Here is a 114,862-nt window from a genome sequence, read left to right as displayed (position 1 = left end):
TGGTAGAGCGCACTTCAGCCCAGAATGGGACGGGAGCAGCTTTCAGTCAGAGTCTCCAGGGAGGAAATAGTTCATCATGTGACAGGTGACGGATCATTTGCAACAGGTTAGTGTTTATCGCTGTACTCATGTATGCGCTCATTCTGTGTTTGACAAAAGTGCCGTTTGATTTTCAGTCCTACTGTTTCACAACTTGTGTTAAAAGCCTAATTTTATGGGGTGTTACAGAAAAGTGATGTAGCAGTTTCACTTTCAGTCTATTTTTGAACCACAATCAGTCACCTGTAGCCATGCAGAGTGTCTGATCTGTCATGTCTTCTTCTTCTTCTTCTTCTTCTTCTTCTTCTTCTTCTTCATGTCTTGATTGTCTTTTTTGGCTGTAAAAAATAAACAACGCTTTTGTGTGTGTTTGTGTGGATTTGCGGACATTAACCAGTTATCTTTTCAGAGGGAGATCCAGCATGGAGGTTTTGTCTCTAAGTTACTATCTCATGATCTCAAATACAGAGATAAAAACAGCAGATCCTGTCATTCAGCCGCTTATGTTGATGTTCAGGGCTAAACTTCCTTTATACTATGTAATCTTGAGTGTCCATACAGCACTTCCCGTCTTTATTCTGCTCTCTCGCTCTCGTATCTCAACGTTGTGAATGCCAGGTGACCACACCTGGATCCTGTCCTACATCGCTGCGGGTATATATAGCTACAAGAACAAACTCCCTCCAAGCCTCATTCTGTCATTTAAATCCTTATTCGTGTGATGAAGTCTTCCTTTGTGTGCACAGTCACTGATCGCAGGCAAGGAGATAAAGGTCCAGACTAATTAATGGCAGACTTTCTCAAATCCCCTGCTTACTCATTCTCCGACATCAAACACAGTGACATTTATTTGACATATTTTGAGAAAAGTAATTCAGTTTCTCGTATGCACTCGTCTTCATTCATAACCATCACCACGCTGAGACAGATATATGTTTTCATAAACAGGAGACTATCCACCAGTGTTTGTGTTAGATGCCCCTTCGAAAATGAAAAGCCCAGGAGGATTTTTTTTATGATTCATCTGTCACAAGGTTGATTGCTTTAAGTGTTGACATCATAGACAGTGGGCTACATGCACAAAGAGGTGGATTCACTTATCTTAAATTCAGTGTGCGATACTTGTGACAGGCCAGGATGAGTTTCCTCCATCTGGCCAAACACCCAGAGCCTTTTGGGTTTCTGATTCTAAGACCATCCTGTAGATTCCTATCACACTTCCCTTAAAGCTGTAGTAAGAGATGTCCATTTTATATGATGCTACAGCCAGCAGCCCGTTAGCTAAGCTTAGCATAAAGACTGGAAACAGCTAGCCCAAAGGCAATAAAGCCCCTTTAAAGCTCACTAAAAGTTAAACTATGTACTTTTTGTTCTTTCATGTGCTTCATGTTGCCTTCAGACAGGGCAAGGCTAGCTGCTTCCCACTGTTTCCAGTCTTTATGCTAAGCTAAGCTAACTGCCTGCTGACCATAACTGCATATTTAACAGACAGAAAAGAGAGCTGTATCAAACTTCTTGGCAAGAAAGTGAACAAGTGTGAACTGCATGGCTACCTGAGCTAACTAGCTTTGGGCAGCTAATGTTACATCCAGCAGCAGTTAGCGATTACTTTTAGCAACAATTAAAGCATCTATACATCAGGAAACTCAAACAGAGTTGAGGCAGAGCAGCTAGAGGACAGTAGAGGGAAATATTATGTCAATAAGTTTGAACGAGATCAGAATTGTGATCGGAGACGCTGTAAATCACCTCGATATGAATAACTACACAGACTGAGAGGGTGGATGGGCGTGTCTCTGTATGTAGATGGTGTGTTTTGCCTCGAGCAGACAATGAAACATTGTCAGATCATTGCGAAAGTTGGAAATGTTGCATTCAAAGCAGTCTGAAACCTGAGCTTTTTGCGCACCGTGATGACTTTTTCATAAATTTTCTTCATTATTTGAAACTTTGGCCATGTTTACTAACAACAGCCGACACTGTAACATTATTCATGTGAGCAAAAATAAGGAAAAGCAGAATAGGTCCTGTTTAAGTCACCCTAATGTGTGGCTGACTTCGCCCGGCTTCTCCACACCTGCTAAATTTCCAACTGATCCAGTTCATCAGCCATGAACCAAAATGTCAATTCTGCTTTGCTTGAGTCAACAAGCCTCCGTGTTCATGTCACAATGAATAGGCAACCTTTCTACTACATTCACTCCCTCCTTCCTTCCTCATCTCTCTGTCTCATGAGCACATGATTGCACATATTCATAGGGTTATACCTTTCCGCCATTATGGATAATTACTCTGGTTGCTCTAGGTGTGAACTCATTTAAGCACTCTGAGGAGCATTTAAGTCTGATTCGAACATGAAGCTGCAACGAGACACAAGCCACCTTTAAAAGGAGCTCAAGGGAAACACACGTTACACTCATTATATCCTCCTCCTCCATGAAACAGAGTCTCCGCTGACTTGTGCTCCTCATATCCGAGTGATGTCTGACTGACTCACTCCTGCTCTGAATTCTTGGGTGCTTGATGACTCCAGACAAAGATATCGGAGTAACGAGAGACAAACTGATGACTACAGTTTCTTTGGCTGGCTCCTGGGTTCTCGCTCATTTAGCTGTTGCTCAGTCATCGTCCCAGTTTGTTGATGCGGAGCGTTGACAATCAAACCCAGAGGAGGGGAGAATTTAATTTCCTTTCTCTGAACTCATCCAGGGTGGTTTTTCTGTGATGTGGCGAGATTGCACTGCGACAAATCTCCCCCTTGAATGAAAACAAATGAAAACATGTGTTATTCTGTAGCTTCTCTGCGTGTCATATTTATATTTATATAGATGAGATTTGGCCAATGTGAATCTGGTAGAAAGGAAAGGGGAAGAGGAGGTGTGATGAGCAGTGTGTCATATGATAAACCTTCACCCCCTTCAGCTCCTGTTCAAATGAAGCCATCTGGGAACAAACATGAGTCACAGCCTCTGTGGTGGATTAGACCTGCTGGACCTGATACCTTTATGCTGCACATTTAATATCAACAGTCTCCCAGCTTTTTCTATAGCTCAGACCGGATTACCCAACCATAATGCATGTTTTTTATCCACGTCTCCCTCTCTTTCCGCCAACCTGCTGCTGTTTCTTTGCAATGCCTGATGTTTCGTGTCACATTTGTATATCAAGGCAGTGATTTTTAGATGCCAGCAATGTCATAACACCTTTCTGACCTGTCTTCAACCTTACAGATTTACCTGAATGGAGGATTTGCCATTGTAAGATTGTACTGCCCTGACACGAGAGGAGCAACGTTACTGGTACATGTCCATGGGATCCGTCATTTCTATACTTTCTGTTCACGGCCATGCAATGCATTCTGGTCGTGTTGCATCATGTTTCGAGAGACGGGGCGTCGCTTACCCACTCTTCACTTGCATCAAGTTGGAGTCTAGCTACTCTAGCAAATCAGGGGCATCGAGCACAGCTGACTGCCCGTGTAAACTCCTGAAATACTATGAAAACCAACCATTGTCCAGATAAAATGAAGACAGATTAAGCAACTGCATGGCTCATTTCTCACCTAATATGTCTTTAGAAATGCATTTCAGTGAACTAATTTCTTAAAAAAATAGAAAATTACAACAAGTCCTCATGTTGGTCTGGTTTTAAAACATGGGGGAATACGGCCCATGACTGCCGTTCGTCCAATCAGGTGCGCCCCTGTGGTCATATACCATAAAGTGTTTACCCTGCTTCTGCATTAACTCATACTACCATTTTTCCAGCACCTTGTACCCTTAAGCAACATTAGGTAGAAATGGGCCTTTCTTTTGCAATTTGGCTACCTGAGTGGGACACCACTGTCGTAAATACATATCCCAGGTCTGTAACAAGTTATCAGACGTAATGCAGGTGCTAACTAGAAACAAAACTTATTACGTCATAACACTTTTATTGAAGCTACATAGTGTAGAAATAACTGATAGGGGGGCGGAGTGGCTGAGACAGAGACACCATTCACCTAAATAATTGAAGTAGATGAGTGCTTGTTTTAAAACGTTAAAAAACAATAGATAAAAACACATAAAATGGCTCCATACAGCTCATCCAGTGTAGTCCAAGTCTCCAGTAGCCCAAGATCCCAAACTGATATGTAAAGATGTTATTAACACCCTTTTAAAAGCTGAAATCTTTAGTTGCAAGCTAAAAGCCTTGGCATGTTCCCCATCTGAAATGGTTGAACAAGCTCAGCCACAGGTCAGGGGTACAAATAGTGCTTTTCAAATCGATTTGGGATCTCAGGGCTCTGGAGACCCGGATTACAGTGCATGAGCTGTATAGAGCCATTTTATGTTTAATCTTCAGTTGTTTTTCTACGTTTTAAAACAAGTGCCCATCTACTTCTGTTGTTTAGGAGAATACTGCAACACTGTTTTTCTGTGAAGCTCCAAAAATGTTTTGTGGACTACTAAACTTCCCCCAACTTTCCATAAGCATGGTGAGTAGATAATGACTGAATTTAAATTTTTTGGGGAACTGTTCCTTTAAGAATATCCTTACCAGTGCTAAAATGTCATCTGAGTCAAAAATAACAACTTTTTCCCTTCACAAGTATTGTGACGCATAGTAGCCTAACATGTCAGTCTAGAACCTGACATGATTGTTGATGATGGTCTCTAGCGGATGACTCTGCGTCCTGCCAGGCGGGTGGAGTACCCACCAGGGGTTTCCTCTAAACTTTCCTGACGCTGTCTCTTCAAAAATATCCCTTTGAAATCCATGAGGTTGACTCAAAATTTGTCTTCCACCACTGGGCCACTGGTTTGGCTCTGGCTTTCAATGTAACCACACCCTCTGCTGTTCGTTTGTAGAAAGGACCATCGTGCAGTGAGAGGAGCAAACACAGGCACAGCTGCCCTCTTCAAACAACACCAACTTTTGACCTACATCTGCACCCAATTAGAGGCTCAGCAGTCCATATTCACAATACCAAGAATCATTTTTTCCCTGTCCAACATGTCTTGCATTGCCCGTTTCAAGCGCAATGCACTGCCAATAAAAACAGAAGACTTGTTGAGTTAACTGCACTCAGAAACTGATTTCATCTGGTGACGTAGATGTTTGTACCCAGTCTCTAGCACCATATGAAATCAGTGTTTTGGGAAGTGGACTATCAGCATGTACAGACGTTGTACATGAATAAACTGTAATATGAGATGTTCCTTTAATGGCAAAAAGTAGGTCACATTTGTATAAATAACTGTACTCTGCTGCTTCATTCACTAACTGGTCACAGCTGCCGTCCTGCTTCTTGTTAGATCTGTTTTTTTCTGCCATTGACTCAAACATACATTCATCATGAATCCACTTTTAATCATACATTCTGTCTTTGTTGTTAAATGCTTTTTGTATATTTAAACTTAACTATGTAACTTCTCCCCAACAGTGACCATAACCGGCAATTAAGAGATAATGGTAAATGCAAAAATAGCAGAGGGTTCACAAAGCAGTGTTGCTAAAAGTATCCAAAGGTCATACTTGAGTAAAAGTGAAGATATTGTGTTACAATATGACTTTTGTTAAAGTGAAAGTCAAACATACAAACAGGCTACTTGTGTAAAAGTCTTAAAGGTAAGGTAAGAATTTTGGTTGCAAACATTCGAAATTATAATGAAATTAAAATTCAGCATTTTTCTGATTATTGGAATCAGTGTTATTTGTATCTAATTGCCGGAATAAATAAATAAATACATTTAAGAAAAAATGTAAGTAAAGCAACTAAAGTTATGAAATAAATGTAGTGGAGTAGAAGTATAAAGTGGCAGAAAATAGGGATACTCAAGTAAAGTGCAAGTACCTTAAAATTGTACTTAAGCCCAGAACTTAAGTAAATATACTTAGTGTCATTCCATCACTGTCACAAAATCACACTCAGTATTGTTACACAACAATATAAAGTTTGCTAACATTAGCCACTATAGGCTACTGGTCATACCAGACCAAGTTAAGCATTAGCATGGAACCCTGGTGTATTTTGTACACTGATTAAATTATGCTGTGTTTTGTATCGGCTTTGAAATAAACTTTTCATTCATAAGAGTAAGGACGCATCTTTCTTATTTTAAAAGCTACAAAGTCTCACTTTCAAAGCTCATTTTCAGGCAGAGGTCTGGTACCGACCTTCTGGATTTTTCAACTGATTATGAAATGTACTATTTAGATTTGATTTAAAAAGCTACTTCACACAGGCTTGTGGTAATCAAAGGTTGCTAAAAACGCTGACATTAACCTGTATTTTGTTGCAATAAAAGTCTAAAATTGTATGAAGACTTTTGTTGTGTTCTTATTAAATCTCACATTACCTGTCACACAGATAAAACAGCTTTCTCAATAAAGTGTTTCAGTGCAGCTGTCTTACAACCACAGCTACCTACTGCTTTATTCCTCAAGGTTCACTTCATTTCATCCATGTGCCTGATTTAACCTGAATCTGCTCTCGGAAATATTTTACATAAGAAAAGTATGAAAGTGTCATCACCAGCTTGATTTAATGGAGCAAATGAATAAAACTGAAAATTCATCAAAGTTGAGAGTGAACATCCTTCTCCACTGGAAACAGGAGTTGATCACACAGTCTCACCACAGACATAGATTACCCAGGCCAGTTGTCATGGTGCCATATATGTTGAAATCGTTTTTTTTCTATAGCCATACGTATGAAGGTAAAGTACACATCCTCGTGTCCATAATGACCAATTTCAAAATGGCCTCTCCACCCTGACTTTATGAAGACACCACAGCAGTGATGTCAGGCACCGTATTTCATGTGACTGACAGGCATGTTGATTAAAGTGGAAAGGACGGCCCCGTTGAGGTGATGATGTGCTCGTGGACTGAGTTATAGGGTCCACAGAGCTCATCTTGTTCAACATGATTGACTGATGGTCCCAGTAGAGGACGGTAAAACAGGCTCTAAAATCTAACCCTGATCCTTAAATGGAGGAAAAGAAAGGTTTATTTCATACGTCCTAGTAGTGAATCAATGACACCATAGCCTTCATACTGAAAATACTTCCTGAGTTGTATATGAAAAACCAATATGCAAGAGAGAAGTCACAGGCAGGCTCCTGATATAATATTATATTTGTATTTTAATAATATTTACATCCCTGACTCTGAACACAATCAAGTCTGTCTATTCAAATGAGACATTTCATTACTGGTATTTGTTTGTCTTTGAAATATCATACAAGTTTATGCCTTCTCTCACTTAAGTACTCCAGTTTAGATATAAAAATAAAGTAAGCAAATTATTAACACTTTTGCTTGGAAAATTAATGAATTGGGAGCACCGATAGTTCAGTTGTTTGAGTATACAGAGGCCGTGTCCTTGCTGCAGTGACCCAGCATTCAAATCTGACCTCTGGCCCTTTGTTGGTTTTCTCTCATGCCTTTTACTGTAACTCTCAAGGAGGCCTATCAAATAAAAGTTAATAAAACAAAAATGACTAAACCGATTATCAAATAGTTGGCAATTAATTTTCTTCAACTAGCTGTGTTGTAGCTCTGCATACTGCACACTACATGGCAGCTGAATTATCAGAATCACAATCTGAATCTAATTTACTGGGCAAGTGTGATGACACATTTGTTTGAATATGCAAAGCAGAGAACAAATGTGATACACAATTACACATACAGTAAAAAGAAGACAACAAAGCTAAACAAAGGTAATCAAACGTACTCAAGCAATTATGAAAATAGATACACATATGAACAACATTTAGAAAACAATCATATAGCAGCTATGAACAGGTCATATTGTCATGTTTCTACAGGATCATGGTCTGCTTGTTATTGTGCATTAGGCGTTCAAGTAGTGCAGGATGGCTGAGCATACCACTTGAATAAATATTGTATGAGCAACACAATAAACTAATCAATATAGAGAGGTCATATATGCATTTACTGATGGAGTCAATACATGTTCAGTGTATTGTGTTTCCACTCGTGTCCCTGAAACCATCAAGTGCTCCTCCTCAAGTAGTTTCAAGTAATAGCCCACGTAATGCTTTTGAACTCCTTGAACTCCTCATTGTCGAAAAACAATAACTAATAGTAAGGATTATATTAAAAGCAATATATTTTTGCAGTTTACATTCAAATGCTTCTCATCTGTAATTAACCACAAATATATTCTGCCATTATTTTTCATCATCAATTAATCTGCCTATTATTTAAGATAAATCAATTAATAACTTGGTCTGTAATAAAGCTGCATAGACTATAGCCTAGTGAATAATGCTCATCAAAGTTCAAAGTAATGACTCAGGTTGCATTTTATGTCCAACCAGCTGTTCAAAACCCTTACATCTTACATCAGTGCCTGTTAAATTATCATATCGTTTACTGATTATCAAAATCTGTTGAAATTTAAGCTTCAGTTAATCAACACATTCAATTATTTCAGCACTGCTGCATACTCTCTGTAAAATAAACACATTGTTTAGTGACCCTGGGGAGTTATTAATACCGAAATATCACAATATCAAAAAAGAAGTGATATTATCCCTTCTTTTGTGTGTGCTATCTAAATTATTAAGAGAATATGAGAGACCGATATTGGAGATATTTAATTAATTATATTCAATTGCATACAAAAAATCTAATAAAACCAAGTGTTCATCAATTCCATGAGATATGATTTATATATTTCTCTCCTGGTTTCAACACTGAATTATTAGTTTATGTGTAATGCAATCTACTATTATTCAATTCTTCGATAAACATAGACTGTATGGAGAAATTATAATATGTAAGGGGATCTTTAACTTCCCATTATTCCTCGCTGGTAGAAAACACGATCAGGCTACATTCAAGGTCCTTTTACAGAGGACTCCGTGGCCCCTCCCACCTCATGGTATCCTAGCAGCAGAGCTCTAAGGCCTCTCCTGATTGGTCCATTTCCAAGAATCCGCCATATTCAAACTTCCGCCGTGGAGTGTGTTCTGTTGTCATCGATCGTCTGCTTCTCTTTGTACACATCGGGCCAGTTTTCATACGTCTGGACTTTGTCGTTTGTTCGCTTAGCCACAACTACTCCACGGTATAACTGATCTTACAGCGAAGCCTCCCGCAAAATGGAAGAAAATGAAGAAATGAGCGGAGGGACGGTGGAGAACAAAAAGCATAAACTGCGCAGGATGTCATCGAGGACGTCCATTACAAGCGTCATCAGCGCTTCAGAGCCCTCTCCTCAGACACTACGGAGAAATAACTCCAAGAAGTGAGTAGATTAGGTCGAAAAATGTCATATCTTTATGTATAATTAATTCTGTAGAGGCCCTGTTTGAAATAATGTTACTTTTTAGCAAACTTGGGCGAGCTAGCTTTATCTCGTTAGCCAACTGTGACGGGCAGGGCTAGTATTGTAACTGGCAAACGATGCTTTCAAGTGCAACTCGGAAGCCATGCTTTCGGATGTTTTGTACACGATTTGCCATGCATTCAACTGCGTTTGGAGCAACTTCACGTACAACAGAAACTAGATGTAACTAAATAACTATGTGTAATATAATGCATGTAGGCCTATGTATTAAGCTGGCTGTTTTGTTTTTTCTACGATTAAGCAGCGAAAATCATGTAATCAGTTAATTTATTGATAGTGATAAAAACATGTCAAACCAGGAGTAAATATGACCCATGAATGCTAAAATTAAAGATGTGTTTTGATTTTTATTGATCATTCTATCAGTTGATCAATGAATAAAGTGGATTTCTTTAAGTTAATGTACTGTGAGAAAAATCATAAATTCTGAAAGCCCTCCCAAAAGTTCTCATATTGTATATTGTTTGACCAGTAGTCTAAAACAAAAAATACTCTGTATACAATGATGTAAAAATTATGTAAACCTTCACATTTTAGTAACTTGAATCAACAAATGTTTGTCATTTTTTGTTCACTTTCTATCAATTGACTAATAGTTTTATTTATTTATGTATTTACTATTTATACATTTCAGCACTAGATGGTAAGTGTAATGGTATTGTATGATAAATGCGTCAAGTAATATCGACATAATTTTCTGCAGATACTACAATTTTGTGTTTTCTCTGCCTTAATTTCACTTAAAGTAGCAGTCCCTTGAGAAGCAGTCTCTTGAATAACAGCACAACAAGATTTCATGGTTTTCTTTAAACTCACTTAGTTTTCATTACAAATGCACGTTTGCATAGTTGAACCCACACTGCACCTATATTTGTTCTCGCAGACTTGCAAAAATGCAAACTTCAGATAAGGCTGAGAAAACACTCAGTATTAGTGCTGGCTTCGGATATTTTGCTGCATTTACAGAATATGTTCATTTATGATTACAAAGTGCCAAACCTACATGTTTATTAGCATGTAATTATTCCTCTGTTTACACGTTGACATGTTTTTTTGCCTCCTCCAAATCACATCTCAATGACTTGGCTTGCAGATTCACCACTTTCTCACATCCTCCCGCTCATATTTCCGTTACTTCCAACGTGACTTGAACGCTTGATTTAAAGAAGTAGGTTGTGCAGCAGTGTGCTCAGCTGACCTTGGCCTCAGGGTGTCATTCACTAAAAGACGACATTGTAACTCTCTGTACCTACATTGTTTTGTCACCATAACTGACTTTTTTTCTGCAGCAGCGAGCAGTCCAGCTCCTTATATGGTTAATATTATTATTATATTAACATCCCTCAGTCATCAGATGAACTCGTCAGCATTTGACATATTTGAAACATAACAGGGACTTTTGATTACAGAAGGCATCCATCATATTAACAGAGCTGAAATGCATTCCCTACAGAAGCTGTGACTCTTTGTCTCTATCTATTGTCAAAGAATGCTATCTAGAATTAACCAAGCCGTTGTTGTAGAAATCAAGGTCAAGTTCTGTCGTGTTTTCATGCCCTGACTTGTTGTTTGTTGTGTGTTTCAGCAGCCAACACCTCACTAATGATTAGATTCTCTCCCTCTTTGTCAATAGAAGCCGAACAAACCTCCTCAGCAGAGATTTGTTACCACAAATACAGTAAAAATAGATGTTTTCATTTTGTTTGACCGTTGCTTCCTTGTCTGATTTCCTGCAGACCTCCACTGCAGAGAGGAAGCTCCTTCACATTTCTCACTCCTGGGACTCCATGGGACTTCAGTCTAGTGAGTCCATGTTTAAAACATAACACCATCATATTGCATTGCAGTGATCACATAGTTGCACGTCCTTTTTTTAGACTTGTGAAAGTAATCAGTGTATATTCTTCTGTTGCTGCAGAAGAGAAAGCGCAAAGAGAAGGAGGATGACACAGTCAGTCTGTCCAGCTTCGACCTCAAGGTGAGAGCCAGGACAGCTTCCTGTCCATCCGTCGGATGCTAGTCTAGTGTAGCACCCTTGAAAATGTCCTCACACCAAATTTAATCCTTCTGCATGACTCAGATACTCGCCACAGACAGACATGTTGTGTGATATGAGCTCAGGATAATCCCACTATCCCTCAGACTGGCACATGTGTGTGCCTGAGAAATGATACTGGGGAAAGAAAATCTGTGCCACATTGTCCCTCAGCATGATCACAGTCTCTTGGCTCTGTGAAAGTGGTTAAATACATTTTCTACACAACATCACATTTTCATTTTCTCAGTTATAATATATGATAGCGGAATAAAACAATGGAGTTTGTGGTTGTCACTAGGTTTTTGGAAGACTTAAGGGCTCCCTTCCAAGAAAATTTTACATTTTTCTATTAGAGATGCAAAATTTTAGCAAATTCTTTATTGATAGTCGATTGCCTTAACAACCGGTTATCGGTTAATCACTAATATATGAAATACTTTCGGACATTTTTTCTATTAGAAAACTGTTTTATCCACTGACAGTTACAAGAACAGATAAAGTGAACACCAAGTTACTTGAATGATAAACTAAACAACACAATCTGACGACCTCATTTTAATTGCGGAGCCTCCAGCTGTTGCTATTCAACATCTGGCCCAACAAAATCCAGCTCGTATTGAGTTTACTGTATAGCTAAAGATAATAGTATAAGTTTGTAAAGAACGTCTTTTTTGTAGTGGTGCTCAAAATGTTTTGGGTGTTGCACCCAAGCCTTATTATTGTAGGAAAACCCCTGGCAGTGTTTTATAATAAATCATATTATACTATCAGTAATAAAGGCAAAGATAAATGTTACAAAAATGGAAAATATCACATTTCTGCAACTGCAAAGCAGTATTTTTTTCAGGTGTTGAACAACATTAGTTAAAAGTTCACTCACTATAAGAGCCTTGTATAAACAATACTGTATTAGTTGAGGTATTGTTACAGCATTACTCTCCATCTCAGGAACCAATGATGTGAACTGAAGAAGGTTTATTTCTTTGACTCTCAGGAGCCCAGTAACAAACGTGTGCGACCACTGGCCAAAGTTTCATCCCTCGTTAACTTGATCTCGCCTTCGAAGAATGGAGCAGTGCGGCGCTTTGGCCAAACCATCCAGGTAAGTGCCATATTCATGTGACACCCTACATGTAGAATTTTAAAATGTGTAGAATTTGTGTTTGACTGTAAAATATTCATTTTCCCTCCTAGTCAATGTCGTTACGTGACACCAAGTCACCAGGGATGTCCCGGAAAGCCAGCAGCAAGACAGCAGGTCCCACTCCCACTAAACGCAGGAACAGCACGTTGTGGTCGGAGACACTGGATGTGCATCAGAAGAGCACATTCTCCACCAAAGAGATCAAGAGACAAGAGGTTCGACATGTCGGTCTTTTAAAAGTCATGTTAACAGCACACAGAGCAGAAAAAGTAACTTCCTCTTGTGTTTCTTCTCCAGGCGATTTATGAGCTTTACAGGGGAGAACAGGATCTCATCGAAGATCTCCAACTTGCACGAAAGGTTGAAACCTCTTTATATAAAATCATGCAAAGAAATCAAAACGCTTACGCTCCCTTTGTGCTCACACTCTTTATTTTTACAATCAGGCGTACCATGATCCGATGCTAAAGCTCTCCATCATTACGGAGGAGGAACTAGCTCACATATTTGGTGACCTGGATGCATACATCCCCTTACATGAGGGTAGGTCACCGATTTGGACTTAAAGTGTGTTAATTAAGGGCTCTACTTGCTAAAAAGTGTTTTTGACTGTGTATACTTTGTTAATTTGCAGATTTAATGATGAAACTGACGGAGGAAACTGGCCCCGATGGAACAGTAGCTCAGATCGGACAGATAGTTATAGACTGGGTGTGTATTGTAGCATATAAACACATTATAAGAGCATATATGTGTATGTATATATATATATATATATATATATATATATATATATATATATATATATATATATATATGTGTGTGTGTGTTGGTGCTTCAAATATTGCTATTTTCAGCATGTAAAAACTGTCACTGCGTCTTCTCAGCTGCCTGGTCTGAACGCCTACAAAGATTACTGCAGCAACCAGCTTGCAGCCAAAGCCCTGCTGGACCAGAAAAAGCAGGACAAGCGAGTGCAGGACTTCCTGCAGCGCTGCCTGGAGTCGCCCTTCAGCAGGAAGCTCGACCTCTGGAGCTTTTTGGACATCCCACGATCACGCCTGGTGAAATACCCACTGCTGCTGCGAGAGATCCTCAGACACACTCCTCCTGATCACCCAGACGTAGCCAGTCTGGAAAGAGCTGTATGTTATCCATGTTGCATACTGTCACAATCACAGAGTTGTTGCTTATATTTAGCTGTTGAATCTGATGATAATACAGCTTTTATTTTATTTTATTGATTAGTCTCGTGATGAGTCTTTCTATCCTTTGTTCTATCCAGATCACTATAATCCAGGAGATTCTGTCTGACATCAACATAAGAAAAGGGGAGTCTGAGTGTCAGTATTATATAGACAAACTGGAGTATCTGGATGATCGGCAGCGCGACCCTCTTATAGACAACTGTAAGATTCTACTTTGTCATGGAGAGCTGCGGAACAAGAGTGGCTCGGTGAGACTTATGATAACTCTCCTTAAATAAATGTATTATCTATACGTTGTCCTGTATTGAAATAAGTTTTTGTGTTTCTTCAGAGGCTGCATGTCTTCCTCTTCTCGGAGCTCTTGGTTCTGACCCGACCGGTGACCCGCAACGACAGAAGCTGCTTCCAGGTGTATCGACAGCCCATCCCAGTTCGGGATTTGGCTCTAGAGGACCTGCAGGATGGAGAGATCCGTATGGGAGGGTCCTTCAGAGGGGCTTTCACCACTGGAGAGAAAGGTGGGTTGAGTTGAGTTGTACTCCACCTGCTGGCAGAGCGTCCCCAGTGGCTCAGTTTTGCTGATTTTTCTCTTCAGATTTGTGTTACTCATTAACACTTTTACAGAATTCAGTTTCTCATACGTGAAGATTTGCTTTTCTCTCTTTTAGCTAATATAAACTTTGATATCTTTTGGGTCTGGGATTGTGTTTTGGGACCGAGCATTTTGAGTCTGATTTTTTTTTAAAGTAAATGATTAATAGAAACATTATTCAAGGATTCATCTTTAATGAAAACCATCATTAGTTGCTAGCTTAATGTGAAATGTAGTGTAGCATGAACATTTTGGCCCTCACACGGACTGTCAGTGTTTTGTAAAGTACTGCTTGACACCTCGTTACCTTCTGAACATGACGTGAACTGACTTGGATCTAATCTTAGCTGCAACGTTAGATTTGCTGTTGCACAGGCAGGTCTGAAGACAGACAGACAAAGGTGTGTTTTGACTTCCACTGCTTCCATTGAGAAATTATTTTTTGTATATTCGTACATTATAGAATATAACTTTTACTTCACTGCACTTACACACTTAATAATTGAGCAAGTAGTTTTCCATCTACAAGCTATTACTGACATTGTGTACTTACATTACACTTCAGATCACATTTTCAGTACAGTATATACATTATATCGTTGGCTCACGAAGAGCATCAGAAATTGTGTCTACTATGTTTACTTTAAAAACAATATGGTTTGAACTCTGCCCTCACAAACCCTTTCATGTGTGTTCAAAACATATAGCTGAATTTTTGACTCAGTTCAGACACCTCTAATCCAATCGCAGTCTCTCTACTACTCAATTTTTATCCATCACATCTTTATCACAGGGTTTTGAGTGAAATGTAAAAGTAACAAGCATCACAAGAGAAAATGTTTACTGTGAAAGGGCTGTTTTTTCCTCATAAAGACGAGACATAAACAAATGGTATAAAGAAAAGTGGGAAGTGATGATGTACTAACTGATTTTATGGCCCTCTGGAGGGCAGCAGCAACAGGCTGTCGACACAACACTGACATATGACCTTTTACAAGTTTGATAAGGCAAACTTGTTAGCAAGCAGTTGGTTATTTACACAAACAGCAGATACGGAGCAACGTTTTTATTCATTTAGACTTGTGTTTGTGGCCACCAGATGAATGTAAGAGCATTTATTCTCTCTCTTTTTCCCTCCTGAGGGAAATATTGGTCTCTTTAACAGCTGAATCTTCCACTATCTTCCACTTTCTCTAGCTAGTTTGGTGCTGGATAGAAGTGTTTATCTGAGTGTTTTTAGGGCTAAGGGGAACTACATGTTTGGATGATTAATCTCTGTTGGCTAATCACGAGAAGAGACCCCTTTCACATTGTCCATACTAATGTGATCCATTAATATGAAAATATTTATTAGATGGGATGGAGGAATTACAAAAAATACTATATCTGATTGACTGCAGTGACATACATACTGTATTGTGTGTGCATGCAGCCTCCCCCATCATATCACACCTTTACTCTGTGTACCAAGCATCTTTACATTTCATTACAAATGCAAAGTCTCTTATTCAGCATTGCATTATTTATGCTTTGGTGGGTTGGAAATCATTGACCACTCACAGACAACAGCACTTACAAATTATATTTTTAACTATAAAGCAAGACTGGATAAACTTCCAACTTACCTCTGTACAGTTCTGTCTTCGCTCTGTGGAGGGAACCTGCAGAGAGCCAAAACTAGACACATTTATATCCATCGATGAATTTAAGGGAATCATGAGGAATGTGGTGAAGGAGGCAATTGGTTGTTTTTTTGAGAGGCCACTCTCTGTTAATATCTGTTCTTCTGATTTATTTTGGATTTCTGTATATCATGTTGCATGTGTTGCATTGTTATATGTTGTGATTTTGTACAACCGCTACCTTTCCAGGTTTCTCTTGGAAAATACATTTTGAACTCAGTGGGACTTATAATAATGTAAAGAATTCAGGGTGTTTATAATCCTGATGACATGGGGGAAAGTGCCATCACACTTGATTTTTGTATCCTACACTGCCTAATAAGCCTGCTGACTGTATTTCTTTCATTCTGACTGTCTCTCTAGCTAAGAACGTTTTTCGTGTAAGCTCTCTGGATCCATCCCACGGCCAGTCCCACACCCTGCATGTCAACGATGTCTACCACAAGCAGCAGTGGCTCAACTGTCTGCGCACCGCAATGACCCAACAGCAGGGGGCTCCACCAAGAGCTCAGCAGGGAGGAGCTGTCAGAGCCAAGCGCCGCTCCTCCACCATCTCCACCACCTCCACCATCTCTGACGAGGAGACAGACGAGAACTGCCCGCCCACATCTGGCCCTAAACTCCGGCCTCAGACACTCTCCAAAACCAGACTGGACCAGAAGTTACAAGGCTCACTAAAGAGGAAGGAGACCGGAGTGTAGACATTTTACCCATCTCAAGGGTTCCTCTTAAGACAGACACATGTGTGCAACATATGTCCTGTTTGGTCACATGTGTCTTCTGTGAATTTTCATGCAACCACTATGTTTGTGCTTTTGTCTGTATAGCTGCACTGAAATGTCCTTTCCAATCATTTCCGTCCAAATTTATATCAAATTCCAGTCCTTTAAAAAGTGTAATTAGTTTACAAAGAAAAAAGTGACATGTGACAGTGTGACTGAAATGTATGTTTACACCAGCTAAATGTGTGTGGAATTAGGGTTTCATTTGTCTACCTAAAGCTTATGCCACTTGTAGCTTAATAGTCCAGTCCAGTCCAGTGTCGACACATTTAAACTTTCTGTTTTTTAAATATTATCAAAATGTCCGTGCGTGTATATAATAGGCATCATGTGAGCAGTTGACAGTTGTGTTATCTGTGTCAAGATAAGGGATCAAGAAACAAAGTCGAGTGTGAGTCGAGTCTAAAAATGTTTGAGGTTAGACATAAGATAATGACGAAGAGCACTGACCACACATCAGATAAGGCAAAAACATTTCTCAGAAGAAAGGAAAAAAAAGAATCATGATGTTTTCAGTGAAAAGTTGTTTATAGGAGAAAAATAAAACATTTAGTTTGTGCTCTCAAAAGACTCCTGAGTATGACTGACTGTGAGTGTGTTGCAACATACCAACGTCCTGTACTTTGACCCCTGCAGTCACTTCCTTTTACTGTTTACAGAGTTCTTCAGCAGTGTGTCGCAACATGTCAGGCAAACAAAAGCTGAGGAAAACTGATGTTTGCTCCTTTACACTTACTGTGCTGAAATTGGAGAAATCCTTATCGTAGTTTTTTTATTTTTTTCAGTTCAGAATGACACTTGAGCGAAGTTAGTATGCTCTTGATTGAGGTTTCCTTTTGATATACTGTCTTGAAACATTAAAACTGCAATGAAAAATCACTTCACTCAAATTATATTCAGTTCTGATACACATTTGGTTTCTACCATCTCACTGTAACTTGGTAAGACTTGTTGATGTGTGAGCCCTCCAACCAAGCTTGTTTTTGGCCTGGAAGACTTTGAATACTAAAGACGGGGCTGTGAAAGCATTTGCATTAACATCTCTGCTTTTACATAACTGCAAAGGTAAATTTACATGTAGGTAAAGAATAGCTATTATATTTGCTGTTATGCTTTGTGTTGTCTGGTGTTTGTACTCAATGCAAAGCTGATGATCATCAACGTTTGGTGAGTCCTGATAAGAAAAGAACAAAAATGTCAGCATTAATGTGTAAAAAAACTACAGACAACAAATGACTGCAGAGTTTCATTGGGAAATAAAAGAGGACTTGAGTATCCAAAAACGAAACTGCACCAAGAGGAAGTTCCTTTTATTATTTTTGTCCTGGAGTGAGACAGACTTCAGTCATGATGACAAGGACTTCCTCCTGCATGAACAACTCTTTCGAAAGAGATGGGCATCCTGTATAGTTTGACGCATCTGGTTCACCAGAATGTAACTTGTATTTTGGGTCCAGGTATCTGGGACAAGATCAAGGTCATAAGCTTCCAACTAACACGTCCACAGCAACCTGTGCCTTACAGAGTCCCACCACAACGGCAGCTGCATGGCAAATCACCTAACCCATTTGACTACAGGGGCCTCTCACACAATGTCAGCCGTTGAACCTGCAGTATTAATAGCTCATGGTGAGCAAACCAACACCAGCAGCTTCTCAACAACCTTGGTGAAAACAGCATTGTCAGATGTATTTTTCTGCTGAAGTTTACAACTGCCAATGTGTGGTGTCCTTGTAGTGTTCCTGGTGGAGTTACAAAGGTTTGCAATCCACAAATGCTTCTGATTATTCTTCTTTTTGTTAAACAGTAGCTCAGTGGTTCTCCAAGGAAAAAATCCTGTTATCCTGATGACTTCAAATGTAACAGTTTCTTTCCCCAGAGGCGGTCCAAGGGGACAGTTGTTAGGGCCGCTGCTGTTCTGGTAGGATCAAATGGCTCGGGGAAGAAAAAATGTTTTAACACTTTCAAAGAATGTTGCTATCTTCTTTTTCAACAATGAATCCCTCACTTTTAGCCATCTCTACCATCATTTAACTGAGGCTTAAACTATATCCATTTTATTTTCTATTGCCCCTTTGTTATGGTATTGTCTTTTACAATCTAAAGGGATACACCTATAAATTGAACAGGTATAAAAATAAGGTATTCTTGTAACTGTAAATGTGGATTTAGAATACAGTGACAAGAAATACGTTTTATGAACTTTGCACAAATACAATATCAGGAAAACTTCACCTCTCAGACCTAATTTAGCTTTTTTTGTGGCTTCCTTCCATAATTTCCTACTACACTCCTTTTAAATATTTGTATCTCTAGGCAGTGATGGAATGTAACAAAGTAAATTCACTCAAGTACTATACACATTTTGAGGTATTTGTGCAGTACTTGAGTATTACCTTTTTTTTTGCAACTTTATACTTACACTCCACTACAATTTGTAGTCAAATACTGTACTTTTTTCCTCTGCTACATTTATTTGATTACTTTAGCTACATATTACATGCCACATTTAAAGTCATTTATTTTATCAGCAAACAGACAGAAAGAAAGAAAGAAAGAAAGAAAGAAAGAAAAATGCAGAATATCATCCAGGCTGGTCGACCCATAATATACAGTATCTACATACATGTAAATATGTTTTATTTGCTGTAACTTGTACTTTTGATACTCAAGTACTCCCCATAGGGGTGAATTAAATGTATAACAAAGTAATGATATAACATGATATAACATGATATCTTCACTTTTACTAAAGTATGACTTCATACAACACTGTCTATAGGCTTGTTTACTGACTGGTTTGCTACTAGTATTTGGTTACATTTAGCTTGAAAATACTGTTCTTTCAGTCAACCATGGGAGGTGTCATGAGTCATTATCACGTTAACACCTGTGCTCTATAAATACAAAACAACTCAACTCAAAATACGTAATCTATTCCCCAAAACCAAAACAGTGATGTCATTGTATTAGTAGGAACTGCAGTAACCGGTTGTTGCGGTTAGTCCGGTTACACAGGAAGTAGCACCCAGTCTTTTAACGGCAGGCTAGCAGCTGTAGCAGCTCACACCGAAGATACGCGTACATCCTCAAAATATGACTGTAAAGTCGTCACATTCATTCAGTTTGCCTTTGTTTCCAACTGCACTTTTTTTTGTCGTGCAGTTTTAATACCACACTTGACGTAATTTCAATATTTGTTTTCCTCTTTAGCTACAAGCTATCTAACTTCCGCTCTGAGCAGGATTTTCTAAATAAGAGTCGTCTCCAGAGGTGACCCCACCCAGTTAGTTTTTCATATTTTATTACATACTGTTGCTATGTTAAGCTATAATTCTGTAGAGATGTTATTTCTAGAGATGAAGGCACTAAGGTTTGCAGGAAATTAGAGACAATACCCCTGCCTTAACATACTTTGCCTAGCTAATAGATTTTAAATGTAGTCTCAAACCCTCTCTGAACTGCCAGGACTTATTCTGGTGTAGAAATACTCTATTAGACTGTGTAAAACTTGAACAGTTTAGTATATTTTGTTTCATGAAGGCACAGATACCAAACCTTTGTTCTTTATCTATTCTTTTAAAAGTAGCAAGTGTATTACGTCTAAACATACTGGAATCAGCCTGTAAAATACCCACCGTGAGTTTTAATTTGCACTGGGTTGCGAAAACCTTAAAATCCCCTGAAGAAAATAGAGGATATGACCTAATCAACAAACTTTGTGATTTTGTTCCTCTTTTGAGATAACATATCTGGTAACACAGTTTCTGTTCATGATCACTATGAAACATATTTCACCTGACACCTTTCAGGCTCTGTAGCTGCAGTTCATGTTCAGACTTGGGTCTTGAGCGAGTCAGACTGAATGGATGCATTTATTACCCACAAATGGGTGTGTCTCATTTTCATTGCAGGTTGCGGCTGCAGATTGTTCTCATCTGATCTTCACTAGTTTTGTCTCTAACCAACAACCCTTATATCTCTAGTGTCAGTCCAGTGATGTACTTGACAAGGACAGGTTACATTGTATTCTGCCCCAACTCATCTTCATCCGCCCACTCCCAGTTTGCAGTGTATGCTTGATTGCCTTACAAAGGTGATCTGTCAGTGAGGTCGTTTGCTGTCAAGCCATTTACAGAGTTCCTACTGCATATTCACCAGGTCTCTTTTCACCCGAAAAACTTTCACCTACATGTATGTTTACATGTCAATCTCTCTGAACTCAGTCAGATAATGATACCAGTGATGTACCTAAGTTTCTCAACTGTCACAAAGATGTACAAACAATCTCCCCATTATGTTAAATCTCTCTGGGTTTGGCAATGTAACCCACATTTAAATTCAACAATTACACACAACAACCAAATCTGAATTACATTTCAGTTATGACTGAAGACACAACACTGAAGATTTGTTTTTAAAATAGTCCCATAGTGGTCTATTTATTTACACAAATTTAATAGAGGTAGAAGCATCTGTATTATTTACAAATTTACATTAAAAATAAATAGTTACAGAATATATACAAATACATACAGTGACATAATACTATAAACAAACTACATCATGTTTCCTCCAGGTTCAATAAGGTTTTACAGCATCTACGATGAAATCACACTTCCTTGGTCATGACGAACCAAGTTCATGTTGATATATTTCAAGCTCCTTTAAATAATACTGTACTTATTAATAGTAATCCAAATGCCTCCAAGTAACATGAAATGGTTGGTAGTGTTAGAAGAGCCTCTGGGCATTAATTTCTCAGCCCTACAAACTCAGCCCTACACACGCACGCAGGGTGTGTAGGGCTGAGTTTACCTTTGCTCAGGTTGCAGGCGGGGTAGGATACGCTAATTTATGTGAGGTCAAACTCGTAATAGTAGTGAATAAAAAAGATAAAAGGTGTGATTTCTCCATAATGTAACATGTGCAACAAGCTCACAGGATGCTTGATGGATGGTCTGTACATGCCCATACAGCCCTGAAAGTAGGTCTGATCAGACAAAATACATATCTGTGCTGGTTTACCTTTTCCTTTCAATAGCTTGTAGTTGTAATCTTTTGGCCTTCAAACTGACTGTTTGGTAAAATCTCACTTCTCTTAACCACCATGAGCAGCCTTTTTTTCAAACAAGCTGAAGACAAACATGACAAACCAGCTGCCCACTTCCTGTCGAGCATGACACAGCAGAGTAGTACATGAGTGATGAAAGTAAATGAGTGGCTGCTGAGAATATTTTTCTCAGGAGTTGGTCGACAAAACTGCCAAACTCTTCTGTGTCTGCGGGAATTGTATCTAGGTAATTGTGAGCCAACAGGTTAGTCATAACAGCCTGATAACGCATATTAAGGCAGTCGTCTGTTCCCTAATGGTCCAAATCTGTTAATGCAGCAAATTAAGCCCTTTTTAATTTGCTTCGGGAGACGGTCTGCTTATTTAAGTAATGAAATCTCTGCACCCTTGTAGTCTGGCATTGTAAAGACGTTTCATCTGTGCTCCACTTTAACATCCTGCCATGTGACGTTCCAGCACAGAGCCAGTAGACATCATACTGGTCTACATTTAAACTTCTAAGAGCTGCATCTTAGATGATTAAATTTCAATTACTGGAGGTGGTATGTAAGAAAGAAAACTTATAATGCGATTGGGCAAGCCCAGTTTGGAAACAACTTCACATGCTCTTTTGCCGAGAGTCCCTCTCAGAGCCACTCTGCTGATCTGCTGTAGACTGAGGGGGGTATCTGAAGAAGAGGAAGCAACAGAGATGACATTTTATCTGTGCTCTTAGATTATCTATATACTCACAATGACAGGATGCATATTTCAAATACGTAAACTTACTCTCATAGAACTCAAGGCAGAGATAAGAAGGAGATCCCAGACTGGTGTAGTTGATGGGTTTTTTGTTCAGGTTATCTCTGGCGTACACGCTCCCCCCAAACTCCACAAGTAGCTCAATCAAGTCAGTGTTCTTCGTCTTAGCTGCATGATGAAGGGCCGTCTCATGTAGCTTGGCAGCATTCACATTTGCCCCTTTGGGAGAATAAGACAAGACTGTAAGCGAGACACAAGTACTGTTCCTTTTCTGTAGCATTTGTGTTTATACAGTTTTTATAAATCCCTTTATAAAGGAATAATTTTAGCATCGATCTAAACTTGCAGTGATGCAGCACTTCTCTCTCTGCACAGGCACAACAAAATGTTCTGCTTTTCAGATCAAATAACAGATACACTAAGCTTGAAACATTTTCATAGTTTGCAGAAAGCTAGGACATGCTAGTCAGTGTAATGTAATACCGGTTAATCTTAGTGTGGCTAAAGTAGAAACACTGGGACCACTGTGTTCCACTGTGTAATCTGGTCCAATTTAAAGGACATCAACAACAAACATGCTACATCACTGTCTTACAAAGTATCACGCCACCTAAATGACCAAAAAAAAAAATCAATTCATAAAAATAATACTTTGTGGTGTAGTCTGGAGGATGAGTTTCACAGCTGCTCTGTAGTCTGGTTGTACTGCAGCGGATACTTTGGTAATTCTCGCCAGACGACAGCCAAGTGAACAGGCTGTGGCTATAATACGGTGATATATGTCAAATGTGTTCTTTTCTCAGAAGTTACATAATAACAACTTCAAATCATTTCATGAATGATTAACAATCTTGGTTGATTGATTAATCAGTACCAAAGTAATCTTCAGCTCCAAGCCTGATGCCTTAAAATAAGTAATACATAAAAGTACAACCAAAATGCCGCAGTAAAATAGCAAATAATCCATATCCAGGTTTTGACCCAAAACTACCACGACATTTAATTCTACCCAGCTACAAACATGAACTCACCGGCATTGAGGAGAACTTTGGCGCAGTCATAATGTTGCCTTGCACAGGCTACATGAAGCGGTGTCCCGTAGTGGCAGTCATGAGCCTCCATGAAAGCTCCCTGATCAATCATGAGCTGAACACAATCTGAATTACCTATTGTGAGAAACAGGCAAATTAATCAGGTCAGGTAAAATGTATTTATAAAGCACCTTTAAAAACAACTCACGCTGACAACAGTGCTTTACAGAGTAGAGTAGATAGCTAAAAATACAAGAAACACCAATGGAAACATCAGGGACATGTCATCATAGGCACAAATCAGCCCAGTCAGATGAATTCAAAGACGAGGGAAGAAAAGTAAGTTAAACAGCTTAGACTTGAGGGACTTGGAGGTAGAATAAGGGGTAAGGAGGTCTGTGATGTAGGAGGGGGCCAGCCCATTAAGGATTTGTAGACAAACAGGAGAACCTTTAAATCGATTCTGAACTGTACTTGCAGCCAGTGAAGAGAGGCCAGAATAGGGGTGATATGGTCTTTCATCCGGGTACCTGTCAGGAGCCTGGCTGTGGCGTTCTGGACCATGCAGAGGCGTGGAAGGGACAACTGTCTAATCCCAGTGTACAGGGAGTTGCAGTAGTCCAAGCGAGAGAAAAGTATATGTTTTCTTTCTTTCTCAAGATCTTTGAAAGAGAGGACTGCTTGATTTTAACAATAGCACAAAGCTGGGAAAACTAGCTTTTACCCCTGCATTAATTTACATGTCAAAATTACAAGGTGAAAGCAAATATCCCACCAAAGGTTTTGACATGGGGTTTGACAAAGGTGGACAGGTAACTAGGCTTGTGTGTAATCCCTTTGATGGAGTCCTGGGGGGCAAATAGGACAACGTCAGACTTGTCTTCATTCAGCTGTAGGAGGTTTTAAGCCATGCAACTCTTAATGTCTCATTTCACAAGATTGACAAGATTGGACTGGTCCTCAGGTTTCAGAGGGAGATACAGTGTGTACCATCAGCATAGAAGAGGAAGAAGATGCTGTATTTTTTAATAATTTGACCCAGAGGAAGCATGTACAAAGAGAAGGGGAGCTAAGATGGAACCTTGTGGGACCCCACAGGAAAGATTTCCTATGCTGACAGAGAAGCTTCTGTTTCTGAGGTAGGAAGTGAACCAGTGTAATGCAACATCGACTCCATACTGGCGATCTATTAATATCATGATCTATGGTATCGAACAGCATCCCCACAGTTGCTAGAGTCAAAAGAGAGTATGTCATTATACAATTTCAACAAGGCAGACTCTCTGCTATGATAAGCCCTAAAACCTGACTGAAGTCTTTCCAGGATATTGTTTTGGCATGTCTATTTAAAATAAAACTGAATGCTCTGCAGCACAGTAGTCTTCCAAGCCGGACTGGGAAATAAATCCCACAAGGCAGAGAGCCACATAAATTAAATTTGAGAAATGCCAAAAATGGACATCTACGCCATCGTTTCTGTGTTTTGAGCCTCCAATACTTATCTCCTGTGGTCTTTTAAGGAGGCTGTAAAGTATTTGTAGTTTCATCCTTCAGAAAGTACATAAGCTGTTGTTTAGCTTGAATAGATTTTGGCTGGAGTTTCACTTTAAAGCTTTCTCCTTACTAGTCATTTCTGTTTTCAAATCAATACTGCAATCATACGAGTGTGTTTCAGTGCCTTAGCAACATAGCCAGTACACTTGTGTCCCACAGCCTGACTGGCAATTGTGTAATTAGTTTTTGTTGTATTGCTACATCTCGACAGATGTAATAATCAATAGCTCAACAGTCAGAGCTCTTGTATTGCAATCTGCTTTTCGGTTCTGCTCAACCCTTCTTTTTGTCTTTTACGACGTCAGGGAAAAGGAAAATTTGCTATTACAGAAGACAGTAATATTGACTAATGATTTCTGAAATGGTTACAAATGAGTCATATTAGTGCAAAATGTGCTTTAGGAAGATCATTGAGGAACTTAAGGCCTGCTCTGATGACTCACTTATTCACTATTTTTAGGAAGATAAGTAGTTTAACACAAACGCTGTGTGGAATCAGGCCTGGCAAGGCAAGACTGATGAAGCAAAGACATCTTGATAGACAAATAAATGGCTCAAAATACATTCCAGCATGATGTATATCACAGGACGCACCTCCCATGCAAGCCTCATGAAGAGGCGAGAAGGTAAACAGTGGTGGATTAACTGTTGCTCCATACTCCAGCAGCAGCTTCACACACTCCAGGCTACCAGCAGCACAGGCATCACACAGCGGAGTGCTGCCATCGATGTTACGAGCATCCACCTTCAAGTAAAAAATATACCAATCAGTCAATCATGAAGAAAGCGATCAACTTCTCCTGTAAGGCATTTCTGATGTTGCACATCACTGACACCATCTCACCTGTGCACCAGCGTCCAGCAGCAGCCTGACACACTGGGTCTGTCCCTGTATACACGCCTCATGCAGGGGGGTGATGGAGTCGACTGCCACAATGTTAACTGCTGCACCTCCCTCTATCAGCTGCTGCAGCTGCAGGGCCCTGCCCTGTGCAGCTGCCTCATGCACTGCTGACCGGTCTGTCCAGAATCCAAGACCATGAGCTGCAAATATGTGAAGTCAAACAAGACTGAGCCCTTCTATTCATAACAGCTCAAGTTTCCAGGTGTGTGGGTAATAACTAATCTATCAATGACTAACAACTATATTTAGTATGCCAGGGAAAAGCCCCATTTTTAGATGGAAACACAACATTTGCTGGAAAAAGGGTCCAGACATGTGGCTTAAATTTTTTATTTGTCATGCCTTAATGTGTAGACAAACTTGAAATTATTTTAATTAATGGATTAAAATCATCTCTGCCAAGAAAGTTACATTTTCACACATGCCCTATTGTCTGTTGGTTGGTTGGGCGTGTTTTTCACTAAAACACTAGTGGAAAGGTTCCTATAATGACATGTTCAAACAAATGTAAGCACTTAATAACCAGATTGAATCAAGTAAGAATTCATCATCAAACAGTCACAGTAAGCTTTTCTTACAGTTCCTCACAAAACAGGAGACACACAGCACATATTTAGGTCATGATCCTATAGAAAAATGTACATCACCTTTAAGGTGGGAAGCTTTACATGTTTTACAGACAATGGTGATCTTGACCATATACACTAACTGACACAGAAAGGGGCAGAATAAAATCAATCACCCAATCCATCACAATGGCACTTTTGTAATGAATAGTAGGCTATTACACCTGCAGTTGATGTTTTATAATACATAGGCCTATCTGTGAATATGCCACATTTGCTGTAGCAGAGTAAAGCTCTACATTTGGTGCACATTTGCTGATTTCAAGGACTGCTGCAGTTGCACAACATGTAGTTCAGTACCTGCAGGCCTCACTAACGAGCTTACAGAGGCTGTCGTGCTCTCAAACTAACGCTAGCCACTTTAAGATAGCATGCTAAGCTAACATTGGCCTAGCTAGCTATACGTCTGAGAGACTGAAAGCGTGTCACTCTGAAATAAAAGCAGTATAAGCTAGTCATTGAAGCTACCAACCCCATCCTGTGACTCGCTTTGCTAGCTCCGTTTTAACTGTTGTCTCGGGTTACTGTTGGTCACCAACTCTAAGCTACTTACCGATTTCTCCATACAAGGACGGTCTGGTCCGAGTGATCTCCATTTCATGTTACCGTTTTCTTCTGCGTAAAACACGAAGATTCAGCCGGACGTGTCATTCATTTTTTCATTTTGAAGCAAAGGAGTAAAGTCTGAAAAGACTGCATAATACAGCAAACAACGGTGGGCAGCCGGGTGCTGAGTGCTCAGTGTTTGCAGCTGAGGTTCAATCCAAATAAACAATGGCTTGGAATTCTGGGAAATGTAGGCGACTGACCTACAAAATACCAGAGACCAAAAGGTTTTTCCTACATTCATTTTTGGACAGTAACAAATACTAAACAATAAATAACACATTTGTATTGATATTGTGAATTAACAATGTAGAAGATATTAAACACATGTATTTATTAAAACTACTTGCTAGAGCTACCTAGCTCTAGCAAGCTAGGTAGCTAGTAAATACAATTATTATTACACATATGATGTTTGTCAATTTAAAGGTAATTTTCCAAGTCAAGAAAGTCACAGTTTGTCGTAAAATAAGTGAAATACCATCCAGTTTTGTGTTAAACTGCTCAGTGAACTACATCGTCTCACTCAACATGTGTCACCAACATGGCCGCCAACTCGGCACAGAAAAGGTACTGACAAAGATGAAAATCACAATAAATCTGTCCATATTGACAACTGCAGTTATGTGAACGGAGAGTTTGTCAGTTTTGTGAACTGCAAATATACAAGACCACATCTACAATGTTTAAGTTATGGGTTTTGGTAACCATTGAACAAGACAACATCACTAACGCGACTGTTCGCTGGGTAGCCTTTGTAATTATGTTTTTTCACAGTCTTATATTTCATTAGCTTTATGACAAACTACAACTTTCTCGAGGTGAAAAATTGATTGAGGGGGGATGCAAAATTGGTTCCCACCGTGGCCCCATGGGGGCTCTGTATCATTTAGCAACTGATGCAATCTGCTAACATTTCAGCTTTAACCTCTGTGTACAGGGAAACTTTTTTCCCATTTGAATCACATATTGAAAAACATCCTGTACAGTAAATCACATGGGGATTTTTTTTCTCTTCTGATTAGTTGTGTATACTCATAAGTCATAATTTGTTGGTCATATAGTTAAATGTAAATGATAAAGGCTAACTATTCACATTTTTAGTATTAGAAAAGACAGGATTGTATGTAACATTTGGGTTTTTACAGTCATTACTGCGGCCAACTTGTATCGCTAACTGCACGCTGCAGCTAAATATGTTTTGGTGTGCAGAATAACCGGGAATTCCCCTTCATAAAAAACATCATCTTTGGCATGTACATGCATTTCTTGTGGTTTTATAACTCGTTGGTGTATGAGCTGAGCATCACTGAGGAAGCAGGTGTTATGGTTATAATATTGTGTTTCTACGGCAATGAATATTTCCTGTTGTTGTATCTGGTAATTCTATATACCAAGCCACATGACAACGCTGCCGACATCTGATTGTGTCACATATCTGACAGCCAATAAAGCAGAGCGTTCAAAGGTTGAATGCATTCTGGTTAGACATTGTCATAGTTGTTTAGAGTTTATCATAACCTACATGCAAGTACATTTCAAATAGAAAGATCAGCATTAAACAAAAACTGTATGATTTTAGGTAATTATGGACCCCCTTTTTTCGCCAAGTAGTGTTTGAAAATACTAAAGCAATGGCTGTTTGTGAGATCCTTTAGGTTCATATTTAAAAGATTGATTTTTGATGAAACCGCAGTTTGTCGTAAAGATGGTAAAATATCATTAGTTTTGTGTAAAACTGCTCAGTGACCTACATCGTCTTGCACAATAAATGTCACCAACATCAACATGGCCATCACCTTGGCACAGAAAAAGTATTAAAAAAGGTGAAAATCATAACAAGTCTGGCCATATTGACTGCTGCAGTTATGTGAAAGTGAGCTAGCTAGCATAGGGGACCGGCTCCGAAAGGTGTCAGTTATGGGTTTTGATGATCATTAAACGAGACAAGATCACTTACGCAACAGTAACCATTTCATATTACACACTGAGTGTAGGGAGGACATATTTTTGGGGCTTTTGAATCAACCAACTGAGCTACTGGGGCGCCCACGCAACCACTGTTTTTAAGACACATAAACACTTTATAATTAATTAATAGGACATTTAATTGTATATTTTATGCCGTGGACAAAACATGGACACGTGTAAGCCTGTGGTAACGACAGACCTAAAAGTCAATGGTTTATCTTTTTTATGGGCTGTGCAAAAATGCTTACCAATTACTGATATAGGACTCATTACTACAGCACTCTATATCAGCCAAACCATATGTTGGTCAGGCTCAAAGGCAGAATGGTCGTCAATCCACAATCCATTAGAAATACTTGTTTATTCTTAAAAAAAATAGCACTGGGGCCCAGTGATGTGATGAGTTGGCAAAACTACACAAAAATGCTAAAATTGTTATTGGTAACTAGATCCTAACTTCCTTTACACTAAACCACAATGCACTCCTGTGTATTGTAGAATCGGGCTGTGATACACAGGTTTTTCTTCTGTGGCAGTTAGCTTACATCTAGCAATCATTAATTTTTCACTGGCAGCAGGAAAACAGAGGGGACACACGCAGGAGAAGTGAACCGCAGGCGCAACAAGCCTCGTCGAGGATTCTAGCTGCCTCGCCACCACAGTTTGGTGTAGACTTCCAAGATGGATGCTCTCGCCTCGATAGGTTTCTGTTTCTTTTTCGCCACGGACTACACATGCGGCTATGGTTCCTGCCTGAAGACTGACAGTCTATCATAAATAAACCGGATTTATTAATCGTGAGGCGATAAAAATAGATTTGAGTGGATTTTTTTTGCCTCTACGCCGTCTGACTGTCGGATATTTGTTAACTTCCTGGTTGTCGCATGAATATGTTTGTCGAAACTGCGGCGAAAGATCAAGTTACTGTGGAAGGTTTTGCTGGATACAGGATACCTACACTTTATAAATCGGTCGTGATGTTTAAAACGAGAGGCAGCTGTTTTCAACGAAGGGCAATGGGAGAACGACAGATTTCGTAAGAGTTCAGCAATGGAAAGTGGAAATGGTGGTGCATCGAGTAAAGGTGACGAGCTGCTTTTTTTCCTCCTTCCTCGTGTAACTTTCACTTTACGATAAACGACAAATGTGGATTTTGTCCTCCACTATTCTCGATGTATTGACCTTACTGTTGGTGTATGACTAGACGAAAAATGACGCGTGGATGAGGTGTCGTCTTTCACGGTACAAACAGTCCCAGCTTGTGAAAAACTTTTCAGCCGAGTTGAAGGAGCCGTAATTTTCGCCATATTGCTCGTATGTTGCGGTCACGCTTGTGTTTTTCTCCCCACTTTCAGGTGTTTTGGTACCCGTGTCAGCAGGTTCTGACGCCTTTCAAAACGATATTTTGGCTCCACTGAAAAGTGCGTACTTGTATGAAGAGTCCAAGCAGTCCTTCAGATACAAGTCCGCTTTCTTAATAAATAATCCGGAACTGGAAGAAAAGGTCAGTCCAGATCTTATTCCTCATGTCCCGACATTTAAATGTCATTAAACATTAAGCCACGATGAATGGTTCAACCCTGATCAGTTCACATGTAATCAATAGCTGCTCCTGGTTTAATGTCTTTAACATAAACACATGTAAATTACTTTTTTTTTTTTTTTTACATTTAAACTTTGTTGAGGACCCTAACCCTATTTTTATACATTTTATCATTTCTATCAAAAACCCTGAAGCCAATGAAGGCATGAAAACAGGAACTGCCCTTTAATGCTAAATCAAAATGTCACATACTACATATCGCACCTTTGAAACTGATTCCTTCCCTTTTCATTTGTCTTTTTCACAACAGTATAATGCTTTCCGTGAAAAGAGAAAGGAAGAAGGATATTCAAAAGAGGATCTAGAGGAATCCTATGGGTTTTTGCTGTTTGACGATGTCAACAAGGTGAAGATATGAAACACAGGAACACCTGAGAACATTCTGTACATGATCAAACAAATCTCAAGATCTTGCTGATATGTTTTGTTTTCTATGTATTTTAAGGCTCATGCACTTGGAGAAACTGGTGTGCTTACTGGGAACAGCACATGCACAACTCTGGGAGATCCCTCAAAGGGTAAATTATGATGGTCTATGATTTATTTTGATTACCCCCCTCCCCCCCCTGCATGCTACCATGCCAACCAGAAGTGAGATCACAGTGACATTTTAGTAGGTTCAGCTCAGCCATGAGTGACACGAGGTCAAATTTCTATGCAGAAAACAGGCAGTTAAGATTTGTACACAAACATTACTGTAACACATAATTTAGATTAAGTTACTGTTTTCTCTGTAAAAATGCAAAGAACTACATTTACTTTCTCATAATTTAAAGGATTTTACCTTGTTGAAGTCAGTCTGTCCAAAACATATGACATGCAGCTCAAGCAAAGGGTTAGTCCATGTTGAGTGTCTGGTTCTCCCTGCCCTTTGAAAGTGAAAGCAAGTTGTATGTATAAATCTATACAAATGAAAGTGGAAGAATTCCCTCAGTGAAAGAGAAACTGTAAGCTCCTCATCCGGTTATATAATGTGTTAGAGGCAGAAAAGCAATTAACCCTTTATTTTGTGTTTCACTGTGCATTGCAGCACATATCTCACATATGTGTAACATGTATCCCTTAGATTTCTGTGGGGTTTTTTTTATAACTTAAGTTTTAAATGCTGCCTCTCAATGTTTTTGTCTGTTATCTCTTTTCCCCACTCTAGGCTGTGATAAGTGTGGAAGTTATCAAGTATTAACATTGGTCAAAGTCTTAGTTTTTATGGAGCTGTTTTTCTCTGAATGGTAGTATGAAACAACACCAGAGTGACACATGAAAACAAGAGCTCCACTGTGTCACATGTAATTGAATATAGCCCTGTTGCACAGATTCATTCTGTGTTTTGCTTTATATTCGTGCTTCTTTTTATCTGTTGCAGTTCTTGTGTAGATTGCAATGGTACTATAACAGATTTCCTGAGATACCTTCTCATAACAGAAACATTTATTCTAAACATTAGTATTGCATTTCTTAATGACTTAGACAGACACTTGGAAAGGTTATACTGTAGTGAATATTTCTCATATGTCGTAACTTTAGTTACCTCAGGATATCACACTGCTGGTGCAGGAGTATAAGACACAAAAAACCTGCCAAACCAGTTACTCGTGCTTTGTTTTGCCTCCTGCGTTCAGATTTCCAGCCGGTTGTTTCTACAGGACTGAGAGACCATATCTGAATGTAGCTCAGTGTCAAGTGTCTCATCTATTCTCATTGTATTTTAATACATTTTTATTGTACTTTTTTCTATGTTAATAACAATGATGCCCTTTTGATGATAATATGTTTTGAAAATGCACAGTTGTAAGACATGTACAGGTCTATGAATGTGGCCTCACATGAGAAAGCAGCAACACCCACAACTTATCCTTCAGCCAACTGATAACGGTTTCCTGTCAGTCAGGCAAACAGGATAACAGATGTCGCCTCACTTAAGCCAGGGGTGTCCAAACGTTGTTCATTGAGGGGCCAGAATTGAAACTTGAAAATGATAGTAGGATCCTGAGTTCCCTTAATTGACTAACTTCCTGCCCTATGTGAGACTCCGCCCATCATGAAAAACAAGAATTTGGGATCCTAAAATATTTTTACCTCACAAAAAATACAATAAGTTAAACTGCAATTTATATTAAGTATGTATTTATTTAAACTTTGTTAGAAACATCTGGCAGGCCAAATCAAACCTTGTACCGGGTCAGCCTTGGCCCACAGGCCCCACTGTAGGTAGCCCTGCCTTAAAGGGTAACTCCACCAATTTTACACATTACAGTGTGTTAACAGGTCTTGGGGAGTACTACTGCATATGTGAAAAAAGTAGTACGGTATATTATAGTATTTTGTGGTTCCAGAGGAAGCTGCATGTAATCAGATAAATTGTCTCCAATGATGTCACTCAGTGGTTGTTGCATTGTGGGTAATGTAGGAACCAGGATTTGAAAAGCAGTCCACTGGTCTAGCATTGCACTCCTACAACATTGTTCGACTCATTACGGTTAGAACAGTTAGAACAAATGATCAAAATCAATGCAGCAGAACCAGAGATATCGCCTTTCTTATTCCAAACATTCTTCTGTGCCTGTATTACTCACAATGCAGCTTAGCCACTGAGTGACGTCCCCGGAGGCAATTTATTAAAATGCATATTTCTCTGGAGTCACAAAAGGCTTTATACTACCTTTTTCTTTATTACATATGCAGTAGTACTCCCCAAGAACTATAAAAACACATTAATGTGTAAAATTGGTGAAGTTACCCTTAAAGTATCAGTTGTGTTCAACCCTGGTAGTGGTAGACTTATCGTTTTTATCTCAAAATTTGTTGGTGGTAAGTGTAGGGAAGGTTCTCGATAATGGCTTGTAAAAATACATATAGAGCACAATGGTATGTTGACTATAGATCATGTACAGCTGCTGTGGGTGTGGTCATTGAGATAGCTGTCAACCATGTGGTGTGTCCTTGACACATCCACCTTTCAAGGTGTGGCCTTGCTAGAGTGTCAGTTGTTTGGAAAACACTTCAGAGTTATGAGTTAAACATTATGGCTATTTTACGATACTCAAATCTTAATAAGCGACCCTCCTTGTGTTTATTTCTAACTGACCACATATTCAGTGAATGTTTTCTGTGTTTATTCAGGTGTTTACATATCAATGTACTCTGACTGTTTGGATCTAAATCGCTGGTATCATGGCAAATCTGGATACATTGCCATCATCAGGCTGACAAAGGTATTGAAAAGAAGAAGAACTTGTGACATATTTATGAGTGTTTTCATTTAAAGAAAATATTTGATTGATTGAAAAATGGTTTTCCTTTATTCTAACCAACAGGGTAAAGTTAAAAAGGTTTTGGAGAACTACACCCAGAATTTCACTGCGCCAACTGAGAGGTTTGACTGTCATGTGTCAGAACAGCTGCCCTCTGTATCGGCCAACACCAGCTCCTTTCTTGCCTTCGAGAGGACCCAGGTAGGAAGGGACAAAATCATACAGCACAGTTTTTTCTCACTGTCCAACCCAACTTTTATATAAAGCTGTAAATGCACAGTAAATGTAGGTGCACACTGAAGGTGACATAGGTCATTTGTTGTAATGCCCAGATATGACATCTGTGCCTTTCTTATATGTCTTGCTTTTACTTTGCAGTATTATATTTATGAGCTGCTAAATGATGGAAGCAATGAGACGGTTCAATCTCCCAGTGCTGCCTTTCCTTTTGCCATTGTATCATTTTCATACACGGATACCAAAGCAACACTTGTAGCACCAGAGGAGAAAAGGTATTGTATCACTATAATTTGCTCTGATTGTTTTACTTTGTACTTCAACAAATATGATTTAATGCAAAATGAGAATATAAAAGTCATATTGATTAATTGTTCCTTGATTCTCTTTTCAGTGAGGAGAAAAAACAAGGTAAGTAAAATGTAATTATAAGCAAACATGGTATAGTTTCTCCATACATACTGCTGTCAAAATGAAATGCTGTTAAACTCCCACAAGGTGGTTCAACCCAAATATTTGCTTATTTGGACCAGGGTTTAAAGGGGCAATAAGTAAGATATGGCCAGAATTTAAGTTTAAAACATTCAAAAATTGGGGGTGCCCCCATGTTTTACAAATGAAACATATACTTTGTACGTCATTTACACTAATACACAGAAATATACTAATAAAAGAGTGTAATACCTACACCCATTTAAATAATTGGAGCATTTGTCATGAATTTGTATGACCATTTTTAATTTACTGAAAATGGACTGTATGACTATGAATGTATTTTTTTTTTAATTATTGTTTTATTTGATTTTATTCCCCAGTTTTTCATTTCTATCCGTGGAGGGGTCAGCTTCAAATAGGCACCCATTTCTATGATGTTGCCTTGAGGTCTACAGCAAGGGCCTTGATCCCTGCAGAACTGTGAGCTAAATGTGGACACAGAAAATACACACTGTATTGTAAAATGACAGATGATTTTAAATATATAACTTGTCTTTTGTGCTATGTCTTATTTTTACATTTAAGGCCACCAGTGGTGAAAATTGACCGAGCCATTTCCATGTTAGATGTGAGACAGCTGTTGCCAAAGGCTGTCTTTGAAACCTGCTTCTCTGGTGAAGGTATGCTGTTAAAAAATATTCTAAAAATGCCTCATTACACAGGAGTTACATTTTTAAGGAATGGTTGAACACCATTCCTGGTTTTATTGAATGTATCATTAATGAATTTGGCTTTTTAAAATGTCTTTCAGTCTTTCTGGATGGCTTATACTGCAGTCTGTGTGAGTTGGTGTCTACTGAGACGGAAGAAACCAGCTCAGTCTCTCTGCTTCTGAGCGAGATCAAGGAGAAAGATGTTGTGAGTTTCTGTTTATTATGAACCTTTCAGAGACTGTGGGCCTTAGCCGTGTCAAAATAATCACATCCAAAGTGGTGCCTTTTTCGGTGTGGCTAACAGTCCGAAACATCTTTTCAGTTGATCAAATAACAGTATCATCCACTGGAATATCCTTTGCATTAGACCAGCGTGACTCCTTTTTTATGTCAGTTTACGCTGCATGTTGTTAAATTTAAATTGCTGTCTAAGATCCAAACGGTACCTGACAAACTTGGTGTTTTTATACAGGCTCTCACTGTTCCGCTAAGTGATGGTGGTTTTCTTATTCTGCTGCACTCCTCCCACTTCCTCACATATGATGGTAAGATAAGAAAATGATGACAGCGTATTATCTTGTCAGTCACTCAACAAAACTTGCATTGCACTCAGTAACAGCCATAATTCATTTTCATATCAGTCGCATACCTTTGTGTTTTTTGTAGATACCGGGTCCAGTGCAACTGAGGTCCTGCAAGGCATATTTGTGTTTCCAGACTCACGAGTTATACAAAAAGGTGATAACATGTTTCATTTAATGTTTCCAACATTACTTAAATCAAAGGAAATTTCCTCTGTTTAGTGACACCTCTAGCTTGTTCAACATCATTTATAAATACAAAACCAAACAAGTACTCTTTGTTGATTTTCCACAGACACAAAATTTGGACAGCGAAAGACTGCCGTGTCATCTGAAATCCTGCGGGTTTTGCCTGTACTAAGTTATGCAGAGGGCGAAGTTGAGAAAACACCCACTGACCCCAGTGAAGAACTGTGTGAAGTATTTGCCCAGCATATGCAGAGCTACGCAGCACTGATAAACCCTGGGTTGACATTGAGTCCTTCAAGGGATATCAGCATCTTTCCAGATCAGTATGATGTGCCAGATGCCCATAAGCACCTTTACAAATCCCCGGAGTGGACTAACAGGGCCTGGCAGAACTTCAGGTCATACCTGAGCAAACCAGTCTCTTTTCAACTGCCAGTGTCCAAGGCTTCAGAAATCCTGGCGGCTGGACAAGAGGAGCGAATGGAAGACCTTGATGACGATCTCTACTTTTGTCTGTCTTCTCCTGAGGAGGCACCAGCCAATCAGGCTAGCATGGGATCAGAAGAACAACAGACAGGCCAGAAATCTGTTGTAAATGTTGAGACATCTGTGGACAGTTGTATAACAAGTGCTAAAGACCAAGTTGACTTAACAACTGTGCCTCAGAATGAGTGTTTGCAACCTGGAGATGCTACCAAAGACACTGAAAAATCAGATCTGACATTGCTAATCACAACTGATGATATGGGGATAAAAAGTGTCCGAGCTCGCTCTAAGTCAGATGAACTTCCTGCAGAGCTGATTGTCAGCATCACTTCGGCAGAGCGAACTGTCACTGATGCGAGTTTAAGTGTGACTACTGCTGAGTCTGCAACAAAGCATAAAGACTTTCAGCATTCTGGTTTTTCAACAGCCAAAGTACAAACGGAAGAAGGGAATTCCCTGAATGATGAGAATGTTAAAACCAAGAAGGTTTCTGACCCCACCAATCACCAAACAAAACATAGGAAATACTACAGGGACAACTTGAAGAGTCAGAAGGAAGAATCATCAACCCACCCAGAGTTGAGTCAGCATTCAAATATTGATTGGAGAAAAGTGCGAAAGCGAAAGCGCATATTTGGAACACTATCTTCAAAACATAGAAAGCTGAGATCTGCAGCTCTTGCTCAAGCAGTGGCAGAGGAGAAAACATCTGAACCTGGACAGCAGAGCTTTGAAAGTACCATTTTAATGGAACATGAAGCTTTTCCTCAGAGAAAGAAAACCGAGCGCTGGGACTTAAAGCCAGTTCTCAGCGAATGTGGAAGAATCTTGGTTCCCCATGGCTCTGTAGATTTTGATGATCAGATTAAGACTTTAAAGGGTAAGCTTCAATCTACAGAAGACAAACCATGCCATGAAAAAATGTTGGTTGATGGCTTGGCAAAGGCTCATGACACAGTTGAGATGGAGCAAGAGTCAAGCATTGCTAAAGAGACAGCAGTGGAAAAAACAGAGGACACAACATCTAAGGATGGAGGAAACCACCCTCAAAACGTTGAGAATGACAATGGTTCATTAACTTTGAATCCAAAGAGTAGTGAACATTCTTCAAAGAATGATAGCACAGACACTCCACCCTTAAGAACAGTTCAAGAAAAACACACTGATACCCCCTCTGCACGAAAGTGTGCACCCAAGGGTGAATTTCTGTTGAAAAAACTGAAATCAGTTCTCCTAAGGGGAAAGAGAAAAATGGGAATCCTTGTGTCACAGGAAACTGCTGCAGATACTACCCAGGACACTCAGCTTTGTCTCAAGAAGGCCAAAGTTGAATCAGAATCTGGAATGCTGAAGAATATTGATGCAATTACGAGCACTGCGGATACCAATATGGGTGTCAAGGAAGGTTCAGAGATGCTTTCAGTTGACCCTCTTTTCGCATTTGCCCTAGGGTTGACCCCTAAAGATAAGACAAAGATAGAAGATAAACAGATCAAATCTGAGAGTCAAGACACTCATGAAAGGAAAGACTGTTTGGAGACACAAGAAGAGACCATTTTGGAAAAACAACCTCAAATCATACAAAGGCCTTTATCCATTTTTCCAAGAAGGGGTCGGATTAAAACACTCAAAAAGCATCAAGGAATCTCTGAAGAATATGTCAAAAAGAAATGTAAGTCATACTACAAAACTCTGAGATTGGGAATGCTTTTTTTGTGTGCATGATGTTTAAAATCTCTTCAGTATTGTGCATGACATTGAAACTGACTGACCCTTTTCTTGGCTCTGTCACTTCTGCAACTGTCCTCAGCTTGCTATCACTGCGCTTCACGAAGTATTTGCTAGTTGGTAGTTTGCTTTTCTCTTGCTTGTGCTGCATTTGCCAGTCTTTTGCACATGCACCTAAATATGGCATACTTGCCTTAATAAATCAATCACTTTGTTTGAAACAGTTAAATAATTTCTATGTTGGTGAATAATTCAAAAATAGCAATACATTGGTATGTTTCAAATGCTTTCAATGTGCAACTTTTTATTTTCATGCAGTTTCTCTTTTCTCTCCTCTGTTTTGTCTTCACAGGGTGGTTGCATTTTCAAACCCCAGCTTGTTTTGCCAGTGAAAAACAAACAAACAAAGAGTGTACTAGGGATAATTCTGTCAGTAAGACTGTTAAGGAAAAAAGTAACAGTACTTGCTCGTCTCCAGATGCTTTGACCTTACTTGCTGACTTGGCACTCAGTGCCAATAATGACCAGGTTCCACCACAACCAGACCCAGCACTTGAGAGAAAACCTGAGACAAGTTTGAAGAAGTGTGACCTTACAAAAGGGGTTACCAGTGGTGAACAAGAGTCAGTTCTTCATGCTCTGCTTAGACAGCCTGCAGCTAGAACCATGCAGCCTCTTGAGTCTCCTTCACCAAGCCATTTTGTGGGAGGCAGTGAATTGGTTGGTTTGATATCTAAAGAACATGATTACTCATTGCCCCCGTCTTCCTCTCTACTATTGGATTTGTCAGGTACACCTTTCCAGGTATCTCCTTTAAGTGGTTCTACCAGACTGCTGCACCATCACCAGACAATGTATGGCGATGGAATTAAAACACTACACCACTATGTTGATCAGGAAGACAGAAGTGAAAACAACCACAGGACTCCAGAATACCTGAAAAAACAGATGGCACGCAGAAGAAAGTTCAGGCAGTCGCGTGCCTTTGTCATCAAAGATGAGTCTCTACAAGTCACAAAGCAATGGAAAGAAAACTATGATTTCAATCTAGACAGCAAGTTTACGAATGACACAAAGGAAAGAGCTATCGTCCGAGCTTTACATGGGTATGTACATTTTGTTATTTATTCAAGGAATTTCAACATAACAGTTAAAAATATATATTTTCATATAATTGTAGTGCTCTATGTGTTTGTAGCTTGTTGACAATATATGATCAAGTTGACTTCATATGATGATCATCATATTCAACTGAAGGAGCTAATTTTGTACATTTCACACCTTCAATAGTCCATGGGATTTGTCCATTCAAGACACCAATGAAGAGGTTCGGCTTATCGTCCACATGTGGATAGGTCTGTTCTACAGCAGGTCAACAGCCAGGTTCTTTCATTTTGACTCAAACTGTTCAACCCCATGTCCAGAAGAAAGTGATTCTTTGGAAGTGTCCAGTGGAATGGTGTCAGCCCCAGCTCAGTCTGAGCTCACGGCCAAGTCATCTGATCCTTGCCCGGATGCAACAGATACTTCAGAGACTTCGATTTCAAAAGCTTTGGACCTCAGCAAAAAAGATAACTCTCTCTTGGACCAAGGATCTGTAATTTTGGACTTGTCATTAAGAAACTCCAATGTAGACATTGCCACTTCAGATCTGCAAGCCAACAAAAAGAAGACCTCTTTGTCAGCTGAAAAGAAAGAAGCTAGTTCAACATTGAACACACTCAAGTCATCCGTGGGACTACAGAATGTAAGCACATTTCAGGTTTGGGATTAATGTTATTATTATGCTAAAGGCAAAACAATTAGGTATTTAATGTTTACTCATGACTTTCAGATTGTCTATAGAATATAAAACAAATTAAGGACCAGGTTCCCGCACTCGTTATGGGGTAATAGACATACCATCATTGGCATAATTAAGATACTACTTACAAAGAACTATTGAAAGTAATTGGGTAAGTTGGAAGAGACAGTCCACTGTTTTCTGGCCGAGTATAGTATCTGAACAGTAGTCACAAACTCTCATGCCAGCTGCTTCCCATTCTCCAAATAACCTCAGCCTGAGCATCCTGGATGACCCTATACAATGAGATTCCAGCTTCAAGCCAGGTACACAGAGATGTGGTTCCTCAGCTCTTTCTCCACCAGAAGTGACATTCCACGTGATGATTGCTAGTTTCAGTGGCCAGTTGCGAGTCAAGAACCTTTGCCTGCTACCCAACTGACCAAGTACAAGCCCCTTTATCCATTTTAATGTTCGTAATGACTCCAAACCAGAAGAGGCCATACTTCCTTTGTTTATGCTCAGACTGGCAGAGGCACATGGGGGGCAGTCCTGTGTGGTCTTCATTCCAAGGCTTGGCCTCAAGTATGGCCTCTAGGCATAGACCAATAACTTGAATGCGTATTATATCACGTCATCCATTGCTATGGTGCAAAATGCAGCTAGAGGTCAGGAAGGGATTTAAAATATATAGGCACAAGGCTCCTTGGTAGATCACAGAAAGCACTATAACAAACTCTCAAAATGGCTTTGGTTTGCGTAGTTTACTGTAGGCCAAAGTGTCAGCTGCTACTGGGAGGACCAGAGTCGAATAGTGCTTGTTTGTGCAGTGACCACTTCATTAAAGGTACCTCTAGTAGCCATAGTAGCCATTATTGCCGTTTTTCCATTACATCTGCCAGCCTGGCTCTACTGGGTTTGACTAGACACAACAGCCCAGCACAACCGGGCTACCTGCTGTAAAAAGTACTGAGAGCTTAACACAGACTTTTAAAAACAACTTTCCTGCACAGACATGAGTTTAGCATCTATTAGAGGGGGAGAGGGGGGCTTGTTACTGGGTGGTCACAGTCACGAGACTTCACCACAGCCAGCTTCGACACTCGGCACAGTAGAAGTGGTGATGGAAAAAGCTAACTTGACTTGGTGAGGCCAAAACTGCTAGTGGAAAAATGGCATATGTAGCTGTTACCTTAGTTTGTAATGTTATGGTATTATTCTCCCTGTAACAAAATAACAATACGTAGCAAAGAAAACTTACTTACTTTCCTTAATCTCATGCATTCTGCTTTTCACTTCTGCTCTCCATCTGAATTTCATGCATCATCAGAATTAAGTGACTGCAAATTACCTATTTGTAATGGGGCACCCTACCAGGAAATTTTTTCCTACCACTCCTCCCAGGTGCACAGGGACTACAGACCCATCAATCATTAGTTGGTATGAATTCCCCTGGCACAGCAGAAATAATTATCTGCAAGTGAAGTAGGACTAAGCTTCAGTGATGGCCAATCACATCAGTTCTTGTACTTTTTCTTATGGGCAGTCTTACTGAAGTTCCCTAGCTTCCTGAAAATGTGGTATTGATGTATGTCATGCATTATTGTATGCTCTGTATCCATTTTTCTTGGATTTGGCATTTGTACTTCAGGTTTTGTTGGCCTTTCCTTTTGCCACTGGTTTATTTATGACTGATCCACCTGCATGTCAGGCAGCTTCTGGCATATATCTGTTAATGTTAAATACCAGAGAAAAAAAGCAGTCATGGTTTTCACTGAATTAAGACAGTATTTAAAATATGTATTTATTTTCTGTTTTCTCCTCTTTTCCAGTCTTGCAGAAAGAGTGTACACTCCACAGATATTATCAGTGAGGTGAATGATGTCAGACGCAGCTATGAAAGCAAAAGGACTTGTACCCCTTTGCAAAAAGCTGTCCGCCTGGAGCCCTCGGATGTACCATCTTTTAAAGGTGGTGGAACATTGATTTCTGTACAGGACAAGATGGCAAGTCAGCTCAGAGATCATAAGACTGATTCAAGACTTGGCCATGTGTTACATCGATTCAGCAATGAAAAGACAGATATGAGAGATGACATTGACAAGTCTTGTGCTACAGAGATGAGTTTTGTGCAAAAACAGGGAAGGGATTCATCAAGATCTGTGATAGACAAAGAGATAGACTCCAACAAAAAAGCAGGTGATGCGGTTGGTACAATTGAGCATGATGACATTGAATCCAAAGGGGGAAAACGGCAAGTGAAAGAGAAGCCATACCAAGAGGGCAGTAAAGAAAGTTTTGCAAAAATGATTCATAAGGTTGATGATTCAACAGCAGAAGGATCGGGTACTGTCTGCAATGGCAGTCTTTTGGAAAATGAGAAGCAGTCTTCAAGGGAGGAACCTCAGGCAGTCTCAGCAGGCAAGGCTGAACATGTTAATAAAGATGAGGACTGTCGTGCAGTGCTTGAAGGTAAAGTGATGGAAGATGATCACTTTGGGAAAGAAGATGGACTTGATGAGAAAGACAATCACATTTCAGATGTAGAAGCTGACAGTGGTGTGAATGATCAACCATCTCCTATGATGTGTGATTGCTCAAACTCACTAAAGGAGAATTGCGTCTCAGAGTGTAATGGCCAAACATCATTTGATGAGCAACTACCTCAAGCAGACAGCAAAGAAGAAGCCTGCCATGATTTGGAATTAGGGAAGCGGTGTGCAAATAGCAGTGCCGTGGCAGATGAATATGCCGTTTCAGAAAAAGCTCCTCACACGCCATCAGAAATGGAGTCAATTGACAATGAACCTGCAGTTGAGGAAAATTTAGAAAATGGTGTTTGTTTGGTAGATTTGAGAGATGATCCATTACCTATTATATCTGATGGCCCAGACTCAGTCAAAGATTGTATCACAGAGTACAATGGCCAAACACCATTGGTTGAGGAACCATCTCAAGCAAACAACGAAGAAGATGCCTGCAATGATTTGGAGTTAGGAAGGCTGTCTGCAAATGGCAGTATATTGACAGATGAACATACCGTTTTAGAAAAAGCTCCTCATGCTCCATCAGAAATGGAGCCTCTCGATAATGAATCTGCAGTTGAGGAGAATTTAGAAAGTGGTAATTGTTTGGCAGATTTGAGTGATAAGCCAATGTCTATGACATGTGATGGCCCAGACTTGGTAAAGGATTGTGTCACAGAGTGTAATGACCAAGCACCATTGGACGAGCAACCACCTCAGGCAGACAACGAAGACGAAACCTGCTCCAGTTTAGAGTTAAAAAACCTGGGTGCAAATGACACATTGACAGATGAACCGGTCATTTCAGAAAAAGCTCCTCATGCTCAATCAGACATGGAGGCTATTGATAATGAAACTGCAGTTGAGGAGAATTCTGAAAATGGTATTTCTTTGGCAGTTTTAAGTGATCAGCCAATACCTATGATATGTGATGACTCAGACTCCGTAAATACGGATTGCATCACAAAGTGTGATCTTCAGGCACTGTTGGATGTGCAACCATGTCAAGCAGAGAACAAAGGAGATACCTGCCATGATTTGCAGTTGAGAAATGTGTGTGCATTGACAGATGAACCGGCCATTTCAGAAAAAGCTCCTCATGCTCAATCAGACATGGAGCCTATTGATAATGAAACTGCAGTTGAGGAGAATTCTGAAAATGGTATTTCTTTGGCAGTTTTAAGTGATCAGCCAATACCTATGATATGTGATGACTCAGACTCCGTAAATACGGATTGCATCACAAAGTGTGATCTTCAGGCACCGTTGGATGTGCAACCATGTCAAGCAGAGAACAAAGGAGATACCTGCCATGATTTGCAGTTGAGAAATGTGTGTGCATTGACAGATGAACCGGCCATTTCAGAAAAAGCTCCTCATGCTCAATCAGACATGGAGCCTATTGATAATGAAACTGCAGTTGAGGAGAATTCTGAAAATGGTATTTCTTTGGCAGTTTTAAGTGATCAGCCAATACCTATGATATGTGATGGCCCAGACTCGGTAAATAAGGATTGCATCACAAAGTGTGATCTTCAGGCACCGTTGGATGTGCAACCACATCAAGCAGAGAACAAAGGAGATACCTGCCATGATTTACAGTTGAGAAATGTGTGTTCAAATGCCATTTCAGAAAAAGCTCCTCATCCTCCATCAGAAATGGACCCTATTGATAATGAAACTTTAGCTGAGGCAAATTCTGAAAATAATACTTGTTTGGCAGATGAGGCACATTTTCAGAAATCCGAATTACCGATATCTGATGGGAGCACCTGTTCATTGGTTGGATCTTCTGCTGATGGGTCAGCTTCCCAGACAAATGACAGTGTCGCAACAGGAAGCCAAAACAAAGCAATGGCAACCTTCAGTCCAAGTCTTCATGATCATGAAGATCAGGATACCAACTCAGATGAGGAAAAGCTAAATGCTGATAACACAACCCAAGAAGATCTCTTCCATCATCAGTCTCATTCACCTCAGGGTGACGCTGTAAAAGGGTGTGAAGCTGAGGAGGCATTGCATAAAGAAACAGATCTCAAAATTGATGAAACAAGCAAAGGATTGGAAAAGATAGATGGCCGGATTGTAATTCCATTTATTGGAATAGATATCTCTGGAGAAGATGTAGTACAATCAGACGACTCACACTCCGAAGGCAAAGTTGAGGAAGGACAAGGCCAGAACGAAATATCATTTATCCATGAAAATACCTACCCTGAAACTGTCCTACCCACAGAGGTATGCAATACATCTCAAGTTTTCAGTAAAAAGGAAGAACTGTCTGCTGGCAAAAAATCACTTTTTGAGGAAAGGGAAACTAACCAGCTAGAGATCTCAGAAAGTGAGTCTGATGAAAGGTGCCCTACCCCAACTATGGATGAGGAACCATATCAGTATGTTTCTTGTTATGACCCTAGTAGTAGTAGTTCTTCCTTTAGTGGTAGTGAAACCTGCAAAAACATGACTCAACAACATCTTGGCAGAAGCTCAACATTCATAAAGGATGAGATGCCTCTTGAGCGAAAACACAAGTCTGCAGTTGGCAGTGATCCCAACCGTCAACATGGTCTTCGCCCTGATCTTGAACTAAGAACTCTAAGAGTTCTACAAAGTATAGGCAAGTTCCTCTCCCAAACAGGCCACCCTGACAAATCCAGCCAGATTACAACAACTGATGTGGAACGCTCTCTTGATCAGAAAGATAAACTTCAGGACACCTCCATTGGACATAATTATTGTCATCCCCACACATCTTTTTCTTCTACTGAGTTAATGAAAGCCTTTACACCAACTATTGACCAAGACAGATCTAAAACAACATCACAAACCAATTTAGGTCATGAACCACGTTCAAACAGTCAGCGTCCTGTCATGGCTGTGAAACCATCTAAGAGTGACGAAATACAAACCCCTGTAGTCCCATACATCCCACCAGCTTCCATGCTACTTGAGAAAAAGACAGAAAGTCTCAAGGGAAACTCTGTAGGACTAAATGATGATATGCAGGAGGCCAGTGAGCATTCTTCCAAGAGCAGTTTAACAAATGTTTGGGACAGCAAGTCTAACTCAAATAAAGCTCAATTCAATCAAAACCAAGGAAGGGACCCTTCAAAACTCAAGAAGACTCCATCATCTCTACCCCTGCAGTCTTTTGAATCTGCAAAAACCCCCTCTAAACTCTGGACAAACATGGTGGCAGACACCACTAAATCTGTTGATGGAAACCAATGTTTCTTGATAAACAGTTTAGTTGAGAAAGTTGCGCAAACAACTAACAAGAGCACTGAGATGGATCAGAGAGACTGCTCAGATGCATCAACTTCAGTTGCAAATTACAAAGTTGAGAGCATAATGGATGATGGTCTCTTCCTGGGACCTCAAAGCTCAATAACATGCACAGTTTTTAACACCAGCAGGAAGAGACCGGTTTCTTTTCTGGAGCAGCTTTCTCAGAGGTGTCTACAAGAAGACCTCACTTTGGCATCAATGGAACAGGAGTGCCTTATCTTCTCAGAACAAATGAAACAGCTTTTGAAAAGGAGTAACAGCGGACCCACCCACCAACTGGATGCACATAACAAACTGAATGTGCCTTGCTCCAGTCCTGTGACTGTGCACTTTTCCAGTCTAGAGGAAGAGGAGGATTCATTGGATTACTTGGACGCACCGTCACTTGTGGGACAGAAAATTGAGGTAGACATGTCTGACAGGACAGATCTGGCAGAGGAAGAAAATACTTTGCATCCTCAGAAATCATCTCAACGAACAGGCAACCCAATGGAACATGCTGGAGTTTCCAGTGTGACTGCAGAATGTGCCAGGCTGTACAAGGCAATCATGAATGATGTTTGTGCTGTCAAAAAGGTCCCATCTACTAGACCTAAGCACTTGAGAATGGATAAAGGTTACCCAAAGACTGAACCAAGTAACCATTTTGACTTCTGTGAACAAATGAAGAGAGACGTGGATCAGAGTTTTCGCAGTTGTCTGAATTCTGTTGTGAAGAAATCCTGTAAAACGAAGTACAGATTCTACATATTAGCGACGTCAGATGATGCCTTCTTTGATGAAACCAAGGTAAGACAAGTTTTCAATAAACTTCCAATTTGGTATTGTATTTGCTATACACTGATAAGCAATATCATTAAACCACTGACAGGTAAAGTGAATAACATTGATCATCTCGATACAGTCAAATATTCTGGGAAATATTAAGTCCTGGCATTCATGTGTATATAACTTTGACATGCACCACCTTCTCAAACACCATTGAAGACCAAGTAGATATTCTCTTGGCACAAGCGTCCCTGATGGCTGTTGCCATCAGTGCTCCTCACCATGGATCGGACTAGGCTCTGACCAGTTGAGTCATGTTTGGTCTGGAACCCCCATGGATGCTATATCAGATTGGGATCATTGAGAATTTGGAAGCCAGGTTCAGGCCTTGAGCTCTTTTTTCATGTTCCTTGGGCCATTCCTGAGCAGTTTCAAGTGGTGTCTCAGGGTGCTTTGTCCTGCTGGGGGTAAGCACTGCCATTGGGGAGCATGTTGCCATGAGGGGCTGTACTTGGTCTGGGATAGGGATGGGGGATTTGTGTTGAGTGGCATCCACAGGGATGCCATGACCCAAGTTTTCCCAGCAAAACATTGCATCCTACAAAAATAAAATGTTATTTACTTACACTGTCAGTGGTGTGTATTATCTATATTGTGTATAGCCTGCATTTCTGAATTAAAGTGGCATGTCGCCCAAAATGATTTTTTTGACAATTTAACAGTCATTGCCTGTATAAAGGTGCGACTCAAACTTGTTATTTGCTCCTCTGAAAAAGATCAGAAGCTGTGGTCAGCTTGGATATATGGAAAGTTTTTACAGCAAATAAAATTATCAAACTATCTATGCAAATGTTTTAAGTCCATGACAAATGTCCACTTCTGTCCATCTGTAGGATTATATATATATATATATGTATATTCCCACTAAAATATTATCTGTAGAATATGGCTTTATATTTGCGGTGTCACAATTTCGATTCCAATTCTAAAATAAATCTCCAACCCTGCCTACTTGTGTGAGTCAGAGGGGAAGAAGCTTCCAAAGTGGACACAGCTAACTTATACCCTGCAGATGCACTTCCAGACATTAATCCTGTGTGCACAAAGACAGTCAACTGACTGGTACTGGAGTACTTTAGTTTTGGTGAATGTTATTTGAACTTGCCTAAAGTAACCTGCAAAAAGCAAACAGGATAAGGTCAAGCTATTTTTGTAAAATACAACCCATCTTTTATAAACATTTTAAAAATATATATGACAGTATGACATATGAATGTCAAACAATGGCGTAGCTGCTGGAAAAAAAAAAGTTAAAATCAAATTACAATCTGTTATGACTGCTTTGAATCCAAGCCAATCACAGCCTTTGTCTACCATTACTGAGCATACTACAAACATTTCACTGCTACCACTGATTTTATCTCCTACAGGGGTAAGAAAACATTCCCAAGAGGGTTTTCAAAGAGACAGACAATGCATAAGCCAAGATAGAGGCAATTCCATACATCAGCTTTCAACTTAATATAATTGTCTTATTTAATGTAATGTCTCAATACATTTATTGTACCTGTTATTAGGATGTTTGTTGATCTTAAGAGAAAGTCACATCAAAGACAGACATCAAACAGCGCTTTAATGACTCAAATATATGATAGAAAATCAAGACAAGGGACTAATGTTTTCATGTCAAAGCAGTGTTAAGACTTGGTCAGGGAAAATTGCTTTTAAAGTTTGGGTAATTTCTCTTTAAAAGGCACATTTGGAGGCAGAGGGACATACTCCTGTACAGCCATCGGAGTTCTTCCTTGATGGGGATAGTACACCATCTCTCCTCATCATCATCAGGAATGAAGACATTGCAGAGCACATTTGTGAGGTAATTGATCAGCCAGTTAAAGATGATGACAGGACTTTTGCAATAGTAAATCATGACCTAAAGACTGCTCTCTGCTTTCTCAGGTGCCACACTTGCTCGAGCTGAAGAAGTCACCAGGTGTGCAGTTTGCAGGAATTGATGAACCAGATGATGTTGTGAACCTCACCCATCAGGAGCTCTTCATGAGGGGTGGTTTTATAATGTTTGACAGAGCAGCAGTGGAGTCCCTCAGCCTTTGTATGTGTACTTTTAACTGAATACTCGCTTTTTGTCGATTCAGATCTGGCAATGTTAACATCTTATAATTCATCCCAGTTTAACTCATGGTTTCAATTCTGTATGAATTTTAAGGCAACATGAAAAAAATATCAGAAAGCTTGCAAGAGCTGAGCAAAATGGGGAAGTGGAAATGGATGTTGCACTACAGAGACAGCCGTCGGATGAAAGAAAATGCGAGGTAGGGTTCAACTTTGGAAGAGAAAACCCTCTTGTTCTCACTTCCCTATTAAGCAGGTTACAGGTGTGTTAACAGCTTTTCAATATCTATAGTACAAGCTGTTTAACAGCTTTTCCATAGCGCAAACACAGTATGCAACACAACAATCAAATTAAACAGGTAACGGAACAAACACAGCAAAACAAATCTGGGCACATAGAGGGAGCTAATACAAGTAAAATAAGACAAACCAGCAATCTGAGAGAAAAAAGGCAAAGCCCAACTATCAATTTAAAAAACACAAATAAGACAAAAGTAGGCTAGCACATTATCATAACAAAAAAAGTATGTTTTATATACAGTAGCAAGATGTCATGTCTGTCACTGCTTTTAACCATTCAGCAAAAATAAGGCTTTGACACGTCCAGTTGAAGAGAACAATCCTTGAAGTGCTAATAAAGCCTGTTTGTGCAGGTCTAAATAATGGTTTGGATAAACTGTATTTCACTGTATGAGATCTGTCTCCGAATAACCACAGCAGGGGACATACCGGCAATGGTTTGTGCAACCACCTTCAAATACTTTTACTTAATTTTGTCAGATATTAGGCAATATTAGGGAGCGAAAAAAATTCTGATATCAATATTTTGGCCGATATACACAGGGCTTAAAGGATAAGTACCGTTTTTTACAACCTGGACCTTATTTCTGGCAAAAGATATGGTCATTTACTCACCCAGATAACTTTGGTGTCATTCGGCGTCGTTCGGACGAAATTAGATCCAGTGTAGCGGCGATATATCCATATAATGGGAGAGACGGGGCAGCGACACACAGCCTCTATATAACGCATTATCTGCCACGAAACTAGTTAATTTCATCAATATTTTGTTACGATATGCTAGCGCTATTAGCCTCTGAGTCCGGGCTCGTCCGTTATCAACATCCGGGGTCAAACTAGCAGCAGCAGCTACAGGTAAACAAGGCGCGCTGTCGCGGGTGCGCGCGCAGCTCAGAGACGACATCTTCCAGGTCAGAGGTAGTAGATCAGCCTACAGACCCCGGATGTTGACAATAGACGAGCCCGGACTCAGAGGCTAATAGCGCTAGCATTTCATAACAAAATATTGATGAAATGAACTAGTTTCGTGGCAGATAATGTGTTATATAGAGGCTGTGTGTCGATGCCCCGTTACTCCCATTATATGGATATATCGCCGCTACACTGGATCTAATTTCGTCCGAACGACGCCGAATGACACCAAAGTTATCTGGGTGAGTAAATGACCATATCTTTTGCCAGAAATAAGGTCCAGGTTGTAAAAAACGGTACTTATCCTTTAATTACCCAAGCATCTTTTTCTGTGTTATAATCTCTAAAAAGCATAATGTTACATATTGCCGCATATTGGTCAACATATATGACGATATATTTGTGATTGGCTAACCGATATATTGGTCATACTATACAATACTATACTATACTATACTATATTTTAATTCAGATCTCTTTCCCAGATTTTACTTTAATCTTCAGTTACCATATCAAGTGTTTGTCATAATTTTATGAAAGACCGATGCTGACCGAGCCGTTTTTAATAATCTAGCGTATCTGAACATTGTGTTTCTCCTCCTACATCCAGGTTGAGTACAGAGGCAAAAGAGAAGACGCAGTTCCTAAACTGGTGCCAAGAAGTGGGAATATTGGAGGTCTTGCCTTACCATGAGTGTGACCTCATGTCAAGAGATCAGCCTGACTATCTCACATGTTTGGTCCGTCTGCAGGTCCAGAATATATCTGCCCGCTACCCTGTTTTTATAACTGGTGAGACACTACTGCACAGATACATTAATTGTACCTTTTATATTAAATTAGTCCAATGACTGTGGTTTTATTTTTATGTTGTTTGCAAGATTTTATAAACATATCTAATATATATTTAATTAAGAGCGATTGCTTTCAGTACCCTCCACATTAATCGGGGAAAAAATCCCTAAAGTCACATAGTACTTTATGAGTTTCTGCATTGTGCCTGGGTTAACCTTTAAAGGTTTTAGTTACTGTATAATGTAAAAGGAATTACTTCTTTTTTATTGTCACGTTTTTTTATTCTTGCAGATACAACAACAGACAGCGCATTTGGAACGAATGGAATTTTAACACTGACTTTCAGCTCCTTCCTGACAAGCGAAACATTTCCAGTCTGACCTGAAAACGTAACTTGGAAAAACTTAAGTTGTGCTTTAAGTAAACAACCATCAAAAACTCACCGGATGTGAGGTGACACCAGTAATAAACCATTAACGGTGATTTCAAACATATCATATTTTATTATTTTACTTCATTACATTACTTCAGCTCTTTTGTATCCTTTTGTTCTTTGTTTATGTTGTTCAGTTGTAGACTAAGTTATCATTCAGTTAATGGATAGAGAGACAATAATGCCAATATGCAGGCATGTATACTGTAAATACTGTATGCATTTTGTAATGTATTTTATTTTTATTGTAAATTGTATTGTAAACTTGTTTAAAACTGATTTTTACATTCTGTATATTCTGTATTACAGTCCTGACATCATACATTTGCAGAACAATCATTAGTATTTGATTCAATGATTACTTGTGTTCGAAAAGGCAGTTCAAAGATTCTTTTTTTGTTGGTACAAATTGTTTTTAGTACTTGATACAAGCCTTGCAACAAAGCTAAAATAGACTGCATTCAAGCAGTGCTTATTTTACATATTTAAGTAGACTAATGTACACTGTTATATTTGCTAACGGTGAGTCTTAACTCTTGAATGTTGAATTGTTTAAGCAGAACAGTTTAACTACGCTAAATATGTGTATTTTCATAACAACATATGACTGAGAATAAAGAGATATATTTCATTGGTTTGCTTTAAAAAAATCATCCATGATGCTTATAGAATCGGCACTTTGATTCCTGATTACTCGCACTACACTGTGTTCATAAACACAGATAATCCATACAGTATGGCATTGTTTACACTGAAAGGATGAAGTGAACTCCATCTTGCTATAAAAGAAACGTCTCAAATGAGAAAATGAACCCGGCTAAAAAAAAAAGTTAAGGAAAAATCAACTTTAACTCCTCTTTAATTCAACTCTGAATAGTGGTATATTTCTGTTATGGACTTGCGACTGTAATTCATTCTAGTCTCTATCATTCAGCCTTACCTCCACAAAATTAAAATTCACAGGAAATTAATTTAAACAATGTGAAATTTGGCAGGAGACATGGCTTCATGTACATCCAGTAAAATATCAATAAATGTATGTGTAGGTGAAGTAATGCATAAATGATACACGATGGAAAAGTTAAGAACATCATATAACCAGGAGAGGGCCTCACTGAGAATGAAAAACCTCTAAAGGGAGTGTCCTCGACAAGACATCAGCAGCTCACTGAACACAGAGGTTACCAAACATTAGAGGTCAGACTCATAAGGAACTACTAGATACATTTTGATGAGCAGATGTTATCAGACTTCAACTTTTCTAATTAATAAAATAACAGCAGTAAATAAAAAAAAACATGCAGATGCTTCAAATTCTTTATAACAAATAGTGAAGTGGAGAAAATGAAGTAAAACAGATAACAGTGGTGATCATTATTTATCCTTATCTATTGCAACCAAGTAAAATAGACTCTTCTCAAGATTCATAAGATTTGGGATGTTGTTTTAAAGCTATTAGTATAAATGTAGATTTGTTCATATGAAGGACATGAAATGATCTGGTGGATCCCCCTCTTGGTTGTGTCTTGTACGACGAGCATAATACACTGCTCAAAATGAGTCAGGGGTATTTTGATATGGGTGCATACATGCATGTGTATGGATATGCAATGAAAGTCAAATGAAATGTGTCGCATTATTTTTGAGAACCAAAAATATTCACATAACACAAAAAAATAAATAAATTCAGATATGTCATAGAATAAACAATCATGTGAAACAGTAAACATCCCAAGTGTACTAAGAATTAATGGAAATAAGGGAACAGATGGGGTGCTAGATCTGATATATCAAGATTGAATTAAAATGTAAAATGTATCCTATCCTATTTTTGAGACTTTTGCAGCTTTCTCATCTGAGGCCATAATGAGACATTAAGTTTTGCGTTTGTGGAAATGCAAGTGTGTTCAAATCCCTGCCTGTTTTATTTTCGAAAGCACAACAGGAAATGAAACTGGAACCACAATTTAGCCGTTTTACTACACAAGAAGTACGTTTTCTTCAAAGTAGATACTCTTAACGCCCTGCACAACATTCATTTTTAAATAAAGACTGAACTAAGCTGCAAGTTTTGCAGTGACAGAAAGCGATGACTGTTTTCTTCCACTTCAATGTGACACAGCGGATGTGAGCCGAAAAACAAAACTGATCGTCGGCTTGTTTCTGTCTGTTAAAATTCCTTCCTGAGCGAATAGCTGGTAACTCGTTTAAAGCCAGTCCTCGTCAGACTTCCCTTTGAATGTGAAACTGATTAAATGTGGTACATGGTGGATCTATTTGAAGTAAACGCCGGAGCTACTTCCTCCTTCCTGCGCATCGTCGGACGGTGATTGAGCTGCTCGAACACGGCAGAGCTGCGTAGGCAGGATGCGTCTTCTGCGCATGTGCGATCTAGATTTCGGGGATGGGTCTATCGATGGAATCAAGATGGCGACTCTGGCGAAAGCGCCAATATATTTACTGAAGTAGATGTCAAAGATTGACCGCGGTAGCGGGTTTTCTCAAGCCCCTCGGGGGTTCCGTGAAACATGAAGACCAGGAAGATGTTTTGGAAGAGGAACTGACCGGGTTTAATACCGTAACTAAGTCAGCGAGATGTGCGAGAGCTATGCCCGCTCGCTGCTGCGTGTTTCGGTGGCGCAGATCTGCCAGGCTCTGGGCTGGGATGCGGTACAGCTCACTGCGTGCGATCTGCTGTCCGATGTGCTGCATCGATATATCCAGCAGTTAGCCAGGGCCTGCCACCGCTACTCCGAGCTCTGTAAGTGCTTTGTGTGGTACCCCGATTACTTTTTTAACCTATAAACCCGAAGTAGTCGATCACGTTGTTGTTGACTGATTCTGTAGCTGGCGCCCCCTAGCAAAGGTTGATGTGTCAAAAAGTACAGTAGCAATGTAGCTAACCTGCTTCTATGTATTGTTATTATAGTTGCTATGATGCTCTTCTGTGGTCACAGCATCGTGAGTAGTAGATTTCACGTGAGTTCAGCAGTTAAGTGTTATTTGTAAAAAGATTCAATCAACCTGGAACCTGTTGAGCATTACTCCTTACTTCAGGATGGATGTCAACATCAGTCAGGACACCTCCTTTTATATGCACTACAATCTTTTTCAACATCATTATCAACCCTGACGTTATAGTTTAGTGAACAACAGTTTATGCTGAGGTTTAATGGCTTGTTTTGATCCTGCATTTCAGATGGAAGAACAGATCCAGTCCTGGATGATGTCAGCCAGGCCTTCAGACTGCTGGGGGTGAGTCTGAGCGAGCTGGAGGACTACGTCCACAACCTGGAACCTGTGGCCTTCAACCATCAAACACCGCTCTTCCCTGTTAGCAAAAACAATGTCCTGCAGTTTCCCCAACCCGGAGCCCGAGATGCAGAGGAAAGGAAGGATTACATTCCAGATTACATGCCGCCCCTGGTCTCCTTACAAGAAGGTCAGTACATATGACGGATAAATGTTCATCTCTCAGTGTGTGTGTAGTCAGTGTTTACCACAGGTCGAGAGTTTATTTTTTGATAAACGTGTTCGCAACTAAGTTGATAGAATAAACATAATATAAATGTACACTCACTTACCTAAAACTAAGTTATTCTATGTTGCCATGTTGCTTACAATGATCACTAATAGTTGTTTTGTTTTGTTTTTTCAAAAGTTGAATCAAAACCTCTCAAACAGTTTATCCTTAATTTAGGAAGGATTTGTTTAGACTATAGTTTCCATTTTAGCTAGACTTACATAATAAACTGGCAACTGCATGTATAAATCCATGTCTAATAACTTGCATAGAGGTTAGAAACATGTGTTTTGGTTTTGAGAATCCTTGCAGATTTATTGAAAACAGTGCTATTTTTCTCCTTTTCCTTTCTAGAAGAGGAGGAGGAGGAGGTCCTCGCTGACATGGGCACCTCAGCTGAAGCTATGCAGGTGGCACTGGAAGAGGATGAGGAAGAAATGGACGAAGATGAGACTGTCAACGATGAGAACCACCCACTGAAGAGGCACTTGGACAGTCCCGACGCAGCTTTGGGCATGATGCCTACTTCCAAGAGACCACGCATGTACCCTGGCCTCAGCCCAGAATGGGGGGTTGAGCCCAGGGAGCCCCTTACCTCTCTCAACCCTCAACGTGTTCCCCCAGGCATGCTGCCTTCTCATGATAGCCTTGACGCCCTGTCACCTGAAACACCTTCTGGAGCGCTGCCCTCCTTCAGACCTCTGCCGGCAGTACCAAAACACTCGGATCCAAAGGGCCTCACCACTCCAGGAAGAAAGCCCAAGGTCTCATCTCCCGGCAGACAACGGACTAAGTCCCCTAAAGGGGTCCTTCCTGTTCCGGTGGGTGGTAGTCCCATCCATTCTCCAAAACCGTCTAAGGAAAGGAAGAAATCCCCAGGAAGGACGAAGAGTCCTAAAAGCCCAAAGAGCCCCAAGATGGGCTCAGCCAAAGCATCCCAACCCCAGAGCAAGACAGATGCTGTGCATAAGCTACCGCTGTCTGCTCTGAGTGAGCGGATGGGCAAAGAGAACATACATATGCGTTTAAATATGGAGGACAGGGAGTTAGCTGAGGGCCCCTTTAAGAAACTAGAGCCTGATAATACAGCTATTGATGACTCCATCGATGCTGTGATTGCCAGAGCGTGTGCTGAGCGGGAGCCTGATCCTTTTGCTTTCTCCTCCGGCTCTGATTCGGACAGCAATGGATTCTCCAGCCCCAGGAGGTTGACCATCATGGAGCCCTCTACACCTAAACTCCTGATTGGGGCAGGCAACTCTATAAAAGACACGTCAACACCACTTCACCTACAGGCACATGCAGGCATGGGAAACTGGACTATGGATGATTCAATCAATGAGGTGATCCGAAAGGTTAACCAGGGGGGTCCGTCGGCACCCCCGCCAAACCAAGGAGAATATGTGTCCTCTGGATCAGCTTCACCACCTACTCCTGAACCTCTGCTCAAGGTGTTTGAGGAGAAGAACAAGATTGTATCATCAGTAGACGTGAAGAAGAAGCTGAAGAAAGAGCTCAAAACTAAAATGAAGAAGAAGGAGAAAGACAAGCCAAAAGACAAAGACCGGGAAAAGGATAAGGGCAAGCTGAAAGAGAAGAACAAGGATAAGAACAGAGATAAAAACAAGGAGTTTTCCAAGGATGTCAAGATGCCCTGGAAGGAGTTTGGACTGAAGGATGATGAGCTCTTCGTTCAGCGAGACTTTTCTCTGCCTGAGGGCTCCATCAAGATTAAAAACAGAGATGGAGATGGTCCTAAGAAGGAGAAGGAGAAACACAAAGACAAAAAGAAGGATAAAGAAAAAAGTAAAAAGGACAAAGATAAGAGGGACAAGGGTAAAGACCGGAGCAAGGACGACAGGCAGAAACAATCTGCGTTGGCGCCCTTTGCTCTGAGTGAACTCCCCCCACTCTTCAGCCCCTCTGCCTGCCTGCGCATACCCTCCATGCTTCCTCCTTTGGCCCCGATCCTCCAGGATAAGGAAGTAAAGAGCAAAGAGAAGGACAAGAAGAAAGATAAAAAGGAGAAGAAGAAAAAGAAAGATAAGGAGAAGGACAAGGAGCGGGAGAAGGCCAAAGAAAAGGAGAGGGAGAAAGAAGAGAAGAGGAAAGAGAAGGAGAGGGAAAAGGAAAAACGAGAAAAGGAGAAGGAAAAAGAAAAAGAGAGAATTCGGTTGGAGAAGGTAACTTTTTTGGTTCGGTATGTCATTGTGTGTCTGTGTTAGAGTGTTCCTCAAACTTACCTGCTCCTTCCTGTATTCAGGTGAAAGTAGAGACTCCGGCAGCTTTACCGTCTCCAGTCATCCCCAGACTGACGCTCAGAGTGGGAGCAGGCCAGGACAAAATGTAAGCACTGAATTCATTTTTCAAGTGATACTTCTGGTCGTATTTCTTCAATCATATCTTTTCATGTTATGTAAGGATCTGATTTTCTTACTAGTTTAAAAAAAAAGAAAAACATTACAAGATGTTGGTTTCTGCAGCTGTATTATGATGAGACTGGGCTGGGAATCGAAACTCGGCACTCTTTTTTTGTTGTAACTGACTGAAATGTGTCGTCATAGCAGTGAAAAAGAAGAAGAAGAAAAATAATGTATAATAATACATAATACTGAGTAATCAATACACATCACTCAGATAAATCAAGTATATATAAAAACAGTAAGAATTATAAAAGCATGTTTTTTTTCCCAGATTATTTCGACATTGTTATTCCTTACATTATATAACTTACATAGAGATAGCATCCGTCTTGTATTTATGCCAACCTATTTATCTCTGTCCATCACCAGCGTTATCAGCAAAGTGGTTCCGAATTCAGAACCCAAGACGCCAACACCCAAGACCCCTGCTGCCAAGTCTGGACCTGGGAATCGCCCTCGTACGCCCCCACCACCCCCAGTACTCGCGCCCATCGTGCCCATTCTGCCCCCACCTGCCTCTCCACTTCCACCAGCTCCTGTCCCTTCATCGTTGCTCTCCCCTGCCCCCATGCTCTCTCCTGCCGCGTCCCTCAAAACACCAGTCCGCAGCGTCGTGACCGAGACTGTCAGTACATACGTGGTGAGTGCTCATACTTGTGCGTGGTGGTGCAGTGTGTTTCACTATCGTGTGTCACTAACGCTCTCTGTGATGTGTATTTACCTAAGATCCGAGACGAGTGGGGAAACCAGATCTGGATTTGTCCTGGATGCAACAAACCTGATGATGGTAGTCCCATGATAGGATGTGATGACTGTGATGATTGGTATCATTGGTAAGAGACTTGTTTTCTTCTTTATTTTCTGACCTTATTTGTACCACGCTGTGTTTTTATGGATTTTTTTTTGCATAGTTCACTGATAAGTTCAAGTGTTACCATCAACCTTAAGAAATACTTTTTTTATACTTTATTATTATTATTATTATTATTATTATCATTGTTTAATTCACTGTGTTTGTACCTGTTTGTGTTGTTTTGATACACAAAATTCACAATTAATACCTCAGTTTTGGGGTCAACAGTTTTGTACGTGTCCGGTACAGCAGTGAAATTATGCGTGCGTTACACACATGGAGAATTTTTTGTTATTTATTTTGAATTTTTAAAAAAAATAAGGCTCACTGACTATTGAAATGTTGTCCTGGATGTCCATCCATGAGTAGTGGCTAATCCTGGATGACTGCAGCTGGTTGTCCACTATAATCCACATGTTAAGGAACATTGCAGTGAAGCTGTAGTCTGTAACAGATGCTGTCAGGTGACAGTGGTGCCAGTAGTTTAGCTTGTTCGGTTGTTTCGTGTTCGAACAGGTTGCTGCACAGTTTGTATGTTTTTGCAAAACTTTGTTCAGTGTTATTGTATCTTACAGGGAAACTTTAATGCTTTCAAACAGATCTAAATGAGACCTTCAACTTCTGTTTGTCAGTTGTCATTTTTCATCAGTTGTCCCACTTCCAAACCTGTCCAGGTGGAACTCTCTCTTTAGAAATGTTACACACTGAGACATCAACTTAATTTGACAGGTTGAAGCTCATTTATGTTTCTGTGTTTCATATTTGCTATAGCAGGGAAATGTTGTTAAAAAAAATGTAGAAAACACATTTTTTGTCATTTATTTTGAAAAATGTGAACATTGAATGGTGGCTCATAGGCCATAATTCTTACTGTGACATTAAAGGCCTTTAACACTGGCATATTGTCATTAAATAGAAAAAATTACATGTCTGTAATGCTATATCATGAGAATCTCCAATGTTGGTAATTCCTGAAATGCAATTTGGCCTTAACACAGGTCAGACTGTCGAATATGTGCATGTGAAGGCATACGCATGTGGCGTAACTCAAGCTCATTTGACCATATGCTTAAATCCTGTATTTTTCACGACAGAGTATGGTTGCATATCCACAGAGATAAACACTCCTGTAGGGTTGTAGCATTTTTGCTATGGTCTGAATCTGCAGCGAGAGCCTTCCTGAACGCTGTGCGGAGAAGGACTCGCCTTCCAGTCCGTTTTTGTCTTATTCCGCTGATCAACACCCTCGGGTGATGCTGTTGTGTATTTTGCTTGAAGTGTTTCCGCAGACATATCCAACTTCAGTTTAACAATGTCAGCATGAAAGTTTTTTTTCCCGATTCACTAACTAACCTAGAAACTGTCCTGCTCCCATACAGTTGATCTTAATATCATGGGAAGATCCTCCAGTTCTGGTGTCTCATTTGAGTTTGCCAGTTGGATGGCAGCGACACTACAAGCATACTTGTCAACCGTGAGACCTCAAAAATAGTGAGGATTCTGACGTGAAAGCAGAACAATCTGAGTTTGCGGGTCTTTGTTCCTGCCATTTTGCTGACTTTTAAGGAATGAAAATAACAAAAATAATGAGTTCACTGCAACAGCATTTTTACCTCAAATTTTTCTTTTGATTCTTGGGGAAGATAGACCTTCAGAATAATTTGCCCCTCTGCTGTGAACTTGCATGAATCTCTTACATAAACTAACTTTAATCAGTTTTCATACATTCATTCATCTTTGCCCCTTAGAGAGTCTGTACTCACCACTGCCCTGTGTTTGTTAGCCTCCCGATGGTGATTGACAGATTTACAAAATGCAAGCTTCTTTGAATGTTTCTGTGAGAAACGGGAATTTTTCTTTCTAATTCGTCACAGATATGCTTGAGTTTTTCTTTCTATTCTCCATTTCGCTGTCCACTCACTCACTGAAGAGGACGAGTGCCAGCAGTAGACGCTGCGCAGTGCCAAAAACAGGTTCTTAGAGCTAAAAAGGGGGGAAATGTGTGAAAAATTTGTCATAAATCGGTAGAAAGGAATGGAGACTGGCAATGAAGAACAAGAAAATCAGGAGGGTTGGCGTGTATGACTCACCTGGCTAACCAGGCTTGGCTGAGTAGCATGCTACAACTGATAAACAACTGGTAAAGCATCCTCACACTTTTTGGAATATCTGTAGGTGGCCTTTAGTAGCATATGTCAGCTTTTCTGTGGCCAGGCAACATGACAGTCTCCTCAGGGTTTGATTAACAGTTTGTTCCATTAGAGAAGTCTTTTACAGCTGGAAAGATGGCCCTTGCATCAAACTGGGCTGTCTATGCAGTAGAAAGACACGTTTTCTTTTTTAAATTAGTGCTTCATGACCAGAGCAAACAGAAGAAAACGAGGTAAAAAAAAAACCTACTCTTTCTGTTGCAGCTAACGGCGTGCTAAAATATATTTCTGAAAACATTTTAGGCCAGAAATAGGCAGAGTAGTAACAGATACTCGGTTTAGAGTTTATCAGCACTGCCGAGTTTAGACAGTTTGATTGGAGTCGAGTGACACGCCCCTCACTCAATCCAAGAGAGAGAGGGGGGCGGGGGAGCGGCGCTCTCTCTTGAGCCGACAATGCTCTTTGTGTCTGTTGATGCAGGCATACAAAAAAAGCAGAAGTACAATCTGTAGTCAGTAGAACAACCCTAAAATCCACCAGATGGCGTGTTCTGCGTCATTTAGGGAATTTCTGCTGGCAAAAAAGTGCGAGCCCCTGGGTGCAGGGGACATGGAGAGAAGTTTACCATTGCTCATTTCCACATACTGGTTGAAAATCAGCTCCCATTCAAGCTTATTTGATTGGTAATTACTTTGTGCATACCAAACTGAACATCCCTTGATGGTGTGGGTAGAAATGTGAGAAACAGCTGCATCATCATTAACCTGAAATCTCTTCTTCTCTTGTCTGCTCAGGCCTTGTGTTGGGATCCTCACAGCCCCTCCGGAGGACCAGCAGTGGTTCTGTGTTAAATGTTCCAGCAAGAAGAAGGACAAAAAACACAAGAAAAGGAAACACAAACCACACTGAGACTATGCAAAAAGCACATATTTTGGACTTTTTTGGACTGAAAGCCATCACTGAACACTCATGGCTCTGCTGTAAAATAAAAAAAAGTTTAAATTGTGGCTGATGCTAATAACTGATGATTTTTTTAATGATGTCAGCCATGATGCTTTGTGAGATGGTAAGAAAAAAAGGCTTTAACCAGCACATATCCAGCCTTAGTTCTCATGTGGGCTCAGTGGTATCCCCCCTTTTTCACCTGTAAATCGTTTGCTTGTTGTTTTTGGATTTCCAGTCGCAGGAGATCATGACAGTTGTTTGTAAAAGGACATCATGACAATTTGTCTCAGATGAGAGCTCAACAAAGCAGAACCGGAGAACAACTAACATCCATCGTCTTTATTTCTGTTTCAAACCTTTCCACAGTTTTCTGCAGCATCATTGAAATGTCGTGTATATAATGATGATGGCAACAGGTGTGTATAAATGTGTCAATACCGACTTCCAAGCCAAGTGCATTTCGTTCTTAGGATTCTGACTTGTTAAATCCACTTTACAGATATTGGTTTTTAACTCAAATGATTTTCTGTAATTTCTGTACATTTTTTAAATTTAAAGTTTGTATTTTTATTTTTTTTTCTTCATATGGATTTGTCCTGGAGTTATACTGTAGCTGTGCTTGTAATGTAATTCATTTCGCTGATATTTCAATATTAAAGATGAACAGTCTGTATTCACAGGCTTTAAGACGTAAAGCTCATTACCATCAAAATTGTATCTGCATTTACTGCCAACAACCACTTCTGTGCATTCTTATTTTATTTTTTTGCTCCTGCAGCTGTTTGCTTTTGCTTCACATGCAGAATAGATTGGAAATATTTTTCACAAACTGATTTTGTTCCTGCGCATTTCAGACTTGATGACAAAACATTTGTCAAAGCAGCTGGTTACAGATCAAGTTCAGGATCCTCCCTCGCAGCAGTCTTGGTAATGCATTAGCACTTCACTCGCATAAGATGACAGTCACGTTGCACATGACGGCTCATCTGAAAGGTTAATTGTGGATTGTGAGGAATGAATTTCTCCTCTGCCATTTGCTGCGGAGTTGTTTTTGCTTTCCCCTCACTGACCACATGGTGTCATTCTTCATGCACAGACGGGTGCCGCTCATGACATGTACAGACGCCAAGGCGGGCTCACAGAAAATGTATTCCACAGATTGTGAATGTCAGAAATGTAACAGGTGTCTCTCGGTTGATGGGTGAGGAATCCTCATCTCGCGAAGCATGCACTTATGTAAAGCCAGCTCCAGAAGTGCCACCCTTCATGAGAGGACCTATAGATGACTGTAAAGATTATTAACAGCCCCTCAGAAGCTGTTCAGACGTATAGAATAGAGATAGTATTGTGTGTCCCCACAGTTATCAGTGGACTTTCATTTTTATGATGCAGGTTTTCACATGTGTGATCTGACTTTTTCCATTCTTTGAAGTCAGGTGCACATGTGAGAGGTTTGTAGGAGGAGTAGGAGGCTGGTATATCTATAGCTGAGGGTTTTAATAGCAGTCAGGCTTGACTTTACACACTGAACCCTGAAAGGACAAGATGTTTATCAGATTCTTTGTGCTTCTCTTTTATTTCTGGGAACAATCAGCAGACCAGTGTTGGCTGACTTCACACGTCTAGGTGGTTCACAGTATACAGCATAACAATAATGTATTCTGGTGCAAAACTATTGAATGATTTATGAACAGTAGCAGCACTTTAAAATCATTTCTTTGACAGAGAGCTGCTTCTGTTTCCGAAGGAGCTGCAGCTGTCAGAGAAAAGCTCATTAAAGGATAAGTTCACCCAAAAATGAAAATTCGAGGCAAGGCAAGTTTATATAGCAACATTCAAACACAAGGCAAGTCATAGTACTTTACAGAGGTTAAGAAATGCATTAAAACTAGGACATTAACATTTTAAAATTGCATTTAAAAAACAATAAAAACAAAAATAAATAGTTACGGATAGAAAATGAAATAAAAAGACAATAAAAACAAAAGCAAGCTAATAAAAAGTTAGTTTTAAATAAGTGATGCAGCCAGCTTATTGGAAATCCACAGTAAACAGTAATCTTTTAAGACCTGAGTTAAATGAGCTGACAGTTTTAGCGTTTTACCTCAGGTAGTCTGGAAGCTTGATCCATATGGGTGGGGAGCATAAAAACCAAAAAGCTGCTTCACCATGCTTGGTTTTGATCCTGGGCAGACTGAGTAAATGTGTCCCAGACAACCTGAGGGGTCTGGATGCTACTTAACGTACAAGTAAATCAGAGATGTATTTAGGCCCGAGACCATTAAGTGCATTATAGACAAGTAGCAAAATCTTTCCTTTGACACACAGGGTACCAGTGCAGGGATTTTAGGGCCGGCGTAATGCGCCCCAACTTCTAAGTGTTAGTGTTCAATCATTATCTACTCACCCTCATGCCGATGGAAAGTCAGATGAAGTTTCATAGTCCCGCAAACATCTCTAGAGCTTCACAGCAAAACAGCGTTGCAGCATTCTCTTAATCAACTAAAGTAGGTGGGGACTTGTTTTAAAACAACTGAGAAAAAAAACATAAAAAAGGCTCCATGCGGCTCGTCCGGCGTAATCCAAGTCTCCAGAAGCCCTGTTAAGGCGGGCTTAACAGTTACTGTGTAGATTTATGCTTTGAAAAGGGTGTAAATAGCTTCTTTTCAAATCAATTTGGGATGTCAGGGCCTCCGGAGACTTGGATTACATTGGATGAGCTATATGGAGCCATATTATGTTTTATTGTTTTTTTGACAGTTTTGCTGTGAAGCTCCAAAAATGTTTTGTTGACTACGAAACATCACTCAACTTCAATCAGCTTGAGGGTGAATAGACGATGACTCAATTTTCATTATTTGGTGAACTTATCCTTTAAAGTCCCACAAGCTACTCAGGCTAAAAGCATGGATTAGTTTATTGAAACTTGTTTTTACATTGTTTCTCTAATTCTCTCATTTTTGTCTCAATTGCTGTAAAGATCTAGGTCTGAATCCGTGTCTGTGCCAGGGTGCCAGCCGGTTGTTCTACTTTGGCGCAAAAATCAATTATTTCAGTTTTACCCTCATTAAATTGAAGGAAATTGTGGCACACCCAATCACTGGCTCGTTCAATGCCCGTGGTGAACACAGTCACAGACAGTCTTAGTTTAGTGATAAACAGGATTCAACCCTTAGGCTCTTCCTTCATAGACTAAAAAGACTCATCCACTTTTTTAAGCTATGCCTTTTACTTATTCATCTCTCTCTTTCTCTTTGAGTGTGTTACTCTCAGAGATGGCCCTGATGGAAATCTACTCAGTGTCTTCCGATAACTAAGAATCAAAGAGGAAGTGGAAAAAGTGATGTGTGTCCAAAGTAAAGGGGAACTAAAAAGACTTCTGCCCATGCAAAACAAGCTGACATTTCAATGTGGTTGAGCTTTTTATCATGCGAAATGCATTCACTCATGCAAGCCTTGACGAATAGCCAGTTTATACAGATTCAGAGGGGAGAATACAGCATGTAAAATATAAGACTTTGTTCGAACTAAAATGTCAAGGAGGTCAAAGATACCAGTATCCTGTACTGAGCAGAGTCAGATGCTAAAATGCTAACCCCACTCAGGCTGTGGGCCTCTTGCCGTCTCTTCAGTCACACGTGCTGGTGTCAGGTCTCATACAGTGAAGGCTTTATGCAAGCATCTGTTGGATCATAAATTTTACTGCCAAGTGCCGGTAAAGAGCTCTGGCATGTCTGATATAAAAAAGGATTAGCTCTTTATTTCTTATTAGGTAAAAAAATGTTTACACCTTGTCTGGATGCATCTACACCGCCTCAATAAAACAGATTTAATGCTGCTTATTTATGTATAAGCAGGTGATAGGTTTCTAATAGATTTTATGTCTTCAGTGTGCTCTGCATGAGTGCACGCGACAGAGCACGATGTCCACCGAGCTGTGACAGTTTCAGTTTTAACCCACAAAAACACAGACAGCATTTGTTTGTGCGACCATTCCCGAGGGAGCCCACGAGTGGTGAAAAGGGAAAGCTGATAAGCGCTTTCACTCATCACGAGGCCACCTGCAGAGCTGTAAACGTGTTGTTATTTCACTTTTTTTCATGACATGCATGAAAAAACACCACGTTTCCCTTCATCGTAGATGTGAACAGGATGTGGCTGTTTTTTTCTTAGAGCGATGCATCTTTGCAGCTTTAACATTGTAACACACATGCACTTCATGCGGCATTCACATACCATTTTGTGTCGTACTATTTTACATCTGGAACCTCTTTTAAATGGAAAGCATCAGTGCACACATGACATTATCATACTGTGCTTTTACATGTTGGTAGATCAGAGCAGGAAGAGAGGCCTTCAGTTATTTTGTGCTCTACATGGTGCCTGTGGCGCTGACAGTCATACTAAGCAGCAACGCATCATAAAGAACTGGATTTCGACGCCAGTGTTTAAAATATTCATGTGAGCAGCACGAGCGGGGCTGAAATGAGGAGCATTTTGTGCCGTGATCAGAGGAAGTGGAGCCCCTTCATGCTGGTCTACTCAGTTATGATACCAGCACACGCCAACATGACCCTGTTTTCAGATGACTTTCCTACTAGATGTCATGTTACTCTAACAGGACACAACACCTATGGGAGAATGAGACCTAGATTCGATTGCTCCTGGGTTTTGTGCAAAGAATATTGTGACAAATTACTTTCACTTAAAAATCGGATGGCATAACGACAGGAAAAAAACATGCCTTATGAGAGGGTATGTGTTCTGCAGCTTCAAAAACCGGTTTGCCTTTATCACACCCACAACTCCATGGCTCAGAACATAGGCAAATGAGCTTGCAAATTCATGTACAAGGCTTTCTTTGATAAAACTCTGTTCTCTAGCTTTAAATCCTGTCGTCGGTTGATGATTATGGCTTCCAGTAATTCAATTGTAATGTGGAGTTTCCTATCCTGGATCATTCCGTAGAATAAAATACTGCTGAATGTAATTTGAGTACATTGTGTGCTGGAATACAGTAGCAGGCAGTTTAATTCACTTTCAAACACTGCAGGTGTTTCAGCATAGATTGACTGCAGTCTGAAATTGTGAACAATGTGTGCCGTACTGTAATCTGTCCTTTTTTTAACAAGTACTAATGCTGACTGTACAATGTTTGCTCATATTCTAGGAGGCTATCTTTACCTCTACCTACTCCAGAATAATAACCGCATGGGGTTGTCATGGAAAGCTCTCTACCTGTCACCCACAGGTTTATTATCAGACAGCTCATGGGGGGGACAGTGACATGTACATCCACACAGGAGCAGAGGATGGTTACCTACAATGTGTGCAGGTGCTCAGCAATGAGCTTAATGTTTAATATTAGAAATAGTTGTTGGCGTATGCCTCGCCTTGGCCTTCATTTGGAGCATTTCACTAATTTGAATACATGCACAGAAGCACATCACTAAACCAGGACTTATGGATGAGATCTTGTGGCAACTATGTCGATGTTTCCTCTAATTTCCCCCAATCTGACAGTGGGAATAAATCATCCATTTCCAATATCCTGAAGTTTCCCTAATATGGGTGTCAATTAGTGCATGAGTGCTACTGTGGCCACAGCTTTACAGCCTGCAAACTGGGCTGCCGCAGGCAGCACAATGCATTAGCGCACGATGAGCTGTCAGAGAGGATTATTTCAGCCACGCCAGTCAGCGAAGGGGGTGGGCGCCGCTCTGCTGCACTAAACCAAGGAGAAAGAGTAGGCGGGAGACAGAGACAGGGAGAGAAACACATAGAGGAAAGAGGGAAAGAGAAGAAAGTGTCCATTACACCGGGTGGATTTTTCCAGAGCACCGATGTTGGAACACTCTTCTGAGCTGGCCCTGGTGCAGAGTTTGTATGCCAACAGCATGCGCTGTCCCCCCTCTGCGGCCGGGATCTCTGTCAGGAATGAGGACCTGCCTATGAGGTACGTTGGGGTTGGCCCCTCATTCAAATCTGGGCTGCTTTTGTGGAGCAGCCCCGTATTTGGACTGCTTCTTTGTCTGGGCTGAATATTGTCATAGGATGTATTGTTTCCAGTTGAGGCGTTCTCCCATGCTGTGACTGTGGGAAGGGTGGTGTTCCTCTGGTGTACCTATATGTTTTTATATAGGAACCCTGAAATCATGTATTTGAATCTAATGATTGTGGCCATCCATATCAATCCCATCTTCCCCAGACAACAATGTTTCAGTCAGGAGGCAGGGGTTTAATTTATAAATTGTATAGGAACAGAGCAAATCCATACATTACAGCATACTCACATCATGTAATTTACCTTCCTCCTCCTTTAAAAGTTGCACAAGGGCTCACTCAGATACCTGCATGAACTGTAAATAAAGAACGAGAGATAAATGTGTCAGTGATGCAGGTGTTTGTCTCTGAATCACACAGGCCGTTGAAAAACACAAACCTCAATGATTACATATCTCCTGAAACCAACCAAGGCCTTACTGTACTCCCCCAGTCAAAAACAACAACAGATATCAGTTATCTCTAAAGAAAAACACATTTACCCCCATCTTGAAATTTGCATTCATTTAGTGGAACTGGACCCTGATAAGATGGTGCTCTGATGTGTGCTTAGCACATCTTGACACAGTGGATTTCCTCTATGAAAGCATGATAAGATGAAGTTCTCTCTCTCCATTTTGAGAGCTCTTTAGATGGTCGCCATTCTGCAAATGCTTTCACGAAAGGCAGAGCGAAGAAAAAAGTGTGCCTCTGAGTTCACGGCGACGTGTTCAAAAAACTGCGATGTGGCCCATTTGGGTTTGAAGCTGGCCTATTTTTACCCCCTGCAGTTTGTCACGAAAAATTGAAATGCTGGATGATGATGATGATGATGACGATGATGGTGGTGGGTAAGTGGGACTTCATTTCCGCAGCGTGAGGGGAAAACATTTGATGTAAACAACAAAAGCATGGTACGTGTGGAGGATTATGATAGGATTACAGAAGTAATAATCTGAGATTAAGAATAGGAGGCTAGTATTAGAAGGTGCCAGCAACTAGGAATCAGCCCCTGGAATCCACTCCAGTAAACATCTCTTAGGAATGCCAAGGAGATGCATGCCACAAGGTAGAAATAAACTCACGCGAAGGCATTATGCACTGTACAGAACAATGTACTGTATGTACTTGTACATACCCAGCAGAGAAACTGGAGCTGCTCTACATGATTCCTGCTCCCTTTTTTATAACAAATCTATTCAATAAGATCCCCTGAGATCTAATTGTGCCAAAGGAAATATGTGGATGCTGCAGATGGGATGGCATTATTGTATTTTTCCTCCATCTTAATGAAACCTGATTCTCCAGAGAGGTTTAGACGATCTTTTTATAGCAGCCCCTCAAGCTTAATGTTAATGCATGTTGCATCGCGGGCTTGTCTACATGTATGGCAAAATAGGTCGCATATCACATTATGCATACAAACCTCTTTTAGGCTCTCTTCAATAGTGCATACTCTGCACTGGCGCCAAGTTGCCTTGAAATTGCTATGGATACAAGGATTAAGTCGGATTTCGTGAATGGGATGTTTCTTAACACTCGCTATGAATAATATTTTTGGATTGTGCAGCTGCTGGGGCAATAATGAGTGGTTTGATAATTGGGCTTTGCCCCCCTTGCCCCTCTGCGATGGCAAACAGTACTTGACAACAGGCCCCCTACCTCTCCTCCCCAAGTGTAGAGGCCTCGCCCTGCAAGTCCAGCTCAACAAAAGAAGATAGGCTCCCCCTCCCCCAGGGAGACAACAGCCCAGCACAAAGGGGAACATGACCTGTGACCCTGGGGAAAAGCAAGACAGCAAGAAAAACTGCATTTTAACCATCCCGCTTTTGATTGGAAGAGATTTATGGACCTGTCCCGCAATGTAAGGCAATAAACAAGCTGGGAATAGCCTTGTTTATTTGCCTAATCCAATAAAAACAAAGCCAGGTTCCTAATTTAGACTCTTGAGAAATTATGGAAACAGGAGCAGCATTATTAATCATGATGGTAATGGCCTGGGTACTATATTTAAACATTTTAAATGAGTCTATAATCAGGATCATTAGATCTGTGACTCATGCACAGACTGACCTCCTTATACAATGGAGCTGGACGTTTCTTCTATGGATATAATGGTGATGCCACAGCAGATGAGACCTGATAAAACTACAATCAGGTCACTTAACTCTCCATTGAACATGTGTCAACCTCTAAAGGGACATTACAGTATTTTCTCCATATGTTAGAGGCGGTGTGAGGCTTGCTGAGCAGCAGCAGCAGGCAGCATGGTCTCAGACTTTTGTTGAAGAGGCCACGCCTCTGGTTTGCTGCAGCTCGGTGTGCAGTGTGTGACAGCGGCTTGCCTCAATTTATTTCAGTCGGGGACGAGAGAGAGAAATTAGGAGGAAGGAATCAGGCGGATATCGGCGGCCTCTCTCTCCCTCTCTCTCATGCAGTTTTGAAGAAGACGCCCCCTCCCTGCACCTGTTCTGCTTCGTCTTGTCGCCGTCTCGCCGGAGTTGAGCCTCTTGCGAGTGAGCGGACGTCGCTCTCCTCATTGTTAGATAGACGTTGTTTTGAGCATGACTTCGACGTACAACCTGGATTTCCACCCTCTGGCCGAAAGTCGGTTAATGACTTCGGGCGACACAATGTAAGTAATCCAACTATCGATGAACGTTTCGCTCTCGTCTCCCTCCGTAACATTTGAGACTGTTTGCTGAGATGAAGCAGTTCGGGGCGAGTTGGGAGGTAGCTAACGCTAGCTTAACTGCCAACTGGGATGCTAACGTTGCTAATCACACGAACAGTGACGGTACGCTCACCTGGAGTTGAAGCAGTTTGAGCAACTCGCATTATAATTCATATAACCACACGATAAGCCTGTTAAGTACGTGTAACACCTCGTCTGGACACCACCGAGCACACACCCTGTGGGCTAACGCACATTACTTGAAAAGTGACTGGGAGACAACGCAGTTTGCTAGCGACGGTATCGGATACCAGGCGCGCTACAACAGTCAAGTGACATGTGCTTCCGGAGATCGCACGTTTCGGTATCAGTCCACAAAAGCATCGATTAGTCTTTAAAAGCAGGGGCCAAGGGTGTGTGTTTGTGTGACTTTACTTGTACAAACACACCGCCGTCTCCGTGTTTAGTTAGTTGCAACTGAACAAGTTTACGTTGACGTGTGCTCGATCGAAACGGTAGGTGTTGAAACGCTCAGTTATCATCGGGTTAAAGGGAAGTGCTTTGAGGAGAGTTGCTGTAATAAGTTGGCGTAAAGTTAGCTAATAATGTAGTTCTTTGTCTAACTGACACCGGCGCCCTTTTTTTAGTCTTAGTAGATCAATCTTAACATTACAAGTGAGCCTTGTTTGTAGGCAGACCACGGGCTATCGGTTCGGCTCGCCTGGCGCACTCCCCGTCCCTCCCTGTCTCTCTGTTAGCAAACTGGCTAGCTAACATCATTAGCTTCATCTCACAGGCTTTGGTGCCCCCCGTCCATGTTGAATGTAGAGTGGCTTACTTAACGGCAGAAAACACGTGGTTTGCTACATTATTGAGCCATTAATGGACATCTTGTGACAGGGCATGTAAACAGGGAGAGAAGACATTCACAAAGCACTGAAGTCAACGTTATACTAACTCTGTCCTCTCGACATAGCAGCTAATCCCGTCTGACAAAAACATTTCCCAAACCACAGTCTGCTTTTACAAGACTGTTTAAAATTTAAATGTTTGCTCTTTCAGGAGAGCTATCTTTAATTCGCTGTAAAAAATGAGCATGGTCTTTTGATTTCATGCACTTGAAGCACTTAAGGAAATGTCACGATCAAAACTGAAGCCCATTTTTAGTGGTTTTGTCATTAAATAATGTCAGTGTGGCTTTTAAGACTGGCTGCAAGTCAGTCGTTTAGCCTTTATTTAGTTTTACTCACTATGAAACAGTTGATTAACAGAGAAATAATTGGTAACTTTAGTTTTTGAGAATGGATAAATGGCAATTATTCAAACAAATTCACATTTACAACTTATTGCTTGTGGGGATTAGCTGCTTTTCTTTGTCTAATGTGATAGTTCAATGTGTATCTTTCTGCACTATATATATATATATATATATATATATATATCTATATATATATATATATATATCATCAATTTTATTTTATATAGCACAAAATCACATTGCTCAATGGGCTTTACAATCTGATATCGGACCGATAAATTATGAGAAATTTACATTATCACATATCTTGGATAATATGAGGCTAAATTGCTTTCATTGACTTAACAAGTGCAGCACTTGAATCATCACAAGGTGAAAGCTGAAACCTCATTACAGCTATATCTGAGCCTTTCTTGCCCTTAGGTGTGCATAAACTACAGGTTAGGAACTTCTCTTAAAAATACAGAAATGTGAAATATACGTTATGTCATCTGTATCAGGCAGGAGAAGCAGGACATTATCAGTCATCGGTAGCGGTCATACAGCATTAATAGTATCTGTAGGTTTGTGAATGTTAGTTTGACAGAACAAAATATTTTGAGAACTTCCTTTTTTAGCGCTTTCTAGAACAAACTGAAGATTAATTGAGAAAAATTATTTGCTGAATAATTGTGCATTCAAATAATTTATTGCAGCCCCACCTTTTTGATAATGAAATGAACCAATTAATGATTTTTATGTTTTACACTTCTGAAGGCTATTTTTGGAACCTAATCTGAGCGAGTCAGTGACAGCGAGGTGGTGATTAGGTCTCACCCCAGCTGTATTTGATTGATTTATCCTTCTAAATGATGAGGGTGAGAGTGACTATCAGGGCTTAAGCGTGATCCTTTGGCAGCCAACGCAGCCGTAGTGCTATGTCAGAAAGCTACGCGTCACAGTGATCCCTTTTGTTGTGGCCAGGGAGCTGTTGATCTGTGCAAAGTGTAGGATCTTGGCACAGGGTCCGGGGGCTGCTCGGGCCAGCTGTTCTGTTCTCTCCCCTCACTGTGCGGGTGGCGTTGGTGGCGGGAGAGTGCCATGCAGCCAGATGTTGTAGGCCAAGTATAGGAAGGTTCTGATCTTGTCTGTCACCTGTTTCTTTGCTCCTGCTGCTAGTTCGGCGTGGCAATAATTACAAGACTGACTATCCTGGAGCTACATGCACAGCCTTGGAAAGCTCATAATCACGTCCCCCGTGTTTGTGGTATGATCGAAGGTTGAGCAAATTCCTCTGCAAGCTTTGCAAACAAAAGATATTGTAGGACAGGGTTACATAAGACCAGATGCACCCACCATGACCATGAAATTGTCAGGGCTGTGTGGCTGATTATTAAAAATTCTACACCAGAGGTATTTTAAAGCAGCAAAACCAGCTATAAGCTATGTCTGAGCTTACAATTCTAAAATTGGAGATCAATTTGGTTTCAAGATTATGCACCATTCAGGTCACCTTGCATGTGACCTAGAAGTCAGTGTCTGTAGTCCAAATGAAGTGGAATCAGCTGTTAGGTTGAGGAAGCGCTTCTTGAGTGGACACATCCAGAGTAGCGTTAATGGATTGGATTGAGGGAAAAATGGCAACAAGAGATCCTCTCTCTTAGATTGATTGTGTGCAGTTGTAGGCAGAGTCAGAAATCACAAATTATTTACTATGTAGTGTGCTATATTTCAGTTTGAGAGCCCCAGAAATGATGTATTGCCCCAATTCTAGCAATGCAAGTAGAAAAAGCAGTGTCCATATATGCTACACATACTTTCTCAGTACAATACAGCAATGCAGGGTGCCATTTATTGTTGTGGCACAAAATTATGTCCAGAAATCTAATTTTAATGCACACTCTACTGTAGGGCTGGGTGATATGGCCTTAAGATAATATCACGATAAAAGCACTTGGACTGGGCAACAAAATATCACAACATTTTTGACCAAATATCTCTATAGATATTGTGGCAATGTTGTAGAGATGACTATTAATACTTGGCATGAGACGGTATGAAAATTTCATGTCATAATTATCCTGCCCAACATAATTCTGATTCACATTATTATCCTGATAATCACCAAAATATGCTTAAAACTTTGAAAATAAGAACTAAAATTGAACTAAAACATACTGGAACCACCCTTACATTTTGTATGAAACAAATACTGTTATAACCTCACAGATAGGACACACACTTTTTTGTTTTTTAGTGAAAAACAATCAAAGAATCTTAAGTAATCCTAAATCAGAAGGTCTTGCTGCACAAATAAACTATACCAAATTGGTGGTAACCTCATCTCCCTGTTCTTTTTATTTAGTTTGGAATCTGAAGTATTCACACACATCATTGAACTTGTTTATGTGGGGGATACAATGTCCAAGGCATGCTTTCTTCAGCCATGGTGACAGGTTTAGGCAATTCAGAATATGTGAGGGGACAAACTTAGGACTGTGCATCAGCGAGCTAGACCGCTTTTTCAAGTCAACAATATGAAGATATTCCTGATTATGCTGGTAATTAAATTATTTCCACGGTCTACTCTAGTGTAAACTTAGTGTCTGTAATATAGGATGTAGTGAGTGGGTGAATGATTTCTGACACAGTCACAGAAAAATGTGCCGTATTTGTTTGAAATAACTGGAATAAAACATTACATGTTTAGTAGTAGGAGTTTTGCATTAATTAAAGATGTTCTGCGGCCTATCACAGGTGAGGATAATTGATGAATGAGTAAGTCAGGGCAGCAAGCACACTCTGTCAAAGTAATCAAGTGTAATTGCTGCTTTAGTGGGCTGTTTGGCTCTTCATTTAGGCTGCTGGCTGTTCCGGTGTGCTCCACCTGAAGATTTAAATTCATGCTCCATCTGACATTGACAGTGGCGCGAGAAGAGTTTATTTGGTCACATGTTTGACTGTTCGCTCACACGAGCTTTACTTCAGCAACGTCATCCATAACCACCAGGGACACTTGGTGTGATTATGGAGCTAATGGGGCGGGCCTTGTCATCAGATGCTGGCCGTCTGTTAACATGCGGCCCATTCAGAGGCTGATTGAACATGTCTGTCTTCATCAGGGGATATGCAACAATGAAATCAGGCCATATTGAGCTGAATTGGAGTTAATGCCAGGAGGAAAATATTTTAATAACTTCTCATCAGAGCCACAATGTGCTGATTAGAGTCGACCACTCAGTATGGAAATCAAGTAACACACAGTCCTCCTGCTTTCTCTTGGTTGTCATTTGTATATTTCAAACCTGTGCCACCAGTCTGAGTGATTCTAGCTCAGGAGTCCTACAGTTCTCCTTTAAATCCAGCTGCTGTTTTCTGTGACCAGTTTTTAAGTTACAACTTCAAGCCTGTCAGGAGGATATTTTTATACCTAGCGCGTGAAACATTATTCAACCTGTCAAAGAATATTCTGCCTCTTTTTGTAGTGGTGGAGAAAATAGATTGAGCTAGAAGAGAGAGCCTTTATGTTCTACTTGACAGCTGTCAAAGATATTACCAAGGCATTAGAGGCATTCTGTGTCACGTTGAATCAGCTTATAGGGCCATTGGTTTCCTGAAAGAAAAAGCAACTCATGAATTTTTTGAGGGAATTACTCTCAAACAGCTGTTTCAGTGGACTGATTTTCCTCTTTTCTCAGAGGCATTACGAGTGTCCACGTGAACTTTGACTTCTTTTATCCCCAATAAAGCATGACAGCAGTGTGCTGCTGGTTGCCAAAACAGCCCAAGGCAAAGGAGTTTTAGTCTATTACTCAAAACAGGAAGACACTCAGCTCTGTAACATTTCTAAAAAGACTTGTTGGATCAGTATTTTAATTAAAACACTGTGGTAGTTTAATTGGTATTGCAAATGCAAAATAACACAAACGGCAAGTAATGTTGAAAATACATTTCTAGCAGGGGTTTTAATTTAAGTGACCACAAGTAATGGGGAGCAGTAAGTTCGCTTTCCACTAGTAGTGGCAACAAAACAAAATCATGTGACATGTGTTGCCGCTGTGACCCCTGATGGTTTGGTGAGTAATGTCCAAGCACACAACGCTGAGCTTTCAAAATCATGTGCATTACAAGGCAAATTGGCAGGCTTTCTATTACGGGCACAGCAAAGGTGTCACTGGCATACTTGCGCGGTCAGAGCTCACCAACAGGACAGACACATGGTCCCGATAAATCACCCTTTTTTATGAGTGGTGCAGCAGTAAGCATGCAACTGTCGAGGCTGTGGCTCTGAATGACTTGTCAGCTGCTGCAGGGCGTCTTAGAGCATGATGAGCTGCCACATCGCAGGGCTGTTTGTGGAAGCTCAGCAAAAGTCTTCATCACTACTGTCTGGGAGCTCTCTGCTGGTCTGCTGTAGGGAGCAGCAGTATTGACTGCATCAGGTGTAGTATTTTTGAGATGATGCTCGTATCAATAATGTGCCAATAATGTGTTTGCGAAGGGGAAGAGGTTGCTTAAGTGGATACGACGGTGAAGCAGACAGTGGCCTCTAGAACAGTCATCCTCTTCAAAATGCTGTTACTTAAATACAAATTTGCTCAGGTTTTGAAGATGCTGTGTCCATCCTGAGATTTCTGCTGTCGGCCGATGCAGTGTCATTTGTGGGAACATTCAATATTTTTTAAAACACATCTAAAATAATGCCAACAGCGATGAGTTTTTACTGATATGTCCTGGTTACTCTGATGCTACTGAGAACATTTCTCAAACTAATTTCCACTGAAGAAATAACCCCTGTAAAAACTGTTTACAGTATTTTAAGGTGTATGCAGCTTCATATTGGCATAATGCTGCTACCGTATTGCCACAACATTATGCAGCTTAAAGAGCTTGACACTGTATCTCCACTCATAGATACTACTTTAGATCAGCAGGTGCTACTTCAAACTGACAGAGAGATACTGATCCTTGTAGGCAGCTGTCACCTTTTGGTTGCTAAGTTAGCAGGGCGAACCATAAATTAAAGGAATGACTTGACATTTTGGGATTCACACTTATTTAGTTCATTAGGGTCGGCTCACACTACAGGAGATCTAAAATCCAAACTGATTTTTAAGTCGGGTTGCATCACATACACAGTCAATCTTCACTGATGTTCCTTTCTCTAATCTCAAACATTCACACATTATGATTTAAAAAGCTGCAACAACACTACATGATAATAACATAATTGTGCCAGAGGATGCGATACCCCACCTCACGTGATCCAAGGGGGGAGTAGATGTATACAAAATGGAGGCTGTGGCGAAACAACTTGCTGTAGTAACGTTACTACTTTGCTGTGAGGTAAAAAAAAAAATAAAGGCAAAAGAAACAATCTAGATGATAAAATGTTGTCTATTCTTGGTGAGAATTAGAGATGAGATATTACCTGTCAGTTTTAATATTCGTCAACAGTAGTATGCTAGCTAACGTTAGCCTTGAGGGCTAGAATGTTTACCACAGTCGGCTGCTCCTGAATGTCTCTCATTGGCTATTGTGGTCCTGCTCGGAAAGTGCTGCTGTAATCATCCACATTTTAAACATATCAAACATATCAACATTATCAAACATGGTTGATATTTCTTGTGGCAGCTCAGATGAGTCTGCAAGCAGTTTGGAGGTCTAAGACTGGATCTCTGCACCCCTCACATTTCCAGATAATCTGGGCTGAACTTAATTATGGACCAAGGTCCCTGACTAGATTTCTCATCAGATTGTAAGGAGGGGCGAATCGGGGGGAAATCTGCCTGAAACCCCGGTAGTGCACTCTTGGCCCTAACAAGAGTTTAATGAGAAACCGAACTACATAGAGCTTAGTCACAGTAACTTCCTGAGCTTTAAAGGTGCTGATTGATGGATTTTGTAACCATCAGACAAAGCCAGGCTAGCTGTTTCCCCCCCCCCATTTCTAGTCTTTGTGCTAAGCTAAGCTAACTGGCTGGTCAAGGTAGTTTGATATTAGCCCTACAGATATGAGTGCGTATTTCTTAAGATGTTGACCCTTTTTTTCAAGGCTAGTGCAGCAGTAGGGAGGCTATTGGCTTGAATTTTTCCCAACACTGGCATTTTTTTACCTTCCTGTCTGTACAAGCTCTTTTCTCTTTCCTCCAATTTCGACTCGAGCGGTCGATACAGCTCTGTGAGACGGTGCTTACTGTCTGTGCACCTGTCCAGTGTACAATGTAGTACCATGATGTAACAACACTGACTCAGACAGTGATTTTTTTCTTTGTTTTAATGAGCAATTTAATTATCTTCCTTGAGTAATATAAATAAATGACATCGACTTTTATTCAGTAATTAAATCATTTTTGTGTGGGTGGACCAAAGACTGTGTTATTGCAGTCACATTTCTCTTCAACTGTCTCTTGGGCTGAAGAGACAATGCACAGCTGCAGGGGGTTTTGAGAATTTAATGATTGTTAAAGAGACTGGGTTCAAAGGGAGTTGATTTTCAGTCTCATGTTTATGAATGCTGTGACACAAATCCAGTTTTTCAAGTGAGGTTTTACTGCTTCTACAGTGAGATTTCATCAAAGGGCCCTCAGCAAAATGGCGCCTGAGTGCCACTGGCAAAACTGGATAAATGGTGTCACCCACCAGTGCTGTGGCCTTAGCAGACGTAGCCTTCGATGTGTTCCAAAGCATCTCTCTGACTCGGCCCATTGTGCTGTAGAGGAACGGTGAATAGTGTTCTCCAGCATGGGGGAACAATATGTGATTGTTCCCCCTGCTGTGGTGAAGAAGCTGTAGGTTACTCTCTGTACCATCGCCAAAGCGCCTCAGGAGGAGATGTACCGCAAAATCTCTGTCTGCTAACTGGCGATTCTTGGAGGTTTGGAGCTCTGCAGTGCTGTTTTTGTTGAGCTGTCGGAGCTGGTGGGAGGGGGGCACTCACCCCTTTTTTGGTGGAGAGAGGCTTTTGTTTCACTGGAGCTTTTTTTTTCTATTTTGTATGTCATCATCATTCGAATGTATTGACAGCCTCCAGGGGAAAAAAAACATTCATACTGAGGTGTGGAGTTATTTCAGAAGAAAAAGAACAGAAGTGTGATTTGTTAGCATGTCATTCAGGTCCCTCAAGGAGTTTGGTGTTTCTGCAGAACGACTGGGCTCAATTTGTAAAAGATGGATGGCCCGCGTCCAAAGGTCTGTGTGCAAAATTGTTTTTACATTAGTGTACTTTTTGTCAGTCATGCTTCTACAATGTTGTAAGAATTTTTTTTGTGTGTGTGTGTGTGCGAGCCAGACTAATATCTTCTGTGTTGTACGTGTGATCCTTGGCCCTGTTTGATCCTCTGTGGTATAACATTGGGTATTGGGAGTGATGTTTTATGCTCAACATGATTTCTCTGCCTCGACACCCGTGGATGGTCATAGCTTCGGCCTCATTCCTGGTTTCCACTGCCTCTACGCCTGTCAGGATCTGTTTGTGTGCTTGATTTTGTGTGTGAGTGAGACAAGGGTGCTGTAGTAGTAGGTACACTGGTGGGTATTGATTCTCTGTCCTCAAGGCTTGCCTGAAAGCAAAATGGCACGATTTAGTATTTCCCTCATCTCCATTATTGCACTACTACACCAGCCACCCAGACTGTTGCCTGATATGTTGTTGAGTCCATTATTGTAAACAATATATTGTTTGAACATCTACTTATGTGTACACATGTTTAATAGGCACACTTCAAATGATTTAATGCTCTATAAACCACTTGGCTTCTTGTTTGATATCTCGAAATGTTGAAACTATCAAAGCACATTGGTTTTTCATAACTTATCTTAAAACACTAAGTCTAGCCTACCTCATAAATCATAATTTAACCTTATTTCACCTTGTTTTGGTTGTTTCTCATTAGAATTGTCAGATAATTGCACCAGTTGTTGGGAAGTATTTGGGTTTTTAAAAAGGTTATTGGGGAATTTATCTGTCTTTCTGCAGATAGTAAAATATCACTATAATGTATCACTGGCCAAACAATCACAATTGGTTTAACATGGCTATGAAACAGCCTCCCAAAAATATGTTTTGTTGCGCTGATTTCGTTGTTTTTGGAGACAAATGCGTCACAAATCTTTCCGATAATAATTTTAAAACACAAGTCCGTGTGGCAGAAACATTATACTTTGTTAAAATGGATTGATGATTAACAACATGTGTCGACAAATGGTTGTGTAAACAGCCATCAGCAACAAAACACTGGGTAATTTAATTCTTACATGTGAAGTGTTGTGATGAATAAGCATAATTTTACAAAGGTAATTGTTAAAATAAGGCAGATAAAATGAAATTACTGGGACAAAACCTGAACAGCATATGTGTGTCTCTTTCCCTAAAATGCTTCTGTTCTGCCTGATGTTTTTACTCTCTGGAGTACGACAGGTTATGCTTGTTTTTCTGACCTCTTAATTAGCAAATCCTGTAACGCACTTTGGCGTTTTGACCCTCTGACAGACCTACCACTTGGCACTACATTTATCAGATCCGCTGGAACGAGTCGCAGCAGCAGTATTGAGACCTTTACTATTGAAAATGGATGAAATGGAACAGTATCCTGTCAAAGCAGACTATTGTCCCTTGAAGTTAAAACTTTTTGTCTTTCACTGATTTTATTGACTGCTTTTTAGTCTCATGCCACATATTTTAAAACTTTATACTTGCATGTCATCATCATATCTACATTAATAACATTTCTTTCTCAAATACCAAGGTCCCAACCTCCAGTTTAGATATTGTGCGAAAGCTTCAGACCAAAGATATTTTCACGTTGTTTTTGATATGAAGAAGTTGCATCATCCTGTAATCTTAATTGCGTAATTGATGCATTTTGATCCTTCAACAGTGAACTTTATGTATATATGAGCACCGATTCTAACTTAAAAAAATATATATATTTTTTTGTTTCTCTTAGCAACGGCAACGGCAGCAAGATGAACGGGTCGCTGGAGCACTTGGACCAGCCAGACCCAGACTCTATCAAGATGTTTGTGGGACAGATCCCGCGCTCCTGGTCAGAAACGGAACTAAAAGAGCTTTTTGAGCCCTTTGGAGCTGTGCACCAGATCAACATCCTCCGTGATCGCACCCAGAATCCCCCTCAGAGCAAAGGTAAAGTCAACACATTGTTGAAAGACGTTGGTGAATACTATGTACCAGATTTTTTAAATGTTGCGTTGAGTGCATTGCTGATTAATCATTCTGGGGACTCGTAACTTGGCATCTTTGTGTCATTTTTATTACCGTCTGATTGAGTAAATGCTCTTCTGTTTCATTCAAAACATACATTTTTAACTAAATGGTGAAATAATTATCTATAGCCATGATTAATTTGCACATCAAAGTATTTCTTGGTTACCTTCCTGAGGACAGAAGTACAGAGAAACTTGGACCATTATTTGGCCACTGTTGTCCTCCATTTCCCTTGCTTTTAGTGGTCACAATACACAAAACCCTGTTATTGCCACATCATCTACCATCACATTTCAGCACAGTCCCCTGAGGCAATGCACAGCATTGCTTGTCTACACACGCAATGCAGCTGTGTTTGCGCCTACAGATGAGATGATTCAATACTCTTTTGTTTCGGGGTTAAAAAATAACACCTTTTCCATAACCCTGCTTTATGGGATTTTTTTTGTTACTTTGCCATGCTGGTCTGAAAGAGGCGTTTTATAAAGGAAGTGTTACTCAACTGCAATTTTCCATTAAGACATCTATCGATGCGCTCACCTTAGAAATGGTGCTCGAGCTGAGCGATTCAGTTTATGTTGCAATTAGAGGAGACGGTGAAGTGGAAGCCCGCTGTCTGCAAAGAGCTGCAAAGTGCCACTGGAAATGCTCACTCTCCCGTATCTAACTGCAGGTGAATAAAGTAAACGACAGTTTCCCTGATGTAACTGTCCTGGGTTTACCACACCACCCAAATTTCAATTCCCTTGATGGTTGGATGACTCACTATGGTTAAAGGCACTAATCCACTCTCGGGTTTTACTGTGGTGGGACTCTGTTTGATGCTGGACTTTAAATGGAGCCTGTTTTGTGCTACCAGTGGTTTCCCGGCCACACTAAGCTGGACCAAGCTGTCCAGAGCCGTTTGCCTTTTATTAAAGGTCTCTAGCCAACCGTCACCTGTAGTTTCTGAGGTGTGTCCAGAACCACTGGCATTATTTAGCCCTTATAAGCTGCTGTTTTGCTGATTGAGTCTGTAAAATCGTTGAGGGAGGCAAGCTGAGAGAGTGTTGCCTCACTGGCTGTTCAGTCCAGTGAGTCTGTGATTTTTACCCTTTTAGCGCTTACCTTTTGTCCCATCCTCTCTTCTTTTACAAGACGTGCTGACAACAATGCTGCTACTTGGAGACAAACCTCTTGCCTTTATGGTGTTTATCATGTCTAGCATCCATTTGAACATCAGTTTTGCAGCATTAAATTACAAAGAACTACATGATGACTGTTGTTTTGTGTAAAAAAATTGGCTAAAATAAATTGATTGCCTAACTCGGTAGCTGAATAATTCATGGAATGTGTAAAAAGGAACCCGTAGTTCCTGTTTTTGATCTTGAGTTTAGTTCGAGGGACTCCTCGCCTCACTGTGACTGTTTGGTCAAATAGAGCCTTCAGTGTGTCAGGGCCCTGAAGGCAACACACCCTGTCACCAGAACAGCACTTGATTCACATGATCTTTTTACCAAGATGTACACACATCTATCGTCACCAAATAATCCTGAGTGTGTTCAAAGAAATGCCAGAAAATCTCCAGGGTGCTTATTATGCCGAGCGTATATAAATATACAGCCAACACTGTGCTGCTCATTGGGAGGCTGAGGAGTTCAAAGCCCCCTTTTTTAGCAGATCCCTCCCCTGGTCTATGCGGAGTGTCAGCTGTGATGGCCTATTGACATGTTAATGCAATGTTAATGTATTCTAATAGATAATCTGGCCTGATCACAGCAGTCTTTGGCTCACCCTGCCTGTGTGAGGTGAATATATCGCAGCAGCACTCCACACGACCATCAATTTCACTGCCGTCCTCCCTTCTCAGTAGTCCTTTTTCTACTGGGAGAAGTGGGTGCAGTTTTATCAAAGCAGGATGCTATCTTACTTGTGTTTATTTGCATGGCAGATAATACACACTCCACCCCTCTGCATGTGTCATCAATCTTGCTTTTGTTTGATTTGTTTGGCGAAATTGCTGTAATCCCACTTCCATTTTGGTTGTTTACTTTGCCACAGATGTATTGAGGAGCCATCAGATTTGTGGTGTTTTTTAGGTCGCGTCTACTGCAGGTCATGAAAAAATCATCTGATAACTATCACGCCTCTCTGGATGGTTTATTTAGCTCCAGTAAATCGGAGGCAGGGCTAAGCAGCAGAGAAAGAGAGAGCTCAGCTGGTTGTGAGAGAGAAGAGAGCAGCTCGATGCATATTAGAGTTCAACAGCCCTCCCCGCGGCCTGGGAGCTCCAGTAACAGCATAATACACACTATGTAGGTCAGAGACGCTGCAGTGCTCCACTTCCCCAGCCCAGTGAAACTGACAGGCTGGAACGCCACTGGCGGTCTGCTGGGACGGAAGGATGAGAGGTTTTTTTTTTTTTTTCCTCCCCCGCTCTTCTTTTCTTCATCCCCCTCCCCCACCACCTCTTCCTCGCTCACACTACTGCTCCCTCTTGTCTCTTTGTGCTGTTTTCATGCCTCCTGTATGTGTGTTTCTATGTGATTGGATTCTTATGTAATGCGGCATCACTCTCTCTGATGTGTTGATGTGTTGGTACTTTGCCCTGGCTTGTCCGGGCTGTGTTGACCCACGGACGTTGCATCAGTGCCTCCTGACAGCCATCCAACCCTGTGGTCATCTCTATGGCCATGTCGCCCAACAGCCCTCAACTATCTCATTACTCCAGTGTCCTCGCTGCAAGCTCCTACATGAGCTGTGTGCAACATCTAATAGTCAGAGCTAAGAATATCCTGTCACATGTTTCTAACATGTGATATGTGGAGAACCTACTGTGATCCATTTAGTTTTTTTCCTGCTCTGCAGCAGTCATGGTTTTGCATTTACGGTCTGTATGTGCTGCGTTTTTAATACTGTTTTTGTCTCCTTCCCCCTACCCATTGTTTGTCCCGGTTTCTCTCTGCAGGATGCTGTTTTGTAACTTTTTATACAAGAAAAGCTGCACTGGAGGCCCAGAATGCACTGCACAACATAAAGACCTTAAGTGGGGTGAGTAAGCACAGTATGGGCTGCTTTTAGCTGCTTGAGCCCCTCTACATCCTCGGTGCAGGCTGTGAGATGTGTGCTGGCCGATAATGAGCTCTCGGCTCACTGAACGCCTGTCTGGCCTGAGAAATATCTCAGCCCCCTCTATGCACTTACACCACACCGAGGACTGCCCTGAACCTCGACACACTGAATTGATAACCCAGCTGACCTGACACACATATATACACACACACATGCAGGTATCAGGTAAAGTGTGCTTGACCAGGCAGCAGGTTATTCACTGAGGCACAGGACCTGATCGCCACAAAGTGGAACAAATTATTAATGCTTGTCTTCATGAATCATTGATGCACATCTACATTTTTATTTCCCAAAGTTTGAGGTATAAAAGGAGCTGAGTTGAAATCTTTTTGAACAATGCAGCCTCCTCGGAGTGAGTGTGGTCTCTTAATTCCTTACCTGATTTATCTAGAGAGATTAAAGCCCAGTCAACTGGAATAAGTGCTATTGCTTGTTAAACCTCTATAAATCTGCCCTGCCCATACACCGTTCTAAATGACTCTCCTTCCAATCAATTAAATCTATACCAAACAACTCCAGTCGTCGATTAAGTCAATAGCCCAGTCTATTGGAAAAGGAGCCTCTGTCAGTGAGGTTACAGGTAAATATTGAACCGGGTTGATAAATGAGTGTAGCAGGCAGAGTATACGGGTCTAGCTCTTCACCGGAGGACTATCAATCAGCCAGACATTTCAAATAAAGTGTGGTCTAACAGCTCAGCTCTCGAATCCCAATACGCAGTCATACTGTTACTGGCATCGACTGCAAGCCACTGAGTTTGGTTTGCGTGTCAGTGGAAAAGCTTGTTTCCCTGTTCCTGCTTTCTCTCCCTTCTGTGCCTCGCTCTCCTCGGTCAGTGACGCTAGCCAGTACCCATACTGAGCAGGCCATCTGTCCGTTTCTCTTTAGTGCTTGTCAAAAACAAACCCACCGTTTTTCATAAGTACAACCTGCTCAGGCATCTCACGGCTACATTTATTCCCTCTTTTGGCGTCACATGGCAGGTGAATGTGCTAAAAATATATTGCTTGAAGTTCTGTGAGTCGCCTTGGACAAAAGTGCTCATTAGATGGCATGAAATGACAGATCCTGAGGTAGTTGTTCTGCATCCATTTTCTCACATACACAGCTTGAGAAAGAGCGTCATGTTCAGAGATGTTGGGCTGACTCATATCAGATTTTTCACGGCTCTGATTTGCCACACCTTGTTCAGTTTGTGTGTGATTTAATGATGTATAGCGGGTTAAAGAAACTCACTGTACATTTGAAAGCAATACAGAATTGGCTTGCTTGTCAACCATCTCTGTAAAATTGTTCTAAAGAAGATAAGGGGTGTTGACAGGAAGAATCGATAAGTTCAATCACAAGTCTACATTAGAGGGAGAAGTGAAATTGGATACTGGAGAATTTGATCCCCACCGTCAACTCAGACACTTCCTCCTGAATCTGGCAGTGGTGAGGGATGAAGGTTTCAGAGTGAGAGAACAAAACAAGAGGCAGAGAGAAATGCTCAAAGATGGGAGTGAGGGGGCTGTGAGTGTGAAGATATGAGACCCCTGTGATGAGAGATTATGAGGCCATGCACCTGCATAGTTTATAACGGTGACAGGTGCAGTGTTAACCATTTATCTCCCCTTTATTTCAGATGCATCATCCTATCCAGATGAAACCCGCTGACAGTGAGAAAACAAGTGGTAAGTGGATTCATGTGAGATGCAGGGTGACGGCAGCCAAAGGATGGGAGGGAAAAATCTTCAAGCCAAAACAAATGGGATGTGAGATTTTAAGAGGGTGGGGGCTGGATTTTGTCTCTATTTAATGCTAAAATATGAAGGCCTGAGAAAGGACTTAGTTCAGGGAATGTGCAGCAGTACACAATTTCTATATAGTGTCAGGGGTTAGGAGGATTAAGGGCTTTAAAAGGCACCAAGGGGAGAAGAGAAGAGCCAGGTACAGGGTATGTGGAGGAGACCACAAATGGATGATAGTCATCTGTCTAGAGAAGTAGACACCGAGGGAAACAAAGCTGCAAGTTGCAGAGATTTGTACCAAGAGGCTGGCACCTTGAGTGAGAGGCAGAAAATGTGGCAGCATGACAAGGAGAGAGCTCGAACAAGAAAAAGCGAGGTGCATGATTTAACGCCTGATGTAACAGCCGCTTTCATAGCTCCATAATTGTTTGGGTTTAACTGAATAGCTGTTCTTTTCATCCTCCTGCAGCGGTAGAAGACAGAAAGCTCTTCATCGGAATGGTTTCAAAGAAATACGGCGAGAACGAGATCAGAATGATGTTCTCGTCTTTCGGGCAGATCGAAGAGTGCCGAATTCTCCGGGGACCAGATGGTCAGAGCAGAGGTAGGTGTTCTTTCAGCACAGGCACAGTGTTCTCAGCCTCACAGCCAGCACCAAGTATTTATACAGGCCCCTCCCTACCAACCCCCTCCACCCCCAAATGAAGTGCTATTCACCTCCAGTGGCACCCATTCCATCCCCATAGTCTTATCCTCTCGTCACTGTTACACTCAGCCTCCACATCTCACAGTGAAGGGCCACCGCGCTCACTGTCCGGCACAATGGCCCGTCGCCTTGGCAACCGCTGGCTGCTGGTGTTCGTGGGCTCAGCTGGCAGGCGGCTCGGCTCAGCTCAGCTCCTCCTTCACCGCCTCCTTCATCACACTCTACAAAGGCTGGAATTAGCCTGTCGTTGCATCTCCTACGTAGCTCTCTACTGCATAAAGCCTCAGATAGCAGGCAGCACGAGGCTCTCGTGTTGATGTATACGATTAAACCTCTTAGCAGAGATGGTTGGCCATGAATTTCTGCTCTTTTTTTCCAGTAAATATGCGCAGTGTAACCGCAATTTGAAATGGACCGTAATACCCTTTGATCTTTGCAGATCTCACTTATTTTAGCAAATCAAAGCCTTTCAGTGTCTATTTCTGTGTGCATTTTCTGTGTATATAATCACGTTGACTGTTTTCACCATGACACCACATAGTCGAGCCTCTTTGGGTGGCAATTTAATCCGTCGATCACTGTGCTCATGTGACACGTGTTACTGTTCTCCTTGTTGTGTTCTTTCTCCGTGTGCTAACCAGTGAGGGTGGTTCTGTGTGCTTGGGAGTTGCCATTCTTTGTACTGTAATGTGTTTTTTTGGGGTTCATAACGAGTTGTCCAAACCTTTTGTCTTGTTTTGTTTCTTCTTGTCCCTCCCTCCCTCTCCCCCCCTTTCCTATTGTTCCCCCCCTACAGGCTGTGCGTTTGTCACATTTGCTACCAGGGCAATGGCACAGAATGCAATCAAAACCATGCATCACTCTCAGACTATGGAGGTACTGTACCCCTTAGCACCTATTTCTCATTTTCCCCCCTTCCCCCCCATACATTCTGCTGCCCCCTTGTGTTGGAAATATGAACAACCTGTCCAAGCAGATGGCGTCCATTCATCACAGAGCATGAGTCATTTCCAAAACCACTCTTGCCAATTACAAAATTATATTGTCGTCTGCAAAATAATTGAATACAACACGAAACATTGCCTCTCACATAGCTGCTGAATACGGAGCGAACAGGACACAACGAGCATTGCTGTCATCTCTCATTTTGGGCTGAACTAAATGCATCTCATTTATTGATTCTGCTAATATTCTAGAGCATAGCCATCACAGTCAGCTATAATCAATCTAAATTTTGGACCACAGGGAAAAGAGCCCACACCATCAAATATAGGTTAACAAAGAATTAACCCTGCCTGGAGCAGCCACCCTATTAGATTTCTTCAAAAAACTGGGTCCATGTCATCGTGTAGCCAATGGTGTCTTAGTGGAAGTGGAGCAGCAGTAATTTGACAGCTAGCAGGTCAGATGCTCCCCAGTGAAGCATCAGACCAAGTCTAATTAGGAGCCCAACCAAACATAACACTCCTCCTACCAGATTAAACGCAGGTCCCAGTGGTGGTGCCACCTATTTCCCCCCATATCATAACCTCCCCAATTCTCAGCTGGTATGGGAGATGCTGCTGGTTCAGAAGCCATTTTCCCTGTCCAGCCTGGTCCCTGTCTGGCTCTCAACTCTCAAAATACTTTTGCATCGCATGCCTCGTGTCCATGCGTCTTTCTGAACAGTATGTGACTGTCTGTTTGTGAGATTGTGTGTATTGTAATGCATTTCTTTATCTCCATATCCTCATTTAATGTCATGTTTTAAGTGTTGTCTCCATCTCTTGTCTGCTTGTCTGTGGACTCAGTTCAGCTCTGAAGAGCGCTTAAAAGGTTCACTGTCTGCAGCATTATCCTGTGCCCCTTATTTTGGAATGTGGCCTGGCTCAGCTATGCATGGCAGATGTCTTCTGTGTGTTAGCTTTGATATGAATGCAACAGGCATAAAAATTGTCTTGAGGCGTAGATGATGCCCCCGTTTTGGAAGATTATTCCTTGCAATGACTGTGTCCTTGCATTGGTAAATGAACTCTGAATTCTTCAGTGTGCTTCTGGATGGGTCTAACGTCTCTGACCTCTTCACTGCTTCAGGGCTGTTCCTCACCTTTGGTGGTGAAGTTTGCAGACACACAGAGAGATAAGGAGCAGCGGCGCCTGCAGCAGCAGCTAGTACAGCAGATTCAGCAGCTCAACAGCGCCTCCACCTGGGGAAACCTTGCCGGCCTGGGGACCCTCACACCGCAGTACCTGGCCGTAAGTGTTGCTCAAACATGCTGCCCCGCTGAGCCGCACAATAACCCATGTTTCATCATATGGCATCGTTTTAGTTTCTTCAAAGTGTGTTAACAGTTTAGCCTTTTGTTGACTGTATGGGGCGCTTGACAGGACTCCCAGACACATAAAGGAATACATACTGTGTAAGGCAATACATTAGACATTTAAGATTTAAGGTGTTTGTCAATACGGTTGTACAAGTACAGTTGTGTGATATTCTTTGGCTGAGAGCCTCTACTACAGAAATGGTAAATTGAGTAAACTTAATGTAAAAAGGAATAACAATATAATGGCAGTAAAAGTAAGCAATAAGGTATAAAGCAATAAAATGTATAAAAAGGAATAGGCATGGAACAGCAGGAATATGGTACATATAAATACATATAAAGTATGACGGCAACAAACATAGAGGGCAAGATATTGTCCAAAAGCAATAAATATAAACAGAATATATATAGCAATTAAACTATATATCATCAAAAATGTATAAAAGGGGGTGTGAAGCTGTATAAGGTGTACTGGTTGAAGGTACAGCAGTGCATATTATACATTAATTTGTCTGAAATTGCACTTTTCATTTGAATGTAAGATTGAAGAAATGCAGTGATTGTGTGGTGTTTAGGTTCATGTGCGAACAGACCACAGTACGAATGGAAAGCCTCACAAAGGCAGGATTTTTCACCGTGATATGTTGAATTGAATTCTGTTATTAAACTGTGACTGTGTCTGTTCAGGATGGAAATGCAGCAGCCATTTTGTCAGCAACACAGACAGCCTCATAAGCCTCATACCTTTGGAAAAATGTTAAGTTGTTATCAAAATATCAAGAAGATTACCTTATCATAGGATTAATGCATTTAAACAGTGTGATGTGCAGAATGCACATAAATGGAAGTTTTTATGCTGCACATTATTCAGACCTGAAATATAAACTGATTCTCCTCGGCTCAGAATAGGAATATCTTGTCTCCCTCAGTTTGTTTTCTTCCTCAAGGACACTAGCATGTGACTTCCATGTGGCCTGTTCGATTCAGAGCCAATGGGCATGTGACATGGATATAACCTGAACAGCTGAGCTGTTTGTGTTTCTGGGAGGAAAACTAGAGATATTGAGACTATTGCATGCACTTTAAGTACTGACTGAGCTGCAATTTTATCAATCCAAATATTTCACATACAATTTGAATCAAGGAAGTAGAGGGATTTGGTAGCAAAAGCAATCATGACATCTATCATTTGGTAATGTATTCCTAAAATTCAGAGTTTCTGCATTGTTGGTGCAACTCAGACCCCATTTTTCACTAATTCAATAGCAATCCAATCTCAAAAAAGCTACATGTAAATGAAAAGGATGGAAAATGGATTTTTCAAATCACTTCCTGAAGAAGTTTGAGACGCATTCTAGCCAGATGTTGTTGAATAGGTGTTAATGTATTTTTCTCTCAAGACACATTCATAATCTAGACTTTATTCGTCCTTTGTTTCTATGTCAGTTACCTGTCTGGAAATGGCCATTCAATGTCTGATTTTCTTAATGCATCCATTTTCTGTCTCCCATTTCCTTTGATAATGTCAAATAAAATTACACTGAAATAAGCTGTTCTCAAAAAAGTAAAGCCGGTGAAGTCTACACATAAGAGGCGTTATAAAGCGCAGTGACTGCAGTGTCTGTCGAATCCCTGATCAGTTCAGCAACTGAATAATCTGTGGCAGTGAGACAGCATTGACTTGTATGCAGGAGGACGTGGCCATGAAGACGACAAAATGTTATCCCGCTTGTGCTTCATAAACATTATTCATGTCTTTGTTTTATGGATAGCTGTCAGCCAATGAGAGCCAACCTGTTATTGATAAATTCACAGCCAAAAATGACAGAACAAGAGTTACTTCTTCACTTCAACAGAAGCTAAATTCCTCCTGTAGCTTTTAGCCTGGGAAAACAAAGACGGATTGTGAGCAGGCCCATGTGCACCTTTGTTGGACAGATCACAAGTGTGAAGTGTAAATGAAAGTATTTAATGCGGATACAGGGATGGCAAGTGTAAATGAGGCCTAAATCACTAATGATGCTGTCTCTGAATAAAGAGAACGAAGCATCACATATTAAAAGATGAGTGTTTAAAACCCAAGATCATAGCGGCTCATTCTGTCCTCACATTTACAGTATAATGGCAACACTGAATTGAACATTGTTCTTAAATTGCAACAAGCAATTGTGATTAAATTGTTTATCATTGAAGACTTAATTGTTTGTCTCATATTTGATTCTTTTTCTTTGTCCCAACAGTTGCTCCAGCAGGCCACCTCTACCAGTAACCAAGGCAGTTTCAATAGTATTCAGAGGCTAGGAGGTAAGTTCACCCTTTTCAGATGTGGAGACATTCTTGAGTGATCCTCTATAATTGAACAAGCCGACACTTTTCATGTCACGAACCTTGTGACTCAGTGCTCTACGCCCACATGGCTTTAACTGCAGTAAATCACATTGTTCTTTCAGATCAGTGGCACATAAATAATCAGCACTGCTATTCTAGGCCTGTGCAGGCTGCTTAAAGACGAGCACACGAAGCATATAACCATGACTTGTTCAAATTAAAAAGTAATAGACCTGTGAGAAAACAATACATCTATCTGAAGCAAGAAACAATACACACCATGATTATAGTTGGGCTGGTTATGTACATTTCAAAGTATAACTTTAGTTCTAATACTGAAACCAGTGTGTAAACGTATATTGTTTTAAGAAATACCCATGCAGGTGACGATGGGGCCTAAAACAACCCTAGAACTAGTGTGAGACTACAAAAAACCACAATACCTTTCTTTCTTTTTCCTTTTTTTTTTTTTTTGTAAAATAAAGCCTAAATTACCAAATGAAATGACTAGAATGTGATTGGATAAACAAAACAATTAAGACAAATAGGAATGAAGATAAAAAACTTTCCTGTAAAGATATAGTCTGTATGCTTGCATTCTGGAAAGTTTGTTTCCTCTGAGGCTTTCTTTCTGCGAGAGGTTGAGCATGAATTTGGCGGTTTTTGATAATCACCTCTGTTTCTTGTACTCACAGCAGGTGTGAACCCCCTTCAGCTGCAGAACTTGGCTACATTAGCTGCTGCTGCGGCCGCAGCCCAGAGTTCTGGCAGCCCGACCTCCACCAGCGCCCTGACTACAAACAGTGGAGCCCTGGGAGCACTGGGTAGTCCAGGTAATTAAACACTAACATGAGCTGAATTTGTAGTATGTGCATGTACTGTACATACAGTATTAAGCACCCAGTGTGAGGCAGACCCTATGGCAGTGTTCATAATCATGTTTAGCTCTGTTAGAGTGTTTGTTTATGGATGTTTGCTGAGTTTTTGACCTTGCTTGGTCATAACTGCTCAGTTCACCTGCATTTATCTTCACATGCAACATTTAAATCTAGATAAATATTCGCCGTCCATTGAGATAAATATGCATGTTCAGTTTCCCCCTTTTGCTGTGATGATACCTACAAACTGCTCTGCAAACCTCCCTCATCTGCCATTTGCCTAACAGCCCTCAGCCATTCCTCATTTATTTTATGGGAGTTAATCACCCACATATAAAATTTTATGAGAGCCCCCATTTCCCTTTAATCTGTGTAAATATACATTGGCTCCATCTGTCTGATTTTAGCATATTGCTGCTGCGATAATGACCTCTTCTCGTTAAGAGGCAGATTTTTAACTGCCCCCTCACTGCTGTGTCATCCTCTCATAACCATAACAATTTGTGGCAAAGATGCAAGCGTTTATAGCGATATGTGGCGTTTTTAACATGGACAGGTCTCCCCTCTGGTAACCCATATGTCCTCTTTTTATTGCATCTTTGAACAACAGGTTCAACAGCGGGGTCTAGCGCGGGTGCTGCCATGAACACCTTGGCATCTCTTGGCACCCTGCAAGGTCTCACTGGGACCTCTATGGGCCTCAACCTCAACGCTCTAACCAGCAGCGTCACTGGTAAGAATGTCTTTTTTAAATAGCTTGATAACAGCTTTAGGAATTGTACATAGTTGCTAACATTTGCACATTATCTTGAATGCCTCATGAAGCATTTTTGACCACTAAAGGATGAAAAAGATCAGGGTTTTGGATTGCTGGAACGGCAAGCTGATGTTTGCTGCTGCGGCGTGTGTCAGTCGGCTTTTCTCTGCTAGCACATAAAACATGCACTCAGTAGCCACTTTATTAGTTACACCCATATCTAATGCAATCAATTACCACAGATCAGCAATAACCTTTACCTTTTACAAGAATAATAATGATCAGGTATTCATTTTTTTTAAGTTTATTATTGAGGATGTAGCTTGCAGTGCTGTTGAACTGAACCACAGTGTACTGAGAGGCATTTCTGACGTTTTGTGTACCTGAACATTAGGGGGTGGGATATTTTAAATTTTGAGTTGAACTGATCTGTGTAGTCTGTCTTATCTTATTCTTGATTCAATTTGATAAACTGTTAATGTATTTGTAAAGTTCTATCTTTATCTGTATTTACTTCAGTAAAGGATTATCTTATTTTATTAGATGTGTGCCGATATTTAACGCAGTTCAATGACACCACCACCAACTACAACCTTGATAATCAACATTTTGTTATATTCCCACCTTGGAACTTGAAAAGTTGGAAAGTTTCGACCAAACCATTTCATTACAAGCTTTGTAGAGGTAGAAAATGTGCTGTACTGGATTACATTAAATTGTATAGGTGTACCTAATAAAATGGCCAGAGTTTAAAACTTGACAAGTGAGATTTTCTGCCCCCTGGTGGACAAAAACACATTTAGCGTCAACCTTCAAAATATATTCCTGCAAGTTGTAAAATGAGCGTGCAGCACATTCACTTGTTTCTACTTTACAGGTATGGGGGCCATGAATGGAGGCCTGGGAGCCTCTATGGCCAACGGATCAGCAGCCAGCTCCATGGACGCTCTGACTCAGGCCTACTCAGGGATGCAGCAGTACACAGCCTCTGCCCTGCCCTCCCTCTACGGCCAGTCTCTCCTGCAGCAGAGCATTGCTGGCAGCCAGAAGGAAGGTGAGTAGTTCCTCAGCCTGCAGCAGCACATCCAGACCTGCCAACATACATTACAGGTTGTACACATAAAATTTCTTCAAGGTTGGCAGGTCTGCACATCTATTTCATCACCATAATTTTTCATCTGTTTTCTAAATAAGATAAGCTTGACAATGAAGTAATTGTTTGCGTATGCAACCTAAACATGGATCTAACTTGAGTTTATGATTTTCTTACCAAATGGAGTAGGGCCAGAGGGCGCCAACCTGTTTATCTACCACCTGCCGCAAGAGTTTGGTGACCAGGATCTTCTGCAGATGTTTATGCCTTTTGGAAATGTGGTCTCTGCCAAAGTCTTCATTGACAAACAGACCAATCTGAGCAAGTGCTTTGGTAAGTGTGTTGGCACCACAGTTTATAACTGATATGCATTGCTAACTTGCTAAGTTATGTTGTGGATATTGCCATTATAAATTACCTAGTAAGACCCTGAACCCCCATTGAAATAAAACTAATTTCGATCTACAGTAAGCAACAGCCATGCACAAGTTTGTTTTCTCAGACTCATAAATTGCAACTAACAATTGGTGCGGAGTGTGAGTTTGTAACATGTAAAAAGATTGGGGTTTTTTGTGCTTTACAGGTGACATATTTCATGCATCTGTTAACTTATTTTTGAAAAACTATTTAGAAAGAAGTGAGACTTTAGGCAGACTAAGGACTTGTCTTGAGTTTAGCACCATGTTCAACCAGTAATGCAACTAAAGATTATTTGGTAATATTTTTTTAAAGTCTACTGGTATTTCATAATAATAATGATACACTTTTTGATTTATTAAATTATATGTTCAACCATTCAATTAAACCATTAGTTGATTTTGCCCCCAATTTTAAGTATGCATTGCAATGGCTTTCCTTTTTCCAGAGAAAATCCAATAATTCTGTCTTCTAGACCACAAAAATCTGAGAAAAATATGTGATTGCCATGTGCCCCTGAAGTACAAGTCAAAGTGACCTTAACTTAAGTCTGAGCAACATCCCCCTATAAACACACATAAAGACAGCAATAATTTTTAAAACATTTTTTTCTATAATCATACCGTTATTAAATGTTTTATCTGCGGCTGCTACAGACAGTCTAATTTCAGATACTACATATTGTCTGTTAGTCAGAATTCATAGAATTGTAGTTGCACAACTGTTGTGTCGAGCTGTAATTTGAAACATCAGACTGTGAGCATTTGAGACTCAGTAGCTGGGTTGAAGGCATTTTATAAACGCATGACGGCGGTGCGTTCAAGTTAAAGGAGGCGTGAAGTTTCTTTTTTCAAATGTTTGTAACACGAGTCCTCCACCTTTTTGTTCATAGGGTTCGTCAGCTATGACAATCCTGTGTCTGCGCAAGCTGCCATCCAGGCCATGAATGGTTTCCAGATCGGAATGAAGAGGCTCAAGGTTCAGCTGAAGCGCTCCAAGAACGACAGCAAACCCTACTGATCCTAGCTCCGGGGCCTTCCCCCCTCCCCAGCTCTAATGCTAGCACTGCTAGGGTAAGTTCACCCTCCAGCCAAGGTCATCACAGCAGAGACTCAGTGGGGCAGGGGGAAGGAGCCCACCACAGGAGGGAGACTCGCTCTATTCCTAAAAAATGGTTGCAATGATCTTTCCACATTTTACTGTATTTCATTCCTGCGGTTTTATCATGTAATTTGAGTCGGGTTAAATATTTTAATGTATATGATTATTTATGACTATCACTGGAGTCAGTGTTCGCTTGAGGTATTTTGTGTCACTGTAATTAGTGGAGAGCATCAGGTGTGTTTCCATGCCATTTCATTGCCTTCAGGTCAAGCTAGACAGGTTGACTAAGGATCAGTTGTGTTGAGGGGCTGAAGCCCGGCCACGTAGACCCCGAGCCCAGAGCTTCAACCTGTGTTTGGCTTTTTACATGTAGTCTGTCTCGTCCGTTTGTCATCCTTCATGTGAAAATCTTTTGCACTCTGAATTCTTCAATCTTTGCTCCCCTCCATCTCACCCTTTTTCTGTCTCCCACACCCTCTCTCTGTCATTATCTAAGCCATGTCGAGCTAGGCTACCTCTCTCTTTTCTCTATTAACAACCTCTTCCAATCATTCCATCCATCCTCCAAGTCTCCCACAAGGGACTGGCTCTAGATGGATCTCTTTGGGTGCCAAGTATACAGTTTGTGCATGTTGGAGTCTCTGCCATATGTCCTGGTGGTGTCACTTCCTTAAATCTCTGTATTGTTTTTGTGTGTCGGGAGAAAGCGGGGGGGAAATGTTTACCACTGTCCTTATTGTATGTGGTGATTGGCATTGTTTTTGTTGTTTTTTGTGCCTCATGGCTAAACGATTCTTGTGCTGTGCCCCTAACTTTCTCTTCTCTCCTCTTTGTCTTCTCTCTCTCTCTCTCTCTCTCTCCCTCTCTCTTCCTTTCGTGTTTTTGTTCCTTTTTTAGAACAAATCTCCATGCCTGTTTGCTCATCATTAGCCTAGCATGTCTTCATGATGTTGAAAGCCAAGCCAAACTCCTGGCCTCATCATCCCACCATTGTCTGTGATGTCTCTCTAAGCTCGCCTGACCAATACCTGGCCACCCACTGACCCTTGACCTTAGCTCAACCTGATTTTTCTGCATGTATATTCATATTTTTTTTTCTTTTGGTTCTGTATAGAAATGTGACAGGTGGGAGAGAGGTCAAGCAAATCAATGTGAAAACGTACCTGCGTTGAATTCATTTAAGAGACCTTTTTTGTTGCGAATGTTTTAAAAACCTGTGGGATTTCTTATTTTTAATTTAGCTTTGTTTATTTTTTATGTTGCTTTCTTTTTACCTCTCTCAGTAAAGTTCACTTGAAAGTTGAATACAGGGATTGGCACACATCTGTGCTATTTGGTGCCATTAGCAATATGTTGGCTTCTTAAGAAAAAAAAAAAAAAACATGCTACAGACCACTTTCCAACACTTTTGAAAGTCTGATCAGTAAAACCCCTCTCAGTGCTCTCTAATGATCTCTACATTTTGTGGGCAGTGTGAAGATTTACACCAAGGCTATTTAAAACTATATTTTCTTTTCATTTAGAAAAAAATACCCTGTGTATTTACCTTTTTTTGAACTATTGATGGCACAATAAAAGGTACATTTGCTCTGTTTAGAGAAATGACTACCTACATGAGTCAACTTTTTTAGAACTGATTCACAAATAGACAATCTGTGGTTTAAATGCACACTTAGATTACCTATATTTTATACCATTGAATCTATAGAAGTTTAACTAACAGAACCCAGGCAAAACTTTGGGTTTTTTGTAGATTATGTTGTAATGTCATCTGTGTCGGGGGGGTCTTCAGTGTATTGCATTTTTAAAGAGGACTAAAAATCAGTTTGATCAGCGAGGGTCGTTTCTAGTAAATTAAAAACACACTTTAAGTCAAAGAATTCCTCTACATTGTAATTTCTGGGAAAAAAATACTTTTTTTTTTTAAAGGGTCACAGTATGTAGACGTAATTTTTTTTTTCTGCGTTTAAGAGAAGATTTAGTGTTCAACTTCCACGGTACGTCTTGTTGACTTTCTGTGAATTTCTCATTAATAATTTCATTAATGGATGTTTCACTTTGGTTTAGTTTGGATGCCTCATGTTGAAAGATGATTATTTACAATGTCTGTTAATCATACAGATGCCAGACAATGTCTTTATTGTTTTTTTTTTGTTGTTAAAGTGCCCATGTGTCAAACTCAGTGTTTTTTGAATTCACACAACATACTTTTCCTGTAATATTACCTTGTTTTCTTTACACACACACACACACACACACATGCACACACTGCGAAACACAAAACACACTTTTCTGTGGTTGCAAACGTGGGAGCCCCTGAAGAAGAGATCACTCGGACACAACACACGACCTGTGGGTCTCTGCACATTTTATAAACACACTTGCTTTTTTAATTTTTCGCTCATTGTTCTTTTAAGTGACTTCCAGTATCATGTTTCAGTCGTACACGATGCACCGCACATTAATACTACTAAATCCACCACTGTAGTGTTGGTTTACAAATACATTCCATTTTTTCAGCACAAGGTTTACACTTTTTTTTACCGGGGTGGTATTTTATCTGTTGTACTACGAAATAACAACCACTTCACCCCCAAAGAAGGGTTCCCTAAAAACTGCGTACCTGATGGCGCTAAAGAGTTGTCAACTCAGGGGCTTTTTTGTGTGTGAAACTAGACGCTCACACAGGATTATGACACAAAATGCACAATTATGACCATTTGACCTTTTTAAGTTTGGATTTTTTTTTCGTTTTCTTTTTTCTCAAAATACATAAATATTCCAAAAAAAATAAAAAGGTACCAAATTTGAAACAGTGCTCGAGGAAAAGTGTTGTAGTTTTGTAAGGAAACGTTAAGCACAATTGTGGGAGCTAATCACTTTTGCAGAATGTTGTGTGTGTGATTATAAATCCCGACATTTTCAAGGTACCACTGATTTCACTTTTTAATATGGGCATGTGCTTTTTACAGTGTGTTTTTTCTATCCAAATGCAATACAATATTCAAAGTGCCATATATACGTCTAGAAACTGCCTACACGTCCTTATTAGGCCTTGGTTTAGAGATTGCTGCAGTTAGCCTTTTTTGTCTATTTATGCCAGTGTCATGAAAGCTCTTGTCACCTGCTCATGTCCCCCTTCTCCCCTCCCCCCCCCCCCCCACTCTGTGTGTTGAGTTTATTGGTAAATGTGTATTGTGATGTACTCAATTTGAACAGTTGGTTTAAAATAATTGTAGATAAACAATAAACTTCCCTATACATTTGAAGGTAAAACCCTCTTTCTTAGTGAGTGTGAACACGTGTACTGTAACACTTTGCGATACGAACGATTGGTGGTCAGATGTGTCAGGGAATTTGTTCTGGATTCAATAAAGTCGAGCGAGCTCAAACTCAAGAGAAATAACTTGGGTTTCAATGTTAAGATCTTTAAATGATACAATTGTCAAACACTGAAATGATTGCAGATCTGTGGAGAAAGGCGGCGTATGGTGAAGTGTTACTGTGAATGAATTTTAAAAAAAAGCACAATGTACAGTCCGCAGCGGGCCCAACAGGAACTTGACTCACTTCAGGGGCTTCCATCACAAATCCCGTTCAAGCTCTAACAATCACTTTCTTTGTTCTGTGTTTTCATATTCTGAAGTGCTATTTTTTTGACAGTGTGGTAGCTTTGCATCTCTATAGATATTGTCTTGATCCAAAAGAAAAGAGTAAAAAAAATAATCTTTTCTTTGTTATTTTCTTGTCTGATAATCGGTAGGACTTTGTTCATGTTCCACCAATAATTTAATAGATGTTTTATCTTGTCTTGAGGAAAGCCAAAGTGGGTGCATCTTGATGTGATCTGTATTAAACATACAGTAGTTTTTCTTTCTGTTCAGTCAATATAAATTTTTTGAAACTGGGTGGGATTTGAAAAAGAACAAAAAAAAAAAAAAGACATACACAGGCTTTCCAATTTCTACAACTGGTTGTTCATATGTATTTTGTACCAGTGAAGCTTTTTATATTGGAAATTAAAGAAAAAAAATCTATATTGGAAAAAAAAATTGTCTGCCCTCTCAATGTGGCCTCGCCTTGACAGTGTCTCGAGTTTGGCCTCTTTGGTGGTGTCAAGCAATTTTTTTTTTGTTTTGTTTTTTGTCTCTAAAAGATGCCTGATTTTGATTTTACTACATGTCCCTCACTTCGTTAGTCGGTTTCAGTTTCGGGGGGGTTGGGATCCTCTAAATCGTGGTAAGTTTCATGTTAGTATTTGTGCTGTCCACATAGTTTAATGGTCATCAGGATTTCAACAACTTGTGTGAATAATTGTCTTAGTTGAAGAGTTAACTATCTGTTTAGTTTGAGCCTTGCTTTTTTACCTGTGTAGAGTTTTTCCGTTGTTTTCCCATAGCGGAGTGTGTAGCCGAAAGACTCTGTGTTCTTTTTTGGTCAATGTTTGTTCATGTGTGGTGTGTTTCTTTGCCTCTGTCTCCAAATTAAACCATATCCCCTAATATGGACTGTGTGTCTTTGTGTGTTGTGCTTGTCCAGTGTTGTAAAGACATTTTACAAACCACCCCTCCCTCCCCCAGTGTGTCATGTCTTCGCTAACTTGTTTCACTTCGTCGTGCTTCTCTTTGCTTATTTCTGAGTAACAGATGGAGGGAAAGCAGGTTTATCTAACTGTCGATGTAAGCTCGCAGGTGTCTGGTGGGGTGGTGTGGGGGTTTATGGGGATTATTTTGGGTTTCAATTATAAAATGCCATTATGCAGCTAAATTGGGTCCTTTAATACATCGGTGAAGCTGCTCCCTGTGTGAAAATGAAAATAAATCCTGTCAAATTAATACTTGTAAACACACATTTTACACTGTAGTTGCAGTGAAGCAATTAGTGAACTAGTAGATCAAGAGACGATTAATCACCAACAGTTATAATTTTGGATGCTTTAAGAGTTTAAAATGACGAGTCAGTCATCAGAAATTCATTGGCAATCGTCTTGATAATTGTCTTCAATGAAATGAAATGAAGTATTGTTTGGTGTTTTGCATGTTTTTTGCTTTGGGAAATTTTGAAGAGAATTTATTACAATCTTCAAAATTATAGGCCAAATGCTAAATCAAGAATGGCACTCGGTAGAGCGCATACCTCTGCCAAGGCCCCAACGATGCCCTTTGTCCGCATTCAATTGTACTCTCATAGAAACGCCAGATTTTTTTCATCAAGATTCATGCATAATTCCCTGACAAATTAATGAAAACAATGTCAAAGAAAGTAAGAAAAAATTCCTGGATCTACACCAAAAGTTAACTGAGTCTTTTCTGGGCCGAGACCCATCCTCCATCCAAGTTTGGTGGAAGTCCACTCAGCAGTTTTTGTGAAATCCTCTTGACAAACCAACCAAAAAACAGAAGGACATGGGCGAAAACAACCTCCTTGGCAAAGGTAATAATGGGAATAATCTTTAGGTGTAATCCTGAATGCTTCGAGTTATTTATCAAGCAAAGTTCCCAAACATTTGTTGGTTGAAGTGTCTCATATATAAGGATTTGATTCTTCTCCCTTTTGGACTGCTGGTTGGACAAAACAAGCAACTTGAAGACGTGGAGCTGGATGTTCCTTTTTACCATTTTCTGGCATTTTAAAGGAATGTCAAACAAACACATAAATGGTTGTCAGATGAATTGATGAAGTAAGTATCAGTTGCAGCCCTAATCCAAAGAAAACCTCTAAAAACCAGTACCATCAGGGCAGAACTCGCCTAATACTGAGACGAGTGAGACTGAGAGAATAATACCTAAACCTACCTAAACAATCAGAAAGAGTCCTGTTATCCCAGGAAACACTCTTATTTATATAATTGTTATGCAATATTCTGTATCTTCCTGAGGTCATTATAAAGTGAAAGTGAAGTGAAAGTGTTCACATTTTGTGGGTTGTTTACCTACCTTAGCTACTTGACACTATTATTTCCCAGAGTGCCCTTCCACAGCAACTTGACAAGAACAGAGAATGACAGCTTTAGCAGCATAGTGATATCAGTATCACAAAGGCAAAAGATGGAGTTATTTCTATTGGGACAAACAGAGCCTCTAACCAAGACTCAACCTGTTCTGCTGCATTGCATCATGGTCTGATGACAGAGAGAAGAAACTGGCATAGCTGCCATTTTACAGCACAGTTTCCTCTATTGTTGAATGGATATTAAAAGTAGCTATATGGAGAAGATTTTTGGGCTACTCATATCAAAATCTAATGTTGGTGTGGTCCAAACATTGTATCAGCCGGCCAGAATGTGAAAAACATTTTTAAATATATGAATACTTTTGGGCTTAACTGTCCTTTTAAAGGATGGCATGCAAAATGATTTAATTACATGATTTCAGTTATCGTAACACACATTTGGAAGTAATTTGGATGTATACTCACAAGTTGCAACGAGCCAACTTGCTTGTTAATTTAATGTACAGTATGTCATGATTTTGTCATGAGAGTTATGTATTTGAAAAGGTAAACACAGCTCTTCTACCCTAATGATCTATAGAGTGAGCAGAGTTTGCAGACTGGGTCTTTGAAAAGCAATAAAGATTTGCTATTAAAAACATCATTCCTTATAATCGTCCCGATCAGTTTTTCCTCTTCATCCTTACAACAAATTCACAAATTCACCTAAAGATTTTCCTCATACAAGTTATGACATAATAACACTTAAACAATATAAAGGGAAAAACATACATTCATGAGACCAAATGCATCTGGTTTACAGCTCTCTTCTACAAGGAAACACTGTGAAATATCTCCACCCAGTGGTGGAGACTGTACAGTGGACAAGAAAATACCAGAAGCATGTTGTCTACTGTGCAACTCTGACTGTTAATCTGGCAGCATTAAAAGATGCCAGAGCATTCTGGGTCAGCATTTGGTTAAAAATAAACCAACACAATATTTCTTTGTGAAAAAATCTCAAGAAAACTATACAATGTGTTCACAGCATGGGTAAATTCATATAGTACATGAGCACATACAGGGATTTTATGTGTTTATAAATTCATTTTACAGTTTAAGTACAGTATCTGCAGAGGTAGTGAATAATGATATTGAGTATTGATGAAAAAAAAAAAATTATTCTGAATTGGAAATAAAACGTCAGTGCTTTGTGTGTATAAGCTCTTACAGTTAATGAGGCATTCACACAGCTGGAGTTAACATTTGAGGCTCAGGTCTCAGCTGTGTGAACTCAGGCTGTTCCTAGATACTGACAAAGCAGAAGTTAACACTGTTCTCAAGAAAAAGGGGAAAAAAACAAAGCTTATGTTGTATCACAGGCAAATTGAAGCAGCACATGGCAAACTAGTTATAACAGTTAACAATTTTTTATATATATTTGGGTATTTTAAGATAAATAATGTCATTCTTTTAAATTCAGTCTTGTGGAATTATTTTAATACATACAGTAAGGTCAAAAACGTAAGAAAACTAGTCAAAAAACTTTTTCACTACAGATGAATCTTTGAAAAGTGTCCGAGTTTTAGAATATCTTAGTATTTGGTATGCTACCTTTTGCTTTAATGACCGCACCGTGCTGCAAAATAGAAGTATTTTTACTGGTGTTCTCAGACTTTTTGACCCTACTGTATTTAGTTTAGAAATAAGCACTATAGGTGTCTGAATTGCCACCACAAGCCTCCTGAACATGTAAAGACCCCTTGTCGTAGTGATCATACTGATTCTCCTGGAGGGATGAACAGAATTCCTCAGAAAAAAATCATTCCATCATTCGTTGTTTTAATGACGATGGTGTCCAGCACATTGTCCAAAATCTTTCATAGGTGAGATCTGGTTACGGTGAAGGCCTATGATTCACATCATTTCACTCCCTTTAATTCATCACCTGTGTGTGTGTGTGTGTGTGTGTGTGTGTGTGTGTACAACTATAGATTTTTGAGCAATGAATAATTAGAAAAAGCTGTATAGAGTTATATAAGAAAGGGTACATTTCTTAACAAACCTGCTATACTTGAAATCCTGCTTGAATTTTTTTCTGACTCTGTAATGCCGGAATTTGTCAATAAAAAGTGAGAATTTAAAAAAACAAAAACAAACTTGAAATCCTGCTTTACAACTTTTAAAATTGGAATATGGAATTTACAAGGTTCACCTGAACGCATCGTCCACATATGTCCACGCTTGACACTTGTTGCGCTACGTCACGACGGCTACTTCACGACTCCGAACATTTTAAGTTCGCTTAAACATAATGTTTCGTTGCCCCAAAGTGTATCAGAGTAAACACATAAAATAAAAAAAAACTCTGTATTTAATAAATCTGAGACAAAAGTGACTGAAACGTATTTCCTGGTAGCATCTGCTGTTGTGAAACGAGTACAGGACCCCAGCCAATGAGCTTCGGATGCGGCGTCTCCTCCCATAACGTCCCTCTCTCTCGGCAGTATGGCCGCCGTATATTAGCCGTTGGTGGAGCGTGCCTTTCCAAGATTAAAGCTTTAGCTTCTCCTCAAAAAACATGTCGGCCGTCCTCTTGCTGAAGAAGTCTCTGAGCAGGCTGCCCCCCTGCGTCGCTCGGCAGGTTGTCGGCTGCTGTTATCACACCGAGAGAGGTGTGTACGGATACCGACCCAAACAGCAAGACAGCCAGCACAAGTTACAGAACGACCGCATCGCGGCACTTAATGAAGGTCAGTAAGGGTTAATTCACTGTGTCTGTACTTAAACATCACACGACAAGGAGGCGAGCAGTCTTTGACACGTCTTAATAACCTTACTGACTCAGAAATGTGCTTAAATACTTGTTTGTTACAGATAATTCCAGTATATGTTCTTTACTTGTGTACAAGTATGATTCCCATTGCAAAGAAGGTTGATGTCGTTGCCACTGCACTGGTTCATATTGAAGCTGTAGTGTGGTTTAGTCAGGACAGCTCATCCTGACTGTTGTTGTGCTCTGTACTCAGATCATGGACTTGCTCGTCTGGTGGAGGCATACAGAACACATGGACACAAGGCTGCTAAAATTAACCCATTACTGCCCCAGAAGCCTGTGGCTGACCATGTCCCGGAGATAGACATGCTGAGTGGTACCATCACAGGACAGCTCAAAACCTCAGGTGATGTTCTTATCTTTTAAAATCATGTGGCTTTTTGGCAAAGAGCCATAAAAAGAAGTAGACTTCATTTATCCTACTTTTAATTGTCTTATAGAAGATGCGTTTGTGAACAGCCAGCCAGCTAGTTTACATTAGAATCAAAGACGGTGGTTCTTCTCTCGGGCCCGAGGAGCAGGAGCGATGGCCGGTGATGAGTCGGTTTTGTCACTGCTCATTCAATGTGCTTCTGCAGGTCTACAACACTTTGGTAAAGCGGAGGCCTCAGTGGAAGAGGTTCAGGCCTACCTGGAAAAAGCCTACTGTGGCCACCTGTCAGTGGAGACCGGCCAGTTGAGCAGCCTGGAGGAGAGGGAGTGGTTTGCTGACCGCTTTGAGGAACTCAAGAAGACGAGTTTCTCCACTGAGGAGAGGAGGCAGCTGGCCAAGATCATGCTGGAGTCTCAGGTAGGTCCAAGAAGAAAGAGGAAAATCTACAGAATTATTTGTTGTGGTTTTTATGTAAATGTCATGTATTCTCTCTCACAACCTGTAGGAGTTTGACCACTTTCTGGCCACCAAGTTTGCCACTGTGAAGCGCTATGGAGGAGAAGGAGCAGAGAGCATGATGGGCTGCTTCTACGAGCTTTTCTACCAGTCGGCCCACAGCGGAGTCACTGACATTGTCATCGGCATGCCACACAGGGGCCGACTCAACCTCCTGACAGGCCTGCTGAAGTTCCCACCAGAGGTTAATTAGCTCCTACACAGTCAAATTTAATGAGTACACTTGCAAATGATCCATGGCAAGATTACATTGTTTATTTAGCACGACTGTAATCAGCAGCAAGTAAACAAAGTCAGCCAGCTGCCCGAAAAAGCAAACAAGCTGAAGATAACATCAAACAACACTGTCTCTTCATGTTCTTTATCTGCAGCTTATGTTTCGTAAGATGCGCGGCCTCAGCGAGTTTCCTGACACCTCGCCAGCCATCGGCGACGTCCTCTCTCACCTCACCTCCTCGGTGGAGTTAGAATTCGGAGCTGGACACCCTCTTCACGTGACCATGCTGCCCAACCCATCTCACCTAGAAGCGATTAACCCCGTCGCTCAGGGCAAAACCAGAGCCAGGCAGCAGCTCAGGTCGGAAGGAGACTATTCACCGGAAGACAGCGCTCAGCCAGGGGACCAGGTCGTCTGTCTGCAGGTACTGGTTCACAAAGACAAATACACACATACAGCCAAGAAGTTTCCATGAAGAGCAGCATTATACTTGCCTTTTATTTAGTGACAGTAGAGATTTCTACTGGAAACATGGAGCCAGAGGATGCTAGAGGATGGTATCACAATTATTCAAGTTTGTCTTTAAACAATGTGCCAAGGAGGGCAACTGCAAATTATACTGACTGACTGACTGACTGACTGACTAACTAACTAACTGCTTCATTTAAATTCATTTAATTTAATTGTTCACTCTTAAGGGCCAGTGAAGATAAACGATTACAGCAAGCAGAACCTCCTTTAATGTTCATATAGGTATCTGACTAATGTGTCTAGACAGACGTCTAACTGTGAACCTGTACTTTAACCTTTGTCTTCCTGTAGCTTACACTCCTGTCTTTAAACCTCTAATATATGTTGTCTGAATGCCTTCTGCCTTTGGACCTTCACCTCCATACTTTTAGATTTTGCATTCAATGTGTTGGCAGAATGTCTGAACTTGTATTAATGTGAAGCAGGAAATTGTTAAAGACATCTTTTATCAAACCTTCAGCAGCGATACCAAATCTTGAAGATGATCTCTGCTCTCTTCTCCACAGGTCCATGGTGACGGCTCCTTCACTGGCCAAGGGATTGTTCCGGAAACTTTGACCATTTCAAACCTCCCTCACTACAGAGTCGGTGGGAGCATCCACCTCATTGTGAACAACCAAGTGGGCTACACCACTCCATCAGAGAGAGGGAGATCATCTTTGTACTGCAGTGATGTCGGTCAGTGAAACTCATAAATAGCATTGGCAGAATCAAAATAATTGGATTCCTTGACACATCATGTATTCTGTATTAATCAGAGACTAATACTCACATTTGTATCACAGGTAAGATGGTGAACTGTGCTGTGATCCATGTCAATGGAGATCATGCAGAGGAGGTGCTGCGGGCCACTCGGCTGGCCGTGGAGTACCAGCGACTTTTCAGGAAAGACGTCATCCTGGACCTGATCTGCTACCGTCAGTGGGGCCACAACGAGCTGGACGAGCCTTTCTTCACTAACCCAGCCATGTACAAGATCATCCGGTCAGTTAACTTACCCTATGTATCGCCACACATTTTCACAATCAGTTCACAGGTTACTGCAGCATTTACAACAATTTATTCCATTTCCAATAAAAAACAAAATGCATGGAGTGCTGCTTGGGTGTAGGAAAAGGTGTCCCTCTGGTGCTCTTCATTTTAGGGATCCAAGTAGAACTTAGGCACTCAAGAGGGTAATGATTAAAAAGCCTTTATTGGTACATGGCTAATCAAAAAAAAAGAACATGCCATTAGCAGGTCATGCTGATCATGTGACCGCCTACCTGCTCATACTGAGCAGCTGTCTCTGATTACCTATGAGATTGGAAAAGCTCCTGGAGGCAAATTGTGATTTGTGATCAATCAATTAATCTAATGTAACTCCAAGTGCTGACCATAGAAAGGGTTGAAAAGAATACGAGTTCAAGTAAAAGACATTTGATAGAGTAAGACTAAGATACTAAACTAAAGTAAGAAACAACAGTCAAAATGCAAGTTGAAATATACACTCACCAGATAAAAGCCAGGCTACAAATGTGAGTTTTAAGTTGTCCTTTTAAGAATGCTAAAAAATTACTCAAAGACAATTAATCCATTATCAAAATAATCAATATAAAAGTTGACACATTGTTGCATCCTCACAGATCCCGCAAAAGCATCCCTGACTCCTACTCAGACGCGCTTATCTCTGAGGGTCTGATGACTGAAGCCGAGCGTGACGAGATCAAGTCCAAATACTACGGCATGCTCAACGACAAGCTGTCCAACATGACCCTGTACAGCCCTCCACCCACCAACCTGCAGGGCCGCTGGGGGGATCTGGTGGAGCCTCCGGCCAAAGTCAGCACCTGGGACACAGGTGTCCCCGTTCCCCTGCTGCAGTTTGTTGGAGCAAAATCTGTGGACATCCCAGAGCAAATCCAGCTGCACAGCCACCTCGGAAAGACTCACGTACAGGTATGGCTATTGTCTCTGTCGGATCTATTGGATTATCTTTTTCTTTTTGGAAGCAGCTGGATGATGATTTTATTCCTCCTTTGTGAACTCAGGCTCGGTTAAACAAGTTGGAAGAGGGGACCAAACTGGACTGGTCCACAGCAGAGGCCTTGGCGTTCGGCTCCCTCCTCTCCCAAGGTCAGCGTTAAGCAGAAAACATACCAGATCAAATTTAGGAATCATTTGATTTTGATGCTGTCAAGAAATGGATTTGTAGATTCAAATAAATGTTATTACAGGCTTCAATATTCGAATCAGCGGACAGGATGTGGGAAGAGGCACGTTCAGTCAGAGACACGCCATGGTGGTGTGTCAAGAAACTAATGACATGTACATCCCTCTGAACAACATCAGCCCTCAGCAGAAAGGTTTCCTGGAGGTAAAATCTTTATTAACCACATAAAACATTAGTGTGATGATATCTTCCTCCTTTCATGTGGCTCATTGTGATGTCTCTGTGTGTTTAGGTGTGTAACAGCCCGCTGTCTGAGGAGGCGGTTCTTGGATTTGAATACGGTATGAGTATCGCACAGCCGAAGCTGCTTCCCATCTGGGAGGCTCAGTTTGGGGATTTCTTCAACGGAGCGCAGATCATCTTTGATACCTTCCTCTCTGGAGGTAAATGTCTGACTCCTGGGGCTTTCAACAGATTCACAATTACGCTCATTATCTTGTATTTTTGGAACAATCTTCACACATCAGATGTGAAACTTTTGTGTCCTCAGGTGAAGCCAAGTGGCTGCTACAGAATGGGATGGTGATCCTGCTGCCTCACGGCTACGACGGAGCTGGACCTGAACACTCATCCTGCCATATGGAGCGTTTCCTCCAGGTTGGTGGGACTGTCGAGCCATATTCACGTCAAACCACGTTACCAGTGTATGATATAATGTAAATATCGCTCAACATCCCGTTTGAATTTTTTTTTTTGCCACGCGCTGGTGAAAGCCGAGGCAGGAAGCATTATGTTTTTGAGTTGTCCATATGTCTATTGATACGTATGTACAGATTCACTGTGACATCATAATGTTCGTCAAAAACACTTTTCTGGCCATGATTCAACACCATGACTCAGGAACTCCTGTAAAAATAAGTGAAGACGGCATGTTTCTTACTGTAAATGAATCACTGGAATTAGTTAATATGTCGACAACTTCCATTTTGCCACAAACTACACTTCATGCTTTTACATTTCTGAAAGTCTTCAGTACATATGTAATGTGAGTCTGGACACACATGGATGAAAACTGCAACTTGACTGGTTGGCAGAATACAAACAAACATGGCCACCTCAGGTCAGCAACTGTCCGTCATTCACTGCTAAACACAGGAATCTTTCCCATCTCTGTCACGCATCTCATATGACGTGAACGCAGTTTGACTACACGAGTCCTGCAAATTCATCGTCGGTTGCTCAATGATAATCCAAACACACCTTAGGAGTTTTAATGGAGGTGTTTCACCTCAGTCAGTGCAGGCGTTATCTTATCCCTCAACATTTATAATACTACTCATAAAAGAGTTATAGATTTGACCAATGGTCTTTGGCTCCTTGGTCATTGTCGGTACAACTTTACCAGCCACTCAACAGGATAACTTTGGGATTTTTGGCTGGGGAGTGAAGAATGTCTACCAGCCACTTACTGATTTACCAGCATTTGGCTAGTTGCTGCTGCTTATTTTCAACACTGATCCTAGGAGTTAAGAAATGAGCCAAGAGTCATATTTATAGAAAATACTTGCTATTTAATTTTAACTTTAAGGACATTTACTTCAATATATGTCATAGTTTGGTTAAAGTCATGGTACAGGCATGCCAATAAATTTTCAGTACAAAGGTCCTTAATGGAGCACAGAGGACAGTACTCACAGTTTGTGAACAATTGAAATCAATAAAAAAATCAATAAAGATAACATTTCTAAATTTCAGGAATCAGCAGACAGAAGACATCAGATTGACAGTTTCTGAAAAATCGTCCCCTCAGTCACTATTTCCTATATAATTGACACTTTATTTTACACTATTGTGAGCAGTCAGTTGAAATGTCGGCATTATTGTCATTTTGCATCATCACTGACAGCTTAAGTGTCACACAGCGGTGATTGTTTGATCAATAAATACTATATTATTATACTATAATATTTTTTGAGGACGGCATGCAGAACATGAAGTTCACACTCACACAGTTCACACCGGGATGAAATGAAAGCATATATTATCATTTCTAACTCAGACCTGAGTTTAGCAATGTTTTCTCAGATGGGAAAAAACATGTCATCTCACCAACTGGTCACATATTAAAACAAGGTTTCAAAGACTGTTAGAGGTGCAATGAACCAGCAAGTACACTGAGTTACTGTGTAATTGTTTCACTTTTACCCTTAAACAGCTGTACAAACTCAGCTGTTCCTGTTATGGTCCACTTTATAGTGTGTCTGCAGTTTTTTTTTAGTTCCCAGCCTGTCATTCCTACTTTGCTGATTCTGAACTTTTCACAGACCGACACACCTGGGTGTAGAGAACCGTTTTTTATTTTTTTGTGGAGTGTCATTTCCAATGCACAGCTCTGTCTCTGGGCATCAGGACGGTTGCATTTTATTCTGTTACAGAGACTCCAGATTTAAGTTTAGATTTGAATATGTGTGCTCCACCAGCAGTTTTTGAGTTGCTTATATGTTGTGTTACACTTTACCTGAACTGTACATGATTACAGACTCGTCCTCTTTTGTCTCTCAGATGTGTGACAGTAAAGAGGAGGGTGTGGACGGAGACAATGTGAACATGGCTGTGGTCAACCCCACCACTCCCGCTCAGTACTTCCACCTGCTGAGGAGACAGATGATTCGTAACTTCCGCAAACCTCTTATTGTGGTCGGACCTAAGACTCTGCTGAGATTTTCTGTAAGCAAAGAGGGAACATTTAACAGTTTGAACTCTTTTTCACAGATGTTTCCATGAAAGAGGCTGAATAATGTTTGTTCTTTTCGCAGGGGGCTGTTTCCAGTCTGGCTGAACTGGCACCAGGAACATCTTTCAGACCAGTGTTGGGTGATACTTCAGTCGCAGCACAAAGGTACAGAAGTCACACAGTTTTCATGGTGGTGAAAAGGCTTTTCTAATGATTGTAGTTTATTCTAAAGTTGCGGTTTAACAAATAACTCAAATTGCAAGGTGTCAAGGGTCGTCATTATACTGTTTATGTTCAGGGAGAGAGCAAGAGAGCTTTTTCATTTGACGCTTTGACTAGCCTTCAATCAATTCTGTAGGCTGTAAGTAGGCATAGATCAATTATCGACCTGGCCAATTATTGGATCCGACATTCAGTATTTTTCAATCAGAATCGAAAAAATGATATTGGCCGCGTTTCCCAGATTTGATCGTTCTTAAGGACTTAAGAAGGCTCTTAAGAAGGGTTCGGCTAAGAAGGAGCGCTAAGATACGGGTGTTTCCCAGATGCGTTCTTAACTGCCTTCTTAGGAGAACCTTAAGATCAAGCCAAAGAAGCTTCTTAAGAAGCTCTTAGTGGGAGCTGTCCACCGCGCTGCTGCTGTGCTGAATCAATCGATGCCAGGCAAATCGATCACCCACCTCTTTATCAGCGCGTAAGTGTGTGTGCTGTCAGACCGGGCTGTCCAGGCAAAGAGATCCAACGGCCGTCGCATCTCTGCACGGGGCAGCCGGTACTTTGCCTGGGCAGCCCGGTCTGACAGCACGTCCAGTGGAGAGAAGTGCTGACGCACGTCAGCATTAATGTAAACCGTCTGGCTTCGCGCACGGCGACGCTGATGGTTCGCAGCGAGAATGTGCTGTGCGTTTCTCACACGCGCGGACTTTGACAACGCATTTATATACTGTAGAGTAGCAGGGGAAGCCTCTCTGGATGAGCTTCAGCTGAGTTTAATACATCCGTTCCCTTGATATCTGTGAAATGCCACAGGGTTGTTGTTTTTTCATGTGTAGTACTATAAACTTACCGTACTATAAACTTAAATGTGTAATTCAATATAAAGTTTTTTTTCATCTACCATTTTCTTATTTTTTTAATGCGCCAGTGGTCCGCAGCTATGAGCGCATTTCAACACAGCATTGTTTTATTATTTCGCAAAGTGGAGGATATACATTTCCCTGACGCGGCTTGATCACTGAGCATTTGGTCGCTAAGAAGGCTATTAAGAGCGGGTCAGCTCGATCTTACACTTCCTTCTTAGTGAAAGATCTTCTTAAGCTAAGAGCGACTCTGGGAAACGCATCCTTCTTTCACAGCGCTCTTAAGAGCGCTCCTAAGAAGATCTTAGCACTTAAGAGCTTCTTAACGAATCTGGGAAACGCGGCCATTAATAGTTGAATTGGTATTGGTATCTTGAAGAAACCATATCTGTGGAGGGCACTTCAGAAACAGTCCCTAAGTCGCAGATACATCAAACCTTTTCTTTCTTATTCCTTGCAGTGTCCAGAAGGTGGTGCTGTGCTCTGGGAAGCATTACTATGCCCTGCTGAAACAGAGGGAGACATCAGCAGCCACCCAGAACACAGCACTGATCCGTGTGGAGGAGCTGTGTCCGTTCCCACTGGAGGCTCTGCAGCAGGAGCTCAATAAATACCCCAATGCTAAAGGTATGTGTAATGATAGCAGGCACACTGACTGACAGTCCAGTCATTGTGGAAAAGTTATTTTCTGCATCTTTTGTTCAGTTTTATTTTCTTTAACAGCTGTCAACATTTCAGTGTGACAGACTTGATTGTGTTCCTCACCGTACACGACTAACTCTGGTCTTCTGGTCGACTTAAAAGCCAGAGTAGAAACACAGAGGACAAATTAACAAAGACGCCGGAGTGAACACAAATGTCCCGAAGCTCTTAATACGTGATTTTGTTTTTATCATCAGTTGTTTTAACATCAATTCATCTACAGCCCTATTCACACGAAACTAGTATTAGTGATATAGAAATGACCCCCCACATTTGTGTCTCATGCAGCCCATTTGCGTGGGATAAGTTAAGTCGGTATTTTACTTGTATCTAGAGACTGTAACATCAACTTTCAGAAGCAAAGCGTCTGTTTTTCAAGTAGTTTAGAGTTGATTTTTCCACTTCCCAAGAATTAATACACATTTGCAGCTCATTCAGATAAAGTAAAAGATGCTTTGGTTGCTGTGCCTGAATATCAAAGTTTAAATGTCAATATAGCTGATCTCACAGCACAGAAGTTGACTGCTGGTAAACATATTACAATCCGCGATCAATTTTTTTTACAACAGAAAACAGAGTTTAAGAAGAAATACGAGTCTAAATCACGGACATGCTGATTTGCATGGGACTAATATTATCGTAGGACCTCTGTGTCCGTCGAAATATGGCAGGTAATATGCAGTGAAATCCTTAATTTACAAATTACAAACATTGCAAATTCGCACTGGAATAAAATCACAGACGTCCTCTACAATTATTACAAATAACTATAATTCCCCAGGTAATACTGCTCCTGTGCCGATGGGGCCTATGTGGGATTTTTTGTGTGAAGTGGGAAGAATGTGAATGTGGGAAGTGCCTATATCAGGTTCCCAGAGGCCAAAGGTGTCTTTAATGTTTTTAAGAAGCTAATTTATTATTTATATTTTTTAAATTAAAATGACTTACAAGATAAACTAGACAGTATATTTGACAGTCAAACATGTATTTTCAGCTCGAGTTGTTTTGTGTTCACTGTTCCTCTTTGCTCACTCTTGCTCTTCCTGTCTTTTGCATATGTCGTGATTTTTGGGGCATTTCCCTGTGCTACATTACATAACACTGCAGTCTTTGTGACCGATGCACAAAGGCAGCTCATCAAGTAAAGATGCACTGAAGCAACATTTAAAGCTCAGCACTAAAGAACATGAATACCACATACAGATAAAACAATAGACAACAGAAAACATGTTACGTGTCAGTTACAGACAAACAAACAAGTGTCCAGATTTGAGAGTTTAGAGCAGAGAGTTTCTGCCAAAAGTCTGTTCTAGATATGAATGTGGTGCAGAGAAACGAAAAGCTCTCCAGGGTTTGTTCTGATCATTTTAACTTCAGCTTAACATTTTTGATAAAAAATACAACTGACAACATCACAGTAGTGTAGTTTCCTAAGATTTGCTGGGAGATAAATCCTCCAATCCTTGCTATATCTTCAAGGTGACACTCATTTTGTAATTGTCCTGATGTCTGCACAGATATCTCTTATTTTTTATTCCTCAGTGAAAGGGATTCACACTGAGCAACTTTGACCTTTTACGTGATTTCAGTTCTGTCATTGTTCACTTGGCAAAAAAAATGTTTTCTTCAGTGTTCATAGATTCAGAGAAACAATTGCAGCGAAACAAGTGAGTCATAGTAAGTTGAAAGCCTTTCAGCAGCACATGGCAACTTCAATAGAAGTCTGACAGTCACCGCTTTTATCAGTGAGTCCTCGAGACGACATGAGAAAAGAAACAACAAACTAACAAAGTATGAGCTTCACCATTTCGTATTCACTGCAGGGCTATTGTATTATGTGTTTCTGTTAATTCATCCACCCCCTGGAGCTGAATGTCAATCCAGACTATGAATGTGAGTTGTTCATTTTTGGTATGTAAGACTTTCAAAGAATGAGGAACTGGTGGCTAACGGTGTCAACATCCTTCTCTTCACACATAAATCTTTTGTGTTTGTGGGTTGTTTGTGGCACTCAGAGATGATTTTCACTCTTCTGATGAACTGCAACACAGTTACAGCACAACAGAAGAGGAGAAGAAACCTTATCTTTTATACAAGCCTGTTTCCAAGCATGTTGAGACGCTGAAATAAAACGGAATGTGACAACTTGCTAATCCCTTTTCACATATACTCAATTGAAAACGTTACAAAGACAATATATTTAAAGTTTACGACATTAACTTCATTGATATTTGTAAATTTATGTTTTTTTCTGAATGTGATGCCAGCAATATGTTTTAAACAGGTTTGGACAGGGGCAAGAAAAGACTGGGAAATTTGTGGTAAACAGGTTCATTGGTAACTGGAGATTCAGTGAGTTTCATGATTGGGTAGGAAAGGGACATTCTGGAAAGGCTCAGTCTTTCACAAGCAAGGATGGGCCGAGGTATTACCACTTTGTGAAACACATGATTGTATAAAGGGTATTACTACACCTACCTTTGTCGGTGAACACAACTCGTTTGCAAAGGATTGTATTCTGTTTTTATGTACACACAGCGTCCCACCTTTTTTTGAATCAGGGTTGTAACTCGAGTAATCTTTCAAAAGTCAGATGTGTTCCAGCAGTTTACTTTTTATATAATCTATATCATCTAAGAGACCCGAGTTTCCAATACTGTTATCACAGTTTAAAGTCAACCAATGATGAATTTGTCGGCATTCAAAAAATTAAAGCCAACATGAGGGTTTACAAACCAATTCGCCAGAATAAATGTTAGCTAAGTACG

The 114,862-nt window shown here is 40.6% G+C and overlaps 6 protein-coding genes across 15 annotated transcripts in view; 5 read left to right on the top strand and 1 right to left on the bottom strand.

The window, feature by feature from the left end:
* Nucleotides 1–8,984: 8,984 nt before the first annotated feature.
* On the top strand, nucleotides 8,985–17,425 carry LOC311264408 (neuroepithelial cell-transforming gene 1 protein-like). The gene is made up of 12 exons (XM_084365249.1): nucleotides 8,985–9,307; nucleotides 11,146–11,212; nucleotides 11,328–11,387; nucleotides 12,442–12,549; nucleotides 12,642–12,806; nucleotides 12,889–12,951; nucleotides 13,038–13,134; nucleotides 13,226–13,302; nucleotides 13,479–13,736; nucleotides 13,877–14,047; nucleotides 14,131–14,317; nucleotides 16,437–17,425. Exons 1-12 carry the CDS (start codon nucleotides 9,162–9,164, stop codon nucleotides 16,772–16,774), a joined length of 1,737 nt encoding a protein of 578 aa, XP_084221375.1. The 5' UTR covers nucleotides 8,985–9,161; the 3' UTR covers nucleotides 16,775–17,425.
* A 3,840-nt stretch (nucleotides 17,426–21,265) lies between these two features.
* On the bottom strand, nucleotides 21,266–27,542 carry LOC311264419 (ankyrin repeat and SOCS box protein 13-like). Its single transcript, XM_084365269.1, has 6 exons — nucleotides 27,339–27,542; nucleotides 26,100–26,299; nucleotides 25,850–26,000; nucleotides 23,702–23,836; nucleotides 22,698–22,889; nucleotides 21,266–22,597 (listed from the first exon to the last, which is right to left on the bottom strand). The coding sequence occupies exons 1-6, from the start codon at nucleotides 27,379–27,381 to the stop codon at nucleotides 22,449–22,451; spliced, it is 870 nt and encodes a 289-aa protein (XP_084221395.1). The 5' UTR covers nucleotides 27,382–27,542; the 3' UTR covers nucleotides 21,266–22,448.
* Nucleotides 27,543–29,830: 2,288 nt separating this feature from the next.
* tasor2 (transcription activation suppressor family member 2) lies at nucleotides 29,831–52,153 on the top strand. Of its 3 annotated transcripts, none has more exons than XM_084365242.1 (22): nucleotides 29,831–30,446; nucleotides 30,718–30,866; nucleotides 31,216–31,311; nucleotides 31,411–31,483; nucleotides 34,086–34,177; nucleotides 34,280–34,417; nucleotides 34,595–34,728; nucleotides 34,848–34,864; nucleotides 35,269–35,368; nucleotides 35,474–35,568; nucleotides 35,700–35,806; nucleotides 36,074–36,146; nucleotides 36,268–36,339; nucleotides 36,478–38,529; nucleotides 39,376–39,691; nucleotides 39,876–40,332; nucleotides 42,201–46,970; nucleotides 48,703–48,825; nucleotides 48,909–49,062; nucleotides 49,177–49,282; nucleotides 50,905–51,086; nucleotides 51,381–52,153. In XM_084365242.1, exons 1-22 carry the CDS (start codon nucleotides 30,413–30,415, stop codon nucleotides 51,467–51,469), a joined length of 9,429 nt encoding a protein of 3,142 aa, XP_084221368.1. In that variant the 5' UTR covers nucleotides 29,831–30,412; the 3' UTR covers nucleotides 51,470–52,153. The 3 variants fall into 3 exon arrangements, with proteins under 3 accessions (XP_084221368.1, XP_084221366.1, XP_084221367.1); XM_084365240.1 differs by having other exon boundaries at nucleotides 38,938–39,691; XM_084365241.1 differs by lacking the exon at nucleotides 30,718–30,866 and having other exon boundaries at nucleotides 38,938–39,691.
* Nucleotides 52,154–53,927: 1,774 nt separating this feature from the next.
* Nucleotides 53,928–62,117, top strand: taf3 (TAF3 RNA polymerase II, TATA box binding protein (TBP)-associated facto). Of its 2 annotated transcripts, none has more exons than XM_084365243.1 (7): nucleotides 53,928–54,283; nucleotides 54,722–54,964; nucleotides 55,400–57,228; nucleotides 57,309–57,391; nucleotides 57,838–58,108; nucleotides 58,195–58,301; nucleotides 61,267–62,117. In XM_084365243.1, exons 1-7 carry the CDS (start codon nucleotides 54,118–54,120, stop codon nucleotides 61,379–61,381), a joined length of 2,814 nt encoding a protein of 937 aa, XP_084221369.1. In that variant the 5' UTR covers nucleotides 53,928–54,117; the 3' UTR covers nucleotides 61,382–62,117. The 2 variants fall into 2 exon arrangements, with proteins under 2 accessions (XP_084221369.1, XP_084221370.1); XM_084365244.1 differs by lacking the exon at nucleotides 53,928–54,283 and adding an exon at nucleotides 54,537–54,596.
* A 5,038-nt stretch (nucleotides 62,118–67,155) lies between these two features.
* On the top strand, nucleotides 67,156–99,531 carry LOC311264409 (CUGBP Elav-like family member 2). Of its 7 annotated transcripts, none has more exons than XM_084365252.1 (14): nucleotides 67,156–67,373; nucleotides 80,319–80,515; nucleotides 83,544–83,626; nucleotides 85,332–85,380; nucleotides 85,907–86,041; nucleotides 86,940–87,019; nucleotides 88,217–88,378; nucleotides 90,687–90,750; nucleotides 91,470–91,607; nucleotides 92,263–92,385; nucleotides 93,287–93,463; nucleotides 93,692–93,835; nucleotides 94,812–94,992; nucleotides 95,921–99,531. In XM_084365252.1, exons 1-13 carry the CDS (start codon nucleotides 67,261–67,263, stop codon nucleotides 94,937–94,939), a joined length of 1,593 nt encoding a protein of 530 aa, XP_084221378.1. In that variant the 5' UTR covers nucleotides 67,156–67,260; the 3' UTR covers nucleotides 94,940–94,992; nucleotides 95,921–99,531. The 7 variants fall into 7 exon arrangements, with proteins under 7 accessions (XP_084221378.1, XP_084221376.1, XP_084221377.1 ...); XM_084365250.1 differs by having other exon boundaries at nucleotides 67,158–67,373; nucleotides 93,689–93,835; XM_084365254.1 differs by lacking the exon at nucleotides 67,156–67,373 and adding an exon at nucleotides 69,769–70,094 and having other exon boundaries at nucleotides 93,689–93,835.
* A 3,917-nt stretch (nucleotides 99,532–103,448) lies between these two features.
* dhtkd1 (dehydrogenase E1 and transketolase domain containing 1) overlaps nucleotides 103,449–114,862 on the top strand; it is a 13,433-nt gene continuing 2,019 nt past the window's right edge. Inside the window, exons 1-15 of the mRNA XM_084365246.1 lie at nucleotides 103,449–103,707; nucleotides 103,984–104,136; nucleotides 104,369–104,580; nucleotides 104,669–104,863; nucleotides 105,051–105,320; nucleotides 105,934–106,105; nucleotides 106,213–106,411; nucleotides 107,053–107,365; nucleotides 107,458–107,542; nucleotides 107,644–107,783; nucleotides 107,872–108,022; nucleotides 108,130–108,236; nucleotides 110,142–110,306; nucleotides 110,396–110,478; nucleotides 111,853–112,019. Of these exons, the coding sequence (XP_084221372.1) occupies nucleotides 103,536–103,707; nucleotides 103,984–104,136; nucleotides 104,369–104,580; nucleotides 104,669–104,863; nucleotides 105,051–105,320; nucleotides 105,934–106,105; nucleotides 106,213–106,411; nucleotides 107,053–107,365; nucleotides 107,458–107,542; nucleotides 107,644–107,783; nucleotides 107,872–108,022; nucleotides 108,130–108,236; nucleotides 110,142–110,306; nucleotides 110,396–110,478; nucleotides 111,853–112,019 (2,584 nt within the window). The 5' untranslated portion in view covers nucleotides 103,449–103,535. The remainder of the gene's footprint in view (nucleotides 103,708–103,983; nucleotides 104,137–104,368; nucleotides 104,581–104,668; nucleotides 104,864–105,050; nucleotides 105,321–105,933; nucleotides 106,106–106,212; nucleotides 106,412–107,052; nucleotides 107,366–107,457; nucleotides 107,543–107,643; nucleotides 107,784–107,871; nucleotides 108,023–108,129; nucleotides 108,237–110,141; nucleotides 110,307–110,395; nucleotides 110,479–111,852; nucleotides 112,020–114,862) is intronic.

The sequence above is a fragment of the Pagrus pagrus genome, assembly GCF_965226575.1.
Source record: "Pagrus pagrus genome assembly, chromosome: 10".
NCBI classification, from domain to species: Eukaryota; Metazoa; Chordata; class Actinopteri; order Spariformes; family Sparidae; genus Pagrus; species Pagrus pagrus.
Note: the sequence above shows the minus strand (reverse complement) of the source record. Positions and strands in the feature narration are given on the sequence as shown.

Excerpts from the sequence above, each read along its gene's own strand:
- taf3 (XM_084365243.1), top strand. The coding sequence starts at position 54,118 with ATGTGCGAGAGCTATGCCCGCTCGCTGCTGCGTGTTTCGGTGGCGCAG. Across the intron at positions 54,965-55,399 it reads CCTGGTCTCCTTACAAGAAG|AAGAGGAGGAGGAGGAGGTC; the intron begins GTCAGTACATAT and ends TTTCCTTTCTAG. Across the intron at positions 57,392-57,837 it reads GGAGCAGGCCAGGACAAAAT|CGTTATCAGCAAAGTGGTTC; the intron begins GTAAGCACTGAA and ends GTCCATCACCAG.
- LOC311264409 (XM_084365250.1), top strand. The coding sequence starts at position 67,261 with ATGTTGGAACACTCTTCTGAGCTGGCCCTGGTGCAGAGTTTGTATGCC. Across the intron at positions 67,374-80,318 it reads AATGAGGACCTGCCTATGAG|CAACGGCAACGGCAGCAAGA; the intron begins GTACGTTGGGGT and ends TGTTTCTCTTAG. Across the intron at positions 88,379-90,686 it reads TCACACCGCAGTACCTGGCC|TTGCTCCAGCAGGCCACCTC; the intron begins GTAAGTGTTGCT and ends TTGTCCCAACAG.
- tasor2 (XM_084365240.1), top strand. The coding sequence starts at position 30,413 with ATGGAAAGTGGAAATGGTGGTGCATCGAGTAAAG. Across the intron at positions 31,312-31,410 it reads TGTTTGACGATGTCAACAAG|GCTCATGCACTTGGAGAAAC; the intron begins GTGAAGATATGA and ends ATGTATTTTAAG. Across the intron at positions 34,418-34,594 it reads TTGCCTTCGAGAGGACCCAG|TATTATATTTATGAGCTGCT; the intron begins GTAGGAAGGGAC and ends TTTACTTTGCAG.
- LOC311264408 (XM_084365249.1), top strand. The coding sequence starts at position 9,162 with ATGGAAGAAAATGAAGAAATGAGCGGAGGGACGGTGGAGAACAAAAAG. Across the intron at positions 13,135-13,225 it reads ATACATCCCCTTACATGAGG|ATTTAATGATGAAACTGACG; the intron begins GTAGGTCACCGA and ends GTTAATTTGCAG. Across the intron at positions 14,318-16,436 it reads TTTCACCACTGGAGAGAAAG|CTAAGAACGTTTTTCGTGTA; the intron begins GTGGGTTGAGTT and ends CTGTCTCTCTAG.
- LOC311264419 (XM_084365269.1), bottom strand. The coding sequence starts at position 27,381 with ATGGAGATCACTCGGACCAGACCGTCCTTGTATGGAGAAATCG. Across the intron at positions 26,300-27,338 it reads GTCCTTGTATGGAGAAATCG|CTCATGGTCTTGGATTCTGG; the intron begins GTAAGTAGCTTA and ends ACATATTTGCAG. Across the intron at positions 23,837-25,849 it reads TCATGAGGCTTGCATGGGAG|GTAATTCAGATTGTGTTCAG; the intron begins GTGCGTCCTGTG and ends TTCTCACAATAG.